The sequence below is a fragment of the Chiloscyllium plagiosum genome, unplaced genomic scaffold (genome assembly GCF_037043375.1).
Source record: "Chiloscyllium plagiosum isolate Xiang-an unplaced genomic scaffold, Cpla_swu_hap1 HiC_scaffold_20, whole genome shotgun sequence".
Taxonomy (NCBI): Eukaryota; Metazoa; Chordata; class Chondrichthyes; order Orectolobiformes; family Hemiscylliidae; genus Chiloscyllium; species Chiloscyllium plagiosum.
In genome coordinates this window covers 45,771,363-45,914,998 of record NW_028270158.1, presented here as the reverse complement: position 1 = coordinate 45,914,998, position 143,636 = coordinate 45,771,363, and the positions used below count along the sequence as shown (strand labels likewise).

Here is a 143,636-nt window from a genome sequence, read left to right as displayed (position 1 = left end):
TATCTCACATTTCTGTAATGAAATAAGGTATCCCATGACTTCATCAAATTTTGATTTTTGAACAAGTAACAAAGAGTGAGAAAAAAAATACGAGAGCAAGAACAAAAACTGACAAAGAAAGAACAAACGAATCTCTGGAAATGTAGCAGCATTCCTGTGCAAAACAACAGGCTGAAATAACCATAAGGATTTTTCAACTGCTCTTCCAAGGCCACAGAAGTCAACAAAAATGACTGCAGCTATCTAGAAGTTCAATGTCAATTCTGTCTCCACTGATGTTAAGCATGGATAGAAGATGGTCTAATTAACAATAAAACTGACAATGGGGAAAAATAGGTATTCTTAGGTTGGCAAACTGCAAGTTATAAAGTCATGTTGGGAACTCAATAATTTAAAAGATACTTTACTGACCTGGATGAAAGGACAGATTGCATTCTAGCAAAACTTGTTGACGATATAGATTGGTACTAAAGCATGTTATAAAGGAGGATACAGAGTTTGCAATGGGAAAGTGCTCAAATACACAGTGAGCAGTAGATGCTTGTATAAATTGAAACAGAATATTATGAACATTAAGAGAATGCCTCACACACATATGGTACTTGAGTAATGAAGAGAGTCATTAGGGAAGAACTACCAGATTTACTTTGAGAAGGAAATAATATATACAGGATTGATGTATGAAAGATACATATGCTCACTTGGGATCAATAGTCTGAATGGCAGAAAAGCGGAGAATGGAAGGATTTTTTTTTAAGCAAAGAGTTATGATGAACTGAAAAGCTCTGCTCGAGAGGAATCCAGATTCAATAACAACATTCAAAAAGGAACTGGATATAGGCTTGAAAAGGAAAAAATGAACAGCTATGAAAGGAAAGGGACAGATGGCCCAAGCCATTTCACAGTGAATATTTGAAAGGTGGTGCTTCTGTAATGATTCATTGAATTTGCCCAGGTGTAAAAGACATGATAATTTGAATAGTCTACGTTTTGCTGGACGATTCAACTATTAACATACAGCAAATGAAGAATAAAAAGTTGATAGATTCACATCCCCTAATGTATTACAGAGTCCCAATTTTACCTGCATGAGCTCAGCTCGTACTGGCTGGATATGATCATACAAAAAATCAGGCTGCAAGTTGTCAACACACAGTTCCAGTGTCCGCAGGCCTTGACTGACCAGGGTCTGTGAACCATTGAGTGCAGATACCAGGGGGTCCATCAACATTGGCAGATAAGGCAGGAGAGAGCTGAGTCGGACAGGCACAGTTAAACACAGTTCAACGAAAAGATCTTTCATATGTTGTTTATGCAGGCCGCTCTGCAGCATATTCAGTCCTGCAATAAAAATAGCATGAGTAGGACAGCAACTATATCTGTTACTTTATTCTGGTTTCTATTTTCAAACAGACCATGAACAATTTTACGAGCCAATACTTAGCATGCTAAACCTATACGAGGCAGCAATAAGTGTTCTGAACAATGCAAATTAATAAAAATCTTGATTTACAGATACTGAATGAGGAAAGATCCTGGTTCTATCCTTTACAAAATGATAGAAAATCTACACTTAAGTGATACAGTTTCAGCCCTGCACCTATAAAGCGACAAAGCAGATTTAAGACTCAAAAGGAATTATCTTCAGTGAGGAACATGCTTTAGCTAATGCTCATTTCAATCAAGCTCCTAATACATTTTACCAAAGCTTAAAATATATTGATTGAACCTGGGGTTATTTCATCAGTTAAACAGTCAAAAGCTAATGTAATTGCATTCCTACCTTGCAGCAAGTTAGGCAGTAATGGCAGAAACTCCTGATACAGGAGATCGTGGCTGCCACCTCCAATGGATCGGAAAAGGGCTCGAAGCAACAGAAAGTAGTTGTATGGCTCCTTGGCTGTTTGAGCAAGTTCCATAGAACTGTTCACAATTTTGTGTAGATGTGGCTAAAATATAATGGAATTTCATGTTAAGGGTTTCCAGCTTGGGATTGGTGTCAGTTCTTATACAGTGGATCACACTGCTTCTCTCAGACGTTTGTGGGTTCAAGACTTACTCCAAAAACATGAGAACAAAACCAAACCAACACTTCAGATGCAGTACCAAGGGAATGCCACCCTGTTTGAGGTGCTGTCTTTTAAACAAGCCATTAAACCAAGGCCCTGGCTGCTCCAATGGTGACAGCTTGTCTATCACAATACATACAAAAGGCACACCCCACCCCAATTACTCAAGAAAGCACTACCACAATTTCAAGTAAAAGTTGCTTCAGTGGAAAAAGTAGGCTATAATTGTATTTCTTTTAAAACCATGCCAATACATTCACAAGCGACTTTTCATTACACAGTTAATTTCCAAGGTTTAAACATCCATTGCTTAATTTAATGAAACAACATTAATGAACAGACCAAAAATTCAAACATTTAAATTGCAGTTATAGCTCATTAAATTCACTCTACCTCAAATTTTCTGACAGGGAGAGAACAAAGGAAGAGATTTTTCAATATGATATTTTAAAATGACCTTCACAGAGCAAAATCAGATGCTAAACCATTAATCACTAAGAAAAGTCACATTTCAAAAGAGTCACATCATTTCAAATCAGTCAAAATCCAATATATTTTTTCTGCACACCAATATTCCAAAAATCAAACTCCAGCTTTGAATGACAAGCAGCATTTACTGTAATAACAGGAAAGGAGAAAAGAAAAACATTTCTCTACATAACAAAAGCTACTAATTGAATGCATGTAACTGATTTCTGAAGGAACCCTTCATACTTAAATGATAAGGCAATACATCTTTTATCTGCAATGCTAGCTGGACTCCAAGGGCTACAGTATCAAAGCGTACAAATTAGCGGTCATTTTCCCTGGAATTTAGACAATTCACACAAGATTTGTTGATACGTTTCAAGATATTATGGGAACTGATAGTACTCTCTACCTATCCTATTTCTGCAGGTTAGGGAGTATAGTACTGGAATCTAAAAATCACACAACACCAGGTTATGTCCAACAGGTTTATTTGGAAGCACTAGCTTTCTGAGTGTTGCTCCTTCATCAGGTGAAAATTTTGTAGACCTCAGTCCAACACCGGCACCTCTAAATCATGACTAAAAATTAAAGACCTTATCAATGAAACTAGAAAACATTCTTGACAAAGAGTGGTAGAAATTTGGGAATCTTTTCTAGAAGCTATATTATATCAATTATTAATTCTAAATAAGAGATAGATAAGATTGTTGTTAACCAAAGGTATTGCAGACAAATTGAACAAAGGTGCATGTATGGCGTTCGATCTCAGTTCAACCATGGACTTCAACGAATGGGTGACAGACCCCAGGAACTAAACTGCCTCCTCCTGTTCCAATTTAAAAAAGGATTTTTTTTTTTGCAATTATTCCCTGCATTCACCGCAAATAGTGCATGGAAACAATATTTGGAAACATTAATGTCAAATTTCATTCATAGGCTGTGGGCATCATTGGCTGGACTCAGTTTATTGCCAGTGACTAATTGCTCAAACAGCAGTTAAGAGTTAACCACATTGATACAGATCTAGGCAGGGATGACAAAATTTCCAATCTTAAAGATATCAGCAAACTAGATGAGTTTTATTCAGTGGGTAGCACCTTCACTACTGAAAGAGTCTGGACTCAAATTCCTTTCTAGGATTTCAGTCCAAAAATCAAAGCTGATAATCCAATGCAGTGCTGGGAGAGGTGCCATCCTTCAGACAGCTGTGAAACCAAGGGCACGTTTGCATTCTCATGGCAAACTTAGAAGATTGTATGACTACACGGCACAGCAACTGGACAGTTTTTGACAGTGGCCTTCCCAAGATTTATCCCTCAACTAACGTCACACAAACAGATCTCCAGACCATTTACGTATTAGTTTGTGGAAGCTTGTTCTACATAAGTTAGTAGCAGCATTGCTCATATTACATTACATCAGTGACCACACTTCAAAAAGATATTCATTGGCTTGCAAGGGGCTTTTGTGATGCTCAGTGGTCACAGCAGATGTTATACAGATGCAAATCTTTGTTTTTAAATGTGAACTGAAGAATTCTAACATAAGGTTATTTCAACATCTGTAAACAGAAACCTGTATCAGGTAGGCATACATCTTGAGCTTAAAGCTAAAGAATTGAGACCAATTTTATCAGTTTGTTTGAATCTACTTGATTTCAGATCTATGGAGTCTTCAAAATGAAATGCAACTAAGAGCCATCATTTCCTTTTCTTTCAAATCAGGTGCTGAAATCTTGCTAAGTTTAACCAGCTTCTTTTCTAAATACGAGGATAACAGAGCTTACAGTCATTTGCCTAACCAGTCTATGCCGATGTACCATACAAGCCTCCTCCCTCCCCTGGTCATCTAACCCCACTAGCTGCACCACTAACTTGCCTGAAAGCATGATAAACATTGGAGTATTTCACTTCCATACTAGTCTTAGATTGTGAAAATATCATACAACGGTGAGAACTCACCACCCTCTCTTTCATTCCTGCATCGCCTCCTTACCTTTAACATCTGCTCATTTTCTGCTGCAAACAGAGAAACAGAGCCGAACACTAGTTTGAACAGCTTGAGATAGAGGTTGGAGAGTTCAACATTGGAGCCCATTTCTGGAAGGCGGTCTAGAAGATATTCCACCAGAATTGTAGCAAACAGAGCAGAGGTAGAAGGGTTCGCCAGGAATGAGTTGGCCACAATCTGTAGCAGATAATAATTAAAAGAAAATGAAAAAAAATTTTAAACCAGAATGTTGCACTTACACTGCCAAATATAAAAATACACACAATGCTGATTAAAAGATCCAGTGAGCTTGTAAATTGAGAATACAGCCCACTCAACTTGATAAGCTGAGCTACGCAGAACATTTTCCAAACAATTCTCAATGATAAATCGGTCTTTCTGTTTTTGCTACAAAGTGAATTACCTCACATTTATCCACATTATACTTCAGCTGTCACACTTCTGCCCAGTCACTCAACTGGTCAAATATCACCTACTTCTCACAGCTCACCCTCCTTGCTAGCTATGTGTCAGCTATATTCTTGGTGATATTACATTTAGTTCCCTCACCTAAGTAAATGTCATGAATATCTGGGGCCCAAGAACTGGTCACTGCCTGCCACTCAGAAAAAGACCAGTCTTTCTGTACCTACTGTCTGACAACCAGCTTGCTATCCATGTCAGCATATTATCCCTATCCAAGTCACTTTTATTTTATATGCTAATCACTTATGTAGGACCTAATCAAAAGTGTTCTGAAAGTCCAAGTAAATCATACCCACTGGTTCCTCATCAACTCTAATAGTTTATGCTCAAAAAATTTCATTATATTCATCAAGCATTATTTTACTTTTGTAAATTCATGCTGACCTGTCTAATTCTGTCATTGTGTCCCAATTGCCCTTTTCGTAATTCTTTTATATCCGACTCTAGCATTTTCCCTACTACCAATGTTAAGCTAATTGACCTATAATTCGCTACGTTTTGTCCACCCCTTTATTAATAGTGGGGTTAAATTATGGTTACAACCATAGAAACTGTTGCAAAGTCTATAGAATATTGAAAGAATACCACAAATACTTTCATTATATCTAGGGTCACTTCCTTAAGAAATGTAGGATGTAGATTACGAGGCCCTGGATATGTATTGGGTCATAATCACATCAATTTCCCCAACAAGCAGAACCAAAATATGTATCTAATTGGTCTTCCACCTGTTTATTCCCCATTAAAACTTCCCCTATTTCTGACTGTAAGAGACAGACATTTGTCTTCACATTCCAAAATAAGATTTTACAAATCAGTATGTTCCCTGCAATATTACTCGTATACTTTATTTTCCCCATATTAATCAATGCTTTGCTGAATTCTGAAGTGCTTTCAAGCCTCAAGTCTGCCTCCTTACTGAGATATAATACCATCCATAATTTTCCTTGTTCACCACAGTCAGATCACCTTTCCCATTTTAGTTTTGTACCGGGTACCAGACAGGAATGAACCATTTGTTGCAGACCATCCATGTACTCAGTAAATGTTTCCCATTGCCTCTGCACCATCAGCTCTTTAAGGGTCGCCGATTCAGTATAGCCAGCTCGTGCCTCTTACCATCGCAGTTTAGTCTCTCTATCAATTACATCACTCTCCATCTTAATGAACAATAATATCATATTATGGTCACCTGCAGATGTCAGGAGTTTAGACTTACCTGGAGCAGTTGGATTAAAACACTCCAAGATTAAAATTTTCTTTGCATTTATGTGAAAGTTTTGACAAAGAAATCTCAATACCATGTGCTTAAACCTTTCAGATATAAATGAAAGAACATCGGCCTGAATCTGGACTTTGCCACCACCTGGCGAGGGACCTGTTGAGTATTTTGCAATAGTTTCTGGTTTTATTTCAGATTTAATGCACCAAAAGTACTTTGCTTTTATAGTCTTACAGTCACAGAGATGTACAGCACGGAAACAGATCCTCTGGTCCAACTCGTCCATGCCGACCAGATCTCTGAACTTAATCTAGTCCCACTTGCCAGCACCTGGCCCATATATCTCTAAACCCTTCCTATTCACATACCCATCCAGATGCCTTGTAAATGTTGCAATTGTACTAGCTTCTACCACTTCCTCTGGCAGCTCATTCCATACATGTACCACCAAGTGAAAAGGTTGCCCCTTACATCCTGATTATATCTTTCCCCTCTCACCCTAAACCTTTTCCCTGTAGTTCTGGACTCCCCCCATCCCAGGGAAAATACTTTATCTATTTATTGTATCCATACCCCTCACGATTTTATAAACCTCTACAAGGTCACCATTCAGCCTCCAACGCTCCAGGAAAAACAGCCCTAGTCTATTCAGCCTCTCCCTATAGCTTAAACTCTCCAACCCTGGCAACATCCTTGTAAATTTTTTCTGAACCCTTTCAAGTTTCACAACATCTTTCCGATAGGAAGGAGTCCAAAATTGCACACAATACTCCAAAAGTGGCCTTAACCAATGTCCTGTACAGCCTCAACATGACCTCCCAACTCCTATACTCAAAGCTCTGACCAATAAAAGAAAGCATACCAATCATCATCTTCACTATCCTACCTACCAGCGACTCTACTTTCAAGGAGCTATGAACCTGTTTTACTGTAAATGTTTTCCCATTGCTAAGAAAGTATTTTCTAACACTTACACTGGCTAAACTTTCATTAACAAGGTTAAAGAGAATGCCTGTCACCTGAAGAGCATAGTTCTTTGAAATCCTTTCCACCATGTATGGTACGGTTGTTTGAAAGATCTCTTTAAAAGTCAAAGGATTCATCATAGTGAAAACACCAGCAAAGTGCTCCAAAACCTCCTTCTCTTCCTTCATCCTCACTGTCTGGCAATTGGCCACTCGAATGTATGTTTGTCCATTCCCAGCAATTTGCACCTGAAACCAGAGAGAGATTGATTACAATTGTTATGCTGAAAAAATACCTACTGAGTTTTCCCAACTCCCTCATCCCTTCCACTGAACATACTCAACCAAATGCTGCATAACTCTGGATAATTATTAAAAGGTCAATTAATTACAGCAACAGTATCACAATTTTATAGAATCCAAAGGAGTACGGCCAAATTAAAATTTGTACTGCAGAATTAAGATAGTATTTTGAACATTTCAAATACTTTCACTAAAGCAGCTGAAAATTGGTCAAAACACAAGATTGTCCTCATCGAGCAGCTTTCAGCCAACCACAACCCCATGGTTCAGCTGCCAATAACCAATCCTAGCCACCAGTTCACCCCAACATGCAGTATACATCATTCTTCAAGTTTACAAATAAAATTTAATCCCATGCTTACACTAATTTATCAGATTACTGATAGCAGTATTTGTCATTGTGTTTTAGGAGTTATTCACCAATTAGGAAAAAAGCCTTTCCAAAGTATTAGTCCCAAGTAATTTCAAGAGATGAGCCAGAGAATACAGTCAAGTCACAGGCTTCAAAAGTGAGGTTGGCAGGACATGGGGGAGTTGAGGCTGCTGTTTGGGCTTCACTGACAGAGATCAAAACATACAGATCACTGCTGAATCAATATACAATTCTAATACTATACCTGGTAAATATCCAAAGCCTGCATTGCATATTTTACCAACTTGATGTAAATTTGTGTTTCTTTTGGCTGTAACTGTTTATTGGGAATAAAGGATGCCTCTAAGGAATAGAAAAAAAAAATCATTCAAGACTGCACTTCATAATCTCAAAAATACAGCATTTATAACAGTTCCCATTAGCACAGTACTAGTTTTTACACAATTTTATAGAATTATTACACAGAATTTAATGTTTAGAAAATGCTCGTCAGTGCCACTCGCTGGCAGGTACTAATTGAACAATTCCTTACTATTAGCAAAATGCTTAATTCTGACACAAAACCTCTATCACTACTTTCACCCAATTTGGATATTCATATCTGACAACAAATGTCAGAATACTATGACCATTTGAAAGAAAGAAAAATGCTTTTCTATAACACACTTCTAAAGCAGCAAAATATCCCAAAGTGTTTCACACGATCCATTACTAAATGCAATCCAGCACCAAGCTGCATCAGAACAGGTAACTAAAGCTTGGCCAAAGAGTCATTTTGAGGAGCAATTTAAAAGACCAGGGTGGGGAAGTAAATGGAGAAGTCATTCAGAGCTTAGGTCCTTGATGACCATTTCTTCAGTCACCTATGGAAGTGATCACATAGTGGGATTCTCAAAGCAAATTAGTGACTTCTCATTAAATATTCAACTTCTGAAGTGAGACATGCAGTATTTGACAGAGATGAACAGCAACATACAATACTACTTAGTATTGAACTTACCTCCTGGTGCTTTACATGAAGTTATGCCCCACGTTATTGTCTTCACCCCACATACCAACGTCTTCACCAAGCTGCGGCAGTCAGATACTTGGAAGGTCTGCTTTTCCTCCTTTTCTTTATCCCCATGTTTGTCTAAGGCTGGTGCAGGAAGGGTGGGCGTTGGTGGGGCAGGAGGGGGAACAGATTGCGTTGGAGTCGCTTGAGCTGCTGCCATAGGGGCTTCTGCAGCTGTTAGCTCAGATTGTGGCTTGCATTTCTTAAAAATGGTGGACAACTGATAGCGAGAAATGGTATGAAATTTCAGCACAAAAACCTAGAACAAGACAAATACAGGAAATGGGAAATATTGCTTTTTTCTAACACCCTTACCTTTCCTCAAAACACACACTGGTTAGATTGCCAACTTTAACAAATTATCAGTTCCTTGAGTGAAAAGGATAATTACAATTTCAATCATTTTTTCGAAGACAGATATCCAAATGCAAGGTGTCCGGTGCTGAAGGATAGAAAGGAGGATATAGAAGGATAGAAATGGAGTCCAATCTTCAAACGCACAATATTTTATTAGAAGCATACACCTCCAAAGCCAACAACCAGTTTGAGCCTGGTCATGTGCAGAGGAATCCTCAGTTAATGCCTGCCATCTGAATACTCTGAATATACATTTACCAACAGATGCTTTCTGAGTTCATCTCAAAACAAGACATTGAAAGTCAATGACAAAGCATATAGAGCATGAGGTATGCAGTATTAGACAGAGGTGAAAAGCAAGAGAATGAGCACCACTGTGTAATGATCTTACCTCCTGGTGCTTTACATGTGTGCAGCAAGACGACAGGAAATTAATCCAGTTATCCCATTTTATTTAAACAGCAAGTTCACGGGCAAGTAGTACTGGGCTAAATATCAGGCACTTTGTTGTAGTTATAATTTACATGTATAATTAAATAAATAGATTTCCTACAGCATTTAGGGAATTTTAGGAATTTTATTCACAGTACAGGCTAAGAAGGAGGGACGTGAAAGATTTTACAGTATCACTGGTTGCAGGAAGGGGCAACTACATGATGATAATTTTACATAGGCAGTTCCGATTGGAAAAATTTACACAGGGATTTATAAACAAAGTTAACAGGAAATGAAACATGCAAAATTTTGAAAGAAGTACAAATTGCTCTCCCTGTGCAATGATGCACAGAGTAAAGCCCAACAGTCAGCTTAAGGTAAAGCCTGATAGGGGACCACTGGGCTCAAATAAGCAGAAATAACTCAGACGCAATTTTAAAGTTATCTACAGTCAAGTCACTGGTAGCCTCTTCTTTTTTATGCGCACTTATCCAAACTGCCATTATTTCTCCCGTTCCCATCAAACACGAGTAATGTAATTCCCATGACACCAAGAGTAGAAACTTTCAGTTACAGACTAATCATTTTTAAAATTCAGTGTAATCTAACTACGTACCTCCAACATTCTCATCAGAATATCTCTTCCATTCCCATTCTCCTGCTCACTTTTTGAACGAATACAATCTACAAGGTTCAACAGAAGTTTGCAAGACATTGTTTGGATGCTGCTGGGCAATGATTCATCATCAATATTCTTTGCAAACAGCTGAACGGCAAGGGCCAGATCATTCAGAGGAAGATGCTGGCGAACATGATGCACCAGGTCAGCCAAAGTGCTGTAGGCCAGGGGTCTATTTAAAAGAAAGTAAAAACATTTACAACAGAAGTACAACTTCTTGCAGAGTGTCCATGCTACTCTTTATGTAGAGTGCCATAAGATGGAAAACAAAGAAATTGCCTGTGCAAACAAGAGGGGTTGAATGGCCACTTTCATTACTTTATCTTCTTTTGCTTACACTAATCTACTTGTAGGTTAGCAGCACTGCTCGCAAATGTTAACACTAAATAAAATGCCCCAAGTCATCCTCTTCCCATTCAGCATTTTTTTTTAAAACTGTATCATGGGGAACTTGAGCTCTTTCTTTCAAAAATTCATAAAATAGCAAAACATATTTACGTAAATAGGTCATAAGGTAACATTGGAAGGCAACAGCATTGGAGTTACATGTTCATAATGAGATTACAAACATACACATGGAAGCACTTTCACATTAAAGTGTTCAGAAAGGTGAAACTGTACAAAATGTCAGCATTTAAGCAACAATGTGAAATCCTGAATTATGGCAACTTTTAATGCACAAGGCATTCTGCAATCAAGTCGCTGGTAGCATTTTCCTTTTATGTGTAGGCACTATTTAATTAAATGCCCCAGCATATTTCCAGTGCACTGGAGTGATTGCCTACCTCAGCGTTTCCCGAGCTGTGTACCCTGAGCCTATTAGTACAGATTCATCAAATAGCTTATCCATGCATGGAATGAATTCTGTAAAACAAATGATTGGTATTATGCAAAGAGCCACCAACTTTCCCTCATTAATGCAAACATAAAACTAATTAAACATCAACTTTTCTCTTGTGAAACATTAATACAATTATGTTACACCAACATATTTACAGTGCTCCTATTGTCCAGCACAGTAAATATCTAATTGCACAAAGTAAATACTAACTACAATGGTGGCTCATGATTAAGAGATTGCAGCCTCTCATTTAGAAGTTCACTTCACTGCTTATGAGAAAGGGAACAAGTCTAACAGATATGGTTACCCCTCACCTTCAACCCTTTATATCATAATAGTACTACTTTTGGAAAGGCAACACGACAGAGGTAACAATATACTGGGCAATGGCAACAGGGTTGTACTCCAACAAATACAGCTATGTTACTGTATCGAGTAGAGGTTGGCACCCACCAAAACCGTAACATGGAAAGAGAGTCATAAGGTGGGTTCCAAATATCTTTTAACATATTTGGATGGGATTATGAAATAGGGTAGAAAGTGGGAAGGAAGAGAAAGTTACTTGAAGGTCTGTGCTATCCTAGTTAAAACAATCTGCATCCCACTCTGTCTTTGACTGTTCAATTTTAATACAGAGAAACCTCAATTACCCGAACGACACAGGCAGAGCGTATTTTGTTCGGATAATCCAGTGTTCAGATAATCGAATGACAGATAACACAGTTTAGCCAATCACGGGACCTTGCAATCTTGTTTGGATGATCCGAAATTTGGATAATAGATGTTCGGATAATCGAGGTTCTTCTGTATTAGCTTAACTATGTTCCAGTATGACTTTCCAAATGCAGACAGCACAGAAACTACATACGGTTCCGAAGATCGGTAGTTAGAATGTGCTTAGCTGCAATCAGCAGCTCCTTCCGTAGGTGGGCAGTTTCAGAAGGACAGTTAGTCAGCAATTGCAACATTCCTTTCACCATCTGTTGTGAATACTTTCCAACCAAATCCTAAAGAGAAAATAACATTACAAGCAAGATCTTTCTTGTCCTTTTAAAATCAAAGTAAAGGCCATTAGAAAGAAACATACCTGATAAATTCTTATGATGTAAGCAAGAAAGGACAATGTTTTAATCTGTGCAGCAATGAAGTCAGCGTATAGCTCCTTGTTATAAAGTTTATTTTGCCTACAATAAAAAGTACATCCTTTCAGATTCAAATCTGAAAACATTTATCTTTTAGTGAAACAAGAGACTAGCCAACTTGTACAGATTAAGAAAGGGTGCTTTTTGATCAAGTTATTTTGAATCAGGTAAATTGCATGCAGTTGTGCTAAATAAGTGTTAGTGTTACATATGACGCAGCACTGTAGAACACATCACAAAACTGATTCTATTTGAATGCTTAAGGGACTATAAATACAGCTCAGTAAAATAATCTGCATTTTAAAATAACTCAAGATTACCTATGACATCAACTAACCATTCCCAATGTCATAACAAAGTATTTCAAACATTTTTTGTTAGTGAGGCTTCAAGATCCTATTTTATTAGCTCTTAGCTCCTATCGCAAGTCAATAAGCAGACAGTCGAGTACCAATCCCTAAACGCCAGTATTTCAGGTCTCAACGGCTGGTGTGATAAGCAGAATGGCATGGTTCGGTGGGGGAAAAAGAGGAGTCTTGATGCTCCGACAGCCTTAAAGCTCAAAGACCAACACAGAAAATATTCTGACAGCCTGGACTACAACAAGGCATTCCAGTAAGAGATGGAACTGAACGCGTCATGATGTAGCTGAGCCCAGCATACTTCAGTCAATTTAGATTATATATCCATAGTGACTCCTCAGTGTATCATTTGGTTTTTGTTCTAAGGACCCTTCTCAACTATTACTCACAAAAGTGTCATAAATTTTGCTCAGTTGAGAATGAGTGACTCATCCAACTTAATATCAATGTTTACAATACTAATGATCAATGATTTCTAATTGTGGCTATTCAGAAATAGTTAATGGAAGTATTAATATTTTAGTTTGCCTGCTTTGAACTTTATTTTGATTATCAAAAATCTTTAAAGCCTCTGAAGCTGTTAACAAAATTTGACTGTTCCTTTGATGGGTGCAGCAGCCAAGAAATTAATTTCTAGCTCTTACTGGATAAACGCAAAAATTTTAACTAAAAATTCCTTTCTGAATTGAAATGATTTTGGGCACTCCCTTAGTAACAATAGAAATATACAATCTTCTCCAAAAGCTTCTTCCTCCTCCAGTCTACAAATGAGGGTTTACTTAGTCTTTAGTATGAAGAACTCAAAGGTTTGTTTATAGTTTGGTAGGGCATCAACCCTTCAATCGTTCCCATACTTTGTTCAACATCATTAAAGGCAAAATGATTGTCACACATAACAAAATGTTTTCTTGGAGGAAGAGTGGTAAGAGAAAATCTCCCATTGACAATTTGCAACAAATAAAAGACAAGGGAAAAGGAATGAGAGATTTGAGAACTTGAAGAGGAAATATCTGAGCTTCTGAACAAAGATTTCCAAAGTTGCAGACACCATCAGAATACGCCACTGCGCTTAGTACCAAGGATCGGCTTCACTCACAGTAACTCTTCAAGTATCCATTACCAGGTACAGAGGTCTTTTGAATCAGCACACAAACTAGAAGGGTTCAACGTCAAGATTCTGACCATCATTGAAGTTTTGGTCATTTACAAACCACAAAGGAATTCACAAACACTATGGCCTTACGGTATGAAGGTATTTCAATGAAAAACCAAATCAGTCAAATCTACCCATTTTAGATTATATATCCATAGTGACTCCTCAGTGTATCATTTGGTTTTTGTTCTAAGGACCCTTCTCAAGCTGTTTTAAGTATATGCTCAGATACCAAATAAAATCTACAAAACAAAACCAATCATTGTATGTAGTCTATGGCACAGATAATGCTTACCTTGCTTGAGGTGTAACCTGCAGCATGATAGTGCTCATAATCAAAGGCACAAACTCAGATACAACATTGTGTATACTCTGCTTGTACAGCTGAAATGAAACATGGACATTAGTGGATTTATGTAAACTAACAGCAGTCCCTGGCATTACTATCATGATTCACTATTTTAGCAATAGTTTGTCAAAGTCTTTCAATTTATACACATTGAAACAATGAGGAAGAAGCATCAATGGAAGGGGAAAACAACATTTCTATTTTATGGGAAAAGGGGTGCTAATTGGTTTGAAATTATTCCTCTTACAAAGTTGTGTCACAGTCACACTAAAGGCAGCTTCACAGATTTGATTCGCACCACACTATACATCTTTTAGCTGCCATCAAGGGAGGAAACGAAGTACCACCTCAGAGGAATCTCTCAGACTGATTCATAACTTTGAAAAGGATTTAAGAAAATGCTTGCAGGAGAGAGATGAAGTGAATTACTCTCAAAGCTCACTGGCTAATTTGCCAGCAGAAAGCAAATGAACAGCAATGCTGGGTCACTACACGGTTACCCAACAACTAGAACTTTCTCCATCTCTTCAGCCTTTGGGTTCACTACCACCTGTTGTGGCACAATTAGTGGTGGGCAGTAAATACTGGCCTTGCCAGCAACACACAGATCCCAAAAACAAATAAAGAGATTGTTTGAAGGGAGCAGCATTGGGGCAAGCAACATCAGCCTATGGCTCTGCCACTGGGAAAGCTAATGGGTTGAAAAAAATCCACCTTTATTCATATTCAACTCCTTGTTCATGGTGCCTTTCTCTGGCTTGGGATGGATAATATATATCCAGCTGCAACATGTCCTCTGCCATGGGTATATGTAGACTGGCTGGTTCACAGAAAGTGGGAACCACAACAGTACAATAATACGAGGTCATTCATGTAGGTATGGATTTCCTATATGGCAAGCATGGCCTGCTCACACGAAATTTTGGTCAGGCCTTTGCACTTAGCAAACTGAGGGCAAGCAGTCAGGGGCTGGAGGTGTCGTTAGTGGTTAGGCCAGGACAAGCAGTATTTTGCAACAATGTAGGTAAATGACCAAACGTTCACTAAGTCAGCTAAAAACAGCAGCTGTGTCTATCAGATCAGATTCACCATCTGGCAGCACTAATATTCCTAGATTTTACCTTAAATCAGGAATTTACCTCTTGAATGGCAGGTAGATTAAAGTGAAATATTTAAAACAGCTTAACCACTAGAGAGAAGGGAAATGGTAAAATAAGTGGTGTGAGCCAGTCTCATGTCATTCAGCAAATCTGGGACATTGTCAAATAGGTACAAGTGCTCTGAGAAGAAATCCTCAGCTGGAAGAGCTGTAAAGTCCAAGGGAAGGGCAGGGGAAAAAGAGAAGATTTTGCAGAAGAGAAGAATAATAACGAACAGAATTAATCATGAGCCACAGAAAAGCTAGAGGCTGTCTAGGTGCTGAGTTAATTAAATCGACACCAGAACCTAAGTAAGGCAATATCCCAAGCACTCAGTTTCAAATTAAGCCTCTCTCAATGTGGTAACTACACATTACAACAATTACCTGATACATGAGAACAACAATGATCGGAAGTTCAGCCAACACCTTCAGAGAAAGGGAGCCTCTTGGAATTATGGTATGCTGAAAGACATAAGTATTTTACATAAAGCACAAGACTTTCCAGTAATATAGGAAATTACAGCAGGACATTAGTTTAGAACAGAGGAACACCTACATCTATTAAAATTAAATGAACCAACTTATTTTTTATATAACTAACAACAGCCTTCATTTTGAAGTAAATAGATTCAAGGAATTAGTGATAAATACATATAGAGAGTATTGCTTTTATATTTAAAGAGTGTATCAGTCCAGCAGGCCAATATTGCAGACTTACCTGAAGCTTTTTTCATCTTTAGAAATAGAAGTTAATATTATAAGCACTCATTGACAAAGAATCGTAGGCAGAAGAGAATGCTTGAATCTGTAAGTCTGTGTGAGAATGCAAAGGTGCCGAAGGTGAAAGAACATGTGAACTATCAAGAGATCAACTCACCGTTCTTGATTCACTGTCCTCTCGCTCAGGATTGGTCTTAACTACGACCTGAGTGATCATGCCAACCATCTCTGGGGAAGGGACAGTGTTATCTGCAATCGCTTGGGGCTTCTCAAAGTATCGTGTCTAAGAGCAGGAGGAATTAAAAATTCATTATCCTTCCCAACAGTGGTCAGAGATTTTAAAGAAAAATCCATAGCATGCTACATACCACAACTTTCAGTAGGTCATTATAAATCTGCTTCACAAAATCAAGGAAGTGATGAATCTGCAATAAAACAGACATGACATTAGCAAAATTATGTCCACATTATAGCTGTGTTCATTAGACAGGGCCATTCTAAACCTGAACCAGATCTGTTTTTTAAAAGTCGATTAATTTTAACAAGTATTCAGAAACTATTGTCTGGAGATTCCTAGTTGAAATTAAAAGCAGCTCAGTACAATAAACTAGACAAACTAATAACACTATACATTTTAAAATATCTGGTGTTTCAAGCAAGGGTACTTACTTCCTGTGTGATTGGTGGTCGGAATTGCTTATGCAATTCAATGATTATTCGAAGGCAAATAAGCACATTCTCTTCATTCTCCACCTAGATTAGGGAAATGGTGAAAGTGCAACAGCACATTAAGCATTTATCTATTAGCAGTGATTGTAATGGTTTCAAAATTTTACTCCCTCTCATCTACACTTTTATTCTAAGTAAAACAGTTATAATTAAACAAAGTTCATCAGTTATGGGATACGTCTCAAAAGGCTTAAAGGGATACCCAAAACGGAGCTGAAGATATAATTTTACACAAGAACATCCCACACCATGCACCTTTCCAGTTATTCATTAGCCCAAGTTATTTGTAAAACAGCAGCTCTTGTGTTTCTGAAGATAAAGGGATGTAGCCCACACCTGCTTGGTAAATGAGAGAATGAGCCCATACAGAAGAACCTTAATTATCCAAATATCAGACTACCCGGAAATATTGCAATGTTCCAATGCTCGGCTAAACTATGTCATCTGGCATTCAATTAACCAAATAAAATACTCTATGCCAGTGTCCTTCGGATAATTGAGGTTCCTCTGTATTTGTCTTTACATACATGGTATACCACGATTGTAAGCATGAATCTAGGGACAGGAAGATCACAGTAACAGAGGTTGCCCATTCAACTACAAAGACGTGCAGAACCATCTCATTAACCGAATCATCTCTGCTCCTAACCTTTAGTCATAATGTGAAGGTGCCGGTGTTGGACTGAGGTAGAGTCAGAAGTCATATGACACCAGGTTATAGTCCAACACCTGCACCTCCACAGGTTACCTGACAAAGGGGCAGCACTGCGAAAGCTTGATTTCAAATAAACGTATTGGACTATACCTGGTGTCATGTGACTGCTGACCTAATCTTTGTGTTCTGCCTTTTCTTAAACCTTTATTTCCCAACTAAGCATCCAACTTGATTTTAAATGCCCCAATTAGCTCAACGGGTTAAAAAACTTTCAACAGGGAGTCATAAGGTTCTGGACTTATGTTCCACTCCAAGACTTGAACATAAAAATATCAGGGCTGACACTCCCAGGGCAATACTGAGGAAGTGCTACACTGTTGCAAGTGCCATTTTTCAAAGAAGATATTGATCAGAAGTCCTGTCTGCCCTCTCTTGTGAGCATACAAGATCCCATAGCAGGGGAGTTATCGCAGTGTCCTGGCAAATATTTACACCTCAATCAATCACAAAGAGAACAGGTTTTCTCATCATTATCACATTGGTGTTTGTGGGAGTTTGTGCAAAATGAGTATCTTGTTTCTGACATTAGCAAGTGTGCTTCTTTCATTTGTTTTACTGGTCATAAAGCGCTCAAGACATCTGGTGGTCATGAAAAGTCCAATATAAATGGATTTTCTTTTTTGAAACACTGTCCAAGATGCTGCAGTTCAATGAAACATTAAATCAAAGCTGCCATCTGCCCTCTCAGATGAAAACAAAAGATCCATGATACCATCTTGAGGAGGGGGGAAATTTTTCCAGTGTCCTGACCAATACGTATTCCTCAATCAAAAGATTACTTGGACATAATCTCATCACTGCTTGTGGCAACTTGTTGCACATGAATTGGCTGACGCATTTCCTACATTACAATAGCAATTTCAAAAATATTTAATTGGCCAAAAAAAATCCCTTAGGACATCCCAAGAACATGAAAGGCATAATATAAAATGCAATTTTTTTATACATAACTGAGTTAGTAATCCATATTTTCTATGAAATTACTTTTTGCTTTTTCAACAACTGAGCTCAAATTTAATAAATTACCTTCATTTTGATGACCCTATCTGAAAGAAGAGTCAGCCCCTATCCGCTCTCAGCTTCCTTCATTATTTAAAACTCATAAGGTGAAAGGATTAATTGACTAGATATATTTCCTAAAGTAGGGAAGAATGAGAGACAATCTAACAAACATGAAATTAAGAGGCTAAAGACAGATTTTAGGAGAATCTTCCTTCTTGTTGGAGTGTCCAAATGTCACAATCTCAAATTAAAGGGACCTCCTCTTAAAACCCAAAGCAAGGAAAAATGATTTGAGTCAGGATTGAGAATTTTTTAAATTGTCTATCCCAGTAAGCAGTAGATATTTAGTCATTGTGTAAGTGCTTCCAAAACACAGTTCATTGGATTTTTGGGCTCCAAAGGAAATAATTGATATGAGGATGGTGCAGGAGGATGGAGTTTATGTAGATAGGCCATGAAGAAACTGGATGGATAGGTAACCCAGACCATCCAGCCTATGCAATCCAATCAATAAGATCATGGCTAATTTGAAATGGCCCTGATTCCACTTCTCTGCCTATTTCCCATGTCCTGTTACCCATCATCCTTGACTCCCTTGTTAAGTCTGTTTCAGTCACAAATTATCGTTTACCTACTCTCCACTCTTCACTGAGAAAGATAATGCCCCAACAATGGTCGTCAAAAAAAAAAAATCTTGCTTGCCTCCAATGGGAAACCCCTTACTTTAAAACTGCCAGATTCCTCTTTAAAGGGATATACACTCTCAGCAAGTCCACCACAATCTTATGCTTGAGCAAGATTATCTGTCCTTAAGGCAGCAGGTTTAAGGGCTGGAAGACCTCCTCCAACTAATTTTCTTTTTCAGAGACAGGATTTCATCACGTATGAACTGAAACTGTACTTTACAGTTGGCACCAATAATTTGAAAACAAATCGCTGAATCAAAAGACTAATAATTAGATACTAACATCCTTTGTTACAAACATAAATCACACAACACCAGGTTTAGTCCAACAGGTTTATTTGGAAGCGGTAGCTTTCAGAGCATTGCTCCTTTATCGGGTGGTTGTGAGGATAATGCAAGAAAGTCGAGTTTATGTAGATAGGCCATGAAGATATTGGAGGAATAGGTAGCTCAGCCCAAATAACCGAAGCAACCAAATCAGTACAATCATGGCCAGTTTGAAATGGCACTGATTCCACTTCTTTGCCCACTTCCCATATCCTGTTTCCCACAACCACCTGATTAAGGAGCAGTGCTCCGAAAGCTAGTGCTACCAAATAAACCTGTTGGAGTATAACCTGGTGTGTGATTTTTAACTTTATACACCCCAGTCTCCAGCACCTCCAAATCCTGGTTACAAATAGGCTTTTCAGTTACTGCCAGGGGTTAAAAATACATAAAACAAAAAAGAAAATTAAAGAAATCTTACCTCCAAAAACCGGAACATCACAGACAAAATATTTTTTGTGTGGGATCGCAAATGCTCATTTGTTGGAATTCTGTGGATGATTTCAAGGACAAGCTTCCGAACTTGCTAGAAATATACAATTTTCAAAAGAACTTTCACCATACAACAGTGCGCACTGGTTCCATTGTACACAAATACACTTAGTAGAAAATAAAATAGAAAATAGAAAAAAAAAGATAGTCATATATTAAATGGATTGATTTTTCAAAGAACAAATGCCAGAAAATTGTGAATAATTTGCTACAACTGTACAAGTATTGGTGATTATACACCTATCATACTGCCGAAAGTTTTGGTCTCCTTATTTAAGATGGGATATACTGGAAGTGATTGGAGGCAGTGCACAGAACATTAGGATACAGCACAGAAGAAGGCCATTCAAACCATCATACCCATGCTGGCTCTCAAGGAGAAATTCATGCAATGCCACTCCTCTGCCCCTCCTCCTACCTTAAAATGTTAAGAAAATGTAGAAACAGTTACAGTACAGGTGGTGGTCACTCTGCCCATCACTTCTGCTGTTCCGGAAACAAGCCTCTCAGTCTAATCCAATTTTCCTAACACTTGGTCCATGTCCCTGGATTTCAGGTGCATACTTTTTAAAAGAACTTGAGGGTTTCTACCTCTAGTAACCTTTCAGGCTGAGAGTTACAGACCCCTGGCACCCTTTGACTGCAAAAAAAAAAACCTCAGCTTTCCTCTAATCTTTCCACCAGTCACTTTAAATCTATGCCCCCTACTCCATGACACTCTTACTATGGGAATTGGCTCCAACCCCTTCCCTCTATCTCGGCCCCTCATAATCTTCTACACCTTAATCAGATTTCCCCTTAGCGTTCTCTCTTCCAATGAAGACAACTCTTGCCCATCCAGTTTTTCCTCGTAACTGCAATTGTTCAGTCCTGGTAACATTCTCCTAAATCCACTACATTTTGATTCCTAGGATGAAATGGTCTTCTTATGAAGTAAGATCGAGCAGGGTGAGCCTATGTGTCTCTGCATTTAGAGGAATGAAACGTGATTTTACTGAAACAATAGATTCTGAGGGGGTCTGACAGAACAGATGCTGAGAGGACATTTTCCAGAGCACATTAATCTAGAATTAGGAGACAGAGTTTAAAAGTAAGAGATTAACTACTTAATGCTGTTGAGAAAATACTTCTGAGAGTCACTAGTCCTTGGAATTCTCGTTCTCAGAGAACAATGAAGGTTGAATCATTGAATATATTCAAGGTTAAGTTGGACAGATTTTTGACAACCAAGGAAATGAAAAGTTATGTAGCAGAAATAAAAGGGGAGTTCAGACCACAATTAAATGGTGGAGAAGGCTTGGTGAGCTGAATGGCCTATTCCTGCTCCTATTTCTTATTATCAATGATATGGTGTGACAATATTTTGACAGCATATGCAGATTGTTGGCTATAAAAATGGATCAGTTCAGGAATGTCAGCTGCACGTAAAACTTCAAAGTAAAGAAACTTCTGCACCACAGAACCTAGTGACTATTACAAATTTAATGCAAAAAACAGTTGGGTCATACAAAAATCAATTTTATAGAAACATTTTACAGTCAAAACAGCCAACAAATTAACGGGTTTATTGTGCAGAAAATAATTTACATGAAAAGAATTGCAGTGAATAGGTAATAATTACACAATGAAACACAGGGCGTTAAAGGCACCAAAGTGATATTAGCAGCCTGGCACTCAATGCTCCACTATTTGGATGACTGTACCAGACATAATAAGCTGTGACAGTTCAAAGGTGATAGCTTTAACATAGCAAGCAGTTATTTCATTCATCGACTTGGACACTTTCTTTGAAAGAGCTATCCAATTAATCACACACGCTTGTTCTTCCAACCCTACATTTTTCTATCCCTACATATACACCCAATTCCCTTTCAAAAATTACTATTCAGCCTGCTTCCTACCTCTCAGGCAGTCTATTGCAGGTCATAATTTACTCAGTAAAAACATTACACTTCATTTTCCAACCCACTCTCCAATCCTTCTCTTACCCAGGAGGGATCAGAACATAGAACTTGCAATAATCTTCAATCTGTCTCTAGTTTACAGACCAGCATTGTTTATCTTCAACAACTACTCAGATAATGGACTCAAGGTCAATGAAGAGTATTAGATCAAGATATAAATACACACAAAGTGAATTACAAGCTCTAACTAATTTTTGATGCTGTTAAAACTAGGGAAAGGAAACATGCAGCTTCTTGATAAAGAAAAACCTGCAGTTAATACATTAATCAACTTTGCAGATGTACTGCCAATGTTTAATTACCACAGTAAAGCACAGAGCAACTTCCTTGACCTTGCCTAAACCTGAATTGAGAGTCTGGCTTACAACTCGCGTGCTTGTGCATTACAACAGTTGGGACCTAAAATGTTTGGTCAAATCCGACATAATGATATTTAATTTCTAAACAAGTTCATTAAATGTTTCAAAACTCACTGCCAAAATCTATTGCATAAAAATGATTGTTTGCTACCCTACTAATTGGTGAGCTTATGAGTCCCTACGGCAAATGGCTTGCCAGAGTTGAGAAAGCCTATTGATTACCCTACAAACAACTATTAGGTCCCAGTTGGTGGCCTAAAATAAAGAAACTTCAGCAAACTCCAAACATATGCAAGTGCATTACTTTTACACATTTTTTTTGCGCAGAAGAACTGAAGTAGAACATGGTGGGAAGGGAAAACAACTTCCTTATTGGAAAAAACATTTGATTCTTGGGCTAAATATCCATAATAAACAAAAATGATTTAGTACAAAACTCATCTGATTATTCAATCTGGCAGCAAAGTTAGTTTTGGGGGAATGCAAGGCATTTCCACCACATACCTGGGCAGATTTTTCCTGTAGGAATTGCACTTCTCCATCTTGCAGGAACGTGAGAAAACGAGGAATGATATGTTCCAGGAAAGTTGAGTATTGAGGTGAAGTTGTGACATTCTACAAACGAGGGATATTACAGGTGCTGTTTATAAATAGGTTTTTTATTCTTTAAGTTTTTTCCTCTAAGATTACAACTATTCAGAGTGCTACCAAGAAAAGTACAAAATTCACAATTTCATCAACTTTGATTTAAAAAAACCAGTACAATACTACTACTTTAAACAAAGAATGTCAATTTGCAAATAAAGTACTTCCAGTGTTTCCATGCTTAAATTTCATTCCAGCAGAACGTACAACATTATAACGTGCGTAAAAGTAGCAATGGTTTGTTAAACTTTAAACATCCAAAGCTATATTCTCAAGATATATAACTCATCGAAGCAACAGATAACTAAGTTTATGGATGGCTTTTATTTACATCTGCAGAATAGCACACAAAATGGCAACTGAACAAATAAATCCAAAGAGGAATTCAATAAAATCTTCCTGACCCAGGAAGGGAATAGAACAATGAATTCACTTTCCAAGCGACAAACTGAGATATATTGTAATGATTCATTTAAAAGAAATAGCTAAACCGAGGGAAGTCCAATATCAGTATCAGACAGGATCTGGCAAACTGGGAGCAGCTACCTGCAGATAAGCCTATATGTGGAAAGCAGGAGTCTTTTTAAAAGTACTGTAGAAAGTGTTCAGGGCTAGCGTATTCCTCCAAGAGTGGAGGGCAAGGGAAGCAAGTCCTGGAAACCCTGAACGCCAAGGTACATTGAGAGTTTCATAAAGAAAAAGAAGGAAGCATATGTTAAGTACACAGCATGAAGAAAAAAGGGAGGCACTTCAGGACTGTGGAATGTGAGAGGAAGGTACTTTAAAAAAAAAGAAATTAGGAGGGCAAAGAGAGGACATGAAATAACTTTGACAGATGGGATTAAGGAAAATCTCAAGGCATTTTATAAATATTTTGAGATAAAAAATTACCAGGGAAAGACTGGGGCTATTACAGACCAAAGAGACAATGCACACATGGAGCCAGAATATGTGAATGAGGTCTTAAACAAATATTTCTCATCTGTATTCACAAAGGAGAAAGTAATTGTAGCTGGAGATTTCAGTTGGGATAGTGAGGCTCTAGAGTATGTTAAGATTAATAAGGAGGTGGAATTAGGTGTTTTAGCAGGCATAAAAGGTACATAAATCCCCACAGCCTGATGAAATGTCTCCTAGCTGCTAAGGGAGGTAAGGGAGGAGATTGCCAGAGCCCTGATAGAGATATTTAATACTGCGCTGGCCATAGGAGAAGTGCTAAATGACTAGAGGAGGCGGAGGGGGATTCTGATTGAGATATACAAAATTATTTAGAAATAGACAGAATAGATCATGAGAATCGCTTTCTGATGGCAGACACATCTAAGACTGGACAGCATAAGTTTAAGGTGACAAAAAAGTGATTTAGAGAAGAAGGTCGGAGGAAATATTTTTTTCACCCAGAGGGCTGTAAACGGAATATGCTACCTGAGGGGGCATGGAGGCAAGTACTCTTGCAAATTTTAAGAAACACCTGGATGAGCACTTAAAATGCCACTTAAAAACACCTGCTACTGCAGGTAAATGCAATTAATACAGCTTGCCGTTCGTTGTTGGCTCAGACATGGTTTGCCAAAGGGCCATTTCTATGCTGTAAGACTCTAACACTAGGTAAAAAATTAGGGACATATGCATGGAGCTATAAGAGGTGGAAGAAAAAGCTTGCATGGAACACCAACATGGCTTTACTCAGTTGGGTTGAACAGTGAATTTTTTGCTACAAATACTATGTCATCCTATTAGACTCTACCACTCTAGTTTGTTTCCTCACTTTATCCAGATTTTTTAAATTGTCATAATAATATCTTCAATTCAGAAGTTTCAGAAAGATGATGCTTTCAACTTCACACTCGGGAACATCAGCAATGCTAAAAACTTACTTCAAAATTTTCACTGACTTCCTGCATCATTTTCAGTTTGGTTTCATCAGCTGCAAAAAAAAAAGTACAGGAATTACTTAGGGACTGAAAACAAAACAGTCAGCTGTGCTCCTGAAGCAATGGTCTGACAGAAGCAATCAGATCTTATCAGTTTTACTAACATCGCCCAAAGCAGAAGGTAGCATCACAAACACACCAGCACACACACTAAGTACTCACTTACTTTCTCTCACACACATTCATTCATACAAGTACAGCCATCTTCTGAAATATTTGACAGGGCTCTAGCAATTTGACTCCATCATTTTGCTTCTGCTCAAGTTATGATTCATTCTGTTAAGTAGGATCAACAGCAATCAATTTTTCATAAATGAAGCAACAAAGTTCTGAGTGTCAGCGTCCTATTTTTCTAACTAGAATCACAAAGTCACTTTTTTTTAAAAAAAACTCCTTTCCCATATGCTATTAGAAGAAAATGTCCATGGGATTCTGGGTTTTAGAAATACAGGCAGGAAGTATGAAACAAAAAAATGTTCATCTAAGTTTTCATACATCACTGGTTACGCTTCAACTATAGTTATACATTTAACTTTGGGCCCTACAAAATTGTTTTAATTTGAGCAGAGGTATTAAAGGGAGAAGGTTAGGACGTATTCAAAATTGAGAGATTAACAAAGATAAACAGTTTGCAAGATCAAGCACTATATTAGATCCAGTATTTCCAATGAGAAAGGGCTCATTATTAATATTTTTGTAAAAGAAACTTTTGGGAAACAGTGATCATACATTGATAGAATTTTCCATTACAGTTGAAAAAGATGCAGTTCAATCTGAAACCAGTGCCCTAAATTTTAAAAAAAAAGGGCAATTATAAAGGTCTGAGGCTACCTGTGGTGAATTGCAAAAATACAATAAAAAGCTTGCTGGCAAATAGTTAATCCCTAGTATTCAAAGAATGAATGCTTTGCTTTTTGTTTGAAAACCTACCTTCCTAAAAGGCAAAATATCAACTGGGAAAGAGTGCACACCATGGTTAACAAGGGAAATCAAAGATAGTATTAGACCAAAGGAGTGAATTTTAAAGATGCCAAAAAAAGATTGTAAGCCAGAGTGGGAGAATTCAAAGGAGGTCAAACAGACTGATAAAGAGAGAGAAGTGAATTGAACTGAAGTGAATTTATTGTCACGTGTACCGAGGTACAGTAAAAAGCTTTGTCTTGCCAGCAATACATGCAGATCACATAGTTAAGTAGCATAGCTAAGTAAATAATAGGTAGACAGTGACAAAACCAAAAACGCAGGTACAGGTGAACGTTAAGAGTTTGAAAGTCCATTCAGCATTCTAACAACAGTAGGGTAGAAAATATTACGTAACCAGCTGGTGTAAGTGTTCAGACTTCTGTACCGGAGAATAAATATTAATGTAAAATAGCAAGGAACATAAATACACACTGCAAAGAAATTCTATAGGCATGCAAAAGGCAAAGATTAGAAAGGAAATAGGAGTCTATTCCAGACATAGTTAATAAGAAACAGAAAAGGGCCAGAGAGGCTAAATGAATGCTGACTCTATCTTCACAGAAGAAAACAAGTAATCTTCTTAACATCAAGACCAAAGGTCAAGTAAGAGTGCAGAACTAAAATAAATTAGTATTGGTAAAAGAAAAGCAGTAACATGTAGTGTTGGAGAAATTAATGTAATGGAGCGTTAAGAAAACCCCAGAACCAAGGTGGGACTAGAATGGGGTGGGATATCTGGTCGGTATGGACGAGTTGGACCGAATGGTCTGTTTCCGTGCTGTACATCTCTGTGAGTCTGTGAACCCAATGACCTTCATCCTACACTTCCAAATCAGATGGGTAGAGGGACAGCAAGTGCTTTGGTATTATTCAAGATTTTACTAATCCTGTATATCAGAAGCTTATAAAAAGTATCTCCACTATTGATAAAAGCAACAAGAGAAAACCGGAAACTACAGATACATTAATCTGACGTCAGTAATAGGGTAAAACAAGATCCTATTATAAAGGACATGATAGCTGGATATTTAGAAATTAATCGTCAGGTTATGCAGTCAAATTGGATCTATGGAGATAAAATAATGTTTGATAAAACTGACAGAGTTTAGATGAAGAACAGGAGATAATTAAATAATCTCAAATATGTATCAAACACATGAAGGAAGTGTAAATGGTAACAGTAGAAATGGATGCATGGAAAATCTAGCTGTACTGGAGTGTGGTATGACCCAGGAGTACACTATAAACACAAAGCCTCAAGTTATTAACATATTATACTGCAACAAGCCACAGCCAATATTTTATCATCCTCTCATTTTTGTTAATGTGCAATGTTAACAAAAAGGGGGGCAGGGGATGAAGCAGAGCTTACTGAAGCACAGGTAGCAAGTTGTGGCATCATCTGGACAAAATGGGTTTGAACCCCACTCCAAACTGAGAAGATGACATCTGTCTACACTCCAGTATACAGTACAATCCAACAGCACTCCTCTGTTCATTATTGGCGCCAGCAATGATTTCTATCCACAGACCACTCCGCAAAACTCAAACTAAACTCAAAAAGACAAAAACATTTTTTGCTCCCTCACACAAAATATTCTAAATAACAAACTACCTATAATTCATGTGAAGAGAATCAAAGTTAACATTTCAGGTCTGGCGAGCCTTCTTCAGAGTTGATGTAGCTCAGAAAAAGTTGTTTTTATAATGCAGAAGAGAGGTTGAGGGGAGAGGAGTAAATGATTCATGGAAGTAGAGCCCAAAGGCAGAGTAAAGAGAAAGTGAAGTTTCTGAAAAGAAACTCTCTCTTCGGGCACTAACCCTACCTCTTCAGTTTACTCCTTACACCCTCTGCATAAAACATTTTCCTAACCACCATCAGTTCTGAAGGTCGGTCACTGGAGCCGAAACGTTAACTCTGATTTCTCTCCACAGATGCTGCCAGACCTCTAAGCTCTTCCAGGAATTTCTGTTTTTGTTTGATTTCCAACTTCTGCAGTTCTTTTGGGTTTTGTAACCTAATATTCCTGGTGGTGGTAGCCATTACTCTCATTTATTTTCCATTACCATGAGATGGAGATTGGAAATAAATGAGAGTGATGGCTACCACTACCAGGAAGTTATGTTAAACCACCACAACAGAACGATTTAATAGAATAAGGTGGTCTGCTTGGCCATTTCAGAAAACAGTTAACAATCAACTATATTGGGGTACAATAAATAAGAGACTAAGATCACTATTCATCTTGCTTATCCCCCTAGTAAACATATTATCCAATAATAAGTTATTGATTAGTCAGAGTAATGAATCTCTACCGCTAAGTCCGTAACAGATTCAGCCATGAGGCAAGGTAAATCCAGAGTGGGAGAAGAGCTTTGGTGAGGGACCCCACCTCTAGCACACTTTCAGGCAATGATTTCCAATCTACAATTTTTAAAATATATAAAATAACAGTATATATTTTTTCTTACACATTAAAGTTCAAGTCTCCTTTTTCCAGTATAACAGTTTCTTACAGACTGTTTCACAAAGAAAGAAGTAATCAGATTGGTGACTGCTGCTATCCACTCACTTCAATTAAGAGATTCCTCTGTTCTCCAGCATCTGTTTTAAGAATGCAAACTGATCCTGTTTTTTTTTTTAAATTCTTCACTCATTTCATTATGTGTACATTATCCCACAGTGATTTGTCACTATCCTGTACAGCTGGTGCTCACACAGTGATTCCAAAAGTGCAAGATTAAATTTCAACACTGACTGAGATTACCATATGACTCTCCTTGTCAACCTCACCTGAGCGGTGATGACCCTCAGACGAAACCACCATCAGTCGTCTCTCTCTCTCTGATGACCCCTATGATCTTTTGGGACTATGGCATCTTTACTTACTATGACTAACATATAAACTTCGACCTGAGTGCTATGTACAAGTTGGCTGCTGCATTTCATAACTTACAACACAGAAGTGTTTACATGGCTGTAAAACACTTCAGATTGTCCCAAAGTAATGAAAAAGCTGGTGAAATTGGGGGTATCAACTGAAAATTTAAAAACTGAAATTGACAGTTGTCAAATCAAGGCAGGGATTGTTATGACGAACCAGCCACGATCGAAGTGAATAAGGCTAAATGAACCCAAGCCTCCGATTCCTATTCCAAGATTTTTCTTTATTCCTTTACTATACTGTACACACATTAACCAGGGCCTATAAGTAAGTTGAATAACTCACGTGTGTTGCTGTCCGTCAGAGCAGCCACAAACTGAAGGTACTTCTTCATTAAAGTAGTCTGGTCCACCACAGCCCCTGGTGTTGCCACAAATGCCATTTTGGTGAAGGATGTATTGCAGGCAGATGTGGAAGAGATTACTTATGCCAGCATTATTTAAAGCAGTCACAGGAGATCTGAAAATAAAGTTGTTTCAATATAGATTTCCATCAAGCTTGGGGGGGGGGGGAGAGAATAAAGAGAGGGGGGGGGGAGAAAGAGAGAGGGGGGGGGAGAAAGAGAGGGGGGGGGGAGAAAGAGAGGGGGGGAGAGAAAGAGAGGGGGGGAGAGAAAGAGAGGGGGGGGAGAGAAAGAGAGGGGGGGGAGAGAAAGAGAGGGGGGGAGAGAAAGAGAGGGGGGGGAGAGAAAGAGAGGGGGGGGAGAGAAAGAGAGGGGGGGGAGAGAAAGAGAGGGGGGGGAGAGAAAGAGAGGGGGGGGAGAGAAAGAGAGGGGGGAGAGAAAGAGAGGGGGGGAGAGAAAGAGAGGGGGGGAGAGAAAGAGAGGGGGGGAGAGAAAGAGAGGGGGGGAGAGAAAGAGAGGGGGGGAGAGAAAGAGAGGGGGGGAGAGAAAGAGAGGGGGGGAGAGAAAGAGAGGGGGGGAGAGAAAGAGAGGGGGGGAGAGAAAGAGAGGGGGGGGAGAGAAAGAGAGGGGGGGAGAGAAAGAGAGGGGGGGAGAGAAAGAGAGGGGGGGAGAGAAAGAGAGGGGGGGAGAGAAAGAGAGGGGGGGAGAGAAAGAGAGGGGGGGAGAGAAAGAGAGGGGGGGAGAGAAAGAGAGGGGGGGAGAGAAAGAGAGGGGGGAGAGAAAGAGACGGGGGGGGAGAGAAAGAGACGGGGGGGGGAGGGGGACGGGGGGGGGGGGGGGAGGGGGACGGGGGGGGGGGGGAGGGGGACGGGGGGGGGGGGAGGGGGACGGGGGGGGGGGAGGGGAGAGGGGGACGGGGGGGGGGGGAGGGGGACGGGGGGGGGGGGAGGGGGACGGGGGGGGGGGGGGGAGGGGGACGGGGGGGAGGGGGACGGGGGGGGGAGGGGGACGGGGGGGGGAGGGGGACGGGGGGGGGGAGGGGGACGGGGGGGGGAGGGGGACAGGGGGGGGGGAGGGGGACGGGGGGGGGAGGGGGACGGGGGGGGGGGAGGGGGACGGGGGGGGGGAGGGGGACGGGGGGGGGAGGGGGGAGGGGGACGGGGGGGGGGGGAGGGGGACGGGGGGGGGGGGGGAGGGGGACGGGGGGGGGGAGGGGGACGGGGGGGGGGGAGGGGGACGGGGGGGGGGGGAGGGGGAGGGGGGGGGGAGGGGGACGGGGGGGGGAGGGGGACGGGGGGGGGGAGGGGGACGGGGGGGGGAGGGGGACGGGGGGGGGGAGGGGGACGGAGGGGGGGAGGGACGGGGGGGGGGGGGGGGACGGGGGGGGGAGGGGGACGGGGGGGGGGGGGAGGGGGACGGGGGGGGGGGAGGGGGACGGGGGGGGGGGGGAGGGGGACGGGGGGGGGGAGGGGGACGGGGGGGGGGGAGGGGGACGGGGGGGGGGAGGGGGACGGGGGGGGGGAGGGGGACGGGGGGGGGGAGGGGGACGGGGGGGGGGAGGGGGACGGGGGGGGAGGGGGACGGGGGGGGGAGGGGGACGGGGGGGGGAGGGGGACGGGGACGGAGGGGGACGGGGACGGAGGGGGACGGGGACGGAGGGGGACGGGGACGGAGGGGGACGGGGACGGAGGGGGACGGAGGGGGACGGGGGGGGACGGAGGGGGACGGGGGACGGAGGGGGACGGGGACGGAGGGGGACGGGGACGGGGACGGAGGGGGACGGGGACGGAGGGGGACGGGGGACGGGGGGGGACGGGGACGGAGGGGGACGGGGGACGGGGGGGGACGGGGGACGGGGGACGGGGGGGGGGAGGGGGAGGGAGACGGGGGGGGGGAGGGGGAGGGGGACGGGGGGGGGAGGGGGAGGGGGACGGGGGGGGGAGGGGGAGGGGGACGGGGGGGGGGGGGGACGGGGGACGCAGGGGTACGGGGGACGCAGGGGTACGGGGGACGCAGGGGTACGGGGGACGCAGGGGGACGGGGGACGGAGGGGGACGGGGGACGGAGGGGGACGGAGGGGGACGGAGGGGGACGGAGGGGGACGGAGGGGGACGGGGGACGGAGGGGGACGGGGGACGGAGGGGGACGGGGGACGGAGGGGGACGGGGGACGGAGGGGGACGGGGGACGGAGGGGGACGGGGGACGGAGGGGGACGGGGGACGGAGGGGGACGGGGGACGGAGGGGGACGGGGGACGGAGGGGGACGGGGACGGAGGGGGACGGGGACGGAGGGGGACGGGGGGGGGAGGGGGACGGGGGGGGGGGAGGGGGACGGGGGGGGGGAGGGGGACGGGGGGGGGGGGGAGGGGACGGGGGGGGGGGGGGACGGAGGGGGACGGAGGGGGACGGGGGGGGACGGAGGGGGACGGGGGACGGAGGGGGACGGGGACGGAGGGGGACGGGGACGGAGGGGGACGGGGACGGAGGGGGACGGGGACGGAGGGGGACGGGGACGGAGGGGGACGGGGGACGGGGGGGGACGGGGACGGGGGACGGGGGACGGGGGGGGACGGGGGACGGGGGGCGGGGGGGGGGAGGGGGAGGGGGACGGGGGGGGGAGGGGGAGGGGGACGGGGGGGGGAGGGGGACGGGGGGGGGAGGGGGACGGGGACGGGGGGGGGACGGGGGACGCAGGGGTACGGGGGACGCAGGGGTACGGGGGACGGAGGGGGACGGGGGACGGAGGGGGACGGGGGACGGAGGGGGACGGGGGACGGAGGGGGACGGGGGACGGAGGGGGACGGGGGACGGAGAGGGGGACGGGGGACGGAGAGGGGGACGGGGGGGGGGGGAGGGGGACGGGGGGGGGGGGAGGGGGACGGGGGGGGGGGGAGGGGGACGGGGGGGGGGGGAGGGGGACGGGGGGGGGGGAGGGGGACGGGGGGGGGGGAGGGGGACGGGGGGGGGGGAGGGGGACGGGGGGGGGGAGGGGGACGGGGGGGGGGGGAGGGGGACGGGGGGGGGGGGGAGGGGGACGGGGGGGGGGAGGGGGACGGGGGGGGGGGAGGGGGACGGGGGGGGGGAGGGGGACGGGGGGGGGGAGGGGGGGAGGGGGACGGGGGGGGGGGAGGGGGACGGGGGGGGGGGGAGGGGGACGGGGGGGGGGAGGGGGACGGGGGGGGGGGGGAGGGGGACGGGGGGGGGGGGAGGGGGACGGGGGGGGGGGGGAGGGGGACGGGGGGGGGGAGGGGGGGACGGGGGGGGGGAGGGGGACACGGGGGGGGGAGGGGGACGGGGGGGGGAGGGGGACGGGGGGGGGAGGGGGACGGGGGGGGGAGGGGGACGGGGGGGGGGAGGGGGACGGGGGGGGGAGGGGGGGGACGGGGGGGGACGGGGGGGGAGGGGGGGGGACGGGGGGGGAGGGGGGGGACGGGGGGGGAGGGGGGGGACGGGGGGGGGGAGGGGGGGACGGGGGGGGGAGGGGGGGGGACGGGGGGGGAGGGGGGGGACGGGGGGGGAGGGGGGGGACGGGGGGGAGGGGGGGGACGGGGGGGAAGAGGGAAGGGGGGAGGGGAGAGGGAGAGGGAGTGGGAGTAGGGGGTGAAGGTGGAGGGGGGGGGGGGAGAATGTGGGGTGCGGTAGAAGTTGCCTCTCCCCCTCCTCCAGCCGTTACCTGAGCCACGAGCCCGGCGCCGCTGCGCGCACTGCCCGCCAGCCGCCTCACTCGTCTCTTCACCCCACTCCCTCCGCCGCTGCAACATCCGCTCCTCCTCAACCCCACAATGCGACTTTGACCCCGGGCCTGGCTTCCTAACCGTTCTCTCCTGCCGTTCCCTGAGTCCAATTGGTATCCTCACCCGTCGCTAGCTCCAAAATTACATGGGACCTACTTACTCCGCTGGAGGAACAAACGCGCCGTAGAGCAGCGCTGAGACCATCGAATTTGATGGTCTTTTTTGCGTCATCAAAATGCGACTTGCGAATCATTTTGTACAAATTTTATTTATAGAAAAGAGTGATGTCATCTCAAAATGTTGTCAGTAGGAATTTCACTGATGTGTTAATTTCCTCAACCACAAAACATGTTTAACCGTTGATGTTTCATTTAGAGGGTTGATCTGGACATGTGTTTTAAATGGAATTTCAAAGGCATTTTAGAAAGTGCCTGCGCAACAAACCTACAATTTCAAGCCAGTGGAACTAACACTAAGGCTATAGAATTGGCTAAGTGGCAGAAAACAAAGAATAGTGGCCAGCAATTGCTTTTATGGACTGAAGTGGGATATTCAAGGGATTGATATTTAATCCACTTCTTTTCCAATACAGGTGGGGTGGGGGATGTATTTTACTGTATAAGAAAACTGTGGTGATTGTTTGGCAATTGGATTCTGGTTGGTAGTGATAATACCATAGAGGGTATATGATCTGTTACAACAAGCTTTGTTTAAGTTTTAAACCAATCAGGTTGGCTGTGATTGTCAGGGCATTCTCCTTTGAAATGAACCAGGAAATGGTTGTTGATATTTTCCTCATTAACATCCTCAGTAATGCTATGACACAATTCTGGAGTCGCTGGAACTTGAACCCAGGTTTCTGTGTCTAGAGATCAGGACACCATCACTGTGCCACAATAGCCCCTTAGCAATTGACTGTCACATATGTTATTGAGTTGAAACACCTCTGATCATGTAAATGACTGCCCCATCTTCAAAGACAAGGGCCTGTTTATTAATATATTTAGCTTCAAGCAAGCAGGACTCTCCTTTGACAGAAGTGACTTTTTTCAGCAATACTAAAGAGGAGGTACTTGGAAAAAGTAGCTAGTGTCTCAAAGCTAGTCCCTTTTTTTCTAAGAGCTACTCCTTGGCTCAAGGAAACTCTCTCCTTGATTTTTTCAGAGGGAAAATAAACCGGACCAGGCTCCGATCAGTCTGGTTTGGTACAGAAATGAAAAGGGTTTTGAGAGGCCTTTTGTTTATATGTAAGAAGATGAGACTTCAGCCCAAAGTGGTCAGGCTTTAGAAGTGACCTCTTTTAAGAGAGGGGGGTGGTTAGCTAAACTGAGCAGTTTTTAGTTGAGTCCTGAACTGGGAAGTTCAACAGGGAACTGTGTGGAAACACTCTCTCCTTTCTGCCCTTCAACTCAATCTGTAAGCATGTGTTCCATTTATACTGGGTCTTAAAGGGAGTTTGCTTATGTGTGTGTGTGTGTGTATGTGTTTGGAACAGCATAATTAAGCCTAGCTGGATAGGTTGAGTTCTGTAGGAGTTCTTTATTCTGTTCTTGTTTCATTGTGTAATTTTGTGAATACATTTTTTTGTCTGTTTTAAAATCTAGTAATCAACTTAGCTATCTTTGTGTAATTTTCACTGTACACTTACCTGGCCTAGTCCATAACGCTGGACTAAAGGTTCATAAATTTCCTGCATCAGCTGAGCTTCATCCCAGAGTGTTGAAGCGAGTAACAATAGAGACAGAGGATGCATTGCTGTTTATCCTTAATCATTCTAGAAATATTGGAAGAGATTTGCAGATAATGAAAGAAAATGGCATTAGTATGATAAGCCATGATTGGGTCAGGCTTGATGGGCTGCATGGCCGACTCATGTTCCTATATTCCTGAAACCAAATGTGGGACCTCTTAGAGCAAGAAACGTAGGTGTGTCAAGTGCAAACAAATAAAACTTTTTATTCATGGAGTGGAAAACAATATCGCAGAGTTGATCTTTTTAAGTATTTTGATGTGTCTGGCACAGGGAGAAAAGGATGAAATACTTGAATTTATATAATGCCTTCCATAATAAAACTCTGGCCTATATCATTCTATTTCTGCAAGTGGATCCATCCTGACTTAACCAGTGACAAAGAACTACCCAAGATCTCAGAACCATAATCAATAATTTAATTTTCATTGCGATTGGGAAAATCAAATTGGCAGAGGTAATCTCAAGGAAGAATTCAGAATGTATTTGGGACAATATCCGAAAATAATTTGTTATGGATTTCCAAACAGCAATCATACTATTTTGAATCTGGAAATGTGTTATGAGGCAGGTTTAAGAAACGATCGCAGAGTAAATTATCACTCAGGCAATAGTGACAATAACATGGTAGAATCTAGCATTCAATCTGTGAGTGAAAGACTTGGTTTGGAAGCAACCAGGCTACACATAAATAAAAGTAATTACAAAGCAACAAGTTTAGAGTTAGCTGAAGTAGACTGTGAAGGCCGGTTATCAGAAAAGAAGGTTGAGGAATAATGGGAGATACTTTCAAAACTAATTTGTAACTCACAAGAAAGATATAATGCAGTACAGAAGGTTTCTAGGGAGAAGATAGGCCAATCATGGCTAACCAGGGAATTTAAGGATAATATCAAATTGGAAAAAGAAGACATGCAAAGTGGCAAAAATTAGTGTTGAGCCAGAGAATTGATAAAGTTTTAAAAACCCTGAAATATGACTTTAAAAAAGTAAAGAGGAAGAAATTAACTTTGATGGCAAACTAGCAACTAATATGGAAACTTGGTTCTGATGAAAGACAACTGGATGGAAAGTGTTAACTCTGTTATTCTCTCTCTCCTGATGCTGCGAGACCTGCTGAGTTTCTCCAGCACTTTCTATTCTTATTTCAGATTCCCAGAATCTGCAGTTCTATGTTTTATTATAACAATGTGGAAAAAGTGAGGACTGCAGATGCTGGAGATCAGAGCTTAAAAATGTGTTGCTGGAAAAGCGCAGCAGGTCAGGCAGCATCAAAAGAACAGGAGAATCGACGTTTCGGGCATAAGCCCTTCTTTTATGCTTTTAAAATCTAAAAATAAATCTTTCTTGAATACATTCAGTGATTTTGTTTACAAAATAAGTAATAGCAAAATAGACAGAAAGAGCTTCTTTAAGTATGGAAAAAGGAAGAAAGAGGTCAAAGTGAAAATGGACCAATTAGATAATGAGACTAGGGAAATAATAATGGGGAATCAGGAAATGATTGGGGTGTTGAATAACTAAGTATCAGTCTTGATAGTAAAAGACTCTAATAGCATTCCAACAATACTAAATAATCAAGTGGAAAGTGGAAAGAGGAAATAAATAAAAATTACCATAAGGAAAAAGGGACTATGGAAGTTAATTGGGCTAAGTGCAGAAAAGTCTCATAGACCTGAACAGTCCTATCGAAGATAGTAACAGAAATAGCTGCAGAAATGCATACACTTGTAGTAGCCTCCCACAAATATTTGGATGCAGGTTAAATCCCAGAGGATCAGGGATCACCAATGTAACACCTTCATTCAAAAAAGCAAGGAAACAAACCAGTCATTAAATCTGCCAATTTGCTTAACATCTGTCATTGTTAGACGTTCGACTTTATTCTGAAGGATGTAAAAGCAGAACATTTAGAAAAACATAATATAGTCAAATAGAATCAGCATGATTTCATTGAAGGGGAAATCATGCCTGACAAATTTATCAGAATTCATTGAGAAGGTAACATGCATTATTGATAAAGGGGAACCATTAGATGTAATATATTTGGTTTTCTGAAAGGCATTCAACTACTTAATAAAAAAGAGCCCATGATGTTGGGGTTATATATTAGCCTGATTAGAGAGTTGGCTAACTAAAGGAAAATAGAGAATTGGAATAATGGGGGCATTGCCAGGATAGCAACCTGTAACCAGTGGTGTGCCACAAGAATAAGTGCTGGGCCACTATTATTTCCAATATATATTAATGACATGGATAAGGGAAATGAGTGTACTAGTGACAAGTTTGCAGATGACATTAAAAAAAGGAGGAGAAAGTGAGGTCTGCAGATGCTGGAGATCAGAGCTGGAACTGTGTTGCTGGAAAAGCGCAGCAGGTCAGGCAGCATCCAGGGAACAGGAGAATCGACGTGAAGGGCTTATGCCCGAAACGTCGATTCTCCTGTTCCCTGGATGCTGCCTGACCTGCTGCGATTAAAAAAAGGAGGGAAGGCAAGTGGTAAGGATAACACAAAGTCTATAGTGGGATATAGATAGATTCTGTGAGTGGGCAAAGACTTGACAGATGGAATATAATGTGGGAAAATGTGTGCTTGTGCACTTTGGCAAGAAGAATTGAGAAACTGAATACGATTTAAATGGAGCAAGACTGCAGAAAGTTATAATATAGAAGAATTTGAGGTCCTTGTATATAAATTACAAAAAGCAACCATACAAGTTCAGCAGGTTGTAAGGAAGGCAAAGGGGATGGAGTATACAAAGGAAAGGTAAGACCAGGGGTGGGGAACCTGTGGCCGAATGCAACCTTTTGGGGTACTAGTTGCGGCCTTCTTCCTATTTGTCTGTAAATACTAAATCAGTCTTTTTAAGACTGTGTTCTATTTATAAAATTTTTACTGCTAACTCAGTCATGTCAAAAACAAAGAAAATAACATTAAAGGAAGTGAACAGAGTATTCAGTGAAGAATGGGAATTGCAGTATTAGGTATTTGCTGTGAAAGATAAACATGCCTCAGCTTGGTGATGAAACATTCAGTGTGGATCTGCCATATTTTTCTCAAGTGTGCTGGTTGTCACAAGGACAAACACTTGTCAAACCTTTATCTTTGCAAAAACAAATCACAAGATTTTTTGAGGAACTGAATGAACCATGTGAATTGTCAAAAGAGAATTTCTGCAGAAATGCTGCACCTTTGTGTGATATAATGTCAAAGAAAAATGACCTGAATTTTTTTTTTTGCAAGGTAAAACTGAATCTGTTATATGACATGTGGCTAAAAATCCAGGCATTTTGGAAAATGCTGACCTTTTCCAAACTCTCCTTACCCAATTGGAACTTTCAGCTAAACGGGTAACTAATGAACAGGATACCAGCAAATCATTAAGGAAATGTGACATGAAAGAATGCACAGCTGTTCTAGACTCCCTGACTGAAGAATACAATGAAAGGTTTGCAGATTTTGAGAAACACAGTCACACTGAAACTAGCTTTTCAACAACATCTGGTTGATGTCTCCAGAGCACCTGATGGCTTACAGATGGAATTGATTGAGCTCTCAGAAGATAATATTCTGAAGTCTCTATTTGAGGCTAAGAACGATCTCATTGAAATATGGAAAAATGCCTTTGAATACCCACGTCTGCGTCAACATGCTGGTCAAATATTATCTTGTTTTGGCACAACCTACTGTTGTGAATCAACATTTTCAAATGTGATGCAAATTAAAATGCGCTTGAGATCCGAGATGACGGATATTCACCTGGAGGGCCAATTGAAGCTACAGTCAATGATGTTGGAACCAAATTTCTATCTCACAATAAGCAATCATAAAAAAATCAATGATTCATTGTCAAAGTTTTTCACTTATTATTAGTTCTATTGTCAACTTTGCCAAACAAATAAATGTATCTTTGCTGAATTTTTAATTAGTTTAAAGTCCACAAGGTTTAATTAGAATTAGTAAATATTTCAGCAAAAATATGGCATTTTATTGTATATGTTAAATTCTCAGCATGCCGCCTAATAGTATCTCAGTTAAATAAAATGTGGCCTTCCAATGTAAAAAGATTCCCCACCCCTGGGTAAGATGATACAAAATACTAGCTGGACCACACATAGAATACTGTGAACAGTTTTGGTCCCAAATCTAAGGAAAGATATACTGGTATTAGATGCAATACATAAGGCCATAGGAAACAGGGACAGGCTGTTCGCCCCCTCGAGCCTATTCCACCATTCAATAGAATCATAGCTGATCAAATACTCCTCACTTGCATTCCTTGCCCTTTCTCCATAACCCTTGACCCCCCTACCCAAGAATCTTTCTAACTCAGTCTTAAATATACACAAAGACTCTGACCCCACAACTCTCTGTGACAAGAAGTTCCAAAGTCACACAACCCTGAATCCAGAAATGTTAATTAGGTTGATTCTGGATACAAAGGGATTTCCTATTGATGAGCAGTTGAGTAGGTTGGGCTTGTACTCACTGGAGTTTAGCAGAATGAGAGGAGAACTAATTGAAAGGCATAAGTTTCTTCGAGGGCTTGACAGGGTAGATGCTTGTAGACTGTTTCCCGTTTTGAGAGCATCGAGGACCAATGGGCATTATCTCAGAGTAAGAGATTGCTCAGAGGACAGAAATAAGGAGGAATTTATTCTCACAAAGTACAACAAATTTCTGGAATTATTTACTGCAGAGGGCAGTAGAGGTTAGGTTGTTACATATATTCAAGCCTGGGATGGATTTTTACTCAGCAAAGGAATCAAGGGTTAAGTTGATATGGCAGGAAAGAGGAGTTGAGGATTATCAGATCATCCATGATCTCGCTGATTGGCAGAGACTTGATAGGCAGACTGGCCTACTTTTACTCCAATGTTTTATGGTCTTATGAGACACCCAGCTATATCAAAGCCTGAGCAATGAGGGATGGATTATAAATGTTGCCACCAGTGCCTAAATTCTGACAAGGAAAATAAAATTTCTGTAACCCTCTGTGTACTTCCGTGTTGCACCTGTTCTCAGTGTTGCAATAGAGTTTCTGTGAGTTCCTGCTTAGGAAGTTGGGAGGTGGAGGGAAGTACAGCTCAAAGAGCTGGCTAATGAAGGAGCACTGATGGTAAACTGGAAGTTGGACTGCAGCTTGGGTGAAGCCAGGTTTGCCCCAGGAAGTGCAAACCCATCTCCCTATTACCTATACTGCATCAGTGATACCTCCCTGTGGAACAAGCATCAAAGGAAGGAACAGGCAGAGTCAGTGCCCTGGGGAAAGTTATACACATAGGAAACTGTCACCCACAGCTATTGCCCTCCTACATATTCATCAACAACAATGTATGTGAAGTTCATATCATTAAAGATACCCCCCACCATCTGCTTCATAGACACATAATCAGACAAATATTGACACTGAGCCACATAAGGGGGTATTGGACTGATGACTCAAGAACACAAGAGATATAGGTTAAGAGAGGATCATAAAGAAGGGGAGAAAGATGCAGAGGTGAGAGGTTTTGGCAGAGATTCCAGAGCTTTGGGCCCCAGACTCCAATAATGAAGCAAAGGATCTTTGAGTTTGGCAATGTGCAGATATCTCGGAGAGTTGTAGGCTTGGAGGAATTAAGAAGATAGAGTGGAATGGAGCCTTGGAGGGATTTGAACAGGTGGATGAATATTTTAAATTTGAGATGTTAATGGACTGAGTGTCACTGTAGGTCATCATGAAGGAGCTAAAGCATGTTTCTGCGTACAGCATGTCCACGTATTATATGCAGCCAAGAGGTGCAGATTAGGATCTGGGAAAGAGTTTTACCTGATCAAGAATGAATAGTCTGCATTTATAGAGCAATTTTCATGAATACAATCAAAATGTGATGCACCCAATGAAGTTTTTTTGAAAGATAGTGACTGTTGTAATGTAGGAAACACAGCTGCTAATTTGCACACAGTAAGATCCCACAAATATAAAAATATGATCAGGTTTTGTGGTTTGAGGGATAAATATTGGCCAGAGTGTCATCTAAATCCATTTGAGAGAGCAATGGGATCTTGTTTAACATCTCATCCAAAAGACAGCATCTGGGACAGTGCAGAATCCCTTCACTATTGCACTGGAATGTTAGCCGAAATATTTGTGCTCAAACTGCCAAAGTGGGATTTGAATGTACAACACTTTGATCCAGAGGTACGTAGAGTCATAGAGATGTACAGCACGGAAGCAGACGCTTCAGCCGAATGCATCCATGCTAACCAAATATCCTAAATTAATCGAGTTCCATTTGCCAGCACTTAGCCCATATCCCTCAACCCTTCCTATTCATGGGCCCATCCAGATGCCTTTTAAATGTTGTAATTGTACCAGCCTCCACCACTTCCTCTGGCACATACACCACCCTCTATGTTAAGAAGTTGCTCCTAAGGTTCCTTTTAAATCTTTCCCCTCTCACCTGAAACCTAGTTTTGGAGGGGAAAATACCTTGACTATTCACTTTATCCATGTGCCTCATGATTTTATAAATCTCTTTAAACTCCTCAGCCTCCCATGCTTCAGGGAAAAGTGCCCAAGTCTATTCAGCCTCTCCCCATTGCTCAAACCCTCCAACCCAGGCAACATCCTTTTCTTAAAATCTTTTCTGAACCCTTTCAAGTTTCAAAATATCTATCCTATAGCAGGGAGACCATTTTTGAACACAATATTCCAAAAGTGGCCTAACCAATATCCTGTCCAGCTGCAATATGACCTCCTAATTCCTACACTCAATGCACTTATCACTAAAGGCCAATGTACCAAACGCCTTCTTCACTAACCTGCCTACCTGCGACTCCACCTTAAGGAACTATGAACCTGCACTCCAAGGTCTCTTTGTTCAGCAACTCTCCCCAGAACTCTACCATTAATTTTATAAGTCCTGCCTTGATTTGCCTTTCCAAAATGCAGCACCTCATATTTATCTAGATTAAAGAATCACAACTGAATTTGGTTTATGACAGGTGGAAGATGGATAGCCAGCAAAGAGAGGATTGAAGTAGGTTGGTCCAGAGATGACAAAAGCTTGGATGAGGGGCATGATTTGGAGGAGCTGGTATTGGACTGGAGTACAAAGTTAAAAATCACACAACACCAGGTTATAGTCCAACAGGTTTATTTGGAAGTACTAGCTTTTGGAGCACTGCTCCTTCATTTTACACTCCACAACCAGCAGCGCTCCGAAAGCTAGTGCTTCCAAATAAACCTGTTGGACTATAACCTGCTGTTGTGTGATTTTTAACTTTGGATGAGGGGGTCTGTGTGGCAGGAAGGTAGAGGCAAGGAGGGCTGGAGTATACAACGGGGTCGACAACTGGAGTTTGAAAATAAACTGGAATCATTGAGTGGTATAAGTTCTCCTTTGGTTCTGGCACAAGTTGTAAAGTAAATTCAGACCGAAGCTGACGTACCAGGAAGTATAGAGAAGTAGCTTGCTGCTGCTGAGAGAAGGAATGAAAACCTCAGGGGGGTGAGAGAGTGGCAGAGACAGAGAGCACCCAGGCTGTGAGCCATGACTTCTCTCGAGCTCTTGCTGTTGTTGAACACCGCAGTATTATCAGGTGAGGAAGGGAAGGGGGAGTCCACCATGAGCAAATGCGACTTTAGAAAATAAAGAAACAAGGAACAAGCAGCAGATGTATTCTTAATTAACAGGAAATACATCTGGGAGTGTTCCTGATTGTGTTTTTCTTAATCTGTTCAGTTTAAAGCACTCGACAAATTCAAAACCAGCCTATTTATAAACCCACCGTAAATCAGATGTTAGTTACTTTGGATGAAAAGGGATTAGTTTTCACACCCCAAACCCACCCTCGGAATGTAATTCCTGTTTTGCAAGTGAATGTATTATATCCCAAAGGCTTAACCGACTTCTGGAGCTTGTTTTGCTTAAGATATTGCCAATGGTTTGACTCTGTTTCCTCATGCAGGGATGTGTTTGCAGTATGAGCTGGTACTGAGTAATGATGGGCCCATCACCACTGGTGCCCAAGGGACAGTGGAGGCCAGGCTGGTGCCCAAGCCTGGGAGCAAGCAGGAGCAGCTGGAATCACAACATTACTCCTTCCACTGGAACGTGGAGAACCCCCTTGCCATTGTACAGAGTTCAGAGCAGGAACTCATCTCATCCATCACGGTCCATAGCCTGGCCCCGAAGCTGTACGCTGTCAGTGCTTGGGTGACCCGAAGGGGCTGTTCATGGTGTCCCCAGCTCGCTCACGGCTCCACTGAACTCCTGGTGACAGGTACGAATATAATATTGGTTGTAACTGGGAGCACAAACTGTCCTTGTTTCCTCACTCTGTAGTTTGAATCTAGTTTTACCATTCCAAAGGTCTAATCAAATACTCCTGACTTGTTTGTAACAATTGGGAATATATCTGATTTTTAGTGGATATTGAATAGTCACTGATTACATCCACTGGTAAATAATGGATGATAGCTAGTTACATCAAATTACTGGTAGTGTTCAATAATTGGATTGACAAGGACAATATTTAATATTGTTTTTATACTCAACTATATTTAAACCAGGTTTTGATAAATAGTGTGTAATACTGTATTAACTCATTAGTGAATACAGACTTCTATAATTTTACAGTACAGAAGGAGGCCATTCAGCTATTATGCTTGTACATACTCTTAAAAAGGCTTCCCAGCTAGTCTCATTCTCTGTAGCCCTTTAAATTCATCATTTTCTAATATATATCCAACTCACTTTTGAAACCTCCTATAGAAGCTGCATTCACAACTCTTCCAGGCAGTGCATTTCAAATCCTAACAATTCTCGGAGAAAAGAAGTTTCTCTTCAGCTCACTCCTAGCTCTCTTGCTGACAATCTTGAAATTGTGACCCCTAGTTACTAACACATCAACTAGTGGAAACAGAACAGCCTTCGTTATCCTGTCAAAACTGTCCACAAATTTGAACACCTCAATAAGGTCACCTCTTAACCTTCTCTGGTCCATGAAGAATTAGTCCAGTTTCTCGAATCTATCCCTAAATATAGAATCCCTCATCCCAGTATCCTTTTTGTAAATCTCCTTTGAACTCTCTACAGGGCTTTAATGTCTTTCATTAAATAAGGTGCCCAGAACTGAAAACTGTACTCAAAATGTAGTCTGACCCATGATTTGAAGAGGTGTGGCATCACATCCTTGCTTTTATATTCTATGTCTTTATCCTTAAACCCAACAATCCTATAAACCTTCTTAACCACTGTTCAACTTGCCTGGCCATCTTCAGACAATTATGCATGTAAACACCTCTGCTCCTGTACTCCCCTCAAGGTCGTACCATTGAGCTTGAATTGTCTCTGCATATTTCTTCTACCAAAATGCAATACCCAACATTTCTCTGTATTGAAATTCATTTGCCACGCATCTGGCCAACTTGCCAATACCCCTCTGAAGTCACTGAGTGTCATTTTCACAATTCATTATTCTCACTAGCTTAGCATCATCCACAAATTTAGATTTTTTCCCTCAACACCCATCTCAAAATCATTTATATAAATCAGAAAAAGCAAGAGTCCCAATATCAATCTGTGGGGAACACTATTTTCAACTCTGATCCAACTTCAAGATCTGAGAATTGCCCATCTATTCCTACTCTCTGTTTCCTAACTTATATCCAATTTCTAACCAAGTATTTGATTTCTGGGAAGCTTTATTAGAAAACAATCTCCAATATCCAAGGTGAACTTTCAATGACTTCTTTAAAGGAGACCTCTCCAGATGTGTTCAGAAAGTTTTAAGTAAATAGACTTTTCCACAATATTGTAAAACTTGACCTCAGATAAAATATTGAGAAGCCCTCAATTCCAAATATTTCTAACTAACCAACCAACCAGCCATGTGGCATGGTATCAAATGCTTCCTGAAACTCCAAATATACATCATCCAAAGCACTATTCTCTTCCACTGCCTGTGTTACCTCTTCAAAGAATTCAAACTTGTCAGACATGACCTGCCCTTGACAAAGCAATGCTGACTGTGTAATATTAACTTATCTTTTTCTAAGTTAATATTTATCTTATCCCATAATATGGCCTCCATCAGTTTTCCCACTATTGATGACAAGTTGATAGATCTGTAATTTCCTAGGTTATCCTTTGCCTTTTTCTTAGATAGTGTCACACTTGCAATCCTTTAGTCACCCAGGACTAATCCTGTGTATCAAAGAGGCCTGGAAGGTATTGTTTAATGACAATTAAAACCAGATTTTTACTAATTTTCTTCAATAACTGTAATGCGCCAGGTTATTGGAAAATGTTGCTTATTCGTCCAGATTATTGATGAATAAGTTTCTGGGGTATATTGTTCACTAACTGTATTGTAACAAAAGCACTTCACATTCAATATTTTATCTGAGGATAAGTCTCACAATATTGTGGAAAAATTGATTTATTTAAAATTTTCTGAACACATCTGGAGAGGTCTCCTTTAAACAAGGCATTCAAAGTTCGTGTTGGATATTGGAGATTGTTTTCTAATAAAGCTTCCTAGAAATCACCTATTTGATTATAACTTTGCTGTCGACCCTACTGGGACTGTTCATATAGGGTCTGGTTTGGAAAAAATCTTGTTTTATCTAGTCTTTAGTAGAGGAACAAGAAGTCTGTGAGGAAAAGCTGCCCAATTTCTCCAATTTCTGAAAAAAATCTCTTGTTGAGTTTAGGATGAATCTTATTTGTTTTTTTGGAAGAGTGACTGAACCTCTCAATATAGTATTTCCCAAGCAAGCTGTGTTTGCCCAGACTCCAGAGACTGTGGGTGCATGATGAATGGCTTGACCACACTTGCAAAAATATCAGAACAACAGACACTAGAACATTCTAAACTTTATCTTTTTTTTACTTTCAAGAATAATCTTACTGGTCAGAAAATCTTCTATTTTAATGGGAACCTTAGCAGACAAAAATCTGTTTATTTCTGTTTTGCTAATATCTGAGTCAATGTGCTCTGAGTTATTTAGTAGGAAGAGCACTTTTTCTTCTATGTTAACCAAGTATTGCATCTTCACTGTATAAACCTTGTTCTGATAAGAGATGAACAATTGAATTTCTTGAAAAAAGCGGAATGATAGATCTTTTTTATTTAAAATCCGATTACAGATAAGCATTTAAATTACCATCTCAGTTAACTCGGAAATATATTTTTATTTGACTTTGTTTTAACCCTTGGAGCAACAGTGTACTCTTCCAGCCTCAGTTTTAACAGTACATTAGGTTATTGGTGAATATTATTCAACAATTTAATTAACTCCAGCTTATTGGTGAATATTATTCAAAAGCTTAATTATATATCAGGTTATTATATATCAGTTTAATTTTTAAAAACTGCATTAATACAAGATTATTGGTGAGTATTGTATTAACATGAGGTAACTGGTGAGTACTTTTCAATAACAATATTATATCAAGTTACTGATGAAAATTGTTCAATAACTATTAACACCGAGTTTTTGACAGATATTGTATTGGGAGCTTGGTTGACTGCACAGCTGGTTTGTGTTGCAGAATGACACCAATAGCATGGGCTCAATTCTCCTACTGCCTGAGGTCACCCTTACCTGAGGCATGATGACCTTCACATTAAACTTTCCACCAGTAACCTCGCTCTAATAAGACCCACAGTCCTCTGGTGACTTTTACTGGTGAATATTATTTGATAACTTTATTAACAGGAGAATCGACGTTTCGGGTATAAGCCCTTCTTCAGGAATGAGGAAAGTGTGTCCAGCAGGCTAAGATAAAAGGTAGGGAGGAGGGACTTGGGGGAGGGGCATTGGAAATGCGATAGGTGGAAGGAGGTCAAGATGAGGGTGATAGGCCAGAGTGGGGTGGGGGCGGAGAGGTCAGGAAGAAGATTGCAGGTTAGGAAGGCGGTGCTGAGTTCGAGGGATTTGACTGAGACAAGGTGGGGGGAGGGGAAATGAGGAAACTGGAGAAATCTGAGTTCATCCCTTGTGGTTGGAGGGTTCCTAGGCGGAAGATGAGGCGCTCTTCCTCCAACCGTCGTGTTGCTATGGTCTGGCGATGGAGGAGTCCAAGGACCTGCATGTCCTTGGTGGAGTGGGAGGGGGAGTTGAAGTGTTGAGCCATGGGGTGGTTGGATTGGTTGGTCCGGGTGTCCCAGAGGTGTTCTCTGAAACGTTCCGCAAGTAGGCGGCCTGTCTCCCCAATTATAGAGGAGGCCACATCGGGTGCAGCGGATGCAATAAATGATGTGTGTGGAGGTGCAGGTGAATTTGTGGCGGATATGGAAGTATCCCTTGGGGCCTTGGAGGGAAGTAAGGGGGGAGGTGTGGGCGCAAGTTTTGCATTTCTTGCGGTTGCAGGGGAAGGTGCCGGGAGTGGAGGTTGGGTTGGGGGGGTGTGGACCTGACGAGGGAGTCACGGAGGGAGTGGTCTTTTCGGAACGCTGATAGGGGAGGGGAGGGAAATATATCCCTGGTGGTGGGGTCCGTTTGGAGGTGGCGGAAATGACGGCGGATGATACGATGTATATGGAGGTTGGTGGGGTGGTAGGTGAGGACCAGTGGGGTTCTGTCCTGGTCCTTGACCTCCTTCCACCTATTGCATTTCCAATGCCCCTCCCCCAAGTCCCTCCTCCCTACCTTTTATTTTAGCCTGCTGGACACACTTTCCTCATTCCTGAAGAAGGGCTTATGCCTGAAACGTCGATTCTCCTGTTCCTTGGATGCTGCCTGACCTGCTGCGCTTTTCCAGCAACACATTTTCAGCTCTGATCTCCAGCATCTGCAGACCTCACTTTCTCCTTTAATTATATTAACACCAAGGTTACTGAAGAATATTGTTCAATGAAAGCATTAGATGAAGCAATGGTTGAATATTAATTTGTACTGTTTGCACCAGGTTATTGATGAACACTATTTAATAACTATAATTACACCAGATTCATATTGAATTATCTTTGATAACTACCTGCATTTGTATCTGACCATGTGTGACTCTCAGGTCTTTCTTTTCCCTGTACAGACTTTGTGGTGGGAACTCTATCACTGAAGCAGCCAAATAGCAGTACCACTTTCTCAAGAAAGGGCTATGAACTGGCCACCAAGACCCCAACACAGATCTCATTCATCCTCTACGATCCAAGCGATTACTTTGACACTGCTACATTTCGTTACTTCTGGTACTTTGGTGACGGGTAAATTCCTACCTCATGTGGTGCTGTAACTCTTATTCTGAATAATTAAGTATGCAACACTAGCATGCAGCTGAAAGTTGGCAGCAGGAATGTCAAGATCCATCCTTAGCTAAACAGTCTCTACTTGGTGTCTGCAAGGAGCTAGTAAAATATTGGTTTATCTCATATCATCCTATTGGATCATATTTTTGAATCATTTCATTAGATCACAGATGTTGATCAAAGGCAATTGATCAGGGGCAGAGCGGTACTAATTCCTTCACATAGGTTTGCAAATCACCAACTCAACAAAAGGCTTCAAAGATATCTGAAGTTGGAAAACTTTGTTTCAACTTTTCGAGAAAATATATGAAAAGGAATGTTTTTTCTGCAACAAATTGGGCGGCACGATGGCACAGTGGTTAGCACTGCTGCCTCACAGCGCCAGAGACCCAGGTTCAATTCCCGCCTCAGGCGACTGACTGTGTGGAGTTTGCGCATTCTCCCCGTGTCTGCGTGGGTTTCCTCCCACAGTCCAAAGATGTGCAGGTCAGGTGAATTGGCCATGCTAAATTGCCCGTAGTGTTAGGTAAGGGGTAGATGTAGGAGTATGGGTGGGTTGCGCTTCGGCGGGGCGGTGTGGACTTGTTGGGCCGAAGGGCCTGTTTCCACACTGTAAGTAATCTAATCTAATCTAAAAAAAATTGATGTGATCAGTCTTGAAGGGTGGGGGTTGTGGAAGAAGTTTCAATCACAGCTTCCAAATGGGATTTGAATTAGTGGGTAAAAATTAGATATTTGCAGGGTTACTGGGAGAAGGCAGGGAATAGATTAATTAAACCTGCACAATTCAGGTAATTAGTCACAATCCTCAAAGGAGCATTGGAATCTTTCTCTGAAGAGAGAGACAATTGACTGTATTGGCTGTACTTTACCTTGAGGACCAACACTGTGCAATTGTGAGGCAAGGTGAAGAGCTAGGCCTCCATGAATTACCACAAATGGGACATGGAATGACCCAACACCATTGGACTTATCCAAGGGCCAACACAGACATGACAAACTGAATAACCTGCTTCAGCTCAGTATGGTTCTAAATGTTTTGTTGAGTTTAAAAAAGAAATTCTGAAGTGGAACATTTACAATATTTTTTTTTATTCTTTAAATCTGGCTGTATACAGAGAGCGAATGGTCACAAATAAATCTTACACACTTCACATCTATCCAACACCAGGGACTTACCAGCTGCATGTTGATGTCCTCGCAAACCTCAATGACTCTCAACAAAGGACTGGAATTTATGGTGCTTCACTGAACCTTCAAGGTAATGTTGGGTCTTTTTAATCCTTCTGCTGGACTGTACAGGCTCTATTTTCAATCCGGGGTTTGGACCATTTCTGAGTCCCAATGCAGTGTGGTGCAGTATCTAATAAGATGGCAAATTCGTGACCATGGTGCATCCAATTAAAGCGGGCAGACTCCCAAGTGTGCAGGGTCTCCTATTGGCCCCCCAGCAATGCATAAGCAGCAAGCCCCACTGTTAGAGTTAGACACTGCTGGTGTCAGTAGGGAAGAGAAAAAGGTGCCTTTAGCTTGAACAGCTTCTATATGTATTTAATTCTGAGACTACAGCCAACAGGCATACTCTGCCAGATGATCAGTGTTGTAGTAGTGGTCCTGAGGGCCATTTCCCATTGCTAGATGGAATGGCAATTACCCATCCACTCTCTCGCTTCCTCCCTCACCACTTGCATTCTGCTGCTGAGAAACTGCCTTTGTCTCTTAGCCCCATTTAAGCCTTAGCAGGGTGTGTGCAGGTCGATTGAAAAATGAATTGTGGTGCATGTTGTGTGACCTTAATAAGCCTTTGTGTTATTCATGGGCCAGAGCAGAGATGATGGCAGCTATAGAAAGTTTCAGGTCTGTCCGTCTCTGGTCCCAGCTTCTCAGTGAACAACAATCCTGTGATAGTTGAAAGCAACACCATGACACTAATTAGACTCATTTTACTCTATATCTCGTTTTTGATAAAAATGTAGTGTTAATCGTGCCTATTTAGGATGACTCAGCTAGAAATGTTGCATTCCTCTGTGACCACAGTTGTGAAATTGTTGTTCCATAATAAACATGACAGTAATGGAATGACACATTCCCTACAAATCTGATTCATTTCAGATAAAATCAAAAACATTGAAGTCAAGAGTCTCGATGACATCCATGCAGACCACAGAAAGACCTTTTACATATATGTTAATGGCAGGTAAGAAATTCTAGGAGTCAATCTCTGCTGATTTTCAAGGTCACAGGTGGATTTTCACCAGTGTTTTTGGAATGACACGCTGATCATTTTAGATTAGATTACCTACAGTGTGGAAACAGGCCCTTTGGCCCAACAAGTCCACACTGACCCTCCGAAGAGAAACCCACATCCCCTATATTTACCCCTGACTAATCCACCTAACACTACCAGTAATTTATCATGGCCAATTCACCTGACCTGCACATCTTTGGACTGTGGGAGGAAACCAGAGCACCCGGAGGAAACCCACGCAAACACGGGGAGAATATGCAAACTCCATACAGACAGTTGCCCGATGTGGGAATTGAACCCGGGTCTCTGGCGCTGTGAGGCAGCAGTGCTAACCACTGAGCCCCGAACCACATTTAGCAGGGAGCATCATCACCTCTAAGTCAGAAACCATCCTGACTTGGAAATATATCATCATTTCTTTACTGTCATAGGTCAGGTGTATATATTACTTCGGTTACTTATAGTTACATAATAAAATATTCATATTAAAAATGTGACAATGGGAATTAAGATTTTGCAGACATGGGATTACATAGTAGTTACAGGCCATAAATCCCAACTGATCCATGCCAATGTTAACTCTCCTACACAAATCGTCTCCTTAACCCTTCCATCTCATCCTATCAATTCATCCTCTAATTTCTTTCTCCTTTATGTGCTTATTTAATCTAAATTATTTATCTTAATTGTGATAGCAAGCTCCACATTACCCAGTTACAGAAATGCTTACAAAAAGGATTCATCACACCACTCGCTGAAATTTTGGGGAATTTTATCTTTTGCAGACAGTTATAGATAGTTTTCCCAGTGGTCTGGGTCTGTGCTGTTAACCACATATTTCTTATTTGTTATCCTCCCTTCCAGTCCTCCACTCAAGATCTGTTGGCTTGTTTCTCGGAGCTGCGTCTCAGTCATTGATCACTCGTGTGATCTCATGGAGCTGCCCAGCTCAACCGTCTCCAATGTGAGCTACGCCTTCAGGGATCTGGGACCATACACCTTCAACGTGAGGGCTGAGAACAGTGTGAGCAGCCTGCAGGCATGCTATAAAATAACGACCTGGAAAAGCGGTAAGCCCCTGGCACTGGACTGAGACTCACTGTGCATGGAGAGGTGTTAGAGAAAAGGAGCATGAGAAAGGAGTGATGGATGTAAGGAACATGAAAACTGGGGTTGTGCTCATGAAGGGAAGAGTTATTTTCATTGACCAAGTATTATTAATATTTGAAGAAAGTATTTATTTGTTTAAACCATTGTTCAGTACAACAAAGAAAATTGAACCAAGTCCTTCCATAGACCTGAGGCAAATTGCTCTCATTGTCTCCCAGTAAAGGCCATGCAGACTCTGCCCTGTCATGGATCATGCCCATTCCATCTCCTTTCAAAGACCTTTTCACATGTCCCTTTACAATTGAATAACTTAATTTTCATTAAGGTATTTCCACCTTCAGTTGTCTACATTTGGTAGGACTGGCCATTACGGGCGACACGGTGGCACAGTGGTTAGCACTGCTGCCTCACAGCGCCTGAGACCCGGGTTCAATTCTCGCCTCAGGTGACTGACTGTATGGAGTTTGCACGTTCTCCCCGTGTCTGCGTGGGTTTCCCCCGGGTGCTCCGGTTTCCTCCCACAGTCCAAAGATGTGCAGGTTAGGTGAATTGACCATGCTAAATTGCCCATAGTGTTAGGTAAGGGGTAAATGTAGGGGTATGGGTGGGTTGCGCTTCGGCAGGTCGGTGTGGACTTGTTGGGCCGAAGGGCCTGTTTCCACACTGTAATGTAATCTAATAATCTAATCTAATTAGCACTGAGTGGCCAATGGCTCTTTCATTTAAAAGTGAAATGGTTGAATCAAAACTGAAATTTCAATACAGTACACATGGAGTGCTGTACTGTCAGAGTTGCCATCTCACGAATGAGATTTAAACCAAGGCTCCATGTGCCAGTCTGATTCAACATAAAAGATATTTGGGCACTATTTTGAAGAGGAGCAGCTGAGATCTCCCTGGTATCTGGCCAATTCTTACTTCTTAATCAACAACACAAAGAAACAGGGATTATTGGGCCATTATCGTGAGTTTGCTGTGTGCTATTTGGCTGCTGTGTTTCCTACATTACAATAACGACCACAATTCACAACTGCTGAATTGGCTGGAAAGTGCTTTGAGATGTCCAGTTGTCATGAAAATCACTATAAAAATGCAAGGATGTCTTTCTTTCAATATGCAGGGACAATTTGTTTATTATATCTGCCTCATTCTATCTTATTATCTTTATTGAGAGGTTGAGACTTTGGTGCCATTTTGTATGCAATCTATTGTACATAGGCAGCATGGTAGCTCAATAGTTTGCACTGCTGCCTCACAGTGTGTGTGTGTGTGTGTTTTTTACACATTCTCCCTCTGTCTGTGTGGGTTTCTTCCACAGTCCAAAGATATGCAGGTTAGGTGGATTGGCCATGCTAAATTGTCCATAGTGTTCAGGGATGTGCATGGATAGCCATGGGAAAATGCAGAGTCACAGAAACTTTGCGGGATGCTCTTTTGAGGGTCAGTGAGGATCTGAAGGGCCAAATGGCCTGTTTCCACATTATAAGGATTCTATGATTATATTGGCTGTGTTTCATTACCCTGTCTCAGGCCATGCTGTCCCTAGAGAGGATCAGAGCGGGGATGACAGTCACATGGAGCTGAGTGTGATGTAGCTGCTCCGTGGCACCTCATCAATAGTAAAGCCTCACTTGTGACTGTATTACACCATCCAATCCAGCTGTGACCAGCTCCATTTCAATATTTGGAGGACTGTCACGGGAGCAGAATGATGCTACTTCCACTTTTGCTTCTCTGGAGGGCAGTCATTTGGCATGATTTCACACTTTCACATCAAGTGACAGGAAGTTATTACGTCAGACAAAAGGGTATAGAAGATTAAAACTCAACATAATTGATGTCCTTAACAGGATGACAGCCTAAGAAGATCGAGAGTAGACCTTTGATTTCTGTTGTACCATTCAATACAATTTCGGCTGATCCTCTACTTAAATTCCACCTTCCCTCATTAACCCCATTCCCTTAAATTCCTGAGTACTCAAAAATAGATTAACTTCTGTGTTAAATATTCTGAACTACTTTACTTCCACAACTTTCTAGGATGGAAATTTCCAAAGATTCGTAACCTTCTAAAATGAAAAAATGTCTTCTTAGCCAAACCCGAAACAGACAACCCCTTATTGTGAGATTGTGACTTGAGGTTCTTGATTCCCCAGGCAGGAGAAACATTTTCCACAAAGTGAAGACCCTTAAGAAATTTACATTTCAATTAGATTAACTCTTGCTTTACTAAATTCCTAGCAATATAAGCTTAGTTAATTCAAAGTCTCCTCACTAGACAATCCCTTCATTCCCAGGAACTAGTCTGATAATTTCCCTGAGGTTAGTATATTATTGATGGGTAGGAAGACCAAACCTGCACACAGTGCACCACCTCTGCCCTCATTAATGATATGGACATTTGTAGCATATAGTAAGACTTCCTGACTCTTAGACTCTATTCCTTTGAAACAAAAACTGACTTACCATTTGCCTTCCTATTTTTTTTCCCTCTGTACTAACATGATAACTTCCTGAGATTCATATACAAAGCCACTCAGGTCCTACCGAATACAAATATTTCTCAGTCTTCCAGTATTCAAAAAATATTCTGCTATTTTATTCCTAAGTCTATAACTTCAAACTTAGTCCACGTCGTATTATGTCTGCCATGTTCCTGCCCACTCACTGACCAAAGGATTTGGTAGGGTAGATAGTATCTAAGTATCTATCTATCTAATCTATTTATCTATCTATCTTTTGTCATGATGGAGGTTCAGAATAAAAGGACACAACCTTAAGATGACAGTGAGGCTGTTTGGGGCTGATGTCAGTTAGTGTCCGTTCACACAAACAATGGTAAATTTGGAACCCTCTCCCCTCACAAAAGGTTTCTTGAAACTGAGCATCAACTGGGGATGTGGAAATCAACATTGGTAGATTTTTAAAAACCCAAAGAAGTATGGATGCTGTCAATCAGAAACAAACACAGAAATTGCAGGAAGAGCTCAGCAGATCTGGCAGCATCTGTGGAGAGAAATCAGATTTAACGTTTCAGGTCAAGTGACCCTTCCTCAGATTTTTGGTTTGTAAGGACGTAAGGGAGGTAAATGGAGTTGCGGACAGATCAGGCATTGCTCGAGACACTGAGTGGCCTCATCCTGTTCCTAACAATTTCAGGCTCACCCCAGATCTCACAGACTGAAACCGAGGTGGCTGCTTGCAAGGAGGAACTCATATGGTTTACAATTTGATTGGTTAAATTGTAAGTGGAATAGATAACTTGTGTATAGGAGATATACCAGTCATCCACTGAGCTAGGGATGAAGAAGCCTCTTTTAATATACATCCTTCATCTTTCCAACAGGTATCCATCCAGTGTGGTTGATTGTCCCATGTGTAACTCTGTTCACCATCATTCTCCTCTTTGTCCTGTCCATCATCATGAGAAAGGGCAGTGCTCAGAAAGATTCCATTGAGGTAAATTTAAACCGGGAGATTTTATATATACAGTAAGGCCCTCAAATCAAAGTTGCAGGAGACAGCAAATTGGATAAAAATTGGGAGTTTAACTGATCAAAGCTGGAAACCTTCAATGGTCTGTAAAATCACTTCCAGTCAGCACCAAGCGAATGATTTCCCTCCACCTCAGACTCCAGTGAAGATTTTACCTCGTATTCTCATCAACATGCCATCCTTTGGCAACATTATCTGAAAACACCACAACAGCTTCCATTTGTACGGTGAAGACAGCCAGCTCTACCTCTCTCCTACATCTCCCCACACTCCCAACTCAACATCCCCACTATCACCAAACTATCAGATTTCTTGTCCACATTCAGTTCTGAAGAACAGAAATTTCCTCCTGTTAACCATTAGCGAGACTGATGATATTGTCTACATCCCTTTCCACAAATGCACTACACCAGCCACCCATCTCCCTTATAACCATCTGAGGCTGAACCTAGAGTGTTCCAAATTAATGTTGAAAAACATGAGCATTGGGTTTCAGATTGGTAATCCAGTGATATGACCATTATGCCACTGCCTGTGCTGTATTGGTGCACACTGTTAGAAGTTCCATGCTGAAGGAGTGCTGCACTGTTGGAGGGTCAGTACTGAATGACAGCTACACTGTTGGAGGATCAGTACTGATTGAGTGCTGCATTGTTAGAGGGTCAGAATTGAAGGAGTGCTGCACTGTTGGAGGGTCAGTACTGAATGAGTGCTGCATTGTTGGAGGGTCAGTACTGAAGGAGTGCTGCATTGTTAAGGGTCAAACCTGAAGGAGTGCTGCACTGTTGGAGGGTCAGAACTAAGGGAGTTCTGTGTTATTGGAGTGTCAGTACTGAGGGAGTTCTGTATCATTGGAGTGTCAGTACTGAGGGTGTTCTGTGTCATTGGAGTGTCAGTACTGAAGGAGTTGTGTGTTATTGGAATGTCAGTACTGAGGGTGTTCTGTGTTATTGGAGTGTCAGTGCTGAGGGAGTTCTGTGCCATTGGAGTGTCAGAACTGAGGGAGTTCTGTGTTATTGGAGTGTCAGTACTGAGGGTGTTCTGTGTTATTGGAGTGTCAGTACTAAGGGTGTTCTGGATCATTGGAGTGTCAGTACTGAAGGAGCTGTGTGTTATTCGAGTGTCAGTACAGAGCATGTTCTCTGTTATTGGACTGTCAGTACTGAGGGTGTTCTGTGTTATTGGAGTGTCAGTACTGAGGGAGTTCTGTATCATTGGAGTGTCAGTACTGAGGATGTTCTGTGTTATTGGAGAGTCAGTACTGAGGGAGTTCTGCGATATTGGAGTGTCAGTACTGAGGGAGTTCTGCATTATTGGAGTGTCAGTACTGAGGGAGTTCTGTGTTATTGGAGTGTCAGTACTGTGGGAGTTCTGCATTATTGAAGTGTCAGTACTTAGGGTGTTCTGCATTATTGGAGTGTCAGTACTGAGGGAGTTCTGCATTATTGAAGTGTCAGTACTGAGGGAGTTCTGCATTATTGGAGTGTCAATACTGAGGGAGTTCTGTGTTATTGGAGTGTCAGTCCTGAGGGTGTTCTATATTATTGGAGTGTCAGTACTGTGGGAGTTCTGCATTATTGAAGTGTCAGTACTGAGGGTGTTCTGCATTATTGGAGTGTCAATACTGAGGGAGTTCTGTGTTATTGGAGTGTCAGTACTGAGGGAGTTCTGCATTATTGAAGTGTCAGTACTGAGGGAGTTCTGAATTATTGGAGTGTCAATACTGAGGGAGTTCTGTGTTGTTGGAGTGTCAGTACTGAGGGTGTTTTGGGTTATTGGAGTGTCAGTACTGAGGGTGTTCTATATTATTGGAGTGTCAGTACTGTGGGAGATCTGCATTATTGGAGTGTCAGTACTGTGGGAGTTCTGCATTATTGAAGTGTCAGTACTGAGGGAGTTCTGCATTATTGGAGTGTCAATACTGAGGGAGTTCTGTGTTATTGGAGTGTCAATACTGAGGGAGTTCTGTGTTATTGGAGTGTCATGACTGAGGGAGTTCTGTGTTATTGGAGTGTCAGTACAGAGGGAGTTCTGTGTTATTGGAGTGTCAGTACTGAGGGAGTTCTGCATTATTGGAGTGTCAGTACTGAGGGTGTTCTATATTATTGGAGTGTCAGTACTGAGGGAGTTCTGTGTTATTGGAGTGTCAGTACTGAGGGAGTTGTGCATCATTGTAGTGTCAGTACTGAGGGAGTTCTGTATCATTGGAGTGTCAGTACTGAGGGTGTTATGTGTTATTGGAGTGTCAGTCCTGAGGGAGTTCTGCATTATTGGAGTGTCAGTACTGAAGGTGTTCTGTATTATTGGAGTGTCAGTCAGATGGAGTTCTGCGTTATTGGAGTGTCAGTACTGAGTGTGTTCTACGTTATTGGAGTGTCAGTAATGAGTGTGTTCTGCGTGATTGGAGTGTCAGTACTGAGGGAGCTCTGCATTATTGGAGTGTCAGTACTGAGGGTGTTCTGCGTTATTGGAGTGTCAGTACTGAGTGTGTTCTGCGTGATTGGAGTGTCAGTACTGAGGGAGTTCTGCGTTATTGGAGTGTCAGTACTGAGTGTGTTCTGCGTTATTGGAGTGTCAGTACTTAGGGAGTTCTGGATTATTGCAGTGTCAGTACTGAGGGAGTTCTGCGTTATTGGAGTGTCAGTACTGAGGGTGTTCTGCGTTATTGGAGTGTCAGTACTGAGGGGGTTCTGTGTTATTGGAGTGTCAGTACTTTGGGATTTCTGCATTATTGGAGTGTCAGTACTGAGGGAGTTCTGCATTATTGGAGTGTCAATACTGAGGGAATCCAGTGTTATTGGAGTGTCAGTACTGAGGGAGTTCTGCATTATTGGAGTGTCAGTACTGAGGGAGTTCTGTGTTATTGGAGTGTCATTACTGAGTGAGTTCTGCAATATTGGAGTGTCAGTACTTAGGGTGTTTTGCATTATTGGAGTGTCAGTACTGAGGGTGTTCTGCATTATTGGAGTGTCAGTACTGAGGGAGTTCTGCATTTTTGGAATGTCAGTACTGTGGGAGTTCTGCATTATTGGAGGGTCCGTACAGAGGGAGTTCTGCATTATTGGAGTGTCAGTACTGAGGGAGTTCTGCATTATTGGAGTGTCAGTACTGAGGGAGTTCTGTGTTATTGGAGTGTCAGTACTGTGGGAGTTCTGCATTATTGAAGTGTCAGTACTGAGGGAGTTCTGCATTATTGAAGTGTCAGTACTGAGGGAGTTCTGCATTATTGAAGTGTCAATACTGAGGGAGTTCTGTGTTATTGGAGTGTCAGTACTGAGGGTGTTTTGCGTTATTGGAGTGTCAGTACTGTGGGAGATCTGCATTATTGGAGTGTCAGTACTGTGGGAGTTCTGCATTATTGAAGTGTCAGTACTGAGGGAGTTCTGTGTTATTGGACTGTCAGTACTGAGGGAGTTCTGCATTATTGGAGTGTCAGTACTGAGGGAGTTCTGCAATATTGGAGTGTCAGTACTGAGGGTGTTTTGCGTTATTGGAGTGTCCGTACTGAGGGTGTTCTATGTTATTGGAGTGTCCGTACTGAGGGTGTTCTGTGTTATTGGAGTGTCAGTACTGACGGAGTTCTGCGTTATTGGAGTGTCAGTAGTGAGTGTGTTCTGCGTGATTGGAGTGTCAGTACTGAGGGAGTTCTGCATTATTGGAGTGTCAGTACTGAGGGAGTTCTGCGTTATTGGAGTGTCATTACTGAGTATGTTCTGCGTTATTGGAGTGTCAGTACTGAGGGAGTTCTGCGTTATTGGAGTGTCAGTACTGAGTGTGTTCTGCGTTATTGGAGTGTCAGTACTTAGGGAGTTCTGCATTATTGGAGTGTCAGTACTGAGGGAGTTCTGCAATATTGGAGTGTCAGTACTGAGGGTGTTCTGCGTTATTGGAGTGTCAGTACTGAGGGAGTTCTGTGTTATTGGAGTGTCAGTACTTTGGGGTTTCTGCATTATTGGATTGTCAGTACTGAGGGTGTTCTGCATTATTGGAGTGTCAATACTGAGGGAATCCAGTGTTATTGGAGTGTCAGTACTGAGGGAGTTCTGCATTAATGGAGTGTCAGTCCTGAGGGAGTTCTGTGTTATTGGAGTGTCATTACTGAGTGTGTTCTGCAATATTGGAGTGTCAGTACTTAGGGTGTTTTGCATTTTTGGAATGTCAGTACTGTGGGAGTTCTGCATTATTGGAGTGTCAGTACTGAGGGAGTTCTACATTATTGAAGTGTCAGTACTGAGGGTGTTCTGCATTATTGGAGTGTCAGTACTGAGGGTGTTCTACGTTATTGGAGTGTCAGTCCTGAGGGAGTTCTGCGTTATTGGAGTGTCAGTACTGAGGGAGTTCTGCATTATTGGAGTGTCAGTACTGAGGGTGTTCTGCGATATTGGAGTGTCAGTACTGAGGGAGTTCTGCATTATTGGAGTGTCAGTACTGAGGGAGTTCTGTGTTATTGGAGTGTCAGTACTTAGGGTGTTCTGCATTATTGGAGTGTAAGTACTGAGGGAGTTCTGTGTTATTGGAGTGTCAGTACTGAGGGAGTTCTGCATTATCGGAGTGTCAGTACTGATGGAGTTCTAATTATTGAAGTGTCAGTCCTGAGGGAGTTCTGCATTATTGGAGTGTCAATACTGAGGGAGTTCCGTGTTATTGGAGTGTCAGTACTGAGGGTGTTTTTGTGTTTTTGGAGTGTCAGTACTGAGGGTGTTCTATATTATTGGAGTGTCAGTACTGAGGGAGTTCTGCATTATTGGAGTGTCAATACTGAGGGAGTTCTGTGTTGTTGGAGTGTCAGTACTGAGGGTGTTTTGCGTTATTGGAGTGTCAGTACTGAGGGTGTTCTATATTATTGGAGTGTCAGTACTGTGGGAGTTCTGCATTATTGAAGTGTCAGTACTGAGGGAGTTCTGCAATATTGGAGTGTCAATACTGAGGGAGTTCGGTGTTATTGGAGTGTCAGTACTGAGGGTGTTTTGCGTTATTGGAGTGTCAGTACTGAGGGTGTTCTATATTATTGGAGTGTCAGTACTGTGGGAGTTCTGCATTATTGAAGTGTCAGTACTGAGGGGAGTTCTGCAATATTGGAGTGTCAATACTGAGGGAGTTCTGTGTTATTGGAGTGTCAGTACTGCGGGAGTTCTGCATTATCGGAGTGTCAGTACTGAGGGAGTTCTGCAATATTGGAGTGTCAGTACTGAGGGTGTTTTGCGTTATTGGAGTGTCAGTACTCAGGGTATTCTGCATCATTGTAGTGTCAGTACTGAGGGAGTTCTGTATCATTGGAGTGTCAGTACTGAGGGTGTTATGTGTTATTGGAGTGTCAGTCCTGAGGGAGTTCTGCATTATTGGAGTGTCAGTACTGAGTGTGTTCTACGTTATTGGAGTGTCAGTAATGAGTGTGTTCTGTGTGATTGGAGTGTCAGTACTGAGGGAGTTCTGCATTATTGGAGTGTCAGTACTCAGGGAGTTCTGCGTTATTGGAGTGTCAGTACTGAGTGTGTTCTGCGTTATTGGAGTGTCAGTCCTGAGGAAGTTCTGCGTTATTGGAGTGTCAGTACTGAGGGAGTTCTGCATTATTGGAGTGTCAGTACTGAGGGAGTTCTGCGTTATTGGAGGGTCAGTACTGAGTGTGTTCTGCGTTATTGGAGTGTCAGTCCTGAGGGTGTTCTGTGTTATTGGAGTGTCAGTACTGTGGGAGTTCTGCGTTATTGGAGTGTCAGTACTGAGGGAGTTCTGCGTTATTGGAGTGTCAGTACTGAGGGTGTTCTGCGTTATTGGAGTGTCAGTACTGAGGGAGTTCTGTGTTATTGGAGTGTCAGTACTTTGGGATTTCTGCATTATTGGATTGTCAGTACTGAGGGTGTTCTGCATTATTGGAGTGTCAATACTGAGGGAATCCAGTGGTATTGGAGTGTCAGTAGTGAGGGACTTCTGCATTATTGGGGTGTCAGTCCTGAGGGAGTTCCGTGTTATTGGAGTGTCATTACTGAGTGAATTCTGCAATATTGGAGTGTCAGTACTGAGGGTGTTTTGCATTATTGGAGTGTCAGTATTGAGGGTGTTCTGCGTTATTGGAATGACAGTACTGAGGGAGTTCTGCAATTTTGGAATGTCAGTACTGTGGGAGTTCTGCATTATTGGAGTGTCAGTACAGAGGGAGTTCTGCATGATTGGAGTGTCAGTACTGAGGGAGTTCAGCGATATTGGAGTGTCAGTACTGAGGGAGTTCTGTATTATTGGAGTGTCAGTACTGAGGGTGTTCTGCATTATTGGAGTGTCAGTACTGAGGGAGTTCTACATTATTGAAGTGTCAGTACTGAGGGAGTTCTACGTTATTGGAGTGTCAGTACTGAGTGTGTTCTGCGTTATTGGAGTGTCTGTACTGAGGGAGTTCTGCGTTATTGGAGTGTCAGTACTGAGTGTATTCTGCGTTATTGGAGTGTCAGTACTTAGGGAGTTCTGCATTATTGGAGTGGCAGTACTGAGGGAGTTCTGCGTTATTGGCGTGTCAGTACTGAGGGTGTTCTGCGTTATTGGAGTGTCAGTACTGAGGGAGTTCTGTGTTATTGGAGTGTCAGTACTGTGGGATTTCTGCATTATTGGATTGTCAGTACTGAGGGTGTTCTGTGTTATTGGAGTGTCAGTACTGAGGGAGTTCTGTGTTATTGGAGTGTCAGTACTGAGGGTGTTCTGCATTATTGGACTGTCAGTACTGAGGGAGTTCTGCGTTATTGGAGTGTCAGTACTTTGGGATTTCTGCATTATTGGATTGTCAGTACTGAGGGTGTTCTGCATTAGTGGAGTGGCAGTACTGAGGGAGTTCTACGTTATTGGAGTGTAAGTAATGAGTGTGTTTTGCGTGATTGGAGTGTCAGTACTGAGGGAGTTCTGCATTATTGGAGTGTCAGTACTGAGGGAGTTCTGCGTTATTGGAGTGTCAGTACTGAGTGTGTTCTGCGTTATTGGAGTGTCAGTGCTGAGGGTGTTCTGCATTATTGGACTGTCAGTACTGAGGGAGTTCTGTGTTATTGGATTGTCAGTACTGAGGGTGTTCTGCATTATTGGAGTGGCAGTACTGAGGGAGTTCTGCGTTATTGGAGTGTCAGTACTGAGGGTGTTCTGCGGTATTGGAGTGTCAGTACTGAGGGAGTTCTGTGTTATTGGAGTGTCAGTACTGTGGGATTTCTGCATTATTGGATTGTCAGTACTGTGGGAGTTCTGCGTTATTGGAGTGTCAGTACTGAGGGTGTTCTGTGTTATTGGAGTGTCAGTACTGAGGGAGTTCTGTATCATTGGAGTGTCAGTACTGAGGATGTTCTGTGTTATTGGAGAGTCAGTACTGAGGGAGTTCTGCGATATTGGAGTGTCAGTACTGAGGGAGTTCTGCATTATTGGAGTGTCAGTACTGAGGGAGTTCTGTGTTATTGGAGTGTCAGTACTGTGGGAGTTCTGCATTATTGAAGTGTCAGTACTTAGGGTGTTCTGCATTATTGGAGTGTCAGTACTGAGGGAGTTCTGCATTATTGAAGTGTCAGTACTGAGGGAGTTCTGCATTATTGGAGTGTCAATACTGAGGGAGTTCTGTGTTATTGGAGTGTCAGTCCTGAGGGTGTTCTATATTATTGGAGTGTCAGTACTGTGGGAGTTCTGCATTATTGAAGTGTCAGTACTGAGGGTGTTCTGCATTATTGGAGTGTCAATACTGAGGGAGTTCTGTGTTATTGGAGTGTCAGTACTGAGGGAGTTCTGCATTATTGAAGTGTCAGTACTGAGGGAGTTCTGCATTATTGGAGTGTCAATACTGAGGGAGTTCTGTGTTGTTGGAGTGTCAGTACTGAGGGTGTTTTGGGTTATTGGAGTGTCAGTACTGAGGGTGTTCTATATTATTGGAGTGTCAGTACTGTGGGAGATCTGCATTATTGGAGTGTCAGTACTGAGGGTGTTCTGCATTAGTGGAGTGGCAGTACTGAGGGAGTTCTACGTTATTGGAGTGTCAGTAATGAGTGTGTTTTGCGTGATTGGAGTGTCAGTACTGAGGGAGTTCTGCATTATTGGAGTGTCAGTACTGAGGGAGTTCTGCGTTATTGGAGTGTCAGTACTGAGTGTGTTCTGCGTTATTGGAGTGTCTGTACTGAGGGAGTTCTGCGTTATTGGAGTGTCAGTACTGAGGGAGTTCTGTGTTATTGGAGTGTCAGTGCTGAGGGTGTTCTGCATTATTGGACTGTCAGTACTGAGGGAGTTCTGTGTTATTGGATTGTCAGTACTGAGGGTGTTCTGCATTATTGGAGTGGCAGTACTGAGGGAGTTCTGCGTTATTGGAGTGTCAGTACTGAGGGTGTTCTGCGGTATTGGAGTGTCAGTACTGAGGGAGTTCTGTGTTATTGGAGTGTCAGTACTGTGGGATTTCTGCATTATTGGATTGTCAGTACTGTGGGAGTTCTGCGTTATTGGAGTGTCAGTACTGAGGGTGTTCTGTGTTATTGGAGTGTCAGTACTGAGGGAGTTCTGTATCATTGGAGTGTCAGTACTGAGGATGTTCTGTGTTATTGGAGAGTCAGTACTGAGGGAGTTCTGCGATATTGGAGTGTCAGTACTGAGGGAGTTCTGCATTATTGGAGTGTCAGTACTGAGGGAGTTCTGTGTTATTGGAGTGTCAGTACTGTGGGAGTTCTGCATTATTGAAGTGTCAGTACTTAGGGTGTTCTGCATTATTGGAGTGTCAGTACTGAGGGAGTTCTGCATTATTGAAGTGTCAGTACTGAGGGAGTTCTGCATTATTGGAGTGTCAATACTGAGGGAGTTCTGTGTTATTGGAGTGTCAGTCCTGAGGGTGTTCTATATTATTGGAGTGTCAGTACTGTGGGAGTTCTGCATCATTGAAGTGTCAGTACTGAGGGTGTTCTGCATTATTGGAGTGTCAATACTGAGGGAGTTCTGTGTTATTGGAGTGTCAGTACTGAGGGAGTTCTGCATTATTGAAGTGTCAGTACTGAGGGAGTTCTGCATTATTGGAGTGTCAATACTGAGGGAGTTCTGTGTTGTTGGAGTGTCAGTACTGAGGGTGTTTTGGGTTATTGGAGTGTCAGTACTGAGGGTGTTCTATATTATTGGAGTGTCAGTACTGTGGGAGATCTGCATTATTGGAGTGTCAGTACTGTGGGAGTTCTGCATTATTGAAGTGTCAGTACTGAGGGAGTTCTGCATTATTGGAGTGTCAATACTGAGGGAGTTCTGTGTTATTGGAGTGTCAATACTGAGGGAGTTCTGTGTTATTGGAGTGTCATGACTGAGGGTGTTTTGCGTTATTGGAGTGTCAGTCCTGAGGGTATTCTATATCATTGGAGTGTCAGTACAGAGGGAGTTCTGTGTTATTGGAGTGTCAGTACTGAGGGAGTTCTGCATTATTGGAGTGTCAGTACTGAGGGTGTTCTATATTATTGGAGTGTCAGTACTGAGGGAGTTCTGTGTTATTGGAGTGTCAGTACTGAGGGAGTTGTGCATCATTGTAGTGTCAGTACTGAGGGAGTTCTGTATCATTGGAGTGTCAGTACTGAGGGTGTTATGTGTTATTGGAGTGTCAGTCCTGAGGGAGTTCTGCATTATTGGAGTGTCAGTACTGAAGGTGTTCTGTATTATTGGAGTGTCAGTCAGATGGAGTTCTGCGTTATTGGAGTGTCAGTACTGAGTGTGTTCTACGTTATTGGAGTGTCAGTAATGAGTGTGTTCTGCGTGATTGGAGTGTCAGTACTGAGGGAGCTCTGCATTATTGGAGTGTCAGTACTGAGGGTGTTCTGCGTTATTGGAGTGTCAGTACTGAGTGTGTTCTGCGTGATTGGAGTGTCAGTACTGAGGGAGTTCTGCGTTATTGGAGTGTCAGTACTGAGTGTGTTCTGCGTTATTGGAGTGTCAGTACTTAGGGAGTTCTGCATTATTGCAGTGTCAGTACTGAGGGAGTTCTGCCTTATTGGAGTGTCAGTACTGAGGGTGTTCTGCGTTATTGGAGTGTCAGTACTGAGGGGGTTCTGTGTTATTGGAGTGTCAGTACTTTGGGATTTCTGCATTATTGGAGTGTCAGTACTGAGGGAGTTCTGCATTATTGGAGTGTCAATACTGAGGGAATCCAGTGTTATTGGAGTGTCAGTACTGAGGGAGTTCTGCATTATTGGAGTGTCAGTACTGAGGGAGTTCTGTGTTATTGGAGTGTCATTACTGAGTGAGTTCTGCAATATTGGAGTGTCAGTACTTAGGGTGTTTTGCATTATTGGAGTGTCAGTACTGAGGGTGTTCTGCATTATTGGAGTGTCAGTACTGAGGGAGTTCTGCATTTTTGGAATGTCAGTACTGTGGGAGTTCTGCATTATTGGAGGGACCGTACAGAGGGAGTTCTGCATTATTGGAGTGTCAGTACTGAGGGAGTTCTGCATTATTGGAGTGTCAGTACTGAGGGAGTTCTGTGTTATTGGAGTGTCAGTACTGTGGGTGTTCTGCATTATTGAAGTGTCAGTACTGAGGGAGTTCTGCATTATTGAAGTGTCAGTACTGAGGGAGTTCTGCATTATTGGAGTGTCAATACTGAGGGAGTTCTGTGTTATTGGAGTGTCAGTACTGAGGGTGTTTTGCGTTATTGGAGTGTCAGTACTGTGGGAGATCTGCATTATTGGAGTGTCAGTACTGTGGGAGTTCTGCATTATTGAAGTGTCAGTACTGAGGGAGTTCTGTGTTATTGGACTGTCAGTACTGAGGGAGTTCTGCATTATTGGAGTGTCAGTACTGAGGGAGTTCTGCAATATTGGAGTGTCAGTACTGAGGGTGTTTTGCGTTATTGGAGTGTCCGTACTGAGGGTGTTCTATGTTATTGGAGTGTCAGTACTGAGGGAGTTCTGCATTATTGGAGTGTCAGTACTCAGGGTATTCTGCATCATTGTAGTGTCAGTACTGAGGGAGTTCTGCAATATTGGAGTGTCAGTACTGAGGGTGTTTTGAGTTATTGGAGTGTCCGTACTGAGGGTGTTCTATGTTATTGGAGTGTCCGTACTGAGGGTGTTCTGTGTTATTGGAGTGTCAGTACTGACGGAGTTCTGCGTTATTGGAGTGTCAGTAGTGAGTGTGTTCTGCGTGATTGGAGTGTCAGTACTGAGGGAGTTCTGCATTATTGGAGTGTCAGTACTGAGGGAGTTCTGCGTTATTGGAGTGTCATTACTGAGTATGTTCTGCGTTATTGGAGTGTCAGTACTGAGGGAGTTCTGCGTTATTGGAGTGTCAGTACTGAGTGTGTTCTGCGTTATTGGAGTGTCAGTACTTAGGGAGTTCTGCATTATTGGAGTGTCAGTACTGAGGGAGTTCTGCGTTATTGGAGTGTCAGTACTGAGGGAGTTCTGCAATATTGGAGTGTCAGTACTGAGGGTGTTTTGCGTTATTGGAGTGTCCGTACTGAGGGTGTTCTATGTTATTGGAGTGTCAGTACTGAGGGAGTTCTGCATTATTGGAGTGTCAGTACTCAGGGTATTCTGCATCATTGTAGTGTCAGTACTGAGGGAGTTCTGCAATATTGGAGTGTCAGTACTGAGGGTGTTTTGAGTTATTGGAGTGTCCGTACTGAGGGTGTTCTATGTTATTGGAGTGTCCGTACTGAGGGTGTTCTGTGTTATTGGAGTGTCAGTACTGACGGAGTTCTGCGTTATTGGAGTGTCAGTAGTGAGTGTGTTCTGCGTGATTGGAGTGTCAGTACTGAGGGAGTTCTGCATTATTGGAGTGTCAGTACTGAGGGAGTTCTGCGTTATTGGAGTGTCATTACTGAGTATGTTCTGCGTTATTGGAGTGTCAGTACTGAGGGAGTTCTGCGTTATTGGAGTGTCAGTACTGAGTGTGTTCTGCGTTATTGGAGTGTCAGTACTTAGGGAGTTCTGCATTATTGGAGTGTCAGTACTGAGGGTGTTCTGCGTTATTGGAGTGTCAGTACTGAGGGAGTTCTGTGTTATTGGAGTGTCAGTACTTTGGGGTTTCTGCATTATTGGATTGTCAGTACTGAGGGTGTTCTGCATTATTGGAGTGTCAATACTGAGGGAATCCAGTGTTATTGGAGTGTCAGTACTGAGGGAGTTCTGCATTAATGGAGTGTCAGTCCTGAGGGAGTTCTGTGTTATTGGAGTGTCATTACTGAGTGTGTTCTGCAATATTGGAGTGTCAGTACTTAGGGTGTTTTGCATTTTTGGAATGTCAGGACTGTGGGAGTTCTGCATTATTGGAGTGTCAGTACTGAGGGAGTTCTACATTATTGAAGTGTCAGTACTGAGGGTGTTCTGCATTATTGGAGTGTCAGTACTGAGGGTGTTCTACGTTATTGGAGTGTCAGTCCTGAGGGAGTTCTGTGTTATTGGAGTGTCAGTACTGAGGGAGTTCTGCATTATTGGAGTGTCAGTACTGAGGGAGTTCTGTGTTATTGGAGTGTCAGTACTGAGGGTGTTTTGCGTACTTGGAGTGTCAGTACTGAGGGAGTTCTGCATTATTGGAGTGTCAGTACTGAGGGACTTCTGTGTTATTGGAGTGTCAGTACTGAGGGAGTTCTGCATTATCGGAGTGTCAGTACTGATGGAGTTCTACATTATTGAAGTGTCAGTCCTGAGGGAGTTCTGCATTATTGGAGTGTCAATACTGAGGGAGTTCCGTGTTATTGGAGTGTCAGTACTGAGGGTGTTTTTGTGTTTTTGGAGTGTCAGTACTGAGGGTGTTCTATATTATTGGAGTGTCAGTACTGAGGGAGTTCTGCATTATTGGAGTGTCAATACTGAGGGAGTTCTGTGTTGTTGGAGTGTCAGTACTGAGGGTGTTTTGCGTTATTGGAGTGTCAGTACTGAGGGTGTTCTATATTATTGGAGTGTCAGTACTGTGGGAGTTCTGCATTATTGAAGTGTCAGTACTGAGGGAGTTCTGCAATATTGGAGTGTCAATACTGAGGGAGTTCGGTGTTATTAGAGTGTCAGTACTGAGGGTGTTTTGCGTTATTGGAGTGTCAGTACTGAGGGTGTTGTATATTATTGGAGTGTCAGTACTGTGGGAGTTCTGCATTATTGAAGTGTCAGTACTGAGGGAGTTCTGCAATATTGGAGTGTCAATACTGAGGGAGTTCTGTGTTATTGGAGTGTCAGTACTGAGGGAGTTCTGCATTATCGGAGTGTCAGTACTGAGGGAGTTCTGCAATATTGGAGTGTCAGTACTGAGGGTGTTTTGCGTTATTGGAGTGTCAGTACTCAGGGTATTCTGCATCATTGTAGTGTCAGTACTGAGGGAGTTCTGTATCATTGGAGTGTCAGTACTGAGGGTGTTATGTGTTATTGGAGTGTCAGTCCTGAGGGAGTTCTGCATTATTGGAGTGTCAGTACTGAGTGTGTTCTACGTTATTGGAGTGTCAGTAATGAGTGTGTTCTGCGTGATTGGAGTGTCAGTACTGAGGCAGTTCTGCATTATTGGAGTGTCAGTACTCAGGGAGTTCTGCGTTATTGGAGTGTCAGTACTGAGTGTGTTCTGCGTTATTGGAGTGTCAGTCCTGAGGAAGTTCTGCGTTATTGGAGTGTCAGTACTGAGGGAGTTCTGCATTATTGGAGTGTCAGTACTGAGGGAGTTCTGCGTTATTGGAGTGTCAGTACTGAGTGTGTTCTGCGTTATTGGAGTGTCAGTCCTGAGGGTGTTCTGTGTTATTGGAGTGTCAGTACTGTGGGAGTTCTGCGTTATTGGAGTGTCAGTACTGAGGGAGTTCTGCGTTATTGGAGTGTCAGTACTGAGGGTGTTCTGCGTTATTGGAGTGTCAGTACTGAGGGAGTTCTGTGTTATTGGAGTGTCAGTACTTTGGGATTTCTGCATTATTGGATTGTCAGTACTGAGGGTGTTCTGCATTATTGGACTGTCAATACTGAGGGAATCCAGTGGTATTGGAGTGTCAGTAGTGAGGGACTTCTGCATTATTGGAGTGTCAGTCCTGAGGGAGTTCCGTGTTATTGGAGTGTCATTACTGAGTGAGTTCTGCAATATTGGAGTGTCAGTACTGAGGGTGTTTTGCATTATTGGAGTGTCAGTATTGAGGGTGTTCTGCGTTATTGGAATGACAGTACTGAGGGAGTTCTGCAATTTTGGAATGTCAGTACTGTGGGAGTTCTGCATTATTGGAGTGTCAGTACAGAGGGAGTTCTGCATGATTGGAGTGTCAGTACTGAGGGAGTTCAGCGATATTGGAGTGTCAGTACTGAGGGAGTTCTGTATTATTGGAGTGTCAGTACTGAGGGTGTTCTGCATTATTGGAGTGTCAGTACTGAGGGAGTTCTGCGTTATTGGAGTGTCAGTACTGAGTGTGTTCTGCGTTATTGGAGTGTCTGTACTGAGGGAGTTCTGCGTTATTGGAGTGTCAGTACTGAGTGTATTCTGCGTTATTGGAGTGTCAGTACTTAGGGAGTTCTGCATTATTGGAGTGGCAGTACTGAGGGAGTTCTGCGTTATTGGCGTGTCAGTACTGAGGGTGTTCTGCGTTATTGGAGTGTCAGTACTGAGGGAGTTCTGTGTTATTGGAGTGTCAGTACTGTGGGATTTCTGCATTATTGGATTGTCAGTACTGAGGTTGTTCTGTGTTATTGGAGTGTCAGTACTGAGGGAGTTCTGTGTTATTGGAGTGTCAGTACTGAGGGTGTTCTGCATTATTGGACTGTCAGTACTGAGGGAGTTCTGCGTTATTGGAGTGTCAGTACTTTGGGATTTCTGCATTATTGGATTGTCAGTACTGAGGGTGTTCTGCATTAGTGGAGTGGCAGTACTGAGGGAGTTCTACGTTATTGGAGTGTCAGTAATGAGTGTGTTTTGCGTGATTGGAGTGTCAGTACTGAGGGAGTTCTGCATTATTGGAGTGTCAGTACTGAGGGAGTTCTGCGTTATTGGAGTGTCAGTACTGAGTGTGTTCTGCGTTATTGGAGTGTCTGTACTGAGGGAGTTCTGCGTTATTGGAGTGTCAGTACTGAGGGAGTTCTGTGTTATTGGAGTGTCAGTGCTGAGGGTGTTCTGCATTATTGGACTGTCAGTACTGAGGGAGTTCTGTGTTATTGGATTGTCAGTACTGAGGGTGTTCTGCATTATTGGAGTGGCAGTACTGAGGGAGTTCTGCATTATTGGAGTGTCAGTACTGAGTGTGTTCTGCGGTATTGGAGTGTCAGTACTGAGGGAGTTCTGTGTTATTGGAGTGTCAGTACTGTGGGATTTCTGCATTATTGGATTGTCAGTACTGTGGGAGTTCTGCGTTATTGGAGTGTCAGTACTGAGGGTGTTCTGCGTTAATGGAGTGTCAGTACTGAGTGAGTTCTGCAATATTGGAGTGTCAGTACTGAGGGTGTTTTGCATTATTGGAGTGTCAGTATTGAGGGTGTTCTGCGTTATTGGAATGACAGTACTGAGCGAGTTCTGTGTTATTGGAGTGTCAGTACTTTGGGATTTCTGCATTATTGGATTGTCAGTACTGAGGGTGTTGTGCATTATTGGAGTGTCAATACTGAGGGAATCCAGTGGTATTGGAGTGTCAGTAGTGAGGGACTTCTGCATTATTGGAGTGTCAGTCCTGAGGGAGTTCCGTGTTATTGGAGTGTCATTACTGAGTGAGTTCTGCAATATTGGAGTGTCAGTACTGAGGGTGTTTTGCATTATTGGAGTGTCAGTATTGAGGGTGTTCTGCGTTATTGGAATGACAGTACTGAGGGAGTTCTGCAATTTTGGAATGTCAGTACTGTGGGAGTTCTGCATTATTGGAGTGTCAGTACAGAGGGAGTTCTGCATGATTGGAGTGTCAGTACTGAGGGAGTTCAGCGATATTGGAGTGTCAGTACTGAGGGAGTTCTGTATTATTGGAGTGTCAGTACTGAGGGTGTTCTGCATTATTGGAGTGTCAGTACTGAGGGAGTTCTACATTATTGAAGTGTCAGTACTGAGGGAGTTCTGCATTATTGGAGTGTCAGTACTGAGTGTGTTCTGCGTTATTGGAGTGTCTGTACTGAGGGAGTTCTGCGTTATTGGAGTGTCAGTACTGAGTGTATTCTGCGTTATTGGAGTGTCAGTACTTAGGGAGTTCTGCATTATTGGATTGGCAGTACTGAGGGAGTTCTGCGTTATTGGCGTGTCAGTACTGAGGGTGTTCTGCGTTATTGGAGTGTCAGTACTGAGGGAGTTCTGTGTTATTGGAGTGTCAGTACTGTGGGATTTCTGCATTATTGGATTGTCAGTACTGAGGGTGTTCTGTGTTATTGGAGTGTCAGTACTGAGGGAGTTCTGTGTTATTGGAGTGTCAGTACTGAGGGTGTTCTGCATTATTGGACTGTCAGTACTGAGGGAGTTCTGCGTTATTGGAGTGTCAGTACTTTGGGATTTCTGCATTATTGGATTGTCAGTACTGAGGGTGTTCTGCATTATTGGAGTGGCAGTACTGAGGGAGTTCTACGTTATTGGAGTGTCAGTAATGAGTGTGTTTTGCGTGATTGGAGTGTCAGTACTGAGGGAGTTCTGCATTATTGGAGTGTCAGTACTGAGGGAGTTCTGCGTTATTGGAGTGTCAGTACTGAGTGTGTTCTGCGTTATTGGAGTGTCTGTACTGAGGGAGTTCTGCGTTATTGGAGTGTCAGTACTGAGGGAGTTCTGTGTTATTGGAGTGTCAGTGCTGAGGGTGTTCTGCATTATTGGACTGTCAGTACTGAGGGAGTTCTGTGTTATTGGATTGTCAGTACTGAGGGTGTTCTGCATTATTGGAGTGGCAGTACTGAGGGAATCCAGTGGTATTGGAGTGTCAGTAGTGAGGGACTTCTGCATTATTGGAGTGTCAGTCCTGAGGGAGTTCCGTGTTATTGGAGTGTCATTACTGAGTGAGTTCTGCAATATTGGAGTGTCAGTACTGAGGGTGTTTTGCATTATTGGAGTGTCAGTATTGAGGGTGTTCTGCGTTATTGGAATGACAGTACTGAGGGAGTTCTGCAATTTTGGAATGTCAGTACTGTGGGAGTTCTGCATTATTGGAGTGTCAGTACAGAGGGAGTTCTGCATGATTGGAGTGTCAGTACTGAGGGAGTTCAGCGATATTGGAGTGTCAGTACTGAGGGAGTTCTGTATTATTGGAGTGTCAGTACTGAGGGTGTTCTGCATTATTGGAGTGTCAGTACTGAGGGAGTTCTACATTATTGAAGTGTCAGTACTGAGGGAGTTCTGCATTATTGGAGTGTCAGTACTGAGTGTGTTCTGCGTTATTGGAGTGTCTGTACTGAGGGAGTTCTGCGTTATTGGAGTGTCAGTACTGAGTGTATTCTGCGTTATTGGAGTGTCAGTACTGTGGGATTTCTGCATTATTGGATTGTCAGTACTGTGGGAGTTCTGCGTTATTGGAGTGTCAGTACTGAGGGTGTTCTGCGTTATTGGAGTGTCAGTACTGAGTGAGTTCTGCAATATTGGAGTGTCAGTACTGAGGGTGTTTTGCATTATTGGAGTGTCAGTATTGAGGGTGTTCTATGTTATTGGAGTGTCAGTACTGAGGGAGTTCTGTATTATTGGACTGTCAGTACTGAGGGTATTCTGCATCATTGTAGTGTCAGTACTGAGGAAGTTCTCTATCATTGGAGTGTCAGTACTGAGGGTGTTCTGTGTTATTGGAGTGTCAGTATTGAGAGAGTTCTGCATTATTGGAGTGTCAGTAGTGAAGGTGTTCTGCATTATTGGAGTGTCAGTACTGAGGGAGTTCTGCGTTATTGGAGTGTCAGTACTGAGGGAGTTCTGCATTATTTGAGTGTCAGTACTGAGGGAGTTCTGCGTTATTGGAGTGTCAGTACTGAGGGAGTTCTGCATTATTGGAGTGTCAGTACTGTGGGAGTTCTGCGTTATTGGAGTGTCAATACTGTGGGAGTTCTGCGTTATTGGAGTGGCAGTACTGTGGGAGTTCTGCGTTATTGGAGTGTCAGTACTGAGTGTGTTCTAATTTATTGGAGTGTCAGTAATGAGTGTGTTCTGCGTGATTGGAGTGTCAGTTCTGAGGGAGTTCTGCATTATTGGAGTGTCAGTACTGAGGGAGTCCTGCGTTTTTGGAGTGTCAGTACTGAGTGTGTTCTGCGTTATTGGAGTGTCAGTACTGAGGGAGTTCTGCGTTATTGGAGTGTCAGTAATGAGTGTGTTTTGCGTGATTGGAGTGTCAGTACTGAGGGAGTTCTGCATTATTGGAGTGTCAGTACTGAGGGAGTTCTGCGTTATTGGAGTGTCAGTACTGAGTGTGTTCTGCGTTATTGGAGTGTCTGTACTGAGGGAGTTCTGCGTTATTGGAGTGTCAGGACTGAGTGTATTCTGCGTTATTGGAGTGTCAGTACTTAGGGAGTTCTGCATTATTGCAGTGGCAGTACTGAGGGAGTTCTGCGTTATTGGAGTGTCAGTACTGAGGGTGTTCTGCGTTATTGGAGTGTCAGTACTGAGGGAGTTCTGTGTTATTGGAGTGTCAGTACTGTGGGATTTCTGCATTATTGGATTGTCAGTACTGAGGGTGTTCTGTGTTATTGGAGTGTCAGTACTGAGGGAGTTCTGTGTTATTGGAGTGTCAGTACTGAGGGTGTTCTATGTTATTGGACTGTCAGGACTGAGGGAGTTCTGCATTATTGGACTGTCAGTAGTGAAGGTGTTCTGCATTATTGGAGTGTCAGTACTGAGGGAGTTCTGTGTTATTGGTGTGTCAGTACTGTGGGAGTTTTGCGTTATTGGAGTGTCAGTACTGAGTGTGTTCTACGTTATTGGAGTGTCAGTAATGAGTGTGTTCTGCGTGATTGGAGTGTCAGTTCTGAGGGAGTTCTGCATTATTGGAGTGTCAGTACTGAGGGAGTCCTGCGTTATTGGAGTGTCAGTACTGAGTGTGTTCTGCGTTATTGGAGTGTCAGTACTGAGGGAGTTCTGCGTTATTGGAGTGTCAGTACTGAGGGAGTTCTGTGTTATTGGATTGTCAGTACTGTGGGATTTCTGCATTATTGGATTCGCAGTACTGAGGGTGTTCTGCATTATTGGAGTGTCAATACTGAGGGAATCCTGTGTTATTGGAGTGTCAGTACTGAGGGAGTTCTGCATTATTGGAGTGTCAGTACTGAGGGAGTTCTGTGTTATTGGAGTGCAATTACTGAGGGAGTTCTGCAATATTGGAGTGTCAGTACTGAGGGTGTTTTGCATTATTGGAGTGTCAGTATTGAGGGTGTTCTATGTTATTGGAGTGTCAGTACTGAGAGAGTTCTGCATTATTAGAGTGTCAGTACTGAGGGTATTCTGCATCATTGTAGTGTCAGTACTGAGGGAGTTCTGTGTTATTGGAGTGTCAGTACTGAGAGAGTTCTGCATTATTGGAGTGTCAGTACTGAAGGTGTTCTGCATTATTGGAGTGTCAGTACTGAGGGAGTTCTGTGTTATTGGAGTGTCAGTACTGAGGGAGTTCTACATTATTGGAGTGTCAACACTGAGGGAGTTCTACGTTATTGGAGTGTCAGTAATGAGTGTGTTTTGCGTGATTGGAGTGTCAGTACTGAGGGAGTTCTGCATTATTGGAGTGTCAGTACTGAGGGAGTTCTGCGTTATTGGAGTGTCAGTACTGAGTGTGTTCTGCGTTATTGGAGTGTCTGTACTGAGGGAGTTCTGCGTTATTGGAGTGTCAGGACTGAGTGTATTCTGCGTTATTGGAGTGTCAGTACTTAGGGAGTTCTGCATTATTGCAGTGGCAGTACTGAGGGAGTTCTGCGTTATTGGAGTGTCAGTACTGAGGGTGTTCTGCGTTATTGGAGTGTCAGTACTGAGGGAGTTCTGTGTTATTGGAGTGTCAGTACTGTGGGATTTCTGCATTATTGGATTGTCAGTACTGAGGGTGTTCTGTGTTATTGGAGTGTCAGTACTGAGGGAGTTCTGTGTTATTGGAGTGTCAGTACTGAGGGTGTTCTATGTTATTGGACTGTCAGTACTGAGGGAGTTCTGCATTATTGGACTGTCAGTAGTGAAGGTGTTCTGCATTATTGGAGTGTCAGTACTGAGGGAGTTCTGTGTTATTGGTGTGTCAGTACTGTGGGAGTTTTGCGTTATTGGAGTGTCAGTACTGAGTGTGTTCTACGTTATTGGAGTGTCAGTAATGAGTGTGTTCTGCGTGATTGGAGTGTCAGTTCTGAGGGAGTTCTGCATTATTGGAGTGTCAGTACTGAGGGAGTCCTGCGTTATTGGAGTGTCAGTACTGAGTGTGTTCTGCGTTATTGGAGTGTCAGTACTGAGGGAGTACTGCGTTATTGGAGTGTCAGTACTGAGGGAGTTCTGTGTTATTGGATTGTCAGTACTGTGGGATTTCTGCATTATTGGATTCGCAGTACTGAGGGTGTTCTGCATTATTGGAGTGTCAATACTGAGGGAATCCTGTGTTATTGGAGTGTCAGTACTGAGGGAGTTCTGCATTATTGGAGTGTCAGTACTGAGGGAGTTCTGTGTTATTGGAGTGCAATTACTGAGGGAGTTCTGCAATATTGGAGTGTCAGTACTGAGGGTGTTTTGCATTATTGGAGAGTCAGTATTGAGGGTCTTCTATGTTATTGGAGTGTCAGTACTGAGAGAGTTCTGCATTATTAGAGTGTCAGTACTGAGGGTATTCTGCATCATTGTAGTGTCAGTACTGAGGGAGTTCTGTGTTATTGGAGTGTCAGTACTGAGAGAGTTCTGCATTATTGGAGTGTCATTACTGAAGGTGTTCTGCATTATTGGAGTGTCAGTACTGAGGGAGTTCTGTGTTATTGGAGTGTCAGTACTGTGGGAAATCTGCATTATTGAAGTGTCAGTACTGAGGGTGTTCTGCATTATTGGAGTGTCAGTACTGAGGGAGTTCTACATTATTGGAGTGTCAACACTGAGGGAGTTCTACGTTATTGGAGTGTCAGTAATGAGTGTGTTTTGCGTGATTGGAGTGTCAGTACTGAGGGAGTTCTGCATTATTGGAGTGTCTGTACTGAGGGTGTTCTGCGTTATTGGAGTGTCAGTACTGAGTGTGTTCTGCGTTATTGGAGTGTCTGTACTGAGGGAGTTCTGCGTTATTGGAGTGTCAGTACTGAGGGAGTCCTGCGTTATTGGAGTGTCAGTACTGAGTGTATTCTGCGTTATTGGAGTGTCAGTACTTAGGGAGTTCTGCATTATTGGAGTGGCAGTACTGAGGGAGTTCTGCGTTATTGGAGTGTCAGTACTGAGGGTGTTCTGTGTTATTGGAGTGTCAGTACTGAGGGAGTTCTGTGTTATTGGAGTGTCAGTACTGAGGGTGTTCTGCATTATTGGACTGTCAGTACTGAGGAAGTTCTGTGTTATTGGAGTGTCAGTACTGAGTGAGTTCTGCAATATTGGAGTGTCAGTACTGAGGGTGTTTTGCATTATTGGAGTGTCAGTATTGAGGGTGTTCTATGTTCTTGGAGTGTCAGTACTGAGGGAGTTCTGCATTATTGGACTGTCAGTACTGAGGGTATTCTGCATCATTGTAGTGTCAGTACTGAGGAAGTTCTGTATCATTGGAGTGTCAGTACTGAGGGTGTTCTGTGTTATTGGAGTGTCAGTATTGAGAGAGTTCTGCATTATTGGAATGTCAGTAGTGAAGGTGTTCTGCAGTATTGGAGTGTCAGTACTGAGGGAGTTCTGCGTTATTGGAGTGTCAGTACTGAGGGAGTTCTGCATTATTTGAGTGTCAGTACTGAGGGAGTTAGGTGTTATTGGATTGTCAGTACTGTGGGATTTCTGCATTGTTGGATTCGCAGTACTGAGGGTGTTCTGCATTATTGGAGTGACAATACTGAGGGAATCCTGTGTTATTGGAGTGTCAGTACTGAGGGAGTTCTGCATTATTGGAGTGTCAGTACTGAGGGAGTTCTGTGTTATTGGAGTGCAATTACTGAGGGAGTTCTGCAATATTGGAGTGTCAGTACTGAGGGTGTTTTGCATTATTGGAGTGTCAGTATTGAGGGTGTTCTATGTTATTGGAGTGTCAGTACTGAGAGAGTTCTGCATTATTAGAGTGTCAGTACTGAGGGTATTCTGCATCATTGTAGTGTCAGTACTGAGGGAGTTCTGTGTTATTGGTGTGTCAGTACTGTGGGAGTTTTGCGTTATTGGAGTGTCAGTACTGAGTGTGTTCTACGTTATTGGAGTGTCAGTAATGAGTGTGTTCTGCGTGATTGGAGTGTCAGTTCTGAGGGAGTTCTGCATTATTGGAGTGTCAGTACTGAGGGAGTCCTGCGTTATTGGAGTGTCAGTACTGAGTGTGTTCTGCGTTATTGGAGTGTCAGTACTGAGGGAGTTCTGCGTTATTGGAGTGTCAGTACTGAGGGAGTTCTGTGTTATTGGATTGTCAGTACTGTGGGATTTCTGCATTATTGGATTCGCAGTACTGAGGGTGTTCTGCATTATTGGAGTGTCAATACTGAGGGAATCCTGTGTTATTGGAGTGTCAGTACTGAGGGAGTTCTGCATTATTGGAGTGTCAGTACTGAGGGAGTTCTGTGTTATTGGAGTGCAATTACTGAGGGAGTTCTGCAATATTGGAGTGTCAGTACTGAGGGTGTTTTGCATTATTGGAGAGTCAGTATTGAGGGTCTTCTATGTTATTGGAGTGTCAGTACTGAGAGAGTTCTGCATTATTAGAGTGTCAGTACTGAGGGTATTCTGCATCATTGTAGTGTCAGTACTGAGGGAGTTCTGTGTTATTGGAGTGTCAGTACTGAGAGAGTTCTGCATTATTGGAGTGTCATTACTGAAGGTGTTCTGCATTATTGGAGTGTCAGTACTCAGGGAGTTCTGTGTTATTGGAGTGTCAGTACTGTGGGAAATCTGCATTATTGAAGTGTCAGTACTGAGGGTGTTCTGCATTATTGGAGTGTCAGTACTGATGGAGTTCTACATTATTGGAGTGTCAACACTGAGGGAGTTCTACGTTATTGGAGTGTCAGTAATGAGTGTGTTTTGCGTGATTGGAGTGTCAGTACTGAGGGAGTTCTGCATTATTGGAGTGTCTGTACTGAGGGTGTTCTGCGTTATTGGAGTGTCAGTACTGAGTGTGTTCTGCGTTATTGGAGTGTCTGTACTGAGGGAGTTCTGCGTTATTGGAGTGTCAGTACTGAGGGAGTCCTGCGTTATTGGAGTGTCAGTACTGAGTGTATTCTGCGTTATTGGAGTGTCAGTACTTAGGGAGTTCTGCATTATTGGAGTGGCAGTACTGAGGGAGTTCTGCGTTATTGGAGTGTCAGTACTGAGGGTGTTCTGCGTTATTGGAGTGTCAGTACTGAGGGAGTTCTGTGTTATTGGAGTGTCAGTACTGTGGGATTTCTGCATTATTGGATTGTCAGTACTGAGGGTGTTCTGTGTTATTGGAGTGTCAGTACTGAGGGAGTTCTGTGTTATTGGAGTGTCAGTACTGAGGGTGTTCTGCATTATTGGACTGTCAGTACTGAGGAAGTTCTGTGTTATTGGAGTGTCAGTACTGAGTGAGTTCTGCAATATTGGAGTGTCAGTACTGAGGGTGTTTTGCATTATTGGAGTGTCAGTATTGAGGGTGTTCTATGTTATTGGAGTGTCAGTACTGAGGGAGTTCTGCATTATTGGACTGTCAGTACTGAGGGTATTCTGCATCATTGTAGTGTCAGTACTGAGGAAGTTCTGTATCATTGGAGTGTCAGTACTGAGGGTGTTCTGTGTTATTGGAGTGTCAGTATTGAGAGAGTTCTGCATTATTGGAATGTCAGTAGTGAAGGTGTTCTGCATTATTGGAGTGTCAGTACTGAGGGAGTTCTGCGTTATTGGAGTGTCAGTACTGAGGGAGTTCTGCATTATTTGAGTGTCAGTACTGAGGGAGTTAGGTGTTATTGGATTGTCAGTACTGTGGGATTTCTGCATTGTTGGATTCGCAGTACTGAGGGTGTTCTGCATTATTGGAGTGACAATACTGAGGGAATCCTGTGTTATTGGAGTGTCAGTACTGAGGGAGTTCTGCATTATTGGAGTGTCAGTACTGAGGGAGTTCTGTGTTATTGGAGTGCAATTACTGAGGGAGTTCTGCAATATTGGAGTGTCAGTACTGAGGGTGTTTTGCATTATTGGAGTGTCAGTATTGAGGGTGTTCTATGTTATTGGAGTGTCAGTACTGAGAGAGTTCTGCATTATTAGAGTGTCAGTACTGAGGGTATTCTGCATCATTGTAGTGTCAGTACTGAGGGAGTTCTGTGTTATTGGAGTGTCAGTACTGAGAGAGTTCTGCATTATTGGAGTGTCAGTACTGAAGGTGTTCTGCATTATTGGAGTGTCAGTACTGAGGGAGTTCTGTGTTATTGGAGTGTCAGTACTGAGGGTGTTCTGCATTATTGGAGTGTCAGTACTGAGGGAGTTCTACATTATTGGAGTGTCAACACTGAGGGAGTTCTACGTTATTGGAGTGTCAGTAATGAGTGTGTTTTGCGTGATTGGAGTGTCAGTACTGACGGAGTTCTGCATTATTGGAGTGTCAGTACTGAGGGAGTTCTGCGTTATTGGAGTGTCAGTACTGAGTGTGTTCTGCGTTATTGGAGTGTCTGTACTGAGGGAGTTCTGCGTTATTGGAGTGTCAGTACTGAGTGTATTCTGCGTTATTGGAGTGTCAGTACTTAGGGAGTTCTGCATTATTGGAGTGGCAGTACTGAGGGAGTTCTGCGTTATTGGAGTGTCAGTACTGAGGGTGTTCTGCGTTATTGGAGTGTCAGTACTGAGGGAGTTCTGTGTTATTGGAGTGTCAGTACTGTGGGATTTCTGCATTATTGGATTGTCAGTACTGAGGGTGTTCTGTGTTATTGGAGTGTCAGTACTGAGGGAGTTCTGTGTTATTGGAGTGTCAGTACTGAGGGTGTTCTGCATTATTGGACTGTCAGTACTGAGGAAGTTCTGTGTTATTGGAGTGTCAGTACTGAGTGAGTTCTGCAATATTGGAGTTGTTAGTACTGAGGGTGTTTTGCATTATTGGAGTGTCAGTATTGAGGGTGTTCTATGTTATTGGAGTGTCAGTACTGAGGGAGTTCTGCATTATTGGACTGTTAGTACTGAGGGTATTCTGCATCATTGTAGTGTCAGTACTGAGGAAGTTCTGTATCATTGGAGTGTCAGTACTGAGGGAGTTCTGCGTTATTGGAGTGTCAGTACTGAGGGAGTTCTGCATTATTGGAGTGTCAGTACTCAGGGAGTTCTGCGTTATTGGAGTGTCAGTACTGAGGGAGTTCTGCATTATTGGAGTGTCAGTACTGAGGGAGTTCTGCGTTATTGGAGTGTCAGTACTGTGGGAGTTCTGCGTTCTTGGAGTGTCAGTACTGTGGGAGTTCTGCGTTATTGGAGTGTCAGTACTGAGTGTGTTCTACGTTATTGGAGTGTCAGTAATGAGTGTGTTCTGCGTGATTGGAGTGTCAGTTCTGAGGGAGTTCTGCATTATTGGAGTGTCAGTACTGAGGGAGTCCTGCGTTATTGGAGTGTCAGTACTGAGTGTGTTCTGCGTTATTGGAGTGTCAGTACTGAGGGAGTTCTGCGTTATTGGAGTGTCAGTACTGAGGGAGTTCTGTGTTATTGGATTGTCAGTGCTGTGGGATTTCTGCATTATTGTATTGTCAGTACTGAGGGTGTTCTGCATTATTGGAGTGTCAATACTGAGGGAATCCTGTGTTATTGGAGTGTCAGTACTGTGGGATTTCTGCATTATTGGATTCGCAGTACTGAGGGTGTTCTGCATTATTGGAGTGTCAATACTGAGGGAATCCTGTGTTATTGGAGTGTCAGTACTGAGGGAGTTCTGCATTATTGGAGTGTCAGTACTGAGGGAGTTCTGTGTTATTGGAGTGTCATTACTGAGGGAGTTCTGCAATATTGGAGTGTCAGTACTGAGGGTGTTTTGCATTATTGGAGTGTCAGTACTGAGGGTGTTCTATGTTATTGGAGTGTCAGTACTGAGGGTATTCTGCATCATTGTAGTGTCAGTACTGAGGGAGTTCTGTGTTTTTGGAGTGTCAGTGCTGAGTGTGTTCTACGTTATTGGAGTGTCAGTTATGAGTGTGTTCTGCGTTATTGGAGTGTCAGTACTGGAGGAGTTCTGCATTATTGGAGTGTCAGTACTGAGGGAGTTCTGCGTTATTGGAGTGTCAGTACTGAGGGAGTTCTGCATTTTTGGAGTGTCAGTACTGAGGGAGTTCTGCATTTTTGGAATGTCAGTCCTGTGGGAGTTCTGCGTTATTGCAGTGTCAGAACTGAGGGAGTTCTGTATTATTGGAGTGTCAGTACTGTGGGAGTTCTGCATTATTGGAGTGTCAGTACTGAGGGAGTTCTGCGATATTGGAGTGTCAGTACTGAGGGTGTTCTGCATTTTTGGAATGTCAGTACTGTGGGAGTTCTGCGTTATTGGAGTGTCAGTACTGAGGGAGTTCTGTATTATTGGAGTGTCAGTACTGTGGGAGTTCTGCATTATTGAAGTTTCAGTACTTAGGGTGTTCTGCATTATTGGAGTGTCAATACTGAGGGAGTTCTTCGTTATTGGAGTGTCAGTACTGAGGGCGTTCTACATTATTGAAGTGTCAGTACTGAGGGAGTTCTGCATTATTGGAGTGTCAATACTGAGGGAGTTCTTTGATATTGGAGTGTCAGTACTGAGGGTGTTTTGCGTTATTGAAGTGTCAGTACTGAGGGTGTTCGATGTTATTGGAGTGTCAGTACTGTGGGAGTTCTGCATTATTGGAGTGTCAGTACTGTGGGAGTTCTGCATTATTGAAGTGTCAGTACTGAGGGTGTTTTGCGTTATTGAAGTGTCAATACTGAGGGAGTTCTGTGTTATTGGAGTGTCAGTACTGAGGGAGTTCTGCATTATTGGTGTGTCAGTACTGAGGGAGTTCTGCAATATTGGAGTGTCAGTACTGAGGGTGTATTGCGATATTGGAGTGTCAGTACTGAGGGTGTTCTATGTTATTGGAGTATCAGTACTGAGGGAGTTCTGCATTATTGGAGTGTCAGTACTCTGGGTATTCTGCATCGTTGTAGTGTCAGTACTGAGGGAGTTCTGTATCATTGGAGTGTCAGTACTGAGGGTGTTATGTGTTATTGGAGTGTCAGTACTGAGGAAGTTCTGCGTTATTGGAGTGTCAGTACTGAGGGAGTTCTGCATTATTGGAGTGTCAGTACTGAGGGAGTTCTGCGGTATTGGAGTGTCAGTACTGAGTGTGTTCTGTGTTATTGGAGTGTCAGTACTGAGGGAGTTCTGCATTATTGGAGTGTCAGTACTGAGTGAGTTCTGTGTTATTGGAGTGTCATTACTGAGTGAGTTTTGCGTTATTGGAGTGTCAGTACTGAGGGTGTTTTGCATTATTGGAGTGTCAGTATTGAGGGTGTTCTATGTTATTGGAGTGTCAGTACTGAGGGAGTTCTGCATTATTGGAGTGTCAGAACTGAGGGTATTCTGCATCATTGTAGTGTCATTACTGAGGAAGTTCTGTATCATTGGAGTGTCAGTACTGAGGGAGTTCTGTGTTATTGGAGTGTCAGTACTTAGGGTGTTCTGCATTATTGGAGTGTAAGTACTGATGGAGTTCTGTGTTATTGGAGTGTCAGTACTGAGGGTGTTTTGCGTTATTGCAGTGTCAGTACTGAGGGAGTTCTGCATTATCGGAGTGTCAGTACTGAGGGAGTTCTACATTATTGAAGTGTCAGTCCTGAGGGAGTTCTGCATTATTGGAGTGTCAATACTGAGGGAGTTCCGTGTTATTGGAGTGTCAGTACTGAGGGTGTTTTTGTGTTTTTGGAGTGTCAGTACTGAGGGTGTTCTATATTATTGGAGTGTCAGTACTGAGGGAGTTCTGCATTATTGGAGTGTCAATACTGAGGGAGTTCTGTGTTTTTGGAGTGTCAGTACTGATAGTGTTTTTACGTTATTGGAGTGTCAGTACTGAGGGTGTTCGATATTATTGGAGTGTCAGTACTGTGGGACTTCTGCATTATTGAAGTGTCAGTACTGATGGAGTTCTGCAATATTGGAGTGTCAATACTGAGGGAGTTCTGTGTTATTGGAGTGTCAGTACTGAGGGAGTTCTGCATTATCGGAGTGTCAGTACTGAGGGAGTTCTGCAATATTGGCGTGTCAGTACTGAGGGTGTTTTGCGTTATTGGAGTGTCAGTACTGAGGGAGTTCTGCATTATTGGAGTGTCAGTACTGAGGGAGTTCTGTATCATTGGAGTGTCAGTACTGAGGGTGTTATGTGTTATTGGAGTGTCAGTCCTGAGGGAGTTCTGCATTATTGGAGTGTCAGTACTGAGTGTGTTCTACGTTATTGGAGTGTCAGTAATGAGTGTGTTCTGCGTGATTGTAGTGTCAGTACTGAGGGAGTTCTGCATTATTGGAGTGTCAGTACTGAGGGAGTTCTGCGTTATTGGAGTGTCAGTACTGAGTGTGTTCTGCGTTATTGGAGTGTCAGTCCTGAGGGAGTTCTGCGTTATTGGAGTGTCAGTACTGATTGTGTTCTGCGTTATTGGAGTGTCAGTACTTAGGGAGTTCTGCATTATTGGAGTGTCAGTACTGAGGGTGTTCTGCATTATTCGAGTGTCAGTACTGAGGGAGTTCTGTGTTATTGGAGTGTCAGTACTTTGGGATTTCTGCATTATTGGATTGTCAGTACTGAGGGTGTTCTGCATTATTGGAGTGTCAATACTGAGGGAATCCAGTGTTATTGGAGTGTCAGTACTGAGGGACTTCTTCATTATTGGAGTGTCAGTCCTGAGGGAGTTCTGTGTTATTGGAGTGTCATTACTGAGTGAGTTCTGCAATATTGGAGTGTCAGTACTTAGGGTGTTTTGCATTATTGGAGTGTCAGTATTGAGGGTGTTCTGCGTTATTGGAGTGTCAGTACTGAGGGAGTTCTGCATTTTTGGAATGTCAGTACTGTGGGAGTTCTGCATTATTGGAGTGTCAATACTGAGGGAATCCAGTGTTATTGGAGTGTCAGTACTGAGGGACTTCTTCATTATTGGAGTGTCAGTACTGCGTTATTGGATTTCTGCATTATTGGATTGTCAGTACTGAGGGTGTTCTGTGTTATTGGAGTGTCAGTACTGAGGGAGTTCTGTGTTATTGGAGTGTCAGTACTGAGGGAGTTCTGCATTATTGGACTGTCAGTAGTGAAGGTGTTCTGCATCATTGTAGTGTCAGTACTGAGGGAGTTCTGTGTTATTGGAGTGTCAGTACTGAGGGAGTTCTGTGTTATTGGAGTGTCAGTACTGAGGGAGTTCTGTGTTATTGGAGTGTCAGTACTGTGGGAGTTCTGCGTTATTGGAGTGTCAGTACTGAGTGTGTTCTACGTTATTGGAGTGTCAGTAATGAGTGTGTTCTGCGTGATTGGAGTGTCAGTTCTGAGGGAGTTCTGCATTATTGGAGTGTCAGTACTGAGGGAGTTCTACATTATTGGAGTGTCAACACTGAGGGAGTTCTACGTTATTGGAGTGTCAGTAATGAGTGTGTTTTGCGTGATTGGAGTGTCAGTACTGAGGGAGTTCTGCATTATTGGAGTGTCAGTACTGAGGGAGTTCTGCGTTATTGGAGTGTCAGTACTGAGTGTGTTCTGCGTTATTGGAGTGTCTGTACTGAGGGAGTTCTGCGTTATTGGAGTGTCAGTACTGAGGGAGTCCTGCGTTATTGGAGTGTCAGTACTGAGTGTATTCTGCGTTATTGGAGTATCAGTACTTAGGGAGTTCTGCATTATTGGAGTGGCAGTACTGAGGGAGTTCTGCGTTATTGGAGTGTCAGTACTGAGGGTGTTCTGAGTTATTGGAGTGTCAGTACTGAGGGAGTTCTGTGTTATTGGAGTGTCAGTACTGTGGGATTTCTGCATTATTGGATTGTCAGTACTGAGGGTGTTCTGTGTTATTGGAGTGTCAGTACTGAGGGTGTTCTGCATTATTGGACTGTCAGTACTGAGGAAGTTCTGTGTTATTGGAGTGTCAGTACTGAGTGAGTTCTGCAATATTGGAGTGTCAGTACTGAGGGTGTTTTGCATTATTGGAGTGTCAGTATTGAGGGTGTTCTATGTTATTGGAGTGTCAGTACTGAGGGAGTTCTGCATTATTGAACTGTCAGTACTGAGGGTATTCTGCATCATTGTAGTGTCAGTACTGAGGAAGTTCTGCGTTATTGGAGTGTCAGTACTGAGGGAGTTCTGCATTATTTGAGTGTCAGTACTGAGGGAGTTCTGTGTTATTAGATTGTCAGTACTGTGGGATTTCTGCATTATTGGATTCGCAGTACTGAGGGTGTTCTGCATTATTGGAGTGACAATACTGAGGGAATCCTGTGTTATTGGAGTGTCAGTACTGAGGGAGTTCTGCATTATTGGAGTGTCAGTACTGAGGGAGTTCTGTGTTATTGGAGTGTCATTACTGAGGGAGTTCTGCAATATTGGAGTGTCAGTACTTAGGGTGTTTTGCATTATTGGAGTGTCAGTATTGAGGGTGTTCTATGTTATTGGAGTGTCAGTACTGAGAGAGTTCTGCATTATTAGAGTGTCAGTACTGAGGGTATTCTGCATCATTGTAGTGTCAGTACTGAGGGAGTTCTGTATCATTGGAGTGTCAGTACTGAGGGAGTTCTGTGTTATTGGAGTGTCAGTACTTAGGGTGTTCTGCATTATTGGAGTGTAAGTACTGATGGAGTTCTGTGTTATTGGAGTGTCAGTACTGAGGGTGTTTTGCGTTATTGCAGTGTCAGTACTGAGGGAGTTCTGCATTATCGGAGTGTCAGTACTGAGAGAGTTCTGCATTATTGGAGTGTCAGTACTGAAGGTGTTCTGCATTATTGGAGTGTCAGTACTGAGGGAGTTCTGTGTTATTGGAGTGTCAGTACTGTGGGAGTTCTGCATTATTGAAGTGTCAGTACTGAGGGTGTTCTGCATTATTGGAGTGTCAGTACTGAGTGAGTTCTACATTATTGGAGTGTCAACACTGAGGGAGTTCTACGTTATTGGAGTGTCAGTAATGAGTGTGTTTTGCGTGATTGGAGTGTCAGTACTGAGGGAGTTCTGCATTATTGGAGTGTCAGTACTGAGGGAGTTCTGCGTTATTGGAGTGTCAGTACTGAGTGTGTTCTGCGTTATTGGAGTGTCTGTACTGAGGGAGTTCTGCGTTATTGGAGTGTCAGTACTGAGTGTATTCTGCGTTATTGGAGTGTCAGTACTTAGGGAGTTCTGCATTATTGGAGTGGCAGTACTGAGGGAGTTCTGCGTTATTGGAGTGTCAGTACTGAGGGTGTTCTGCGTTATTGGAGTGTCAGCACTAAGGGAGTTCTGTGTTATTGGAGTGTCAGTACTGTGGGATTTCTGCATTATTGGATTGTCAGTACTGAGGGTGTTCTGTGTTATTGGAGTGTCAGTACTGAGGGAGTTCTGTGTTATTGGAGTGTCAGTACTGAGGGTGTTCTGCATTATTGGACTGTCTGTACTGAGGAAGTTCTGTGTTATTGGAGTGTCAGTACTGAGTGAGTTCTGCAATATTGGAGTGTCAGTACTGAGGGTGTTTTGCATTATTGGAGTGTCAGTATTGAGGGTGTTCTATGTTATTGGAGTGTCAGTACTGAGGGAGTTCTGCATTATTGGACTGTCAGTACTGAGGGTATTCTGCATCATTGTCGTGTCAGTACTGAGGAAGTTCTGTATCATTGGAGTGTCAGTACTGAGGGTGTTCTGTGTTATTGGAGTGCCAGTATTGAGAGAGTTCTGCATTATTGGAGTGTCAGTAGTGAAGGTGTTCTGCATTATTGGAGTGTCAGTACTGAGGGAGTTCTGCGTTAATGGAGTGTCAGTACTGAGGGAGTTCTGCATTATTTGAGTGTCAGTACTGAGGGAGTTCTGCGTTATTGGAGTGTCAGTACTGAGGGAGTTCTGCATTATTGGAGTGTCAGTACTGAGGGAGTTCTGCGTTATTGGAGTGTCAGTACTGTGGGAGTTCTGCGTTATTGGAGTGTCAGTACTGTGGGAGTTCTGCGTTATTGGAGTGTCAGTACTGAGTGTGTTCTACGTTATTGGAGTGTCAGTAATGAGTGTGTTCTGCGTGATTGTAGTGTCAGTTCTGAGGGAGTTCTGCATTATTGGAGTGTCAGTACTGAGTGTGTTCTGCGTTATTGGAGTGTCAGTACTGAGTGTGTTCTGCGTTATTGGAGTGTCAGTACTGAGTGTGTTCTGCGTTATTGGAGTGTCAGTACTGAGGGTGTTCTGCATTATTGGAGTGTCAATACTGAGGGAATCCTGTGTTATTGGAGTGTCAGTACTGTGGGATTTCTGCATTATTGGATTCGCAGTACTGAGGGTGTTCTGCATTATTGGAGTGTCAATACTGAGGGAATCCTGTGTTATTGGAGTGTCAGTACTGAGGGAGTTCTGCATTATTGGAGTGTCAGTACTGAGGGAGTTCTGTGTTATTGGAGTGTCATGACTGAGGGAGTTCTGCAATATTGGAGTGTCAGTACTGAGGGTGTTTTGCATTATTGGAGTGTCAGTACTGAGGGTGTTCTATGTTATTGGAGTGTCAGTACTGAGGGTATTCTGCATCATTGTAGTGTCAGTACTGAGGGAGTTCTGCATTATTGGAGTGTCAGTACTGAAGGTGTTCTGCATTATTGGAGTGTCATTACTGAGGGAGTTCTGCGTTATTGGAGTGTCAGTGCTGAGTGTGTTCTACGTTATTGGAGTGTCAGTTATGAGTGTGTTCTGCGTTATTGGAGTGTCAGTACTGGGGGAGTTCTGCATTATTGGAGTGTCAGTACTGAGGGAGTTCTGCGTTATTGGAGTGTCAGTACTGAGGGAGTTCTGCATTTTTGCAGTGTCAGTACTGAGGGAGATCTGCATTTTTGGAATGTCAGTACTGTGGGAGTTCTGCGTTATTGGAGTGTCAGTACTGAGGGAGTTCTGTATTATTGGAGTGTCAGTACTGTGGGAGTTCTGCATTATTGGAGTGTCAGTACTGAGGGAGTTCTGCGATATTGGAGTGTCAGTACTGAGGGTGTTCTGCATTTTTGGAATGTCAGTACTGTGGGAGTTCTGCGTTATTGGAGTGTCAGTACTGAGGGAGTTCTGTATTATTGGAGTGTCAGTACTGTGGGAGTTCTGCGTTATTGGAGTGTCAGTACTGTGGGAGTTCTGCGTTATTGGAGTGTCAGTACTGAGTGTGTTCTACGTTATTGGAGTGTCAGTAATGAGTGTGTTCTGCGTGATTGGAGTGTCAGTTCTGAGGGAGTTCTGCGTTATTGGAGTGTCAGTACTGAGGGAGTTCTGCATTATTGGAGTGTCAGTACTGAGGGAGTTCTGTGTTATTGGATTGTCAGTGCTGTGGGATTTCTGCATTATTGTATTGTCAGTACTGAGGGTGTTCTGCATTATTGGAGTGTCAATACTGAGGGAATCCTGTGTTATTGGAGTGTCAGTACTGTGGGATTTCTGCATTATTGGATTCGCAGTACTGAGGGTGTTCTGCATTATTGGAGTGTCAATACTGAGGGAATCCTGTGTTATTGGAGTGTCAGTACTGAGGGAGTTCTGCATTATTGGAGTGTCAGTACTGAGGGAGTTCTGTGTTATTGGAGTGTCATGACTGAGGGAGTTCTGCAATATTGGAGTGTCAGTACTGAGGGTGTTTTGCATTATTGGAGTGTCAGTACTGAGGGTGTTCTATGTTATTGGAGTGTCAGTACTGAGGGTATTCTGCATCATTGTAGTGTCAGTACTGAGGGAGTTCTGCATTATTGGAGTGTCAGTACTGAAGGTGTTCTGCATTATTGGAGTGTCATTACTGAGGGAGTTCTGCGTTATTGGAGTGTCAGTGCTGAGTGTGTTCTACGTTATTGGAGTGTCAGTTATGAGTGTGTTCTGCGTTATTGGAGTGTCAGTACTGGGGGAGTTCTGCATTATTGGAGTGTCAGTACTGAGGGAGTTCTGCGTTATTGGAGTGTCAGTACTGAGGGAGTTCTGCATTTTTGGAGTGTCAGTACTGAGGGAGTTCTGCATTTTTGGAATGTCAGTACTGTGGGAGTTCTGCGTTATTGGAGTGTCAGTACTGAGGGAGTTCTGTATTATTGGAGTGTCAGTACTGTGGGAGTTCTGCATTATTGGAGTGTCAGTACTGAGGGAGTTCTGCGATATTGGAGTGTCAGTACTGAGGGTGTTCTGCATTTTTGGAATGTCAGTACTGTGGGAGTTCTGCGTTATTGGAGTGTCAGTACTGAGGGAGTTCTGTATTATTGGAGTGTCAGTACTGTGGGAGTTCTGCATTATTGAAGTTTCAGTACTTAGTGTGTTCTGCATTATTGGAGTGTCAATACTGAGGGCGTTCTTCATTATTGGAGTGTCAGTACTGAGGGTGTTCTATGTTATTGGAGTGTCAGTACTGTGGGAGTTCTGCATTATTGAAGTGTCAGTACTGAGGGAGTTCTGCATTATTGGAGTGTCAATACTGAGGGAGTTCTTTGATATTGGAGTGTCAGTAATGAGTGTGTTCTGCGTGATTGGAGTGTCAGTTCTGAGGGAGTTCTGCGTTATTGGAGTGTCAGTACTGAGGGAGTTCTGCATTATTGGAGTGTCAGTATTGAGGGTGTTCTATGTTATTGGAGTGTCAGTACTGAGAGAGTTCTGCATTATTAGAGTGTCAGTACTGAGGGTATTCTGCATCATTGTAGTGTCAGTACTGAGGGAGTTCTGTGTTATTGGAGTGTCAGTACTGAGAGAGTTCTGCATTATTGGAGTGTCAGTACTGAAGGTGTTCTGCATTATTGGAGTGTCAGTACTGAGGGAGTTCTGTGTTATTGGAGTGTCAGTACTGTGGGAGTTCTGCATTATTGAAGTGTCAGTACTGAGGGTGTTCTGCATTATTGGAGTGTCAGTACTGAGTGAGTTCTACATTATTGGAGTGTCAACACTGAGGGAGTTCTACGTTATTGGAGTGTCAGTAATGAGTGTGTTTTGCGTGATTGGAGTGTCAGTACTGAGGGAGTTCTGCATTATTGGAGTGTCAGTACTGAGGGAGTTCTGCGTTATTGGAGTGTCTGTACTGAGTGTGTTCTGCGTTATTGGAGTGTCTGTACTGAGGGAGTTCTGCGTTATTGGAGTGTCAGTACTGAGTGTATTCTGCGTTATTGGAGTGTCAGTACTTAGGGAGTTCTGCATTATTGGAGTGGCAGTACTGAGGGAGTTCTGCGTTATTGGAGTGTCAGTACTGAGGGTGTTCTGCGTTATTGGAGTGTCAGCACTAAGGGAGTTCTGTGTTATTGGAGTGTCAGTACTGTGGGATTTCTGCATTATTGGATTGTCAGTACTGAGGGTGTTCTGTGTTATTGGAGTGTCAGTACTGAGGGAGTTCTGTGTTATTGGAGTGTCAGTACTGAGGGTGTTCTGCATTATTGGACTGTCTGTACTGAGGAAGTTCTGTGTTATTGGAGTGTCAGTACTGAGTGAGTTCTGCAATATTGGAGTGTCAGTACTGAGGGTGTTTTGCATTATTGGAGTGTCAGTATTGAGGGTGTTCTATGTTATTGGAGTGTCAGTACTGAGGGAGTTCTGCATTATTGGACTGTCAGTACTGAGGGTATTCTGCATCATTGTCGTGTCAGTACTGAGGAAGTTCTGTATCATTGGAGTGTCAGTACTGAGGGTGTTCTGTGTTATTGGAGTGCCAGTATTGAGAGAGTTCTGCATTATTGGAGTGTCAGTAGTGAAGGTGTTCTGCATTATTGGAGTGTCAGTACTGAGGGAGTTCTGCGTTAATGGAGTGTCAGTACTGAGGGAGTTCTGCATTATTTGAGTGTCAGTACTGAGGGAGTTCTGCGTTATTGGAGTGTCAGTACTGAGGGAGTTCTGCATTATTGGAGTGTCAGTACTGAGGGAGTTCTGCGTTATTGGAGTGTCAGTACTGTGGGAGTTCTGCGTTATTGGAGTGTCAGTACTGTGGGAGTTCTGCGTTATTGGAGTGTCAGTACTGAGTGTGTTCTACGTTATTGGAGTGTCAGTAATGAGTGTGTTCTGCGTGATTGTAGTGTCAGTTCTGAGGGAGTTCTGCATTATTGGAGTGTCAGTACTGAGTGTGTTCTGCGTTATTGGAGTGTCAGTACTGAGTGTGTTCTGCGTTATTGGAGTGTCAGTACTGAGGGAGTTCTACGTTATTGGAGTGTCAGTACTGAGGGAGTTCTGTGTTATTGGAGTGTCAATACTGAGGGAATCCTGTGTTATTGGAGTGTCAGTACTGTGGGATTTCTGCATTATTGGAGTGTCAGTACTGAGGGAGTTCTGTGTTATTGGAGTGTCATTACTGAGGGAGTTCTGCAATATTGGAGTGTCAGTACTGAGGGTGTTTTGCATTATTGGAGTGTCAGTACTGAGGGTGTTCTATGTTATTGGAGTGTCAGTACTGAGGGTATTCTGCATCATTGTAGTGTCAGTACTGAGGGAGTTCTGCATTATTGGAGTGTCAGTACTGAAGGTGTTCTGCATTATTGGAGTGTCATTACTGAGGGAGTTCTGCGTTATTGGAGTGTCAGTGCTGAGTGTGTTCTACGTTATTGGAGTGTCAGTTATGAGTGTGTTCTGCGTTATTGGAGTGTCAGTACTGGGGGAGTTCTGCATTATTGGAGTGTCAGTACTGAGGGAGTTCTGCGTTATTGGAGTGTCAGTACTGAGGGAGTTCTGCATTTTTGGAGTGTCAGTACTGTGGGAGTTCTGCATTATTGGAGTGTCAGTACAGAGGGAGTTCTGCATGATTGGAGTGTCAGTACTGAGGGAGTTCTGCGATATTGGATTGTCAGTACTGAGGGAGTTCTGCATTATTGGAGTGTCAGTACTGAGTGAGTTCTGTGTTATTGGAGTGTCAGTACTGAGGGTGTTCTGCATTATTGGAGTGTCAGTACTGAGGGAGTTCTACATTATTGAAGTGTCAGTACTGAGGGAGTTCTGCATTATTGGAGTGTCAACACTGAGGGAGTTCTACATTATTGGAGTGTCAGTAATGAGTGTGTTTTGCGTGATTGGAGTGTCAGTACTGAGGGAGTTCTGCATTATTGGAGTGTCAGTACTGAGGGAGTTCTGCGTTATTGGAGTGTCAGCACTGAGTGTGTTCTGCGTTATTGGAGTGTCTGTACTGAGGGAGTTCTGCGTTATTGGAGTGTCAGTACTGAGTGTATTCTGCGTTATTGGAGTGTCAGTACTTAGGGAGTTCTGCATTATTGGAGTGGCAGTAGTGAGGGAGTTCCGCGTTATTGGAGTGTCAGTACTGAGGGTGTTCTGCGTTATTGGAGTGTCAGTACTGAGGGAGTTCTGTGTTATTGGAGTGTCAGTACTGTGGGATTTCTGCATTATTGGATTGTCAGTACTGAGGGTGTTCTGTGTTATTGGAGTGTCAGTACTGAGGGAGTTCTGTGTTATTGGAGTGTCAGAACTGAGGGTGTTCTGCATTATTGGACTGTCAGTACTGAGGGAGTTCTGTGTTATTGGAGTGTCAGTACTGAGTGAGTTCTGCAATATTGGAGTGTCAGTACTGAGGGTGTTTTGCATTATTGGAGTGTCAGTATTGAGGGTGTTCTATGTTATTGGAGTGTCAGTACTGAGGGAGTTCTGCATTATTGGACTGTCAGTACTGAGGGTATTCTGCATCATTGTAGTGTCAGTACTGAGGAAGTTCTGTATCATTGGAGTGTCAGTACTGAGGGTGTTCTGTGTTATTGGAGTGTCAGTATTGAGAGAGTTCTGCATTATTGGAGTGTCAGTAGTGAAGCTGTTCTGCATTATTGGAGAGTCAGTACTGAGGGAGTTCTGCGTTATTGGAGTGTCAGTACTGAGGGAGTTCTGCATTATTTGAGTGTCAGTACTGAGGGAGTTCTGCGTTATTGGAGTGTCAGTACTGAGGGAGTTCTGCATTATTGGAGTGTCAGTACTGTGGGAGTTCTGCGTTATTGGAGTGTCAGTACTGTGGGAGTTCTGCGTTATTGGAGTGTCAGTACTGTGGGAGTTCTGCGTTATTGGAGTGTCAGTACTGAGGGTGTTCTACGTTATTGGAGTGTCAGTAATGAGAGTGTTCTGCGTGATTGGAGTATCAGTTCTGAGGGAGTTCTGCATTATTGGAGTGTCAGTACTGAGGGAGTCCTGCGTTATTGGAGTGTCAGTACTGAGTGTGTTCTGCGTTATTGGAGTGTCAGTACTGAGGGAGTTCTGCGTTATTGGAGTGTCAGTACTGAGGGAGTTCTGTGTTATTGGATTGTCAGTACTGTGGGATTTCTGCATTATTGTATTGTCAGTACTGAGGGTGTTCTGCATTATTGGAGTGTCAATACTGAGGGAATCCTGTGTTATTGGAGTGTCAGTACTGTGGGATTTCTGCATTATTGGATTCGCAGTACTGAGGGAGTTTTGCATTATTGGAGTGCCAATACTGAGGGAATCCTATGTTATTGGAGTGTCAGTACTGAGGGAGTTCTGCATTATTGGAGTGTCAGTACTGAGGGAGTTCTGTGTTATTGGAGTGTCATTACTGAGGGAGTTCTGCAATATTGGAGTGTCAGTACTGAGGGTGTTTTGCATTATTGGAGTGTCCGTACTGAGGGTGTTCTATGTTATTGGAGTGTCAGTACTGAGGGTATTCTGCATCATTGTAGTGTCAGTACTGAGGGAGTTCTGTGTTATTGGAGTGTCAGTACTGAGAGAGTTCTGCATTATTGGAGTGTCAGTACTGAAGGTGTTCTGCATTATTGGAGTGTCAGTACTGAGGGAGTTCTGCGTTATTGGAGTGTCAGTGCTGAGTGTGTTCTACGTTATTGGAGTGTCAGTAATGAGTGTGTTCTGCGTTATTGGAGTGTCAGTACTGGGGGAGTTCTGCATTATTGGAGTGTCAGTACTGAGGGAGTTCTGCATTTTTGGAGTGTCAGTACTGAGGGAGTTCTGCGTTATTGGAGTGTCAGTACTGAGGGTATTCTGCATCATTGTAGTGTCAGTACTGAGGAAGTTCTGTATCATTGGAGTGTCAGTACTGAGGGTGTTCTGTGTTATTGGAGTGTCAGTATTGAGAGAGTTCTGCATTATTGGAGTGTCAGTACAGAAGGAGTTCTGCATTATTGGAGAGTCAGTACTGAGGGAGTTCTGTATTAGTGGAGTGTCAGTACTGAGGGAGTTCCGTGTTATTGGAGTGTCAGTACTGTGGGAGTTCTGCATTATTGAACTTTCAGTACTTAGGGTGTTCTGCATTATTGGAGTGTCAGTACTGAGGGAGTTCTACATTATTGAAGTGTCAGTACTGAGGGAGTTCTGCATTATTGGTGTGTCAATACTGAGGGAGTTCTTTGTTATTGGAGTGTCAGTACTGAGGGTGTTTTGCGTTATTGAAGTGTCAGTACTGAGGGTGTTCTATGTTATTGGAGTGTCACTACTGTGGGAGTTATGCATTATTGGAGTGTCAGTACTGTGGGAGTTCTGCATTATTGAAGTGTTAGTACTGAGGGTGTTCTGCATTATTGGAGTGTCAGTACTGAGGGTGTTCTATGTTATTGGAGTGTCAGTACTGAGGGAGTTCTGCATTATTGGAGTGTCAGTACTCAGGGTATTCTGCATCATTGTCGTGTCAGTACTGAGGGAGTTCTGTATCATTGGAGTGTCAGTACTGAGGGTGTTATGTGTTATTGGAGTGTCAGTACTGAGGAAGTTCTGCATTATTGGAGTGTCAGTACTGAGGGAGTACTGCATTATTGGAGTGTCAGTTCTGAGGGAGTTCTGCGTTATTGGAGTGTCAGTACTGAGTGTGTTCTGTGTTATTGGAGTGTCAGAACTGAGGGAGTTCTGCATTATTGGAGTGTCATTACTGAGGGTGTTCTGTGTTATTGGAGTGTCATTACTGAGTGAGTTCTGCGTTATTGGAGAGTCAGTACTGAGGGTGTTTTGCATTCTTGGAGTGTCAGTATTGAGGGTGTTCTATGTTATTGGAGTGTCAGTACTGAGGGAGTTCTGCATTATTGGAGTGTCAGTACTGAGGGTATTCTGCATCATTGTAGTGTCATTACTGAGGAAGTTCTGTATCATTGGAGTGTCAGTACTGAGGGTGTTCTGTGATATTGGAGTGTCAGTACTGAGAGAGTTCTGCATTATTGGAGTGTCAGTACTGAGGGAGTTCTGCATTATTGGAGTGTCAGTACTGAGTGTGTTCTACGTTATTGGAGTGTCAGTAATGAGTGTGTTCTGCGTTATTGGAGTGTCAGTACTGAGGGAGTTCTGCATTATTGGAGTGTCAGTACTGAGGGAGTTCTGCGTTATTGGAGTGTCAGTACTGAAGGTGTTCTGTTTTATTGGAGTGTCAGTAATGAGAGTGTTCTGCGTGATTGGAGTGTCAGTACTGAGGGAGTTCTGCATTATTGGTGTGTCAGTACTGAGGGAGTTCTGCAATATTGGAGTGTCAGTACTGAGGGTGTTTTGCGTTATTGGAGTGTCAGTACTGAGGGTGTTCTATGTTATTGGAGTGTCAGTACTGAGGGAGTTCTGCATTATTGGAGTGTCAGTACTCAGGGTATTCTGCATCATTGTAGTGTCAGTACTGAGGGTGTTATGTGTTATTGGAGTGTCAGTACTGAGGGAGTTCTGCGTTATTGGAGTGTCAGTACTGAGGGAGTTCTGTGTTATTGGATTGTCAGTACTGTGGGATTTCTGCATTATTGGATTGTCAGTACTGAGGGTGTTCTGCATTATTGGACTGTCAATACTGAGGGAATCCTGTGTTATTGGAGTGTCAGTACTGAGGGAGTTCTGCATTATTGGAGTTTCAGTACTGAGGGAGTTCTGTGTTATTGGAGTGTCATTACTGAGGGAGTTCTGCAATATTGGAGTGTCAGTACTGAGGGTGTTTTGCATTATTGGAGTGTCAGTATTGAGGGTGTTCTATGTTATTGGAGTGTCAGTACTGAGAGAGTTCTGCATTATTAGAGTGTCAGTACTGAGGGTATTCTGCATCATTGTAGTGTCAGTACTGAGGGAGTTCTGTGTTATTGGAGTGTCAGTCCTGAGAGAGTTCTGCATTATTAGAGTGTCAGTACCGAGGGTATTCTGCATCATTGTAGTGTCAGTACTGAGGGAGTTCTGTGTTATTGGAGTGTCAATACTGAGGGAATCCTTTGTTATTGGAGTGTCAGTACTGTGGGATTTCTGCATTATTGAAGTGTCAGTACTGAGGGAGTTCTGCATTATTGGAATGTCAATACTGAGGGAGTTCTGTGTTATTGGAGTGTCAGTACTGAGGGTGTTTTGCGTTATTGGAGTGTCACTCCTGAGCGTGTTTTATATTATTGGAGTGTCAGTACTGAGGGAGTTCTGTGTTATTGGAGTGTCAGTACTGAGGGAGTTCTGCATTATTGGAGTGTCAGTACTGAGGGAGTTCTGCATTATTGGAGTGTCAGTACTCAGGGTATTCTGCATCATTGTAGTGTCAGTACTGAGGGAGTTCTGTATCATTGGAGTGTCAGTACTGAGGGTGTTATGTGTTATTGGAGTGTCAGTCCTGAGGGAGTTCTGCATTATTGGAGTGTCAGTACTGAGTGTGTTCTACGTTATTGGAGTGTCAGGAATGAGTGTGTTCTGCGTGATTGGAGTGTCAGTACTGAGGGAGTTCTGCATTATTGGAGTGTCAGTACTGAGGGAATTCTGCGTTATTGGAGTGTCAGTACTGAGTGTGTTTTGCGTTATTGGAATGTCAGTACTGAGGGAGTTCTGCGTTATTGGAGTGTCAGTACTGAGTGTGTTCTGCGTTATTGGAGTGTCAGTACTTAGGGAGTTCTGTGTTATTGGAGTGTCAGTACTGAGTGAGTTCTGCAATATTGGAGTGTCAGTACTGAGGGTGTTTTGCATTATTGGAGTGTCAGTATTGAGGGTGTTCTATGTTATTGGAGTGTCAGTACTGTGGGAGTTCTGCATTATTGAAGTGTCAGTACTGAGGGTGTTCTGCATTATTGGAGTGTCAATACTGAGGGAGTTCTGTGTTATTAGAGTGTCAGTACTGAGGTGTTCTGCATTATTGAAGTGTCAGTACTGAGGGAGTTCTGCATTATTGGAGTGTCAGTACTGAGGGAGTTCTGCATTATTGGAGTGTCAATACTGAGGGAGTTCTGTGTAATTGGAGTGTCAGTACTGAGGGAGATCTGCATTATTGAAGTGTCAGAACTGAGGGAGTTCTGCATTATTGGAGTGTCAATACTGAGGGAGTTCTGCATTATTGAAGTGTCAGTACTGAGGGAGTTCTGCATTTTTGGAGTGTCAGTACTGAGGGAGTTCTGCATTTTTGGAGTGTCAGTACTGTGGGAGTTCTGCGTTATTGGAGTGTCAGTCCTGAGGGAGTTCTGCGTTATTGGAGTGTCAGTACTGAGGGAGTTCTGCATTTTTGGAGTGTCAGTACTGAGGGAGTTCTGTATTAGTGGAGTGTCAGTACTGAGGGAGTTCCGTGTTATTGGAGTGTCAGTACTGTGGGAGTTCTGCATTATTGAAGTTTCAGTACTTAGGGTGTTCTGCATTATTGGAGTGTCAGTACTGAGGGAGTTCTACATTATTGAAGTGTCAGTACTGAGGGAGTTCTGCATTATTGGTGTGTCAATACTGAGGGAGTTCTTTGTTATTGGAGTGTCAGTACTGAGGGTGTTTTGCGTTATTGAAGTGTCAGTACTGAGGGTGTTCTATGTTATTGGAGTGTCACTACTGTGGGAGTTATGCATTATTGGAGTGTCAGTACTGTGGGAGTTCTGCATTATTGAAGTGTTAGTACTGAGGGTGTTCTGCATTATTGGAGTGTCAGTACTGAGGGTGTTCTATGTTATTGGAGTGTCAGTACTGAGGGAGTTCTGCATTATTGGAGTGTCAGTACTCAGGGTATTCTGCATCATTGTCGTGTCAGTACTGAGGGAGTTCTGTATCATTGGAGTGTCAGTACTGAGGGTGTTATGTGTTATTGGAGTGTCAGTACTGAGGAAGTTCTGCATTATTGGAGTGTCAGTACTGAGGGAGTACTGCATTATTGGAGTGTCAGTACTGAGGGAGTTCTGCGTTATTGGAGTGTCAGTACTGAGTGTGTTCTGTGTTATTGGAGTGTCAGTACTGAGGGAGTTCTGCATTATTGGAGTGTCATTACTGAGGGTGTTCTGTGTTATTGGAGTGTCATTACTGAGTGAGTTCTGCGTTATTGGAGAGTCAGTACTGAGGGTGTTTTGCATTCTTGGAGTGTCAGTATTGAGGGTGTTCTATGTTATTGGAGTGTCAGTACTGAGGGAGTTCTGCATTATTGGAGTGTCAGTACTGAGGGTATTCTGCATCATTGTAGTGTCATTACTGAGGAAGTTCTGTATCATTGGAGTGTCAGTACTGAGGGTGTTCTGTGATATTGGAGTGTCAGTACTGAGAGAGTTCTGCATTATTGGAGTGTCAGTACTGAGGGAGTTCTGCATTATTGGAGTGTCAGTACTGAGTGTGTTCTACGTTATTGGAGTGTCAGTAATGAGTGTGTTCTGCGTTATTGGAGTGTCAGTACTGAGGGAGTTCTGCATTATTGGAGTGTCAGTACTGAGGGAGTTCTGCGTTATTGGAGTGTCAGTACTGAAGGTGTTCTGTTTTATTGGAGTGTCAGTAATGAGAGTGTTCTGCGTGATTGGAGTGTCAGTACTGAGGGAGTTCTGCATTATTGGTGTGTCAGTACTGAGGGAGTTCTGCAATATTGGAGTGTCAGTACTGAGGGTGTTTTGCGTTATTGGAGTGTCAGTACTGAGGGTGTTCTATGTTATTGGAGTGTCAGTACTGAGGGAGTTCTGCATTATTGGAGTGTCAGTACTCAGGGTATTCTGCATCATTGTAGTGTCAGTACTGAGGGTGTTATGTGTTATTGGAGTGTCAGTACTGAGGGAGTTCTGCGTTATTGGAGTGTCAGTACTGAGGGAGTTCTGTGTTATTGGATTGTCAGTACTGTGGGATTTCTGCATTATTGGATTGTCAGTACTGAGGGTGTTCTGCATTATTGGACTGTCAATACTGAGGGAATCCTGTGTTATTGGAGTGTCAGTACTGAGGGAGTTCTGCATTATTGGAGTTTCAGTACTGAGGGAGTTCTGTGTTATTGGAGTGTCATTACTGAGGGAGTTCTGCAATATTGGAGTGTCAGTACTGAGGGTGTTTTGCATTATTGGAGTGTCAGTATTGAGGGTGTTCTATGTTATTGGAGTGTCAGTACTGAGAGAGTTCTGCATTATTAGAGTGTCAGTACTGAGGGTATTCTGCATCATTGTAGTGTCAGTACTGAGGGAGTTCTGTGTTATTGGAGTGTCAGTCCTGAGAGAGTTCTGCATTATTAGAGTGTCAGTACTGAGGGAGTTCTGTGTTATTGGAGTGTCAATACTGAGGGAATCCTGTGTTATTGGAGTGTCAGTACTGTGGGATTTCTGCATTATTGAAGTGTCAGTACTGAGGGAGTTCTGCATTATTGGAATGTCAATACTGAGGGAGTTCTGTGTTATTGGAGTGTCAGTACTGAGGGAGTTCTGCATTATTGGAGTGTCAGTACTGAGGGAGTTCTGCATTATTGGAGTGTCAGTACTCAGGGTATTCTGCATCATTGTAGTGTCAGTACTGAGGGAGTTCTGTATCATTGGAGTGTCAGTACTGAGGGTGTTATGTGTTATTGGAGTGTCAGTCCTGAGGGAGTTCTGCATTATTGGAGTGTCAGTACTGAGTGTGTTCTACGTTATTGGAGTGTCAGGAATGAGTGTGTTCTGCGTGATTGGAGTGTCAGTACTGAGGGAGTTCTGCATTATTGGAGTGTCAGTACTGAGGGAATTCTGCGTTATTGGAGTGTCAGTACTGAGGGAGTTCTGCATTTTTGGAGTGTCAGTACTGAGGGAGTTCTGTATTAGTGGAGTGTCAGTACTGAGGGAGTTCCGTGTTATTGGAGTGTCAGTACTGTGGGAGTTCTGCATTATTGAAGTTTCAGTACTTAGGGTGTTCTGCATTATTGGAGTGTCAGTACTGAGGGAGTTCTACATTATTGAAGTGTCAGTACTGAGGGAGTTCTGCATTATTGGTGTGTCAATACTGAGGGAGTTCTTTGTTATTGGAGTGTCAGTACTGAGGGTGTTTTGCGTTATTGAAGTGTCAGTACTGAGGGTGTTCTATGTTATTGGAGTGTCACTACTGTGGGAGTTATGCATTATTGGAGTGTCAGTACTGTGGGAGTTCTGCATTATTGAAGTGTTAGTACTGAGGGTGTTCTGCATTATTGGAGTGTCAGTACTGAGGGTGTTCTATGTTATTGGAGTGTCAGTACTGAGGGAGTTCTGCATTATTGGAGTGTCAGTACTCAGGGTATTCTGCATCATTGTCGTGTCAGTACTGAGGGAGTTCTGTATCATTGGAGTGTCAGTACTGAGGGTGTTATGTGTTATTGGAGTGTCAGTACTGAGGAAGTTCTGCATTATTGGAGTGTCAGTACTGAGGGAGTACTGCATTATTGGAGTGTCAGTACTGAGGGAGTTCTGCGTTATTGGAGTGTCAGTACTGAGTGTGTTCTGTGTTATTGGAGTGTCAGTACTGAGGGAGTTCTGCATTATTGGAGTGTCATTACTGAGGGTGTTCTGTGTTATTGGAGTGTCATTACTGAGTGAGTTCTGCGTTATTGGAGAGTCAGTACTGAGGGTGTTTTGCATTCTTGGAGTGTCAGTATTGAGGGTGTTCTATGTTATTGGAGTGTCAGTACTGAGGGAGTTCTGCATTATTGGAGTGTCAGTACTGAGGGTATTCTGCATCATTGTAGTGTCATTACTGAGGAAGTTCTGTATCATTGGAGTGTCAGTACTGAGGGTGTTCTGTGATATTGGAGTGTCAGTACTGAGAGAGTTCTGCATTATTGGAGTGTCAGTACTGAGGGAGTTCTGCATTATTGGAGTGTCAGTACTGAGTGTGTTCTACGTTATTGGAGTGTCAGTAATGAGTGTGTTCTGCGTTATTGGAGTGTCAGTACTGAGGGAGTTCTGCATTATTGGAGTGTCAGTACTGAAGGTGTTCTGTTTTATTGGAGTGTCAGTAATGAGAGTGTTCTGCGTGATTGGAGTGTCAGTACTGAGGGAGTTCTGCATTATTGGTGTGTCAGTACTGAGGGAGTTCTGCAATATTGGAGTGTCAGTACTGAGGGTGTTTTGCGTTATTGGAGTGTCAGTACTGAGGGTGTTCTATGTTATTGGAGTGTCAGTACTGAGGGAGTTCTGCATTATTGGAGTGTCAGTACTCAGGGTATTCTGCATCATTGTAGTGTCAGTACTGAGGGTGTTATGTGTTATTGGAGTGTCAGTACTGAGGGAGTTCTGCGTTATTGGAGTGTCAGTACTGAGGGAGTTCTGTGTTATTGGATTGTCAGTACTGTGGGATTTCTGCATTATTGGATTGTCAGTACTGAGGGTGTTCTGCATTATTGGACTGTCAATACTGAGGGAATCCTGTGTTATTGGAGTGTCAGTACTGAGGGAGTTCTGCATTATTGGAGTTTCAGTACTGAGGGAGTTCTGTGTTATTGGAGTGTCATTACTGAGGGAGTTCTGCAATATTGGAGTGTCAGTACTGAGGGTGTTTTGCATTATTGGAGTGTCAGTATTGAGGGTGTTCTATGTTATTGGAGTGTCAGTACTGAGAGAGTTCTGCATTATTAGAGTGTCAGTACTGAGGGTATTCTGCATCATTGTAGTGTCAGTACTGAGGGAGTTCTGTGTTATTGGAGTGTCAGTCCTGAGAGAGTTCTGCATTATTAGAGTGTCAGTACTGAGGGTATTCTGCATCATTGTAGTGTCAGTACTGAGGGAGTTCTGTGTTATTGGAGTGTCAATACTGAGGGAATCCTGTGTTATTGGAGTGTCAGTACTGTGGGATTTCTGCATTATTGAAGTGTCAGTACTGAGGGAGTTCTGCATTATTGGAATGTCAATACTGAGGGAGTTCTGTGTTATTGGAGTGTCAGTACTGAGGGAGTTCTGCATTATTGGAGTGTCAGTACTGAGGGAGTTCTGCATTATTGGAGTGTCAGTACTCAGGGTATTCTGCATCATTGTAGTGTCAGTACTGAGGGAGTTCTGTATCATTGGAGTGTCAGTACTGAGGGTGTTATGTGTTATTGGAGTGTCAGTCCTGAGGGAGTTCTGCATTATTGGAGTGTCAGTACTGAGTGTGTTCTACGTTATTGGAGTGTCAGGAATGAGTGTGTTCTGCGTGATTGGAGTGTCAGTACTGAGGGAGTTCTGCATTATTGGAGTGTCAGTACTGAGGGAATTCTGCGTTATTGGAGTGTCAGTACTGAGTGTGTTTTGCGTTATTGGAGTGTCAGTACTGAGGGAGTTCTGCGTTATTGGAGTGTCAGTACTGAGTGTGTTCTGCGTTATTGGAGTGTCAGTTCTTAGGGAGTTCTGTGTTATTGGAGTGTCAGTACTGAGTGAGTTCTGCAATATTGGAGTGTCAGTACTGAGGGTGTTTTGCATTATTGGAGTGTCAGTATTGAGGGTGTTCTATGTTATTGGAGTGTCAGTACTGTGGGAGTTCTGCATTATTGAAGTGTCAGTACTGAGGGTGTTCTGCATTATTGGAGTGTCAATACTGAGGGAGTTCTGTGTTATTAGAGTGTCAGTACTGAGGTGTTCTGCATTATTGAAGTGTCAGTACTGAGGGAGTTCTGCATTATTGGAGTGTCAGTACTGAGGGAGTTCTGCATTATTGGAGTGTCAATACTGAGGGAGTTCTGTGTAATTGGAGTGTCAGTACTGAGGGAGATCTGCATTATTGAAGTGTCAGAACTGAGGGAGTTCTGCATTATTGGAGTGTCAATACTGAGGGAGTTCTGCATTATTGAAGTGTCAGTACTGAGGGAGTTCTGCATTATTGGAATGTCAATACTGAGGGAGTTCTGTGTTATTGGAGTGTCAGTACTGAGGGAGTTCTGCATTTTTGGAGTGTCAGTATTGAGGGAGTTCTGCATTTTTGGAGTGTCAGTACTGTGGGAGTTCTGCGTTATTGGAGTGTCAGTCCTGAGGGAGTTCTGCGTTATTGGAGTGTCAGTACTGAGGGAGTTCTGCATTTTTGGAGTGTCAGTACTGAGGGAGTTCTGCGATATTGCAGTGTCAGTACTGAGGGTGTTCTGCATTTTGGAATGTCAGTACTGTGGGAATTCTGCATTATTGGTGTGTCAGTACAGAAGGAGTTCTGCAATATTGGAGTGTCAATACTGAGGGAGTTCTGTATTATTGGAGTGTCAGTACTGAGGGAGTTCCGTGTTATTGGAGTGTCAGTACTGTGGGAGTTCTGCATTATTGGAGTGTCAATACTGAGGGAGTTCTACATTATTGAAGTGTCAGTACTGAGGGAGTTCTACATTATTGAAGTGTCAGTACTGAGGGAGTTCTGCATTATTGGAGTGTCAATACTGAGGGAGTTCTTTGTTATTGGAGTGTCAGTACTGAGGGTGTTTTGCGTTATTGAAGTGTCAGTACTGAGGGTGTTCTATGTTATTGGAGTGTCACTACTGTGGGAGTTCTGCATTATTGGAGTGTCAGTACTGTGGGAGTTCTGCATTATTGAAGTGTTAGTACTGAGGGTGTTCTGCATTATTGGAGTGTCAATACTGAGGGAGTTCTGTGTTATTGGAGTGTCAGTACTGAGGGAGTTCTGCATTATTGGTGTGTCAGTACTGAGGGATTTCTGCAATATTGGAGTGTCAGTACTGAAGGTGTTTTGCGATATTGGAGTGTCAGTACTGAAGGTGTTCTGCGTTATTGGAGTGTCAGTACTGAGGGAGTTCTGCATTATTGGAGTGTCAGTACTCAGGGTATTCTGCATCATTATAGTGTCAGTACTGAGGGAGTTCTGTCTCATTGGAGTGTCAGTACTGAGGGTGTTATGTGTTATTGGAGTGTCAGTACTGAGGAAGTTCTGCGTTATTGGAGTGTCAGTACTGAGGGAGTACTGCATTATTGGAGTGTCAGTACTGAGGGTGTTCTGTGTTATTGGAGTGTCAGTACTGAGGGAGTTCTGCGGTATTGGAGTGTCAGTACTGAGGGTGTTCTGTGTTATTGGAGTGTCATTACTGAGTGAGTTCTGCGTTATTGGAGAGTCAGTACTGAGGGTGTTTTGCATTCTTGGAGTGTCAGTATTGAGGGTGTTCTATGTTATTGGAGTGTCAGTACTGAGGGAGTTCTGCATTATTGGAGTGTCAGTACTGAGGGTATTCTGCATCATTGTAGTGTCATTACTGAGGAAGTTCTGTATCATTGGAGTGTCAGTACTGAGGGTGTTCTGTGTTATTGGAGTGTCAGTACTGAGAGAGTTCTGCATTATTGGAGTGTCAGTACTGAGGGAGTTCTGCATTATTGGAGTGTCAGTACTGAGTGTGTTCTACGTTATTGGAGTGTCAGTAATGAGTGTGTTCTGCGTTATTGGAGTGTCAGTACTGAGGGAGTTCTGCATTATTGGAGTGTCAGTACTGAGGGAGTTCTGCGTTATTGGAGTGTCAGTACTGAAGGTGTTCTGCGTTATTGGAGTGTCAGTAATGAGTGTGTTCTGCGTGATTGGAGTGTCAGTACTGAGGGAGTTCTGCATTATTGGTGTGTCAGTACTGAGGGAGTTCTGCAATATTGGAGTGTCAGTACTGAGGGTGTTTTGCGTTATTGGAGTGTCAGTACTGAGGGAGTTCTGCATTATTGGAGTGTCAGTACTCAGGGTATTCTGCATCGTTGTTGTGTCAGTACTGAGGGAGTTCTGTATCATTGGAGTGTCAGTACTGAGGGTGTTATGTGTTATTGGAGTGTCAGTACTGAGGGAGTTCTGCGTTATTGGAGTGTCAGTACTGAGGGAGTTCTGTGTTATTGGATTGTCAGTACTGTGGGATTTCTGCATTATTGGATTGTCAGTACTGAGGGTGTTCTGCATTATTGGACTGTCAATACTGAGGGAATCCTGTGTTATTGGAGTGTCAGTACTGAGGGAGTTCTGCATTATTGGAGTTTCAGTACTGAGGGAGTTCTGTGTTATTGGAGTGTCATTACTGAGGGAGTTCTGCAATATTGGAGTGTCAGTACTGAGGGTGTTTTGCATTATTGGAGTGTCAGTATTGAGGGTGTTCTATGTTATTGGAGTGTCAGTACTGAAAGAGTTCTGCATTATTAGAGTGTCAGTACTGAGGGTATTCTGCATCATTGTAGTGTCAGTACTGAGGGAGTTCTGTGTTATTGGAGTGTCAATACTGAGGGAATCCTGTGTTATTGGAGTGTCAGTACTGTGGGATTTCTGCATTATTGGATTGTCAGTACTGAGGGTGTTCTGCATTATTGGACTGTCAATACTGAGGGAATCCTGTGTTATTGGAGTGTCAGTACTGAGGGAGTTCTGCATTATTGGAGTGTCAGTACTGAGGGAGTTCTGTGTTATTGGAGTGTCATTACTGAGGGAGTTCTGCATTATTGGAGTGTCAGTACTGAGGGAGTTCTGTGTTATTGGAGTGTCAGTCCTGAGAAAGTTCTGCATTATTGGAGTGTCAGTACTGAAGGTGTTCTGCATTATTGGAGTGTCAGTACTGAGGGAGTTCTGCGTTATTGGAGTGTCAGTACTGAGTGTTTTCTACGTTATTGGAGTGTCAGTAATGAGTGTGTTCTGCGTTATTGGAGTGTCAATACTGAGGGAGTTCTGCATTATTGGAGTGTCAGTACTGAGCGAGTTCTGCGTTATTGGAGTGTCAGTACTGAAGGATTTCTGCATTTTTGGAGTGTCAGTACTGTGGGAGTTCTGCATTATTGGTGTGTCAGTACAGAGGGAGTTCTGCATTATTGGAGTGTCAGTACTGAGCGAGTTCTGCATTATTGGAGTGTCAGTACTGAGGGAGTTCTGCATTATTGGAGTGTCAATACTGAGGGAGTTCTGTGTAATTGGAGAGTCAGTACTGAGGGAGTTCTGCATTATTGAAGTGTCAGTACTGAGGGAGTTCTGCATTATTGGAGTGTCAGTACTGTGGGAGTTCTGCATTATTGAAGTGTCAGTATTGATGGAGTTCTGCATTATTGGAGTGTCAACACTGAGGGAGTTCTACGTCATTGGAGTGTCAGTAATGAGTGTGTTTTGCATTATTGGAGTGTCAGTACTGAGGGAGTTCTGCGTTATTGGAGTGTCAGTACTGAGTGTGTTCTGCGTTATTGGAGTGTCTGTACTGAGGGAGTTCTGCGTTATTGGAGTGTCAGTACTGAGTGTATTCTGCGTTATTGGAGTGTCAGTACTTAGGGAGTTCTGCATTATTGGAGTGGCAGTACTGAGGGAGTTCTGCGTTATTGGAGTGTCAGTACTGAGGGTGTTCTGCGTTATTGGAGTGTTAGTACTGAGGGAGTTCTGTGTTATTGGAGTGTCAGTACTGTGGGATTTCTGCATTATTGGATTGTCAGTACTGAGGGTGTTCTGTGTTATTGGAGTGTCAGTACTGAGGGAGTTCTGTGTTATTGGAGTGTCAGTACTGAGGGTGTTCTGCATTATTGGACTGTCAGTACTGAGGAAGTTCTGTGTTATTGGAGTGTCAGTACTGAGGGAGTTCTGCATTATTGGTGTGTCAGTACTGAGGGAGTTCTGCAATATTGGAGTGTCAGTACTGAAGGTGCTTTGCGTTATTGGAGTGTCAGTACTGAAGGTGTTCTGCGTTATTGGAGTGTCAGTACTGAGGGAGTTCTGCATTATTGGAGTGTCAGTACTCAGGGTATTCTGCATCATTGTAGTGTCAGTACTGAGGGAGTTCTGTATCATTGGAGTGTCAGTACTGAGGGTGTTATGTGTTATTGGAGTGTCAGTACTGAGGAAGTTCTGCGTTATTGGAGTGTCAGTACTGAGGGAGTACTGCATTATTGGAGTGTCAGTACTGAGGGAGTTCTGCGGTATTGGAGTGTCAGTACTGAGGGTGTTCTGTGTTATTGGAGTGTCATTACTGAGTGAGTTCTGCGTTATTGGAGAGTCAGTACTGAGGGTGTTTTGCATTCTTGGAGTGTCAGTATTGATGGTGTTCTATGTTATTGGAGTGTCAGTACTGAGGGAGTTCTGCATTGTTGGAGTGTCAGTACTGAGGGTATTCTGCATCATTGTAGTGTCATTACTGAGGAAGTTCTGTATCATTGGAGTGTCAGTACTGAGGGTGTTCTGTGTTATTGGAGTGTCAGTACTGAGAGAGTTCTGCATTATTGGAGTGTCAGTACTGAGGGAGTTCTGCATTATTGGAGTGTCAGTACTGAGTGTGTTCTACGTTATTGGAGTGTCAGTAATGAGTGTGTTCTGCGTTATTGGAGTGTCAGTACTGAGGGAGTTCTGCATTATTGGAGTGTCAGTACTGAGGGAGTTCTGCGTTATTGGAGTGTCAGTACTGAAGGTGTTCTGCGTTATTGGAGTGTCAGTAATGAGTGTGTTCTGCGTGATTGGAGTGTCAGTACTGAGGGAGTTCTGCATTATTGGTGTGTCAGTACTGAGGGAGTTCTGCAATATTGGAGTTTCAGTACTGAGGGTGTTTTGCGTTATTGGAGTGTCAGTACTGAGGGAGTTCTGCATTATTGGAGTGTCAGTACTCAGGGTATTCTGCATCATTGTTGTGTCAGTACTGAGGGAGTTCTGTATCATTGGAGTGTCAGTACTGAGGGTGTTATGTGTTATTGGAGTGTCAGTACTGAGGGAGTTCTGCGTTATTGGAGTGTCAGTACTGAGGGAGTTCTGTGTTATTGGATTGTCAGTACTGTGGGATTTCTGCATTATTGGATTGTCAGTACTGAGGGTGTTCTGCATTATTGGACTGTCAATACTGAGGGAATCCTGTGTTATTGGAGTGTCAGTACTGAGGGAGTTCTGCATTTTTGGAATGTCAGTACTGAGGGAGTTCTGTGTTATTGGAGTGTCATTACTGAGGGAGTTCTGCAATATTGGAGTGTCAGTACTGAGGGTGTTTTGCATTATTGGAGTGTCAGTATTGAGGGTGTTCTATGTTATTGGAGTGTCAGTACTGAGAGAGTTCTGCATTATTAGAGTGTCAGTACTGAGGGTATTCTGCATCATTGTAGTGTCAGTACTCAGGGAGTTCTGTGTTATTGGAGTGTCAATACTGAGGGAATCCTGTGTTATTGGAGTGTCAGTACTGTGGGATTTCTGCGTTATTGGATTGTCAGTACTGAGGGTGTTCTGCATTATTGGACTGTCAATACTGAGGGAATCCTGTGTTATTGGAGTGTCAGTACTGAGGGAGTTCTGCATTATTGGAGTGTCAGTACTGAGGGAGTTCTGTGTTATTGGAGTGTCATTACTGAGGGAGTTCTGCAATATTGGAGTGTCAGTACTGAGGGTGTTTTGCATTATTGGAGTGTCAGTATTGAGGGTGTTCTATGTTATTGGAGTGTTAGTACTGAGAGAGTTCTGCATTATTAGAGTGTCAGTACTGAGGGTATTCTGCATCATTGTAGTGTCAGTACTGAGGGAGTTCTGTGTTATTGGAGTGTCAGTCCTGAGAAAGTTCTGCATTATTGGAGTGTCTGTACTGAAGGTGTTCTGCATTATTGGAGTGTCAGTACTGAGGGAGTTCTGCGTTATTGGAGTGTCAGTACTGAGTGTTTTCTACGTTATTGGAGTGTCAGTAATGAGTGTGTTCTGCGTTATTGGAGTGTCAATACTGAGGGAGTTCTGCATTATTGGAGTGTCAGTACTGAGGGAGTTCTGCGTTATTGGAGTGTCAGTACTGAAGGAGTTCTGCATTTTTGGAGTGTCAGTACTGTGGGAGTTCTGCATTATTGGTGTGTCAGTACAGAGGGAGTTCTGCATTATTGGAGTGTCAGTACTGAGGGAGTTCTGCATTATTGGAGTGTCAGTACTGAGGGAGTTCTGCATTATTGGAGTGTCAATACTGAGGGAGTTCTGTGTAATTGGAGTGTCAGTACTGAGGGAGTTCTGCATTATTGAAGTGACAGTACTGAGGGAGTTCTGCATTATTGGAGTGTCAGTACTGTGGGAGTTCTGCATTATTGAAGTGTCAGTATTGATGGAGTTCTGCATTATTGGAGTGTCAACACTGAGGGAGTTCTACGTTATTGGAGTGTCAGTAATGAGTGTGTTTTGCATTATTGGAGTGTCAGTACTGAGGGAGTTCTGCGTTATTGGAGTGTCAGTACTGAGTGTGTTCTGCGTTATTGGAGTGTCTGTACTGAGGGAGTTCTGCGTTATTGGAGTGTCAGTACTGAGTGTATTCTGCGTTATTGGAGTGTCAGTACTTAGGGAGTTCTGCATTATTGGAGTGGCAGTACTGAGGGAGTTCTGCGTTATTGGAGTGTCAGTACTGAGGGTGTTCTGCGTTATTGGAGTGTTAGTACTGAGGGAGTTCTGTGTTATTGGAGTGTCAGTACTGTGGGATTTCTGCATTATTGGATTGTCAGTACTGAGGGTGTTCTGTGTTATTGGAGTGTCAGTACTGAGGGAGTTCTGTGTTATTGGAGTGTCAGTACTGAGGGTGTTCTGCATTATTGGACTGTCAGTACTGAGGAAGTTCTGTGTTATTGGAGTGTCAGTACTGAGTGAGTTCTGCAATATTGGAGTGTCAGTACTGAGGGTGTTTTGCATTATTGGAGTGTCAGTATTGAGGGTGTTCTATGTTATTGGAGTGTCAGTAATGTGGGAGTTCTGCATTATTGAAGTGTCAGTACTGAGGGTGTTTTGCATTATTGGAGTGTCAATACTGAGGGAGTTCTGTGTTATTAGAGTGTCAGTACTGAGGGAGTTCTGCATTATTGAAGTGTCAGTACTGAGGGAGTTCTGCATTATTGGAGTGTCAGTACTGAGGGAGTTCTGCATTATTGGAGTGTCAATACTGAGGGAGTTCTGTGTAATTGGAGTGTCAGTACTGAGGGGGTTCTGCATTATTGAAGTGTCAGTACTGAGGGAGTTCTGCATTATTGGAGTGTCAATACTGAGGGAGTTCTGCATTATTGAAGTGTCAGTACTGAGGGAGTTCTGCATTATTGGAATGTCAATACTGAGGGAGTTCTGTGTTATTGGAGTGTCAGTACTGAGGGTGTTTTGCGTTATTGGAGTGTCACTCCTGAGGGTGTTTAATATTATTGGAGTGTCAGTACTGAGGGAGTTCTGTGTTATTGGAGTGTCAGTACTGAGGGAGTTCTGCATTATTGGAGTGTCAGTACTGAGGGAGTTCTGCATTATTGGAGTGTCAGTACTCAGGGTATTCTGCATCATTGTAGTGTCAGTACTGAGGGAGTTCTGTATCATTGGAGTGTCAGTACTGAGGGTGTTATGTGTTATTGGAGTGTCAGTCCTGAGGGAGTTCTGCATTATTGGAGTGTCAGTACTGAGTGTGTTCTACGTTATTGGAGTGTCAGGAATGAGTGTGTTCTGCGTGATTGGAGTGTCAGTACTGAGGGAGTTCTGCATTATTGGAGTGTCAGTACTGAGGGAATTCTGCGTTATTGGAGTGTCAGTACTGAGGGAGTTCTGCGTTATTGGAGTGTCAGTACTGAGGGAGTTCTGCGTTATTGGAGTGTCAGTACTGAGTGTGTTCTGCGTTATTGGAGTGTCAGTACTTAGGGAGTTCTGTATTATTGGAGTGTCAGTACTGAGGGAGTTCTGCGTTATTGGAGTGTCAGTACTGAGGGTGTTCTGCATTATTGGAGTGACAGTACTGAGGGAGTTCTGTGTTATTGGAGTGTCAGTACTTTGGGATTTCTGCATTATTGGATTGTCAGTACTGAGGGTGTTCTGCATTATTGGAGTGTCAGTACTGAGGGAGTTCTGTGTTATTGGAGTGTCATTACTGAGTGAGTTCTGCAATATTGGAGTGTCAGTACTGAGGGAGTTCTGCATTTTTGGAATGTCAGTACTGTGGGAGTTCTGCATTATTGGAGGGTCAGTACTGAGGGAGTTCTGTGTTATTGGAGTGTCATTACTGAGTGAGTTCTGCAATATTGGAGTGTCAGTACTGAGGGAGTTCTGCATTTTTGGAATGTCAGTACTGTGGGAGTTCTGCATTATTGGAGGGTCAGTACAGAGGGAGTTCTGCATTATTGGAGTGTCAGTACTGTGGGAGTTCTGCGATATTGGAGTGTCAGTACTGAGGGAGTTCTGCATTATTGGAGTGTCAGTACTGAGGGAGTTCTGTGTTATTGGAGTGTCAGTACAAAGGGAGTTCTGCATTATTGGAGTGTCAGTACTGAGGGAGTTCTGCGATATTGGAGTGTCAGTACTGAGGGAGTTCTGCATTATTGGAGTGTCAGTACTGTGGGAGTTCTGCATTATTGGAGTGTCAGTACTGAGGGTGTTCTGCATTATTGGAGTGTCAGTACTGAGGGAGTTCTGTGTTATTGGAGTGTCAGTACTGTGGGAGTTCTGCATTATTGAAGTGTCAGTACTGAGGGTGTTCTGCATTATTGGAGTGTCAATACTGAGGGAGTTCTGTGTTATTGGAGTGTCAGTACTGTGGGAGTTCTGCATTATTGAAGTGTCAGTACTGAGGGAGTTCTGCATTATTGGAGTGTCAGTACTGAGGGAGCTCTGTGTTATTGGAGTGTCAGTACTGAGGGAGTTCTGCATTATTGAAGTGTCAGTACTGAGGGTGTTATGTGTTATTGGAGTGTCAGTACTGAGGAAGTTCTGCGTTATTGGAGTGTCAGTACTGAGGGAGTACTGCATTATTGGAGTGTCAGTACTGAGGGAGTTCTGCGGTATTGGAGTGTCAGTACTGAGGGTGTTCTGTGTTATTGGAGTGTCATTACTGAGTGAGTTCTGCGTTATTGGAGAGTCAGTACTGAGGGTGTTTTGCATTCTTGGAGTGTCAGTATTGAGGGTGTTCTATGTTATTGGAGTGTCAGTACTGAGGGAGTTCTGCATTGTTGGAGTGTCAGTACTGAGGGTATTCTGCATCATTGTAGTGTCATTACTGAGGAAGTTCTGTATCATTGGAGTGTCAGTACTGAGGGTGTTCTGTGTTATTGGAGTGTCAGTACTGAGAGAGTTCTGCATTATTGGAGTGTCAGTACTGAGGGAGTTCTGCATTATTGGAGTGTCAGTACTGAGTGTGTTCTACGTTATTGGAGTGTCAGTAATGAGTGTGTTCTGCGTTATTGGAGTGTCAGTACTGAGGGAGTTCTGCATTATTGGAGTGTCAGTACTGAGGGAGTTCTGCGTTATTGGAGTGTCAGTACTGAAGGTGTTTTGCGTTATTGGAGTGTCAGTAATGAGTGTGTTCTGCGTGATTGGAGTGTCAGTACTGAGGGAGTTCTGCATTATTGGTGTGTCAGTACTGAGGGAGTTCTGCAATATTGGAGTGTCAGTACTGAGGGTGTTTTGCGTTATTGGAGTGTCAGTACTGAGGGAGTTCTGCATTATTGGAGTGTCAGTACTCAGGGTATTCTGCATCATTGTTGTGTCAGTACTGAGGGAGTTCTGTATCATTGGAGTGTCAGTACTGAGGGTGTTATGTGTTATTGGAGTGTCAGTACTGAGGGAGTTCTGCGTTATTGGAGTGTCAGTACTGAGGGAGTTCTGTGTTATTGGATTGTCAGTACTGTGGGATTTCTGCATTATTGGATTGTCAGTACTGAGGGTGTTCTGCATTATTGGACTGTCAATACTGAGGGAATCCTGTGTTATTGGAGTGTCAGTACTGAGGGAGTTCTGCATTTTTGGAATGTCAGTACTGAGGGAGTTCTGTGTTATTGGAGTGTCATTACTGAGGGAGTTCTGCAATATTGGAGTGTCAGTACTGAGGGTGTTTTGCATTATTGGAGTGTCAGTATTGAGGGTGTTCTATGTTATTGGAGTGTCAGTACTGAGAGAGTTCTGCATTATTAGAGTGTCAGTACTGAGGGTATTCTGCATCATTGTAGTGTCAGTACTCAGGGAGTTCTGTGTTATTGGAGTGTCAATACTGAGGGAATCCTGTGTTATTGGAGTGTCAGTACTGTGGGATTTCTGCATTATTGGATTGTCAGTACTGAGGGTGTTCTGCATTATTGGACTGTCAATACTGAGGGAATCCTGTGTTATTGGAGTGTCAGTACTGAGGGAGTTCTGCATTATTGGAGTGTCAGTACTGAGGGAGTTCTGTGTTATTGGAGTGTCATTACTGAGGGAGTTCTGCAATATTGGAGTGTCAGTACTGAGGGTGTTTTGCATTATTGGAGTGTCAGTATTGAGGGTGTTCTATGTTATTGGAGTGTTAGTACTGAGAGAGTTCTGCATTATTAGAGTGTCAGTACTGAGGGTATTCTGCATCATTGTAGTGTCAGTACTGAGGGAGTTCTGTGTTATTGGAGTGTCAGTCCTGAGAAAGTTCTGCATTATTGGAGTGTCTGTACTGAAGGTGTTCTGCATTATTGGAGTGTCAGTACTGAGGGAGTTCTGCGTTATTGGAGTGTCAGTACTGAGTGTTTTCTACGTTATTGGAGTGTCAGTAATGAGTGTGTTCTGCGTTATTGGAGTGTCAATACTGAGGGAGTTCTGCATTATTGGAGTGTCAGTACTGAGGGAGTTCTGCGTTATTGGAGTGTCAGTACTGAAGGAGTTCTGCATTTTTGGAGTGTCAGTACTGTGGGAGTTCTGCATTATTGGTGTGTCAGTACAGAGGGAGTTCTGCATTATTGGAGTGTCAGTACTGAGGGAGTTCTGCATTATTGGAGTGTCAGTACTGAGGGAGTTCTGCATTATTGGAGTGTCAATACTGAGAGAGTTCTGTGTAATTGGAGTGTCAGTACTGAGGGAGTTCTGCATTATTGAAGTGACAGTACTGAGGGAGTTCTGCATTATTGGAGTGTCAGTACTGTGGGAGTTCTGCATTATTGAAGTGTCAGTATTGATGGAGTTCTGCATTATTGGAGTGTCAACACTGAGGGAGTTCTACGTTATTGGAGTGTCAGTAATGAGTGTGTTTTGCATTATTGGAGTGTCAGTACTGAGGGAGTTCTGCGTTATTGGAGTGTCAGTACTGAGTGTGTTCTGCGTTATTGGAGTGTCTGTACTGAGGGAGTTCTGCGTTATTGGAGTGTCAGTACTGAGTGTATTCTGCGTTATTGGAGTGTCAGTACTTAGGGAGTTCTGCATTATTGGAGTGGCAGTACTGAGGGAGTTCTGCGTTATTGGAGTGTCAGTACTGAGGGTGTTCTGCGTTATTGGAGTGTTAGTACTGAGGGAGTTCTGTGTTATTGGAGTGTCAGTACTGTGGGATTTCTGCATTATTGGATTGTCAGTACTGAGGGTGTTCTGTGTTATTGGAGTGTCAGTACTGAGGGAGTTCTGTGTTATTGGAGTGTCAGTACTGAGGGTGTTCTGCATTATTGGACTGTCAGTACTGAGGAAGTTCTGTGTTATTGGAGTGTCAGTACTGAGTGAGTTCTGCAATATTGGAGTGTCAGTACTGAGGGTGTTTTGCATTATTGGAGTGTCAGTATTGAGGGTGTTCTATGTTATTGGAGTGTCAGTAATGTGGGAGTTCTGCATTATTGAAGTGTCAGTACTGAGGGTGTTTTGCATTATTGGAGTGTCAATACTGAGGGAGTTCTGTGTTATTAGAGTGTCAGTACTGAGGGAGTTCTGCATTATTGAAGTGTCAGTACTGAGGGAGTTCTGCATTATTGGAGTGTCAGTACTGAGGGAGTTCTGCATTATTGGAGTGTCAATACTGAGGGAGTTCTGTGTAATTGGAGTGTCAGTACTGAGGGAGTTCTGCATTATTGAAGTGTCAGTACTGAGGGAGTTCTGCATTATTGGAGTGTCAATACTGAGGGAGTTCTGCATTATTGAAGTGTCAGTACTGAGGGAGTTCTGCATTATTGGAATGTCAATACTGAGGGAGTTCTGTGTTATTGGAGTGTCAGTACTGAGGGTGTTTTGCGTTATTGGAGTGTCACTCCTGAGGGTGTTTTATATTATTGGAGTGTCAGTACTGAGGGAGTTCTGTGTTATTGGAGTGTCAGTACTGAGGGAGTTCTGCATTATTGGAGTGTCAGTACTGAGGGAGTTCTGCATTATTGGAGTGTCAGTACTCAGGGTATTCTGCATCATTGTAGTGTCAGTACTGAGGGAGTTCTGTATCATTGGAGTGTCAGTACTGAGGGTGTTATGTGTTATTGGAGTGTCAGTCCTGAGGGAGTTCTGCATTATTGGAGTGTCAGTACTGAGTGTGTTCTACGTTATTGGAGTGTCAGGAATGAGTGTGTTCTGCGTGATTGGAGTGTCAGTACTGAGGGAGTTCTGCATTATTGGAGTGTCAGTACTGAGGGAATTCTGCGTTATTGGAGTGTCAGTACTGAGGGAGTTCTGCGTTATTGGAGTGTCAGTACTGAGGGAGTTCTGCGTTATTGGAGTGTCAGTACTGAGTGTGTTCTGCGTTATTGGAGTGTCAGTACTTAGGGAGTTCTGTATTATTGGAGTGTCAGTACTGAGGGAGTTCTGCGTTATTGGAGTGTCAGTACTGAGGGTGTTCTGCATTATTGGAGTGACAGTACTGAGGGAGTTCTGTGTTATTGGAGTGTCAGTACTTTGGGATTTCTGCATTATTGGATTGTCAGTACTGAGGGTGTTCTGCATTATTGGAGTGTCAGTACTGAGGGAGTTCTGTGTTATTGGAGTGTCATTACTGAGTGAGTTCTGCAATATTGGAGTGTCAGTACTGAGGGAGTTCTGCATTTTTGGAATGTCAGTACTGTGGGAGTTCTGCATTATTGGAGGGTCAGTACTGAGGGAGTTCTGTGTTATTGGAGTGTCATTACTGAGTGAGTTCTGCAATATTGGAGTGTCAGTACTGAGGGAGTTCTGCATTTTTGGAATGTCAGTACTGTGGGAGTTCTGCATTATTGGAGGGTCAGTACAAAGGGAGTTCTGCATTATTGGAGTGTCAGTACTGTGGGAGTTCTGCGATATTGGAGTGTCAGTACTGAGGGAGTTCTGCATTATTGGAGTGTCAGTACTGAGGGAGTTCTGTGTTATTGGAGTGTCAGTACAAAGGGAGTTCTGCATTATTGGAGTGTCAGTACTGAGGGAGTTCTGCGATATTGGAGTGTCAGTACTGAGTGTGTTCTACGTTATTGGAGTGTCAGTAATGAGTGTGTTCTGCGTTATTGGAGTGTCAGTACTGAGGGAGTTCTGCATTATTGGAGTGTCAGTACTGAGGGAGTTCTGCGTTATTGGAGTGTCAGTACTGAAGGTGTTTTGCGTTATTGGAGTGTCAGTAATGAGTGTGTTCTGCGTGATTGGAGTGTCAGTACTGAGGGAGTTCTGCATTATTGGTGTGTCAGTACTGAGGGAGTTCTGCATTATTGAAGTGTCAGTACTGAGGGAGTTCTGCATTATTGGAGTGTCAGTACTGAGGGAGCTCTGTGTTATTGGAGTGTCAGTACTGAGGGAGTTCTGCATTATTGAAGTGTCAGTACTGAGGGTGTTCTGCATTATTGGAGTGTCAGTACTGAGGGAGTTCTACATTATTGGAGTGTCAATACTGAGGGAGTTCTGTGTTATTGGAGTGTCAGTACTGAGGGAGTTCTGTGTTATTGGAGTGTCAGTACTGAGGGAGTTCTACATTATTGGAGTGTCAATACTGAGGGAGTTCTGTGTTATTGGAGTGTCAGTACAGAGGGAGTTCTGCATTTTTGGAGTGTCAGTACTGTGGGAGTTCTGCATTATTGAACTGTCAGTACTGAGGGTGTTCTACGTTATTGGAGTGTCAGTAATGAGTGTGTTCTGCGTGACTGGAGTGTCAGTGCTGAGGGAGTTCTGCATTATTGGAGTGTCAGTACTGAGGGAGTTCTGAGTTATTGGAGTGTCAGTACTGAGTGTGTTCTGCGTTATTGGAGTGTCAGTACTTAGGGAGTTCTGCGATATTGGAGTGTCAGTACTGAGGGAGTTCTGCGATATTGGAGTGTCAGTACTGACGGAGTTCTGTGTTATTGGAGTGTCAGTACTGAGGGTGTTCTGCATTTTTGGAGTGTCAGTACTGTGGGAGTTCTGCATTATTGGTGTGTCAGTACAGAGGGAGTTCTGCGATATTGGAGTGTCAGTACTGAGGGAGTTCTGCATTATTGGAGTGTCAGTACTGAGGGAGTTCTGTGTTAATGGAGTGTCAGTACTGTGGGAGTTCTGCATTATTGAAGTGTCATTACTTAGGGTGTTCTGCATTATTGGAGTGTCAGTACTGAGGGAGTTCTGCATTATTGGAGTGTCAGTACAGAGGGAGTTCTCCATTATTGAAGTGTCAGTACTGAGGGAGTTCTGCATTATTGGAGTGTCAGTACTGAGGGAGTTCTGCATTATTGAAGTGTCAGTACTGAGGGAGTTCTGCATTATTGGAGTGTCAGTACTGAGGGAGTTCTGCGTTGTTGGAGTGTCAATACTGAGGGGGTTCTGTGTTATTGGAGTGTCAGTACTGAGGGTGTTTTGCGTTATTGGAGAGTCAGTCCTGAGGGTGTTCTATATTATTGGAGTGTCAGTACTGTGGGAGTTCTGCATTATTGGAGTGTCAGTACTGAGGGTGTTCTGCATTATTTGAGTGTCAATACTGAGGGAGTTCTTTGTTATTGAGTGTCAGTACTGAGGGAGTTCTGCATTATTGGAGTGTCAATACTGAGGGAGTTCTGTGTTATTGGAGTGTCAGTACTGAGGGTTTTTGCGTTATTGGAGTGTCACTCCTGAGGGTGTTCGATATTATTGGAGTGTCAGTACTGAGGGAGTTCTGTGTTATTGGAGTGTCAGTACTGAGGGAGTTCTGCATTATTGGAGTGTCAGTACTGAGGGAGTTCTGCATTATTGGAGTGTCAGTACTCAGGGTATTCTGCATCATTGTAGTGTCAGTACTGAGGGAGATCTGTATCATTGGAGTGTCAGTACTGAGGGTGTTATGTGTTATTGGAGTGTCAGTCCTGAGGGATGTCTGCATTATTGGAGTGTCTGTACTGAGTGTGTTCTACGTTATTGGAGTGTCAGTAATGAGTGTGTTCTGCGTGACTGGAGTGTCAGTACTGAGGGAGTTCTGCATTATTGGAGTGTCAGTACTGAGGGAGTTCTGAGTTATTGGAGTGTCAGTACTGAGTGTGTTCTGCGTTATTGGAGTGTCAGTACTTAGGGAGTTCTGCGTTATTGGAGTGTCTGTACTGAGGGAGTTCTGCGTTATTGGAGTGTCAGTACTGAGGGTGTTCTGCATTATTGGAGTGTCAGTACTGAGGGAGTTCTGTGTTATTGGAGTGTCATTACTGAGTGAGTTCTGCATTATTGAAGTGTCAGTACTGAGTGTGTTCTGCGATATTGGAGTGTCAGTACTTAGGGTGTTTTGCATTATTGAAGTGTCAGTATTGAGGGTGTTCTGCATTATTGGAGTGTCAGTACTGAGGGAGTTCTGCATTTTTGGAATGCCAGTACTGAGGGAGTTCTGCGATATTGGAGTGTCAGTACTGAGGGAGTTCTGCATTATTGGAGTGTCAGTACTGAGGGAGTTCTGCATTATTGGAGTGTCAGTACTGAGGGTGTTTTGCGTTATTGGAGTGTCAGTACTGAGGGAGTTCTGTGTTATTGGAGTGTCAGTACTGAGGGTGTTCTGCATTATTGGAGTGTCAGTACTGAGGGTGTTCTGCATTATTGGAGTGTCAGTACTGAGGGAGTTCTACATTATTGAAGTGTCAGTACTGAGGGAGTTCTGTGTTATTGGAGTGTCAGTACTGAGGGTGTTTTGCGTTATTGGAGTGTCAGTACTGAGGGTGTTCTATATTATTGGAGTGTCAGTACTGAGGGTGTTCTGCATTATTGGAGTGTCAGTACTGAGGGAGTTCTGCGTTATTGCAATGTCAGTACTGAGGGAGTTGTGCATTATTGGAGTGTCAGTACTGAGGGTGTTTTGCGTTATTGGAGTGTCAGTACTGAGGGTGTTCTATGTTATTGGAGTGTCAGTACTGAGGGAGTTCTGCATTATTGGAGTGTCAGTACTGAGGGAGTTCTGCAATATTGGAGTGTCAGTACTGAGGGTGTTTTGCGTTATTGGAGTGTCAGTACTGAGGGTGTTCTATGTTATTGGAGTGTCAGTACTGAGGGAGTTCTGCATTATTGGAGTGTCAGTACTCAGGGTATTCTGCATCATTGTATTGTCAGTACTGAGGGAGTTCTGTATCATTGGAGTGTCAGTACTGAGGGTGTTCTGTGTTATTGGAGTGTCAGTACTGAGGGAGTTCTGCATTATTGGAGTGTCAGTACTCAGGGTATTCTGCATCATTGTAGTGTCAGTACTGAGGGAGTTCTGTATCATTGGAGTGTCAGTACTGAGGTTGTTCTGTGTTATTGGAGTGTCAGTACTGAAGGTGTTCTGCATTATTGGAGTGTCAGTACCGATGGAGTTCTGCGTTATTGGAGTGTCAGTACTGAGTGTGTTCTGCATTATTGGAGTGTCAGTACTGAGGGAGTTCTGCGTTATTGGAGTGTCAGTACTGAGTGTGTTCTGCGTTATTGGAGTGTCAGTAGTGAGGGAGTTCTGTGTTATTGGAGTGTCAGTACTGAGGGAGTTCTGCATTATTGGAGTGTCAGTACTGAGGGAGTTCTGCATTATTGGAGTGTCAGTACTCAGGGTATTCTGCATCATTGTAGTGTCAGTACTGAGGGAGATCTGTATCATTGGAGTGTCAGTACTGAGGGTGTTATGTGTTATTGGAGTGTCAGTCCTGAGGGAGTTCTGCATTATTGGAGTGTCTGTACTGAGTGTGTTCTACGTTATTGGAGTGTCAGTAATGAGTGTGTTCTGCGTGACTGGAGTGTCAGTACTGAGGGAGTTCTGCATTATTGGAGTGTCAGTACTGAGGGAGTTCTGAGTTATTGGAGTGTCAGTACTGAGTGTGTTCTGCGTTATTGGAGTGTCAGTACTTAGGGAGTTCTGCGTTATTGGAGTGTCTGTACTGAGGGAGTTCTGCGTTATTGGAGTGTCAGTACTGAGGGTGTTCTGCATTATTGGAGTGTCAGTACTGAGGGAGTTCTGTGTTATTGGAGTGTCATTACTGAGTGAGTTCTGCATTATTGAAGTGTCAGTACTGAGTGTGTTCTGCGATATTGGAGTGTCAGTACTTAGGGTGTTTTGCATTATTGAAGTGTCAGTATTGAGGGTGTTCTGCATTATTGGAGTGTCAGTACTGAGGGAGTTCTGCATTTTTGGAATGCCAGTACTGAGGGAGTTCTGCGATATTGGAGTGTCAGTACTGAGGGAGTTCTGCATTATTGGAGTGTCAGTACTGAGGGAGTTCTGCATTATTGGAGTGTCAGTACTGAGGGTGTTTTGCGTTATTGGAGTGTCAGTACTGAGGGAGTTCTGTGTTATTGGAGTGTCAGTACTGAGGGTGTTCTGCATTATTGGAGTGTCAGTACTGAGGGTGTTCTGCATTATTGGAGTGTCAGTACTGAGGGAGTTCTACATTATTGAAGTGTCAGTACTGAGGGAGTTCTGTGTTATTGGAGTGTCAGTACTGAGGGTGTTTTGCGTTATTGGAGTGTCAGTACTGAGGGTGTTCTATATTATTGGAGTGTCAGTACTGAGGGTGTTCTGCATTATTGGAGTGTCAGTACTGAGGGAGTTCTGCGTTATTGCAGTGTCAGTACTGAGGGAGTTGTGCATTATTGGAGTGTCAGTACTGAGGGTGTTTTGCGTTATTGGAGTGTCAGTACTGAGGGTGTTCTATGTTATTGGAGTGTCAGTACTGAGGGAGTTCTGCATTATTGGAGTGTCAGTACTGAGGGAGTTCTGCAATATTGGAGTGTCAGTACTGAGGGTGTTTTGCGTTATTGGAGTGTCAGTACTGAGGGTGTTCTATGTTATTGGAGTGTCAGTACTGAGGGAGTTCTGCATTATTGGAGTGTCAGTACTCAGGGTATTCTGCATCATTGTATTGTCAGTACTGAGGGAGTTCTGTATCATTGGAGTGTCAGTACTGAGGGTGTTCTGTGTTATTGGAGTGTCAGTACTGAGGGAGTTCTGCATTATTGGAGTGTCAGTACTGAGGGAGTTCTGTATCATTGGAGTGTCAGTACTGAGGTTGTTCTGTGTTATTGGAGTGTCAGTACTGATGGTGTTCTGCATTATTGGAGTGTCAGTACCGATGGAGTTCTGCGTTATTGGAGTGTCAGTACTGAGTGTGTTCTGCATTATTGGAGTGTCAGTACTGAGGGAGTTCTGCGTTATTGGAGTGTCAGTACTGAGTGTGTTCTGCGTTATTGGAGTGTCAGTAGTGAGGGAGTTCTGCGTTATTGGAGTGTCAGAACTGAGTGTGTTCTGCGTTATTGGAGTGTCAGTACTTAGGGAGTTCTGCATTATTTGAGTGTCAGTACTGAGGGAGTTCTGCGTTGTTGGAGTGTCAGTACTGAGGGTGTTCTGCGTTATTGGAGTGTCAGTACTGAGGGAGTTCTGCGTTATTGGAGTGTCAGTACTGAGGTTGTTCTGCGTTATGAGTGTCAGTACTGAGGGAGTTCTGCGTTATTGGAGTGTCAGTACTGAGGGAGTTCTGCATTATTGGATTATCAATACTGCGGGTGTTCTGCGTTATTGGATTGTCAGTCCTGAGGGTGTTCTGCGTTATTGGAGTGTCAGTACTGAGGGAGTTCTATGTTATTGGAGTGTCAATACTGAGGCTGTTTTATGTTATTGGAGTGTCCATACTGAGGGTGTTCTATGTTATTGGAGTGTCAGTACTGAGGGTGTTCTGCGTTATTGGAGTGTCAGTACTGAGGGAGTTCTATGTTATTGGAGTGTCAGTACTGAGGATGTTCTGCATTATTGGAGAAGCCCATTTCATTAGGACTCAAATTCACCAAAACGTGGAAAGAAAAGATATTGCAAACACAGACGTTAGTAATGATGGAGTTCTAAATTATTGGAGTGTGCATGCTCCGTTGTTGAATTATATTCTAAATGGAGATTTTTGGACCTTTGACAAATCGAGGAGTGGGGTCATGTGGGAATGTGAAATTGACATCACCGGATCTCATTGAATGGTGGTAGAGACACCAAGGACATAATCCTGGCCCTGTTTCTTGTCACGGGCTCCCAAACTCTGTTCTTATGTTCATATGTCAAAGACAAAAACCTAGATACAGGTATTTTCTTTAAATTGTGCACTGTAATTGCTCCGGCACGCCATGAGATGGCACTGCACCACAGACAACATGTATCATTTTCTCTGAACAGCCTGTTCAGAAATGTTAATCTGGATTAGTGGTGCTGGAAGAGCACAGCGGTTCAGGCAGCATCCAAGGTTCAGAAATGTTGTTGCGTTGCACATCTCTGGTGCTGGTGGGTCTTGAACCCAGGCCTCCCAGTCCAGATAGGAACACAACCACTGCACCACAATATATTCTAAGGTCAAGCCCCCTATCCTTGCCCCAGGTGACCAAGTCTTACGATGGAGGCTGTTGAGCTCAGGTTCTTATCTGTGCCCGCACTTTGAAACAGCTACCTAATTTGGATGTTTGGTGTTATGTCTGAAAGCAAATTTCTGACAGCTGTCTTGTTTTCATTTTAAAGGTAGCGGATTTTGATTTCTCTCCAATGTCAGACAAGTCTGTGAAGGAAGCTTGGGCTCCATCTCGAAGGACCGTTCACCTCTGCTGCATCCCCTGTGGCCATCGGAAGCACAAGTCACACAGCCTCAGTCGTAGAGAAGTCCATTCGCTCCTGAAATTCAGTCACACCCAAATCCAGGCTTACAGCCAAGGACCTGGAATGTGTTCCTCCAGTCCGTTATGAAGTCACTTTGTTTTACTTTGCTGAACAATCTTTATCAAGTGCCAGACATGGATTAAACTACTGATAGTTGTGTGCCCTCCATTTCAGTACAGTATCAAGGATGTGCTGCCCTGCTGGAGAAGCCAACTTTCAGATGAAACTTTAACACTGTTTGCTCTGTCAGGTGCTGGGGCGCTACTTTGCAGAACAGCAGAGGGTTACTCTGTGGTATCCTAAACAATATATATCCCATGGCCAGTACTGAATAAAGAAAATCTGTACATTGTCAAATTAATGTCTGTTAGAGCTTGAAGTGCAGGCTGGGCTGATTGGCCATGGGAAATGCAGGGTTATGGGGTGGGGTTCTCAGTTTGGGTGGGATACATTCTGTAGGGTTGGTGTAGTCTTGATGGGCTGAATGGCCTCTTTCTGCACTGTAGGGATTCTATGAATATTCAATGCCTTGTTTCCTACATTAACAATATGTCAATATGTTGTAATTAACTGCAAAGCAGATTGAGACATGCTGAAGTTGTGAAAGGTGCTATATAAATTCAAATTCTGTCTTCTGCCTGTTAGCCCAATTCATGCCTATTCTTTTTTGCAGTTTTAACAGACCTGGGAATAACTGCTTTAAGTGCCTGACAGCTTTAAAGTGCTGGAATATAGCTGGCCATTTACAGAACATTGTAACACTTGATCTCTCTTTAATGCTGGCTCAGTGGCACTGTCGTCAAGTTTCTCCTTGCCATTGGCCATTCTAATCCAAACTCACAGACTTCAATCTAGGCTGACAGCTCCCCACCCCCCAACACACACACACATACACACACTCACACACCAGTCACATTTACAACACTGTTCATTCAAATTCAACAGGTGAAGAAAAGCAGGCAAATTATTCTCTGCGCTGCTTTGCAGTTCAGGGAGAGTTCAAGAATGCAAAAGCCTGGAAGTTCAATTTGTTCTCATTAATTCTACCACCAGCTGTGATTTAGCCAATAGCATTTCTGCCTTAGAGTCAGAAACTGGTATATGCAAAGATCAAGGCTAGACCTTTAGTTTCTAGCCCGAGGGAGTGCTGCATTGTTGGAAATGCTGTCTTTCAGAAGAATCTTTAAACTAAGGCTCTGACTGGACTGATTGTAAACGATCCTGTGATACTTTGCAAAAGAAGAGCAGGGGAGGTTATTCAAGGTGTCCTGGTGAATATTTGGCCTCCAATCGACATCACAAAAACAGACAGACTACTTGGTCGTAAGGCTTGCTGTGTGCAAATTGGTTGCCACCCTTCCCACTTATTAGCATGGATATCGCTTCCAAAGTAATTCATTTGGTGTAAAGCATACCGTGCTCTTGAGAATCACAATCAAGTGTGTGTCTTTCTTCCTTTCTTTCAAAAATACTTGTCTCGGAGATGTTCTGTGACTATAGAAAGTACTATTTAAATGCACTTTTTCTTTATGCAATCAATAGCAGTAAAGAGTTGTGAGAAACAGAACTCACTCATAAATCAGCCTGAGACAAAGTCTTGGAAACAAAAACAATTTATTACAGCCTTGCAAGAATCGGACACTTCTGCAATCAAGCAGAAATGCACGCGAAAACAGAGCATGTTAGCTTTCTTGTTCAGTTTACAAGTTGCGGAATCACGCCTCCCTTTTCCCATCCTATCATATGCCAATTACCTCACTTGTTAGTTATTTTCTTATCTGGCCATCTTGCTATCCTTGTCTGCATTCTTTGTTCCTTGTTTGTTACAGATTGTTCTTTGATCCAGTTTCTCTTATTGTACTATAAGCTTTATTGTGAAATGCCCCTGCTGCTTCTTTTTGTGGTCAACTACAACACTTTAAAGTTATTTCCTAGCTTAAAACTATTTTCTTTAAAAGACCCTCCATATTCATTAAAGTCTTAGCCTTAAGTATGCTACATGCTACAAGAATTAACACCCCAACCCCACCCTGCAAAAACAACACTTCTAATCTCCCACAATTCCCCCTTTTTCTTTTTTTAAAAACTGTTGTTTCTGCACTTATTAAGTCTCCTTTAATCCATTTTCTTAGGTTCTGCTCTCTTACACCTTTTGGCAATGGGGTTCACAATCTTACATTTTACATTTGTGTTGTTCGTGCCTCGAACTCTAGAAACATTCTTTGACTTTCTCTTTGTTGCATATCACCTGCTGATTGTAAAAGCATCTGATGATTTATTTGGGTTCCTTAGCCAAGGGATGTCATCAGTCGGCTCATTACACATTTTAGGTCATTGAACCCTACCACCAGACCCACTAATATCAATAATCCATAGATAGCTAGATTGACTAACCACCTTCCCCAAGCAGTCAATCCCCAATTCCCCCATTCCCATCCTTTTTCGTTCCAGTACCGATTACCGGCCTCCCTTATCCTGGCGATTTTGTCTCGCACATGTTTGGAGATATCAGTAATGTTAGAGGAGACCTCAGGTATGTACATACAACATTCCTCTCCAATTCGTGCACAGGTACCACCTTTCTCTGCTAGAATATAATCCAGAGCCATCCTATTCTGAAGAGTCGTTAGCCTAGTGGCAATCATTTCGGTCGTTATGGCTGCTTCTTGGGATTGGGTTTCAGCCAACGCATCAGCAGTATTGTTGGCCAACTCTTTCAGGGAAGCCGCTAACTTTTGTATTTCTACTCCTGCTCGAGTGGTCCCATACATAGGTATCAAAGTTCAGAGGAGGCGATCTCCTTCGGTTACTTTCCGGGTTACTCTCCTTCCTCCCTGTTTATTCCGAGGTATTTTGGGGGATCTCTTTAACAGCCTCAAGTGGGGAATTATATAGGTGAGGTAGCAGCAGCCACTCCAGCCTTTCTGGCTTTGAGGCAGTGTTTGATCAACATCATAACATGCATGCATTCCTCTACATTCAGTCATGCGAATGTATTTCTCCCTGGGAATAAATGGATAGGCCTTCAGGCGGCATACCCAATATGTTCCGTTTAATATTTGGGGAATGGTCGTGGCAGTGGCTTGACTGCTGTAGACACAAGATGATTTTCCTAATCAGAAGGGTGTGGTTTCATTCTGATTACAGAAACAAGTGGTATTTACTGCTCGTTTCGGGGGGAAAACTCTAAGGCTATCGATAGCACCTAGAGTTTTCAGGGCTGGTCGAGGGAACCATCCTGCAAAGTTATAATTACCCCTTTCAAATCTCCAAGTTGTATCATTTGAGCCTGAGTCAAATTGTTGTATATCGTACACTTCTCTTTTGGTAAGTGGTATTGCCGTGTGAGGAATTCCGGATTCCCCATGGTGTGGGATCTCAGCACATACCCAACAGTCGGTATGCCCCTCTAGTTTAGCATAATTCTGACATAAAGCGGTAAAATGATTTTTCCCCCCACCTTGGCAGCTGGCGCCAATATTATCATGACATTATAAAGCTGACCATTCATTTCAGCTCACAACCCTATCTGTCTGTTCCCTAATCCTTTAAATACCAGGGAGGAGTGAGTCCATGCAACACTTACAATTTTTTTGGGATACAGTTTTTTTAACCAATACTTAATAGTCTCTTATGTCAGTCCATTCTTTTTACTCAGCTTGATTTTCAGAGGGTTGTCTGTAGGATGTGCTTGCCACTCTGCCGGAGGGGAAGGAGTGTCCACCGGGCCCTTAACACAAGTGTGATGACTCCACCCTTTTTCAGCAGTTCGGACGGCTGTTTCAGTAGTCAGGAGGGTTAGGAACGGTCCCTCCCAGCTTGAGTGCAGTTTGATATCTTTCCAGGTCTTTATCAGGACCCAATCACCCGGTCATATCTGATGTGCTGAGAACTCAAGTGGAGGTCAACAGACCCTTCTTCCTAAGGACAGACAAAGAAGAGCCGAGCACCACAATATAGTTCTTTAAAAACTTATCATTGAACTCTACAGTTGGTAATTCCCCTCTTCCACCCAAGAAAGGTAATCCAAACATCATCTCATAAGGAGAGAGGCCTATATCACGTCTAGGCGCAGTCCTAATGCGTAGCAACACGATAGGTAAATATTTTGTCCATGGTAATCGAGTCTCTAGGACTAGCTTAGACAATTGCTTCATTCGTTCCACTCGTCCAGAGGAAGGCGGGTGCCAAGGAGTGTGGAATTCCCAAGAGATTTCTAATCCCGCCATTACTTCTTGTAGGATCTTAGAGGTAAAATGGCTACCTTGGTCTGAATCTATACTTTCCACTACTCCATATCGAGAAATTACATGTTCTAAAAGAGTTTTCACTACTCCCTTCGAGGTAGCTGTGGACGTTGGAAATGCCTCCACCCACCCAGTTAGGTGATCCATTTGGACTAATAAGTACTTTTGTTTCCTTCCTGGGGGTAATTCTGTGTAATCTACCTGTATTTTTTGAAAAGGTCTTACCCCAGGGTTTCTTCCACCTCTTGGCCTCCCCTCTCTTTACTTTCTTATTAATCTTTTGGCAAGTCGGGCATCCTGCACATACCTGCTTGGCTAATGTGTATATCCCTTTACATCCGTACTTCCTTAACACTATGTCACACATAGCTTGGGAGCCCCAATGACTGCCTTGGTGCAAGGTGGTTAGGATGTTTCTCATGACTGGTTTACTTAATAACTCCCTTCCATCCAGGAGGATCTATCTTCCTTGGGTTGTCTTAGCCATCATTACAGTTACTGCACTATCCTCCACCCCAACTTTTAAGCCCAGCAATATAATCAAATCCCTACCTAATAGATTACTTCCAATGTCAGGAATATATAGTCATTGTCCTATCATTTCCTCATCATTTCTTCTAATTAGGATTGCAAAAATAGGCACCAAGAATTCTTCGTCTTTTACTCCGGAAACCTTAAGATACTCCTTAGTCAATTTAACGCTGGTAGGTCTAAAACTTAGGGATGCCCGTGCTGCTCCCGCGGCCACCAAAAATACTGCCTCCTCCCCTTCAGGTCCCACCTTTACATTTATCAAGGGTTCCCGGAAGGAGGAAGGAACCCCTGACTCCCCTAATCTTCATCTAAGGTCATTAGGGAAACGGCTTCCTTTTCTCGTGCTAATTCCGGGCATTCCCATTTAAAATGCCCCACTTTCCCGCAATGGTAACACCCTGCCTGTTGCCTCCTTTCCCGGGTATCTGACCCTTGTCTTTCGTGTCCTCCCCTACCCTTCCTGTTATCCCCTGATCCCATTCTCCTTTTTGTTATTTCTTCTACTGCCGCCACCATCATTTTGGCTTTCTGTTTCTGCTTCTCGTCTTCCCTTTTCACATACACTTTCTGTGCCTCACAAAACAGTTCTTCCATCTGTCTTTCACTCCATCCATCTAATTTCTGTAATTTCTTTTGTATGTCCGGCCATGATTTAGTTACAAACTGGACCTTTAAGAGTCCCTGTGCTATCGGATTATCGGGATCCATTCCCGAATACTTCCTTGTGGCCTCCTTGAGCCTTTTAAGAAATGCGGAAGGGGTTCCATCCTTCTCTTGTTGTACTTCAAAGGCCTTAACAAAGTTTGGTGATCTAGGTGCCGCCTCTTTAATTCCTAATATTACCATTTCTCGGAGATCCCGCATTGACTCCCTATCTTCTCTGTCATTATTTTCCCAATGAGGGTCAATATTTGGGAATTTCTGTTCTGCTGGGGCCCCTTCTTCCCCAACTGGGTGCTTCTTTTCCCATTCCTATAAAGCCGCTCTCCTAATCATACCTTGTTCTTCCCCTGAAAATAACGTTCCTAAAATTGCCATCAGTTCTCCCCAGGTATATAAATTAGGCCCGAGGAATTGATCTAGTTGTTCAGCTAGTCCAACCGGATCCTCTATTAAACTTTTCATTTCCTTTTTAAAGACCCTAACTTCACTGCTAGTTAAGGGAGTGTTACATATCCGATTGTACCTTCCCCAATTGGAACCTCTCGTAAGGGACATAATTTTATATTTTCCATTATCTCTGCCCCTCCTTTACGTGTGGTGGCTCGAGTGATTCTGAGCCCCCTAGGTTCTGCATCTTTTAGTTCAGAATCCGTTCCCCTTTCTGTGTCTGGACTCGGTTCTACTTCGGGAGCTGTCGGCTCGTAGTATAGTAGTATACAGGGGCAGCAAACACGTTAAGGGATCCCATTGTGGCTTCCCTTGTTCATTCTTTTTCTGTTCTTTCCCTGATTCCTCCGTATTCATGGGACATAATTTTACTCCCGCGCTCCCTATCCAACAAGCCGCATAATTGGACTCTTTTTGACTGTACGGTTCTTTTCGATTGACATATATATTAAGATCTTGACACAGCCAATCCTCATCGGACCCATACTTGGGCCAAAAAAAATTACCAGGCGCCTTAATACTTTCTCTAGTTCAAACGAAACAACAATAGTTTATCATTGTAGCCTTGTCTTTCTCCCGCATCCAGGAGTTGTGTTCCCAATTACCCAACATTTTCCCCAAAGGACCGTTGGGCGGAATATATTCTCCTTTAACATTATTTACAGATTGATCGTTACCCAGGCAACTCCCCGTGCCTCCCATTGTTGCTAATTTAATTAATCTTAACAAGGTCCAGTGTCACCTTCTTCCACACCCCCTTCAGGGTCCTGACTAGACACCTTACTCGTCCGATTAATCTGACCAATGATATGCTTTTTTTGAGACTTCAACTGTTCTCCATAAATCACTTTTATGTAAGGATAAAAGAGATTAGTTAGAAACTGATAGTAAGGCAGTCATGACCTGTAAAAAGAACAGGGGTTAACATTTTATTTCATAATCTGTAAAATCCTTAACCTTAAAAGAAATCATGTTAAAATTTCCATAGTAGAAATCAGTTTCAAAACAGTCCCGGATCTCAAGCTCCAGGGAACAAAGCACAAACATTCAATCACTAACAAACAAATGTGCATTCAAACCGAATCACAAAGGGTTAAACTTTCTACTTGCTGTACAGCTCTTTCTCTCTCTCTCTCTCTCTCACACACAGACATCATATCTCACAGACACTTTGAGCTTCCCGCAACGACTCCTCTAGCTTTTGAATATTTTTCTGGACGTCTGGCCATAAGTTAGTTACGAAGTGCACCCTCAGTAGCCCTTCAGCTACTAGTCCTTCTGACATGAGCTGTTTTCCATTGTCATATGCTTAATTTTATATATCACCAATTCCCCGTACCTTCATACACCCGACCACCAAGGCAATACTTAAAGGTCTCTTTTCTTATCTTGGTCTGTGCACAGAGTTACCTGGTCATTTCGGTGCGCCCCGTCCCACGGCAATTCCTGCAGTAAATACCGCTGCCCCCCGGTTGCCCGGATATACCCTTTAAGACCTTTCCCTCCCCGGCTCTTGTGTACAAGAGTTGCCCAACCGAACCCGCCGCATCTGCCCGCCTTGTTTCCAGGGTCTCCCAGTCCGGATCATACTCGCCCAAACCATGAACAACAAGCAAGGGGGTCGGAGATCACTGAAATCGGCAAGGTGTATCTCCCCCGTCGTCCCAAGAGTGTCGAGCGGTCGGAGTTTTGGATCCCGGAACGAGGCCCCCAAATTGTGAGAAACAGAACTCACTCATAAATCAGCCTGAGACAAAGCCTTGGAAACAAGAACAATTTATTACAGCCTTGCAAGAATCGGACACTTCTGCAATCAAGCAGAAATGCACGCGAAAACAGAGCATGTTAGCTTTCTTATTCAGTTTACAAGTTGCGGAATCACGCCTCCCTTTTCCCATCCTATTATAAACCGATTACCTCACTTGTTAGTTATTTTCTTATCTGGCCATCCTGCTGTCCTTGTCTGCATTCTTTGTTCCTTATTTGTTACAGCTTGTTCTTTTATCCAGTTTCTCTTATCGTACTATAAGCTTTATTGTGAAATGCCCCTGCTGCTTCTTTTTGTGGTCAACTACAACACTTTAAAGTTATTTCCGAGCTTAAAACTATTTGTTTTGAAAGACCCTCCATATTCATTAAAGTCTTAGCCTTAAGTATGCGACATGCTACATGCTACATGCTACATGCTACATGCTACATGCTACAAGAATTAACACCCCACCCCACCCCACCTGCAAAAACAACATTTCTAATCTCCCACAGAGCTATTTTCATTCACACTGTACACAATTTTCTTGTCTATAGGAAAGGGAGGTTTGCTTCCTCTGCTTTTGTGTATTTCCAGCTACTGGCCTGGGTCAATCCTGGACACATCTATCCCTCGCCTCCCTTGAGACAGACAGACAGACAGACAACAGTATTCTGATAGTGACACATTTTTCATGCAAGGAGTGATCAAAGAGTGGAAGAAACATTCAGATCGTCTCTGTCTGAGAACCACAGCTTGCTGGAACAATTATAAACCAGAAGCCCCGAGACCTAAACGACAGCTCGGTTGTCAACTTGTGAGATATGAGGTGAAGAATTAGAGACACAAAACACTGTAAATTGTAGCTGTGCCCATTAGTTTATTCACAACACAAAAGCAAAATTACTGTGGAGATCGGCGATCTAAAATAAAACAGAAGTCTGTGAGAAACACTGAGCAGGTCAGGTACATACCTTGAGATAGAGTTAGATTTTGGGGTTTCTCACCTGATGCAGATTGTGAGATACCCTGGGCTCTGTGCTCACTGCAATCTTATCAGCAGCAGGGGGAGCCTTTGAGCTGTTGAGGTCCTTAAATTCAAATAGCCATCTCCCACAGCAGTGAGATTTAACCAGATTTGTCCAAGAGAGGACAAACAGCCAACCCAGAACTTTCACATACCTTATAGCTCATGGATGCCAAGGAGTGAGTACTTACCCTCGAGAAGGTGATGGTGAGTTGCCTTACTGTGGTCCATCCAACACCTTTTTACAGAATCTGAGTGACTTTGAAGGGCAGTTAGCAGTCCCACACATTACTGTGGATCTGGAGTCACATGTAGGTCAGATAAGGTTTAGATGGCAGATTACCATCAATAATAGTTTCATGGTCTTCATGACTAATATTAGCTTTCAGTTTCAGATTGACTAATTCCATATTCCCTTGACTAACCCAATGACATTGCCACACACCATCTCCCACTTTTCCATCATTTTGATCATTGCACTAGTTGGGAATCCAAGACCTGGAGAAGATACAGGCTGGCATTCAATGAAATGGCACCATGTTGGTGTTGTGTGCTGTCTCTCGGGGCCGGGTTTGACAGGCACCCCTGTGTTGAGTACGCTCTTTAGTCTGGGATATGGACAAAACCTGCTGGCCAGCTCTGCATTTCTCTCAATTGTTCCAAAGTTACTCCAGCAAGATAGGACACTGTGAGCACAAGTGTAGTGTCACTTCTCTCAGTATCTGTTTGAAAAGGACCAAAGGGCAGGTTTTGTCTCATTGCTGATCATTTCAGTGCTGGCACTGTGATTTTGAGACCCTGAATGAAATATTTCAGGTGTTAGACGTGAGGGCGAATTAAGCAGCTCATGGGATTGAAGCCTGAGGCCTGGGCATCCATCAGCAGGTTGTCTAGATGGGATCATGATGTCAGGAGCGTGGGTTCAGATTGGGTCATGGTGGTTTGGGGATGTCTGGAATGGGAGCTTGGAGAGTGGAACGATGGGCTCCAGCACCAGTGGCCCAGATAATTTTTATGTGGATCTGTGGGGTGAGTGCAACATTGGCTTTTTTCTAAAATGTTGTTTTGGATTCCACTTAGGTCAGAGGTCTCCAGATTTCTAATTAAAAGGAGGCCATTGCCTGAAACAGACAAGTGATATGGACATCTGCCACAGGCCCCATTCAAAATGGCAGTGATCTTTTCACTGGTGCTAATGGGACAATGAATCTTATTTTGCCCATGCAATTAACTGAAGGAGAGTGAAAATGGACCTTGCAAAATATCAAACTGGCTTATGCTGGATTCAGAACTGAATGTAAATGGTGTATGATTACCTTTCTAGTTTGCTGTAATTGGCATTGAGGCATAGGAACATAGCAACAGGATTAGGCCATTCAGCTCATCAAGTTTGCCCCACCATTCAATACAATCATAATTGATCAAAAATTTCAATGCCTTTTACTCCCTCCTCCCCCATGTGTGCAGTTTTGGTTTTGTGTGCAGTATTGGTCGCCATACTATAGGAAGGTTGTGGAGGCACTGGAACGGGTGCAGAGGATGTTTACCAGGATGTTGCCTGGTATGGTAGGAAGATCGTATGAGGAAAGGCTGAGGCACTTGGGGCTGTTTTCATTGGAGAAAAGAAGGTTTAAGGGTGACTTGATAGAGGTGCACAAGATGATTAGGGGTTTAGATAGGGTTGACCATGAGAACCTTTTTCCACATATGGAGTCAGCTATTACGAGGTGGCATAGCTTTAAATTAAGGGGTGGTAGGTATAGGACAGATGTTAGGGGTAGGTTCTTTACTCAGCAAGTCATGAGTTCATGGAATGCCCTGCCAGTAACAGTGGTGGACTCTCCCTCTTTATGGGCATTTAAACGGGCATTGGATAGGCATATGGAGGATAGTGGGCTAGTGTAGGTTAGGTGGGCTTGGTTCGGCGCAACATCGAGGGCCAAAGGACCTGTACTGCGCTGTATTTTTCTATGTTCTATGTTCTATCTCTGTTCACCACTGATTATCAGATAGCTATCAATTGGGCGGTACAGTGGCTCAGCGGTTAGCACTGCTGCCTCACAGCACCAGGGACCCGGGTTCAATTCCTGCCTTGGGCAACTGTCTGTGTGGAGTTTACACATTCTCCCCATGTCTGTGTGAGTTTCCTCCCACAGTCCAAAGATGTGCAGCTTAGGTGGATTGGCCATTCTAAATTGCCCGTAGTATTAGGTGGATTAGTCAGGGGTAAGTGTAGGGGAATAGGTCTGGGTGGGTTGCTCTTCAGAGGGTTGGTGTGGACTAGTTGGGCTGAAGGGCCTATTTACACACTGTAAGGAATCTAATTGCTACCTTAATCATGATCAAAGAATGTGCTTCTGCAGCCTTCTAAGGTAGAGAATTTTTAAGACTCAAATCTCTCTGAGTAAAAATAATTCTTCTAAGTGGCACCCTCTTCTTTTTAAGTTGTCCCCCTGATTATGGGCCTTCAACCAGGGGAAACGTCTAACCTGCAAGGAGCCTGTCTATTCCTTTAAACATTTTGTAGACTTCAATACAATCACCTGAACAATACAGTTTTGCCCCACACAACACCAGCCTGCCACACATTGCCCGCATCAGAAGTGTTTTACCATCCATTGTTCTGTTAGGAAACTGGGGGCTAAAGCGTAGAGGGTTCCCTGTTTATCTCAATCTCTCCTCATAGGCCAGTCCTGCTGTCCTGTGAACAAGTTTTTGCTGCACTCTGTCTCTGGCTATAATAAATGGATGTTTATTGTGATAGACAATTTACAGGTATGCTTTAGTGGGCCATTGAGGTTCCCATCTGTCCATCAGAGGGACCACTCAAGTTTTGTAGGAGTCACACTGAATTGAAAGAGGAACAGAGAGGCGCACAATTAGATCATGGTCCATTACTGCTTCCTTTGAGATTCGAGGCTAATTCAATATTAAGGAGCATCCAAAGAACTGCTGAAGATGAGCAGGATATTGGCTTTTGGCGATTGTTTCCTCTGTGACTCATCCATATGGAAGTGCTTGAACTCTCAGAAAAAACTCCAAATTGGGGCAGCCTGGTGGCTCAGTGGTTAGCACAGCGCCAGGGACTTAGGTTCAATTCCGGCCTTGGGCAATCATCTATGTGCAGGTTGCACATTCTCCCTGTGTCTGCATGGGTTTGTTCCAGGTGCTCCAGTTTCCTCCCACAGTCCAAAGATGTGTAGGTTAGGTGGATTGGCCGTGTTAAATTGTCCACAGTGTCCAGAGATGTGCAGGCTAAGTGGATCAGCCATGGGAAATGTGGGCTTAGGGAGATGGGGCTAGGTCTGGGTGGGATGTTCTGCAGAGGGTTGGTGTGGACTCAATGGAGCAAACGGCCAGCTTCCTCACTGTAGAGGGTGTCACTTGAGCACTTCTGAAAGATAAAGGGCAAGAGGATTAGATTAGATTACTTACAGCTTGGAAACAGGCCCTTCGGCCCAACAAGTTCACACTGACCCTCCGGAGAGCAACCTACCCATTCCCCTACATTTACGCCTTCACCTAACACTACAGGCAATTTAGCATGGCCAATTCACCTAACCTGCACATGTTTGGACTGTGGGAGGAAACCAACACAGACACAGGGAGAATGTACAAACTCCACGCAGACAGTTGCCTGAGGCGGGAATTGAACCTGGGTCTCTGGCGCTGTGAGGCAGCAGTGCTAACCACCGTGCCGCCCATGGTATCAACGTGTACGTTGCAGTAATGGCTTGTGTCTTAGACTAACATTTCTGGCCTTTGAAAAATTGGAAGGACCTGTGTGGTTCTGCAGAAATATCTGTTTCTTTGGACTGATACAATTCACTTCTCAAGACCAAAAGTTTACTTTGTAAATGGAGAAGATTGGAACACCGCGTGTAGCACAAACCAAGTTGCATGCTATACAAGGTGCTATGGTTGCTTTTCTTTAATCTGGCAGGCTTGTAAAAAATTAAAACAAAAGAACGCTAGAGAAAAACAGAACAAAGAGCAGGTTCTGTCTTTTCATTTTTCAAATGAATGACTCACACTGTGCGTGGAAAAAAAAAATCCACATTTGAAATAATGTCTAAAAATTCATATAAACATCACATTGAAGAACTGGCAAAAAGTGCACCTTGCAGAGAAATGAAGATAAACAATAATGTCTGCAAGAACTGTTAAAGCATTGTATAAATCTTTGACTGCATTTTCTGTTCCTTATTCTGATCTAAGATTGCACAATGATTGTTGAACAATGTGAGAAGCTAAGAATTAAAATATAAATCATTTCAGCTCGGGATTGGTTCAAGGTCACTGTGTTAATCCTCAATTCAACTTGAACATAAATGAAACATTATTTGGTTTGGATTCATCAGCTAAATGGGGCAAAATTATTTCAGCTTTTGCTTTCATTCTGAAGCTAATTCCCAGTAAGTTCAGAATGTATAAGGCTTGTACACCATTGTCTGTATTATTTTGATATAGCAAGAAGAATAACCAAGTCTGAAAAAAATTATAAAGGTACAATTTGCACTATGCTGCACGTTTACCTGTCCATGCTAAATACACTATGGTTGCGTATACACAGATGATAATGCGGTCTATTCACTCCATGTATTGATGGCAAGGGAATCACCTAATCCACACACGATGCTTTCTCATAAATGTTTGGGCAAATGGTAAGTATGTCCAGCTGACGTGACACTAGTCAAACTGAAGCAGCAAGTCTGGATGGAAATGCGATGTAATCTTGCCATTCTCTCCCCATCTTCACCTGTGGCAAAACTAGAGTAAAAGATCTCACTTAGACCAGCATTTGGTATTTAACTGAGCTAGGTGTTACACTTAACAAGAGATAAAATCATTTAGAAACCTCCCAGAGTCAAAGGAGTATTCTGTTGTTGCAGGGTGTAATTGAGAGGTGTTGCAACATGAAGGTGCCCTCTTTAGTCTCTGTTATAAAAATATATTTTACAATAGATAAAGCAGATACCTTGTCAACATGTGGGGTTTGGGAGGAATTCCCTCTACAGAGTGGCTTCTGGTTTCACCCCCACCCTGGCAGGCAGTAAGGTCCTTTAGGCTTCGCTGAAATGGTCCTCCCTCACAATTCCAGCCTGCCACTCATTGCGTGCCTCCATCCCTTGTTCTGTCAGGAAAGTGGAGGTCAATACTGGAGGTATATTCCAGCCAGAATAAGAAATAGGAACAGGAGTAGACCATTCAGCCTTGCAAGCCTGCCCCACCAATTCAGCAAAATCATGGCTGATCTATCGCAGGCCTCAACTCTTGCTTCATGTCAGCTCCTTACGCCCTCAACTCTCTTATATTTCAAAAATCTACCTACCTTCTTTTTAAATGCTTTAAGTGATCTTATGTTTAGAATGCTCTTTGGTAGAGATTGCCAGACATTCCCTACTTTCTGGGAGAAAAATGCCTTTGTAACTCAGTTTTATTTGAGTGTCCCCTTATTCTGTAACCATGTCCCTAGTTTTGAGATTCCTTCACCAGTGGGAACATCTTCTCAAATTCTACTCTATCAAGCCTCCTCAAAATCTTAAAAATTTCAATTCTCATCTCCTAAACTTTAAAGAATAAAGACAGCCCCTTCATCCCAGGTTTCAGCCATCTGCTCTTTTAAACTGCCCTGACAAAACTGGACTTAATGGGAATAAAGGGATAACATTCCCCTTGTTGTAACCCAGGATAAAACGGTTGTGGCTGTTGGATGTCAATCAATCTAGTCCCAGGACATCTCAACAGGAGTTCCTCAGGGTAGTGTCCTGGAGGCAAACCATCTTCAACTGCTTCATTGATCATCTTCCCTCCATCATTTGGTCAGAGTTGGGGACGTTCACAGTTTGTGTTCATACGCAAGAGGTTCTGGACAACACCGAGGATCTAGCTAAAAAGTGATAAGTAATATTTGTGTCAACAAATGCTGGACAAGGACCATCTCCAAAAAGAGAGATTCTATGCATCTCCTCCTTGACATTAAATGACATTGCAATCAACAAATTTTCTGCTATCAACACCCTGGCAGTTACCATTGACCATAAACTAAACTGGACAAGCGACGTAAATATTGAGGCTACAAGTACAGGACAAAGTTGTACATTCTGGGATGAATAACTCACCTCCTGCCTCCCTAAAGCGTGTTCATCATCTACCAGGCATAAGTTGGGAGTGTGATGGAATAGTCTCCACTTGCCTAGATGAGTGCAGCTCTAACAACAGTCACCAACCCAGACACCATCCAGGACAAAGTAGCAACTTTGATTGCAGCCCATCCAACGGAGCTAGACAGAGGTCATTTATTATTTAATGGCCTGAAGCCACTTAAAAATTAATTGCTTCCGATGCTGAAGTGTGTGCCATCTACAACTGGTCAGGCTCCTTTGACATCTTTGAAATCTACAAACCTCGACAAACCAAACAGATAAAGACAGCAAATGCCATGCACTTTATTGTTTCTTCATTGTCACTGGGTCAAAATCCTGGATCTCCCTTCCTAACAGGGTGAATAGGGTGCACCTACACCACATGGATGGCAATAATCAAGAAGGCAGTTGATTATCACTTTATCAACGGTAGTTAGGGATGGGCACCAAATGCTGGCCTAGTTGAGATGCCCATATTCCACAACAGCCCATATAGTGGATCATGGTGGGATTATAAATTTTAATTCTCTAGATTTAGAACCCCGATGACTTTACCACTATACTACTGAAGGGATTTGGTCAATATCCCCTGAGATGGAAAGTGCGTCATGATTTACTTGGTGACTTCAGTAATATCTGGTTTGCAGAATTGACTCCACAAATTAGCTAAATTCTCATCACTTTCTTGTATTTTTTAATGTGTTCAGAACAGCATGCCTTGTTCAATTCTCTCGAGCAGTTAAAGACCTTTAATAGGCGTAGGTCATCTAATATTTAATGCTCTAAAGCCTATTTGCTCCACCAATAACACATGTAAAATGGTAGTAACGCCATGGGAAAGAGATAGTGAGGTCTTGCAGGCTAAAGCCCTGCCCCTAACCTCCTTCAAATTTTCATGGTTCATCTGGTAAATTTCCTGTCTGGAACTGATTTACTCAAACCCAGCAGCTCATTGTAAAGCTCTAAGTGTGGCTGAATTAGTAGCTTTCAGCCATAAAGAAGTAAAAAGGAACTAGAATTAGATGGATTGTTCTCAGAGCCATAGAGTCATAGAAATGTACAGCACAGAAACATACTCTCAGGTCCAACTCGTCCATGCTGACCAGACATCATAACCTAATCTAGTCCTATTTGCCAGCACTTGGCCCATATCCCTCTAAATCCTTCCTATTCATATACCCATCCGGATGCCTTTTAAATATTGAAATTGTACCAGCCTCCGACACTTCCTCTGGCAGCTCATTCCATGCACGCACCACCCTCTGGTTGAAAAAGTTGTTCCTAAGGTCCCTTTTATATCTTTCCCCTCTCACCCTAAACCTATGCCCTCTAGTTCTAAACTCCCCCATCCCAGGGAAAAGACTTTGTCGATTTATCCTATCCATACCCCTCGTGATTTTGTAAACTTCTATAAGGTCACCCCTCAGCCTCTGACACTCCAGAGAAAATACCCCCAGCCTACTCAACCTCTCCCTATAGCTCAAACCCTCCAACTCTGGTAACATCCTAGTAAATTTTTTCTGAACCCTTTTAAGCTTCACAACATCCTTCCTATAGGCAGGAGACCAGAATTGCACGCACTATTCTGAAAGTGGACTAACATGACCTCCCAACTCCTATGGCCTTTGTGTGTAGCCGCAGAAAATGGGGGAGATATTACATGAGTATTTTGCATCAGTATTTACTGTGGAAAAGGATATGAAAGATATAGAGTGCAGGGAAATAGATGGTGACATCTTGCAAAATGTCCATATTACAGAGGAGGAAGTGCTGGATGTCGTGAAACGCACAAAAGTGGATAAATCCCCAGGACCTGATCAAGTGTATCCTAGAACTAGAGAAATGATTGCTGGGCCACTTGCTGAGATATTTGTATAATCGATAGTCACAGGTGAAGTGCCGGAAGACTGGAGGTTGGCTAACGTGGTGCCACTGTTTAAGATGGGCGGTAAAGACAAGCCAGGGAACTATAAACCAGTGAGCCTGACCTCGGTGGTGGGCAAGTTGTTGGAGGGAATCCTGAGGGACAGGATGTACATGTATTTGGAAAGGCAAGGACTGATTAGGGATAGTCAACATAGTTTTGTGCATGGGAAATCATGTCTCACAAACTTGACTGAGTTATTTGAGGAAGTCACAAAGAGGATTGTTGAGGGCAGAGCGGTTATATGGAATTCAGGAAGGCATTTGACAAGGTTCCCCATGGGAGACTGATTAGCAAGGTTAGATCTCACGGAATACAGGGAGAACTAACCATTTGGATACAGAACTGTCTCAAAGGTAGAAGACAGAGGGTGGTGGTGGAGGGTTGTTTTTCAGACTAGAGGCCTGTGACCAGTGGAGTGCCACAAGGATCGGTGCTGGGTCCTCTACTTTTTGTCATTTACATAAATGATTTGGATGCAAGCATAAGAGGTACAGTTCATAAGTTTGCAGATGACACCAAAATTGAAGGTGTAGTGGACAGCGAAGAGAGTTACCTCAGATTACAACAGGATCTCCAGATGGGCCAATGGGTTGAGAAGTAGCAGATGGAGTTTAATTCAGATAAATGTGAGGTGCTGCATTTTGGGAAAGCAAATCTTAGCAGGACTTATACACTTAATGGTAAGGTCCTAAGGAGTGTTGCTGAACAAAGAGACCTTGGAGTGCAGGTTCATAGCTCCTTGAAAGTAGAGTCACAGATAGATAGGATAGTAAAGAAGACGTTTGGTATGCTTTCCTTTATTGATCAGAGTATTGAGTACAGGAGTTGGGAGGTCATGTTGCAGCTGTACAGGACATTGATTAGGCCACTGTTGGAATATTGCATGCAATTCTGGTCTCCTTCCTATCAGAAAGATGTTGTGAAACTTGAAAGGGTTCATAAAAGATTTACAAGGATGTTGCCAGAGTTAGAGAATTTGAGCTATAGGGAGAGGCTGAATGGGCTAGGGCTGTTTTCCCTGGAGCGTCGGAGGCTGAGGGGTGACCTTATAGAGGTTTACAAAATTATGAGGGGCTTGGATATGTTAAATAGGCAAAGTCTTTTCCCTGAGGTCGGTGAGTCCAGAATTAGAGGGCATAGGTTTAGGGTAAAAGGGGAAAGACATAAAAGAGACCTAAGGGGCAACGTTTTCACGCAGAGGGTGGTACATGTATGGAATGAGCTGTCAGAGGATGTGGTGGAGGCTGGTACAATTGCAACATTTAAGAGGCATTTGGATGGGTATATGAATAGGAAGGGTTTGGAGGGATATGAGCCGGGTGCTGGCAGGTGGGACTAGATTGGGTTGGGATATCTGGTCAGCATGGACGGATTGAACCGAAGGGTCTGTTTCCATGCTGTACATCTCTATGACTCTATGACTCCTATAGTCCATGATCTGACCAATAAAGGAAAACATACCAAACACCTGCTTCACTATCCTATCTATCTGCAGCTTTACTTTCAAGGAGCTTTGAACCTGCACTCCAAGATCTCTTTGTTCAGCAACACTCCCTCAGACATTACTATTAAGTGTATAAGCCCTGATTTGCTTTCACAAAACGTAGCACTTTGCATTTATCTAAATTAAACTCCATCTGCAACTCCTCAGCCCATTGATCCCATTGTACTTTGAGGTAACCTTCTTCATTGTCCACCACACTTACAATTTTGGTGTCATCTGCAAGCTTACTAACTATTGTTATGAAGATGTGGGTGTACTGGACTTTTAGGAGAGTTAAAAGCTAGCAATAACAGCACCAAGTGTTCTCAATAAGACACAGTGTAACATGTGCTCCAGCTACTGGAGTAGCTGGTCGCCTGGAAACGAAGAAAAAATATTTGAATTAGGCCAATCAGTTTAAATTATAACCCAAAGACATACCAAATTCCAATCAAGTTTGAATTGAGTATATTGACAATCTTAAAAGCCAATGACACAATCCAATGCTCTGGAGTATAAGACCAGGGGAAAATTGAACAGTTGGGAGGAGAACTGCCAAGCCCCAGCAGGTAAAATAGCTCTCTTAAAAGTACCTTTTTTGATTGGTATCCTTGAAGCAGAATCCCTAAGAAGAAAAGAAGACACAGGAAGATCTAAATAGAAGAACCAAAAGCTCCCTGGTTTTGAGATAAGAAGTTTTGATTTGTAAATCTTAATTAGCAGTTTTATCGGACGAGTATTATAGAAGGGAAAGTAAAAGATAGGTTAGAATAAGGAATTGTTAATAGTTGTTAGTTAATTATTCTCAGTTATACTTTAAGAAATAAAATTGTTAATTTTGACTTTAAATAGTTCTTGGCCACTCGAACTTTACAGATTACTGCAAGGGATTTTCTGTGTTGCTGGTTTTAAATTAAGCAGGAGGGTTTACCCCATGTTGTAACAGTTCAGGGGCTTGGGTCCGTGATTTGAACTGGTTTAGACAGATTTGAATAGAATTGGGGGTATGGAAAATCCCAGCAGATTTAAACACTTGCAGGTTAGTGTCCTAGATCTTTAAATAAAACGTAGGTGAGACAATTTGTTTAACTTCAGTGACTTGTGTTTGATTAAATTGAAAGTGAGAGAAATGGCTCTTCCGATTGCTAAAGAGGTTCTGGGATTTGAAGATGATTTTCAAATTTGCTAAGAAAGGATAAAGGCCATACTTTTAGAATTAGCAAATAAGTTAGATTTGGGTTTAACCAAGGACCAAAAGTAACACTGAAATTGTAAGGGAGTTACTCAAATACTTAGGGGTATCTGAGAAACAGACAAGTGCAGTAGAGGTAGAAAAACTTAAATTACAATTGAGGAAAATGGAGTTAAAAGATTAATAAAGGGAGAGAGAAAGAGAGAGGAGAGGGAGAGAGAAAAGAGAAAGAGAGAGAATAGAGAGAGAGTAAAAAGTGAGAGAGAAGGTTCTTAGCTGAGCAAAGAAAGAGAGAAGAAAGGGAGAGACAAAAAGAGAGAGAATTGGAACTTGTTTGATTTTTTTTTCTCTCCGAAGTTCCAAAACAATGCAGCAGCATATAAAACTGTGATTGCTGCTCCTGGAATTCAAGGAAATCACCTCCAACACCTAAAATACCTCAAAAAAGGAATAACTCTTACAGCCGCATTTTTTTCCCATCCTCCATCTTGGATTACCCAGAATGCAGAGGAAAAAGAAAAGCATTCAAGATGAATGACCACTTTTTGGATTTTGACATGACTGTTTATAACATGAAATTTGCAACTCAGAAAAGGCACAATGCCCATGATGGCACTTATGTTTCATTTCAGCCTTCTCCGATCCTTCTCCTAGATACTGAAAATCGGAAATAAATTCTGGGAATATCAGGCAGCATTTGTGAAGAGGAAATCAGTTAATATTTCAGGTCTCCCATGAGAACTCAGTTCTGGATTCAAACAAAAGTTATTGACCTAAAATTTGAAGCTGAATTTTCCCGGCCTCATGAAAATGGGATTGAAGGTGGTTGTGGTGGGGTTGGGGGGAAGGAGAGGCGGGTGGGGTTGCAGGGAGGGGTGGGATTGGGGGAGGGGAGGTGGAGGGTCTGCCCTATCAAATGGTTGTCTAATTTTAAGGACATAAACCAGGTGATCTCTCAACCATCTCTTTTCTGAGGAGAATTAACTCAGTGTTTCCTGACGGGTATAACAACATTTACTTTTTTTTAAGTTAACATTGAAGAAAACAAGAAAAGGATTTTAAAACAAATTGCACAGTTAAGCTAGATAGCAACCTACTGTTTTGCACAATTCGCAAAGAGTTTCAGCCAGTCAATGGAGCAAATCTCGGAAAATGGCAGGGATTTAGCATGATTGGATTTTCTCATCATTGGGAGAATCTGTGGCACACCAGCAGATCCCTGGCATAATTTCTGGACCTATGTATTTCCAGGGGAAACTGAATGATAGAAGTCACGTTCCTTGAGATCTCACACACTCACTGGTCTTTGCATTTTACTGAAGGTGGCTGAGTGCCTGTGTTTGATTATCTCATCACTAGGTAGAAAACAAAGACACTCTGTTCCCATAATGAATCATCTCTGACAGCTTCAGGACACTGCACACCTGAGGGAAACAACTCATGGAAAGCAGTACCTTGTTAAAATACAGCCTGACCTTCACAATATTGATCCTCATTCTGTTTTAAACTATTCACTGTTGCATTTTGAAGAATGGCAGGTTTCTTTAGATGCTTCTTTTGAATAAACTTCAGATTGATTGTGTCAAACATTGATGTTGATATAATCAGAATCTGAAGTAATTTTAGTAATCATGTCCAGAAATGTGACTCAATACTTTCAATTAGTTTGAGTCTGTTAACGCCATTTTGGGTCA

General features: G+C 43.1%; 2 protein-coding genes and 1 pseudogene across 2 annotated transcripts in view; 1 reads left to right on the top strand and 2 right to left on the bottom strand.

Moving 5' to 3' along the window:
- trrap (transformation/transcription domain-associated protein) overlaps window positions 1-32,930 on the bottom strand; it is a 219,627-nt gene extending 186,697 nt beyond the window's left edge. Inside the window, 20 exon segments of the mRNA XM_087997909.1 lie at window positions 1,085-1,341; window positions 1,784-1,949; window positions 4,536-4,727; window positions 7,257-7,451; window positions 8,123-8,220; window positions 8,879-9,191; window positions 10,341-10,575; window positions 11,189-11,267; window positions 12,113-12,251; window positions 12,332-12,428; window positions 14,197-14,285; window positions 15,776-15,853; window positions 16,269-16,394; window positions 16,480-16,536; window positions 16,781-16,864; window positions 19,991-20,095; window positions 22,889-22,999; window positions 24,907-24,956; window positions 29,157-29,330; window positions 32,889-32,930. Of these exon segments, the coding sequence (XP_087854035.1) occupies window positions 1,085-1,341; window positions 1,784-1,949; window positions 4,536-4,727; window positions 7,257-7,451; window positions 8,123-8,220; window positions 8,879-9,191; window positions 10,341-10,575; window positions 11,189-11,267; window positions 12,113-12,251; window positions 12,332-12,428; window positions 14,197-14,285; window positions 15,776-15,853; window positions 16,269-16,394; window positions 16,480-16,536; window positions 16,781-16,864; window positions 19,991-20,095; window positions 22,889-22,999; window positions 24,907-24,956; window positions 29,157-29,253 (2,568 nt within the window). The 5' untranslated portion in view covers window positions 29,254-29,330; window positions 32,889-32,930.
- Window positions 32,931-42,173: 9,243 nt separating this feature from the next.
- On the top strand, window positions 42,174-123,160 carry tmem130 (transmembrane protein 130). The gene is made up of 8 exons (XM_087998094.1): window positions 42,174-42,287; window positions 42,657-42,971; window positions 47,729-47,900; window positions 49,061-49,203; window positions 50,055-50,139; window positions 51,055-51,260; window positions 54,647-54,759; window positions 122,395-123,160. Exons 1-8 carry the CDS (start codon window positions 42,239-42,241, stop codon window positions 122,614-122,616), a joined length of 1,305 nt encoding a protein of 434 aa, XP_087854220.1. The 5' UTR covers window positions 42,174-42,238; the 3' UTR covers window positions 122,617-123,160.
- A 1,482-nt stretch (window positions 123,161-124,642) lies between these two features.
- LOC148146614 (syncytin-2-like) lies at window positions 124,643-125,486 on the bottom strand (annotated as a pseudogene).
- Window positions 125,487-143,636: the final 18,150 nt, after the last annotated feature.

What these genes read in the sequence shown, in the direction of transcription:
- tmem130 (XM_087998094.1), top strand. Translation starts at nt 42,239, where the DNA reads ATGACTTCTCTCGAGCTCTTGCTGTTGTTGAACACCGCAGTATTATCA. An exon ending in CACTGAACTCCTGGTGACAG is followed by an intron (nt 42,972 to 47,728) that starts GTACGAATATAA and finishes TTCCCTGTACAG; the next exon opens with ACTTTGTGGTGGGAACTCTA. An exon ending in TTCTGGTACTTTGGTGACGG is followed by an intron (nt 47,901 to 49,060) that starts GTAAATTCCTAC and finishes GGCTGTATACAG; the next exon opens with AGAGCGAATGGTCACAAATA.